Raw genomic sequence first — 133,040 nt, 5'->3', positions numbered from 1 at the left:
TTTCTCGGTAACTCTAATGCACTCGGTAGGTCAGAAAGCCGTGTGTGAGTAGACAATTCTGTCACAAAATGCGGCGAAAATTAAACACGACGGTAGGCAATAGTTTGCTTACAGTGTTCACGTGTTTACACTCGGAGAGCAGCATTTACAGCAGATCTTTCAGTCCATAATATTGTAGTGATGTTAACGTCAACTAAGTAACTTAGAGATCAATTTGACCAAGGTCTGTCTTTAAACACTGAAAGAGTACTGCTAACCATACGAACTAAAACTTTGCCATCTGAATGAACAAAGAAAGGGCGCTGATTGCACACACATACCAAACCTGTAGACAGGACAATCAACACATACTGGAGCCGCGTCTTTTTTTAAAAGAGACGAGCAGCAAATCCGGATTTCTCATAGAGAGAAAATGAAAACAAAACCTTCACTGCAGCACATTGTAAAAGCAACACTGACGACCCATATCGCCAAACATTTCTTATTCTTTTCCCACTCCTCTTGGCAACACAACGTGGCATCTCTCTGCCGCCTGAACACTGTTTCAAGTACAGTCTAAGAAAGCTAGCATACATATTAATGAAGTTGCACCGCATACACAATAGAGCACGCTGATTGGTTTGAACCAAGCCATACTCATGAATCAATGCAACACACTCAGATACGGTACTCCCAGGTACAGACGTCCAGTCTACACGCTGGAATACACGCTAAGATCTCATGGCCATGACGCAGCTTCAAAAATTCTGTTTCAAACCGGAAGTACGAATTTGTTCTAAATAACGCAAAAACAAATTTTTCACTTTTTAGTGAAATATATGTCCTAATAGTGTTTTTAGCAGTGTGGGACACATATACGACTGTCAACAGCTCAAAAAATGTGTTTTGGGGTTTCGTGACTCTTTAACAGGTAACGTTACTTCAAATTAAAATTACAGCGAAACATTAAGTAGACAGCGGGCAATGAGATAAATTTATATATAAATGTCATGCAGCGCATTCTAAATGATAACGTAATGAGTCATTTAATAGTGTTCATACTAACTCCAGTACTCAACCGGGCTGCTAAAGCACCTCACCTATAAATCAATATCTTTTATTCTTTCATGCTAAGTTAGTCCCTTGATGATATACAGGTAAGCGTACTGTTGCCAAAACCCCATGAAGCTCTCGTCCATTTTATGTTCACCTATCATCACAGGCTTCTCTCTTTCGTTTTTGCCATTTTTAAAGGCTGTGTACTGAAGAAATGATGTGCTCCTATTGGTCAACATCACACATGGGACAGAACCACTGATATAAGATGTGTATTCCTTAATTTTTTTTTTGGCTTAGTCTCCGTATTTATCAGGGGTCGCCACAGCGGAATGAACCGCCAACTTATCCAGCATATGTTTTACGTAACAGATGCCCTTCCAGCTGCAACCCAACACCAGGAAACACCCATACACTCCATATGGGAAACCGGAGCACCTGGAGGAAACCCACACGAATATGAGGAGAACATCCAAACTCCACACAGAGATGCCAACTGACCCAGCAGAAGCTCGAACCAGCTACCTTCTTGCTGTAAAGTGATCCTTCTACCCACTGCGCCACTGTGCTGCCCATGACAAATTATAATTTTCTTTATTAAAAAAATATATTTGCATACTGCAAAACTCCCGATCATAGATATATGTATACACCAACACAATCTCACGGCAATTCGTAACTTTTTGATTTAGTGGCTAATTGAATTCGTACAATCTAATTCGTATAATTTAGTATGATTTGCTCATCACCCAGTGACGTTTGAGGTTAGGGGTGAGGTTAGGTGCCACGCCACCTTTTTACAATCGTACATTTTCATACGACTAAACTCGTACGAATTCATACGAATTAGCCACTAAACTGACAAAACGTAAAATACTTACGTTTCCTTGTGAGATCAGGCTGGTTCACACTGTATCTCTGGCTCTAGATGGCAAGTCCTTTGCACCTTGGTCTCACATTCATTTTAAAGGAGCGCTACCCTGTCCAAAAAATGTTGACTCTATTGACGCATTCCTTCCAATAGACAACAACAACATAGGCGACATCTAATGTAAATATCTTTAGATCTTTCCAATGCAGTGAACTGCAAAACTTGTCGCATGAGCTTGCCTTTCCGGTCTGTCGCATACACATGCGTATGAATGGAAGTCTATGGGGAGAAAATTGCAATGTGATTGTAGTTTTACACAAATGAAATATGTAGTGACAGTTGCTTCCGTTACTTTGTCGCAGATCCATCATTTGAATGATGCTAGTAAAAGCATAAAGCTTCTGTAATAATATTACACAGGGAATTAAATCGGGGCCGGTTTTACAAATTTATAGGCCCTGGGCAAAATTTATGCTGGAGGACAAAAATGTTATTTAATTTTGCTTATAATAATTTAAATAAGTCTATTGGTTTACAAAGTTGTCTTACTCTTTACACAGTTTTTTCCCGTTCAAGCACTTATTATTGAAAAGAAAAAAGAATAGAAAGAAAAAAAATAGACATGCTTGCTGTATATTGTTACTAAAGCCCTGTTCACATGGGATTAAGATCACAACCTTCTTTAATTATTAAAAATGACTAAAGGTTAAGTAAAAACATATTAACCCCATGCTAATAGAGCTTAAGGGAACTAATGAAGAGAGCAGCAGAATGAGTAGTTAATTTCTTCATTAAACTGTGAGCTTGATTTTAAAAATAAAAACAGGCCTATTAGTATTCAAGAAAACCACAATGAAGTATTATTTAATTATATGTAAGTTTAGATATAAAGCAGTTTTACTTAGAAACATTAAAAAGGTGCAGTCTGTTTTTTTTATTTTATTTTATTGCAAACCTCTTTTCTCTCATGAGCTCCTGACCAATTTCATTACTTATATGCACAAAAAATCAAGTATTGACATGATAAAAAGGCTTATGCTTATTTAAAAAGATACACAAACAGGTAAATCATCCACTGTGAAATACCGCTGACGGAACACTGGGCAGTTGTTTTTTGTATAGTACAATATAGTCAGTCACAAAAAAAGACAAGACAACTTATAGGCCATCATTTTTTATGTGCCTGTTTAACTTTAACTTTAGCCCAGATGGATGCATTTGCTTCCGCACTATCATAAGTGACAATCTGGAAGCTGCAGAAAAGCATTGGCTTTTGTTTAATGCTCACTTTAATCCTCGTTTCACTTTTAAATTAAAGAAATACTAATACTGTAAGCTGGGTGGTAAATTTATGTCTAATGAATAACAAGCACAGTATTTTTTAATTTATGTCTAATGAATAACAAGCACAGTATATTTGCTGCTTGCTTATTTAATTATATATATTGATTGAATTTACTTGCTCTGTTAATAAACATTTGGGAAATATTTGAAAAAGAAAAAACATATCACAGGAATGCTAATTACTTCAACTGTACATTATGACATGCAATCCTCAATTTTCAGAATTTACAATCCTTTTGGAAGAGCAAACTGAACATAAATAAATTAACTTTCCTTCAGTTTAAGATTGAGGGTATCAATATCAGGCCTTCTTCACCCTGTCTCATCATAATATCTAGATGAGAAATTCTTTAAGAACATGCCAGCAAGCGTCCTGTATCTCTTTTTACCAACAGACTGTATGAGAAAAGTGTTATTCTCTATTCTGTATGAAAACTGAAATATTGAAGTGTGTTGCTCATACCTTTCGGCATACATTCGGCTTCAAATGACAAGATCCTTGGATTTGTGCAGACTGCAGAACTACACCATCCAAGGGCAGCATGTTTCTGCTATTGAAGTCTAGCAGTGCAGTTCTGTAGGATGTTTTATGGAGGTGGATGATGATGGTAATGATGATGGTGATGATGATGATGATGATGATGGCCCCAGGGATAAAGTGAGCAAGGCTGTGGCATCAACACATTGATTGTTAGGGCTTTTACTGAACTCCTCAAGAAATTCAGCTGGCTATTTAACAGTTTTACAACAATGGCAACATCACGTGACCAGAAGCAAGCCCTGCAGTAAATGAGGTCTTGTGCATTTGTTAGAAAGGTTATACAACCATTTATGTATAGGCAGTGTGTGTGAGAGATTTCACAGCTGGGTTTCCATCACTCTGTGGTAATGCACATTTTAATGTATTATATGAGAAATGAGTGATGGAAATACTAAATTAGAATAAAAATTCCTTAATTGCAAAAAAAAAAAAAAAAAAACTTTTTACGTTTATTTGAAGGGGTTTAATGGGAGTAATTGGAGATAAAAACACTTTTGCTAAATAAACTCTAAGGCCGTACTCACACTAGGTACAGTTGCCTCGAACCGGGCCGAAGCACGCTTGTCCCCCCTCCCGTCTCCCCCGACGGCCCGCGCTCACACCATATCGGGCCTCGGTACGCTTACGTCATCGCTGCTACTCTGTTCAGTGAGAAGCGCTCTCTATGGCAAGCCTTTTTAGCATTTAAATCTTTGTTCTGACTCTATAAATATATTTAGAGATATCTCTAATTACATTTTGACTAGTCATAATTATAATTCCACTACTCAGAATGACAATTAGAGATATCTGCAATTACAATTGTACTAGTACGAAATCAGATTGGAGATATCTGCAAATATATTGACTAGTCATATTCCTCCATTGACTTCCATTGAAAAATATTTGCAGATATCTCTAAATGAGTTTTGACTAGTCACAATTGTAATTAGAGATATCTCCAAATGAATTTTGACTAGTAACAATTGTAATTAGAGATATCTCTAACTGAGTTTTTACTAGTCATAATACATTTGGAGATATCTTTAATTCGTCATAGGCTATTTAGAGATATTTACAAATATATTTGAAGATATCTCTAATTAATTTACTACTAGTCGAATTACAGTTGTAGATATCTTGAATTGGATTTTTGACTAGTCAAAATTCATATGGAGATATCTCTAATTACAATTGTAACTAGTCAAAACTCATTTAGAGATATCTGCAAATTTTTTTCAATGGAAGTCAATGGGGGAATATGACTAGTCAGTCATAATATATTTGCAGATATCTCCAATCTGACTAGTCGAACTATAATTATGACTAGTCAAAATATAATTAGAGATATCTCTAAATATATTTATGGATAGTCAGAACAATGTTTAAATGCTAAAACGGCTTGCCATACGCTCTCACCCAGTAGCACAGTGGAGATTTCTCTACTTATATCGTTTCAGTCTTTTGTTATGCAGTGACATGTAGTCAAATATTTCACCAAACAGTCCTTAGGGATGCGGCGACACGCAGTCAGATATTTCACTGGACAGATCCGCCACTTTTGGCGCTCATAAACAATCATAAAGCCCTCGTGCTGCAGGAATGAGGAGGTCTGCTGAAGCCGCGCAGCTGACATGCTGTGAGGAGTTCTTGTCTTTAATAAACTACGGCAGTTTGCGTTCACTGAACAGTAAGAATGATTATTAAATCCATATGAAACAGCCCCTTAAAAGTCACGTATCGCTTTCAGTTTCAAAGCCCAAGTGAACCGTGCTCAGGCACACCTCTTCCAACCGGGCCAGGGCCGGCCAAGTGAACCGTGCTTGAGCCCGATTCAGCGCACTCACACTTCTCAAACGATCCGGGAAACGGGCCTGGGCACGGTACGGATGGCATAGTGTGAGTAGGCCGTAACATAGTGAACATGTAGCTAAACCCATGTGATTAACCATCTGTGTTATGGAGAATTTTCAATAAGTATTATATCGATTATCGATATCTCTGTATAGGGTTATGAGGTGCCCCTTAAACAATATGTAAAAAGTCTCTGATGTGTCTAGAGTGGGTTTGTGAAGTTTCAGTTAAAAAAAAAACTCAAAAATAATGCTTTATAATTGTTTGAAACTGCCCCTTTTAGACTTTTAGATCCAAATTTTACAAATTTGGAGGGTGCCGTTTTAGATTTAAATGAGATTTTCTCTTTTCAAAAGAGGGTGGAGGTATAAAGGCATATGTGTCAGAGTAGCCGCAGATTCAAAACTCTAATGGTGGCTGCCTGCTTCTCACTCAGGACTGTCTATGCTAATATGGGAGAGATCTTTGCTAATGGTTGGGGCTTTCCCCCCTTCGAGGACACGTACAAAGGGAGAATGGCAATCAAAGTGTTTCAGCAGACTGTTTTTATGAAGTGTGATTATAAAAATAGAATTGGAGGCTGGCTATATACACAGACTGGGGAGAACATGCAAACTCCACACTGAAGTACTAACTGGCCCAGCAGGGACTCAAACCAGCGACATTCTTTCTGTGAGGCGACAGTGTTAACCCCTGAGCCACAGTGTCACCTGTTTCTAGTCCAAATATCAATCAGTTCCTAAATTAAGAATATTTTTTAGACAAGCAAACAAAGTATTGCATTGTTTTCAGAAATAATTAGTCAATTAAAGGGACAGTTCACACTAAAACAAAAAATCAGTCATCAGTTACTCACCCTTCACTTCTTTAAAACCTTCACTTTCTTTCTTTCGGTTAAACACAAAATAAAAGATACTGAAGAAGGCTAGAAACTTGTTTACATTGCCTCACAATTGTTTTTCTTAAGATGAACATCAATGGATACAGGTTGCTTTCTTCAAATTATCCTCTTTTGTGTTCAGTAAAAAGAGTAAATGGTAAGTGCATTTTCATTTTTGGGTGAACTAACCCTTTAGGTGAGTTTGTCCTTAAAACAAGCAAAATATTTTTATTTCAAAATCAAAACAAGATCATTTTGACCCCATTATAGCAGATTATTTTGCTTTTTATAAAGAAAAAAATCTCTTAATTTTGCATTATTATTTCTGATAACAAGAAAATAGCTTTTGCCTTTCCAGAAAATGCTTCCTTATTCAAAAATTAGATATTTGGACTATAAATAAGACAAAACATGTAAGAAGTTAACTAAATAAGACTTTTTTTTTTTTTTTGCAGTTTTGATGAAAAAGCACCTGTAATTTCCTTTTGAACACTTTAAAAAGATTTGCTTCACTTTTTACAGAGGAGGAAGTACTTTTGACTCAGTCAAACAATGTCTGATCTGCCTGAAACTTCACATGGTTGATAAAATGTATCTCTTAAAGACATCTACATGCCAATTTTGAGTCACAGTCATAGCGCCACCTGCTGGCAGAGGGAAGTTTGGCTTATAACTCAGCTACACAATGTCAACTCGGCCTGAAAATTCACGTTTGATAAAACTCTTCTCCTGAACACATCTACATGCCAATATTTGAGTCACAGTAATAACGGCACCTGGTTACAGAAGAAAGTTTGGCATACAGCCGTGATGTTCTCAGATTTTTTAAATATATAACGGCTTATTAAACTATTATTGTCCACTGTTCTTTGTCATCCTAAAGCCACCGAGCGGTGGTGAGCCCGAGTGCGAGGTCCCTTTTATCGCTTTTTTATTTTTAGTTAAATTGTCAGATTAAGCATATCTTAGGAAATTGCCATGGCTAACTTTAACCACGATGCTTTAACTCTCAGTTCACATCGATTTGTAAACGTTTATTATTATTATAATTTGTTGAGTCTCCCTATACAGTTTGATATGGCACTTGGATCCGGAATCCGCTTGTTTCATTTATTTGGGTGTGTGTATATATATATATATATATATATATATATATATATATGGAGAATGTATTTTCGTTTGGCTGGTTTAAACAATTTTTACATTACAATTTGCAATTTAATTATAATGTACATGGCAAAGACGAAACAAATTAGATTTTAGAAATTAGTTATTAAATGTATGTTTTAAAGGTGAGAGAGATCTCTCCGTAAAACAGCACTTAGGAAATAGGCTATTTGAAATAGCATTATGAAATTTTACAGGAGGGCTGATAATTTTGCTTTCAACTGTATATGTACGTAGAGATAACGTTATTAGTGAATAATGTATGCAAAATTATTAATGCATATTCAAAAATCTTTGGAAATGGATTTGTCAGTTCACAGTTTTTTTCAAAAGGCAAGCTGCATTCAAAATTCCATATTTTTGAAGTGCTCTTTGAAGGGAGCATGTGATAATCATTTTTATAAAGACCATCAAAACTAAACTTGTTTAAAAAAAATTTAAGTAAAAATAGATTTGCAAAGCTAAATTTTGCTGCATTTGAATATAAAATCATTCTGTATTTCTTCTTGTTTATTTATTTGTTCTTATTTAGTTATACACCACAATTTAATACAACTCCAAGTTGCCCAACATGTTTCACAATTTCACTCTAAAATGAATACAATAAACGTAATAAAAATCACAGAACATCATAAACAGATTTTAAAACAAATAAAATGTCCTTCACAACAGCTTCTTCATTGTCTTCAAAATATGAATGTTTAATGTAGTTTAACTTAGCAGATCTAATAGTGTAAAGGAGGTCATTCTACAATTTAGGATATAAAAAGTCCCTCCCTTAATTTACATTTTGCCCTACACAAACACAAAAGTTTCATTCTCAGACCTAGAAGATATTGTAGACTACCACCACACTTGACAAATACCCAGGGGCTAGATTATGAAAGGCTTGAAAAAAATAAGACTCTTATAAATAATTCTATGTCTTATCGGAAGCCAGTTTAGTGAAGCAAGTAAAGGAGCGGCTGACTTGTGTTTTTTAGCCGATTTAATCATACTCACCACTGAATTCCAGATTTTCTGAAGATGCCCTAAAGCACCAGAATCAACTGCAAAGTAAAGGGGTTACAATAATCCACTTGAGTAAAATCAATAGCTTTCTCCAAGTCAGTGGTGGATAAAAAAGGTTTCATCTCCTCTAGCAGACATAATGTAGATGAAAAAACTTTATTTGTTTGTCTTTCCATCTTTAAATCACTAATAAAAGCTAGAAACAATGAAATTTTAACAATGAACATTTTTTTTTTTTGGGGGGGGGGGGGGGGTTATTTTATTTTTAATCAAGTAATCAAAAAGTCTAAATCCATCCAGGTCCTTTAGATTATGTAAGCATGCTTCTAATATTTTCATAGAATCTGAGATAGAATATGAACTGAGTCTGAGTCGGAGTATAATCAGCACAATGATTTATGTTTACACTAAATATCCCTGAAAGGTAACTTTCAGTATAAAGAGCAAACAACAATAGTGCCAAAATGGACCCTCGTGGAATTCCCCAGGGAAGATGCAATCTTATAGAATCATAATTAAACTCTCACTGAACAAGATCTATCTAAAAGATAAGATTCAGACACTGCCTATAGGCTGCCCCAATGTTCTAGAATGCTCAGTTAAAATCCTGTGGTCCACCATTTTGTAAGCCACACTATAATCAAGTAGAACACTTCAATCATTATCGTTAATCATTGCTGATAAACAAATGATTTTTAACACTTTAACTAACCAACAGAACCAGCTTGAAGAGACTCCCATATTACATTTAAGGAAATACAACATGCATATATAGCTAAATGTCCTGATTGAGGGAGTTGTTAATTAAGATCAGCATAGTCCACCCAAGACTATCTAAAACCTCACTGCAGAGTTCCACACAATACATTCAGGTTGTCCCAACACAAATTTATTCAGTTACCTTAACACTTTTAACAAATGTATGTGGATTGAACATTAAAAAAAAAAAAAAAAGTTGTCCCAATAAAATTTTAAGAATTGTGTTGTTTCAGCTTATTTTAAAGAGTCCCTATTAGTGTGTAATATGAATATTACACATTATATGGAAGGTCATTTTCAAAAACCTATAATATGGGTTCTTTAAATAAGTAGTTTGAACGAGCAAAAAAAAAATATATATTTTTTTTTGAGTGCTGTTTGAAAAAGCGAGGAATAACGTTATCTTTAGATATAAGAAGAATAAAAAAGGTTAAAGATGCATCACAATAACCACCAAAACTGGTGGCATAATAGAACTAAATAAAAAAATTCTATTTAATTAGTATTAAATACTCATACTGTCATCTCATCTTCAGAATATAATAAAAGAATTTGATTTATCCATAGACATCCTCCATAGACAGCAAGGCTTCAGAGACATTCAAAGTCTACAAACATTCTTTGTTAACTCTGTTGGTTCAACTGTAATCATACAAAACTAGAACACACCACTTTCACAAACCTGCTTGACTTTATCACACTTTATTTATTGTGGGGGAAACCAGAGAACCCAGAGGAAACCCACACATACATGGGGAGAACATGCAAACTCCACACAGAAAAGCCAACTGACCCAGCCAAGGCTCAAACCAATGACCTTCTTGTTGTGAGACAAACATGCTACCCACTGCGCCACTGTGCAGCCCTACACAAAATAAGCTACATTGAAAAATGCTGTAACCATTCCATATTTTATTTTCTTATTGAAGTTTACAGGTTTCTAACATTTTTCAAAATAACTTATTTTGTGTTCAACAGAAAAAGGAAACTCAAAAAGGTTCGGTACCACTTGAGGGAGAGCAAATAAACAGTGAATAATCTTCCATTGGCCCCAGTAACATAATTTGGGATGGGAGGTAACTTAATTGTTAACTTAATTGTTGTTTTTGTTGCATTTGCAGTTTGATTGTATTTATTATTTGAATAAAACAATTACAGGGGAACTAAATATTTATATGTGATTTTGATATGAAAATTAGGCTACAAAAATGTTGCAAACACGAGCCTGTGCTTGATTTGGGTGTGGCATTTTACATTATGTTTATGCTGTTTTTGTCATGATTATATTGCAAAGATCATGTAAACTGAGGTAAATGCTGTTTAAATTGCCATATAAAGGGAGACCTCAGAGACCTCTGGTGGCTGTTTAAATCTGTTGGTTTGAACTAAAAAACATTTTTCTTTTCAAACCAACCAGAATTTGTCTCAAAACAGCCACCAGAGGTCTCTGCTACCACAGTAGTGACATTTACCGTACTCACACTAGCATATATAATGCACACTGAATAAACACTCAAATTTCAGTTTTTTTTTTTACTCAGATTGCCAGTAAATTTTAAAAACAGAAATGGCAACCCTTAGAATTAAACATAAAAGTTATAAGGTAGGAAAGAACTTTTTAAATATAGCCTAAATAATCTCTGATCTTGGATATTGACAACAATCCCAAGCACACATTTCCCCCTAAACATTATTTAGATAGATTTTTAATGTATACTTCGAGTTTAATTTTGCGATTTCAATAATATTCAGCTTATTTATTTAATACATGGAAACAAAAAATGCACTTAAATATAGAAAGAGATTTTTACTACAGTAAACAAGTGGGTTGAGCCTATTCAGCCTACTCAGAACTCAACTGGCTATGCCTGTCTCTGTAATACAGTGGAATACAACCCTACCATATTAAACAAACACTCATAAATGTAATATTAGGCTTTATGTGTGTGTGTGTGTGTGTGTGTGTGTGTGTGTGTGTGTGTGTGTGTGTGTGTGTGTGTGTGTGTGTGTGTGTGTGTGTGTTTGTGTTTGTGTGTGTGTGTGTGTGTGTGTATAGATAGATAGATAGATAGATAGATAGATAGATAGATAGATAGATATATAGATAGATAGATAGATAGATAGATAGATAGATAGATAGATAGGCATCCGAAACAGATACCCAAACCACCTCAGCTGACTTCTCTCAATGTGGAGGAGCAGCGATTCTACTCCGAGCTCCTCCCGGGTGTCAGAGCTCCTCACCCTATCCGTAAGAGTGCGCCCTGCCACCCTTCGAAGGAAACTAATTTCAGCCGCTTGTATCCGAGATCTTGTCCTTTCGGTCATGATCCAAAGCTCATGACAATAGGTGAGAGTAGGAACGTAGATTGACCAGTAAATCGAAAGCTTTGCCTTTCGGCTCAGCTCCTTCTTCACCACAACGGACCGGCACATCGACCGCATTACTGCAGCCGCTGCACCGATCGGCCTGCCAATCTCACGTTCCATCCTTCCCTCACTCGTGAACAAAACCCCGAGATACTCAAACTCCTCCACCTGGGGTAAGGACTTTTCTCCAACCTGGAGATGGCAAACAACCTTTTTCCGGTGGAGCACCATGGCCTCGGACTTGGAGGTGCTGATTCTCATCCCAGCCGCGTCACACTCGGCAGCAAACCACCCCAGTGCATGCTGAAGGTCCATGTCTGATGAAGCCAACAGAACAACATCATCTGCGAATAACAGAGTTGAAATCCTGTGTTCCAACAAAATCTACATCAGCTTTGCGTGACTAAAAAAGTTGTAAAACAGAACATTATCTGTCTAATAGAAATACTTCAGCCATGGTGTCATCCTTACTCCAATATTAATTCAGGGTTTTAAAAAGTTTTGATGCAGCATTTGTTTTTAGCGCTGTCTCTCTTTCTCTTGTGTGCAGATGTACACACACATTCAGTGTGAACGGGTGCGCAGATGTTCAAATCTACATTTGTTGACAGACAGTTTGGTCTACTTATCAGAATGATGGGAACTATCGGCCTGTCAATATTTAATTGAATAAACATTTTTTAGTCTTACGCCTTACCCAGAATATAAAAACACATATAAATACATTTAGATCATTAACTTTAATAATTACTAATGCAATGTGAAGAGACTTTCAACAAAGACACAACAAAACATGTTTCTGAAGACAATCACCTACTGCACCTTTAAGTTGTTCATGTCGTCCCAACACAAATTGATTGTGAGGAACCCAGTGTTTTTCTTTTTGTGTATTAAATACACACCTAAAATACTGTAGCACAGATCAGTTAAAGATAAATGTATTAATTTTAGCACAGATAAAGAGCTTAATTTAGCTTTAAATTCCTAAAACAACGAAAGTGGTGCTTTAGAATAAGAGCGAGAGAGAGCAGGAAATGGAATGGCATTACAGAACAACATAACCACCCATTACAACAATAAACAATACAAATTGTATCCTGCTGCAAAGCGCTAATAATAGTCTTTTGTTTACTTACATTAGAATCTCATACGTCTCACATCATAAAATGAAAGGGCTGATTAAAGCAGGAGTTTTTAACTGAAGTTCAGTCTGGTTCATTACAGACAAGTGACACACAAGTACAGTTTTGGGAGTCCTTTGTAAATTATGAATAAATAGAAATATTTTAGCATGTTTTAGATGATAGATTAAGATGATGACACTTTAGAATAAGGCTAATTTAAAATAATATTAAAGAACTAGCAAACAGTCGACAAGTTAGCACAGTGGGTATCTCTGTTGCTGAGAAAGTTGCTGGTCGAGTCCCAGCTGGGTCAGTTGGTATTTCTGTGGCGTTTGCATGTTTGGTGTTGGCGTGGGTTTCCTCTGGGTGCTCAAGTTTACCCCACAGCCCAAAGACATGCGCTATAGGTGAACTGAAGTCAAATTTTATTTACTGTTGAAAAATTTTCTCTCCGGAAAAAATTAAACAGGGGGGTTAATAATTATGACTTCAACTCTCTCTCTCTCTCTCTCTCTCTCTCTCTCTCTCTCTCTCTCTCTCTCTATATATATATATATATATATATATATATATATATATATATATATATATATATATATATATATATAAACTGTAAATATATAAATAATTGTAAATATATATATATATATATATATATATATATATATATATATATATATATATATATATATATATATATATATATATATATATATATATATATATATATTTGTAAACTGATAAGAGAAAGTATGAGAAAGTATGAAAAAGAAAATTGCCCCTTCTTCACAGGTTGCATTTATTGGTTAATATACTGGTTTATTTAATAAAAAAAAAAAACATTTTAATCAATTTAATATAGCTGTGTTTTTATGTCATCAAAAAAGAGTTTGAATTTAATTATTTACTTAATTATTTCTTGATTTTTTATTTATTTTTACTTTTTTAATCTAGAGATTTTCAGGGACCCCTTGAAACTGTTACAATAAATACTGATGTTAACATCTACATAAGTTTTTATTTTAATTTCACATGACCTTTAAACTAATGCTTCATTCATTCATTCATTCATTCATTTTCCTTTGGCTTAGGCCCTTTATTCCTCAGGGGTCGCCGCAGCGGAATAAACCGCAAACTTATCCAGCATATATTTTACACAGCGAATGCTCTTCCAGCTGCAAACCAGTACTGGAAAAACATCCATACACTCTCACATTCACACACATACACTACGGAGAAAATTTTTCAACAGTAAATAAAATTTGACTAGATATTTTTCAAGACACTTCTATACAGCTTAAAGTGACATGTAAAGGCTTAACTATAGGTTAACTAGGGTAATTAGGCAAGTTTTTGTATAATGATGGTTTGTTCTGTTGACTATCTGAAAAATATAGCTTAAAGGGGCTAATAATTTTGACCTTAAAATATTTAAAAACTGCTTTTATTCTAGCCAAAATAAAACAAATAAGACTTTTTCCAGAAGAAAAAATATTATCAGACATACTGTGAAAATTTCCTTGCTCTGGTAAACATCACTTGGGAAATATTTAAAAAAGAATGAAAAATCAAAGGGCAGTTAATAATTCTGCTTATATGTGTATCAATATTGTGTTTATTTTATTTACAGTATTATTTTCTGTCTCACCTAAGATGAACCTAATAAAGCAAAAAAGAATTTCAAAGGGTTTCCATATCATATTTTATTATAATAAAAGTCTTGCTGACTGCATTTTTTAGTTCAGTCAAATACATTTTAAGTCATCGATCAAACTGACTGAAAGTATGGGGTGAAACTTTGTACAACTAAAAAAACTATTTATGAAACCTGATTAACTTATTGCATTTTTTTTCGATGGCTCAGTAGTTAGCACTGCTACCTCACAGCAAGAAGGTTGCTGATTCGATTTGGCATTTCTGTGTGGAGTTTGCATGTTTGGTGTTGGCGTGGGTTTCCTCCAGGTGCTCAGGTTTCCACCACAGTCCAAAGAAATGTGTATGTGAATTGAGGAAATTAATTGACCGTGTAGTGTATGTGTGTGAATGAGTGTGTATAGGTGTTTCCCAATACTGGGTTGCAGCTGGTAGGGTATCTGCTGTGTAAAATATATGCTGGATAAGTTAGCGGTTCATTCTGCTGTGGTGACCCCTGATTAATAAAGGGACTTAACCAAAGGAAAATGAATGAACATTTGTTTTAATGACTTTTTCCTCAAATAATCGTTTACACTGCATATTGTTATCATGCAATATGAGTGTTTTCCTTGCTTCATTTGTACTGATTCTAGATTTAAAGGGTCTCATTCTACTTCATCGTTCATAATTACTGGTGAAGCAATTTGAGGTTTAGCTCCAGCCAGTGTTTTTTGTTGTTGTTGAGTCCATGCGCTATCAAACCGTTGATCTGGACTGTGTCACAGGAAACCAAGGAAGAGGGCAATTGTTCTACAAGATAAAAAGTGATGACATCACACGAGGTGCTTTCTGCACAACATATTCACATGAAGATAATGTAGAACAAATGTCAAAGTGTTGGTTGAGAAACTGTTTTCGTTTTTTTATCTACTGTAGATAAAAAATATATATATATTGAATAAGATCTGTCTCATAATTTTCTCCTGTCTGTCTACAAATAAGAATGCTGCTTTTTCAGCACATTCACATAAGAAAGTAGTTGACACACAGCCAATAAAAAAAATGCTTTTTTTTGTAAAACACCATGTTTTGAAGAACAGGTATATTTATATTGTTTAAAGTTGAGGTTTGAGAAAAAATAAGGAGTCACTAACTTTTCTTTTTAACATTCTTACTGAACTATACCCAGTAGAAAGAGTACTGAAAAATCATACTCAAGTAAAAGTGCCATTACTTACCTGAAAATATAGTGCAAGTAGAAAAGATGTTTCTGTTGTAAATATTACTCAAAGTATGATTAAAAAGTAGACCTTTTAAAAGTACTCAAGAGTAGTGAAGAGTGAGTATTACGCTGTTAAAAGCTGATGTGTTTACATGTAGTTTGTGGATGTGTTTAAACGAAACATTCTGTAGTAAATTTAGTTATTGCCCAGCAGGAATACAACGTCATAAGACGTTAATATTAGGTTAGATTTAGGTTGTGATGTCCAAAGGTGACCAAAATTCAATGTCTAGCCAGCGTCTAAAACAATCTTATTTTGATGTCCAATAATGACGTCAAATGACATAGATATTTGGTTAATTTCAGGTCGTTAGAAAGTGACCAAAATCCAACTTCAAGCCAACATATTAAACCAACATCATATTGACGTCAAATACAGGCATTTATTCATCAGTTATGGCAATTAAAATACAACGTCTGATAGACGTCATAGTGGTTACGTCCACTCAATGTCAAGCTCTAACAGCATTAGACTTTGATATTTGGTTGGTTTTAGGTTTGACATTGGACATTGATTTTGGCCTGGCATTGAGTTCTGACATCAACCTGATTTTCATTTCCAAAAACAATGCAATGTCCATGACGTTAGGGTACAACGTCAATCTGATGTCATGTTAATGTCTTGTGCCTGCTGGGTGTTTAAGGCCATTTTGGTCATCATACAGTAAACATCCGTCATCTTCTCATCGGTGAATCTAAACAGTCTCTTGGTCAATGCATGTAAAGATTTTGGACATCTTCTTAGACACTTTTTAATGCTTCCAAACAGTTTTCTGCAATTATAAAGCGCCCATGTCTTGAGGTAGTTCATTATGATGCAGTTTACCGTCTATGTGAGATTTGATTGGAAAGGAAACACAGGACAGATTTTTATAATCCCCATAGACAAAATAATAATAATAAAATAGTGACTGCAAGTTGAAGGCAAGTAGTGGAGTAAAAGTACCGATACTGCGCTAAAAATGGACTCGAGGAAAATTAAAAGTGCACATTATTAAAACTACTCAGTAAAGTACAATTCCTGAGAAAAACTACTCAATTACAGTCATTTGAGTATTTCAAATTAGTTACTTTACACCACTGATTATACCTTAAAAAATGGTGTGACATGGTATAGCAAATATTAAGAAAACAACTCTTAATAATATACAAATAGCATTGGAGCCATTTATCTTCATTGTTGGACATTTATATTTATATAGCGCAATTTATTTTATATGAAATTATGAATAAAAAGAAATTCTCCATAATCTGTTGGACTTAATGTTTTCTATAAATAGGGGTGTCGGACCAACAAAACTATTCTAAAAAAGTTAAATATGTCAAAAAAATTCAGAGAAAAAATTTAAAAGGTTCACATTATGGGCTTCACAGGGGGCCTCAAGGCAGTTGCACTCTGAATGCGCCGCTCGACGATGTGCCATGTCGTGCCAAGCAGGGAATGCCCACCGGCACATCAAGTGGGCGGCTGTCATTTGCGCCCAGCTACGACTCAGGACACTGTTCATATTTCTGCCGTGCCACAGAGCGCAATCTGTATAGTTTCACATAACATAACATGTGAATGTGCAGGGGTGGCACAGTGAGTAGCGCAGTCCATGTGTGTGGAGTTTGCATGTTCTCCCCGTGTTCGCGTGTTTTGAAGAACAGACATGTAGTATAGGTGAAATAAATAAGCTAAAATGGGCCGTAATATATGTGTGAATGCAAGAGTGTATGGGTGTTTCCCAGTGTTAGGCTGCGGGTGGAAGGGCATCCGCTGCGTAAAACAGTCATTCATTCATTTTCTTGTCGGCTTAGTCCCATTATTAATCCAGGGTCGCCACAGCTGAATGAACTTATCCAGCAAGTTTTTACGCAGTGGATGCCCTTCCAGCCACAACCCATCTCTGGGAAACATCCACACACACACACACACACACATACACTATGGACAATTTAGCCTAACCAATTCACCTGTACCGCATGTCTTTAGACTGTGGGGGAAACCGGAGCACCCAGAGGAAACCCACGCGAACACAGTGAGAACATGCCAACTCCACACAGAAACGCCAACTGAGCCAAGGTTCGAACCGGCGACCTTCTTGCTGTGTGAGGCGAAAGCACTACCTACTGCGCCACTGCGTCACCCTGCATAAAACATATGCTGGATAATTTGGGGGTTCATTCCACAATATACATTGTAAAAAGCTCTATATAAATAAACTTGAATTTAATTTAATTGAATGCTTTATGCAGCCGCAACCCAGTACTGGGAAACACCCATATACACTCATTCACACACTCACTCATACACTATGGCAAATTTAGTTTATTCAATTCACCTATACCTTTGAACTGCGGGGGAAACCGGAGCACCCAGAGGAAACCCACACAAACACGGGAAGAACATGCAAACTCCCCACATAAATGCCAACTGGCCCAGACTCAAACCAGCAACCTTCTTGATGTGAGGCAACAGTGCTAACCACTGAGCCGCCATGCCACCCCCAAACTTTAAGATTTGGCTCAAAAATGTAGCACCACAGCAGTTTTCATAACAAGAGGTCCATGGAAAACAAAGTAGTGCATTTTAATTGATCACTATATTAATTATGTTGGCTTGAGAAACTACTCTGTCCTTGAAAACAAACGTATCTCCTCCTAGGCCGTTCATGCCACAAGGCCCAAATGTGGTCAAAATGTGCCTTCTACATTCAAGATTGTTGCTATATCTCCTCATGCCAGTAAGACTTTTCAATTTTTTAATAAAAAATGTTAAATATAAATTTTTTATAATCCGGGCATATAAAAAAAATTATACAAGCCCCAAATTTGGCCAAAAGATGTATTAAGATGCGGTAGATTTTGTTGCAATATCTTTAAGGTTTATCAGACTTATAGTTTTCCAATAAATAATTTTTAAGCATTATTTTTCTCATAATATGGCAAGCCATTTTTGACTTAAACTCCATATTTTTTACTGATATGGCAAGCCATTTTTGCATGTATCACCTTCACACTTATTAAGCATTGTATTTTTAAAAAAAATACAGCAAGCCATTTTTACATAATGTTCATTCCTTTAGTCCCTTTATTAATCTGGGGTCGCCACAACGGAATGAACCGCCAACTTATCCAGCATTTGTTTTACACTGCGAATGCCCTTACAGCCGCAACCCAACACCAGGAATACATAATGTTCAAGTCCAGTTTTTGACACTCATAAAGACTGTCATAGAAACATCGGGGTCGATTAAGATCACTCATATTGCCAAGAAGCTTTGATGTATCATCACTAACCTGTCAAATGTCCCCATAGCAATAAAACAGTATAACCTAGCAACCATTAAAAAATAGCAATATCTCTACATCAGAACATCGTAGGGACCTGGGCATTGGCTTGTTTGACTCATGTTAGCAAATGAGACTTCCTGTGTAATATGCATGGTAACAATGATAATGGAAGCCAAGTGCTAATAACGATTAGCTACATGTTATGAATGATTATCTAAATGCAATAAAATATGCTAGAAATGCCTACTAAGTATTAGCATTTGATCAAACATGTACACAAGCATTGCCATTTAGCAACTTCTTAGCAACCACCTAACAATGCCATAAACGTTTGACTTTCTCAAGCCAACATCAAAGTTTATCAATGAACTTTAGATTGTAGTTATATTCATCTTTTTTGTCGTGCGACAGTGAAAACGAAACACCACCTCAACAATATAGTCTAGCCTATGGTTCTAAAAGAAAAATAAACAAATAAATGAATAAATAAAGGAGGGTTCACTTATCCAGGATGTGCATTGTGACCGAAATGGATAGCAGGAAAGCAGCCGGCTCTTGCACAGGAAGTGGGCTGAATGCGAATGTTTTATGGCCTTTCATCTCCTTTAAGCAGAAACACTTTTGAAGAAAAGCTGAAAAACCAATGAAAGCCACCAAATGTATGCTTGATATGTATACCGAGTGCATGTTTGGCTGACTGAAATGTCTATTGAGTGGCAGTATCGTGTTGACAAACTGAAGTGAACTGACTCACAAGGGGAAAGAAAGCCCAATTGTCTTTCCCTCACAATGGCGCAGCACAGACAGAAGGGAAAGAGTGTACGGAGCAGATATTTACATGCTGTCAGCCAGGCTTCCTGTCTTTGTCAAGCTTAAAGCATTTTTTCGGTCACTTGTGTAAGATCCACTCTTTCCTGTGTAGAGCAGGAAAATGCCATGTGATTACAGTAGTACCAAAACAGGACAGAAAGGAAGTGTTTAAAATAGGCCCTCAAACTTTGACCCTACGTTTTTGTGCATTGTGTCCATTTACTGTGTAGATTACAACGCTCACCACTGCGCAAACATATTACAGGCTACTTCTGTGGACATGAGTTCACTTTAAAGTTTGTATATTGTTTGGATATTTAAAGAAAAATGACTGAGCCAGCTTAAATATCGTGTCCCATTTGGAGCAGATGCGGTGGAAGAGTGGCAGAAACAACTTGATCATGACTTCAAACTTAATGAGAGGAACTGGGCGTGTGTCTGTGGCGTCTGCTCGGTCTCTGTGGGGCATCAGGCTGAGAAAAACCCTCAACCTTGTCTGAAGAATGCTGTGGATTTACTATCGGCCAAATGATTATGTTGGAAAAGCACTTTTGATGTTAAAGGATTTGCTCGAAATGTTTTCTGCTCTTCTGTGAGATGCTTTGATTGAAACCGACGGGTCTAGTTTGGTAAGTTTTTTTTCCATGAGAACGTTTTCTTATCAAGGAATGAGAGCTTCCTGAGGTGTCGGGTCGTAACATTTGGGCTTGTTTCTTTCTCTTTATTTTTTAAAGTATGTTCAGAATCTTCATAGCATAGAAAACACTCACAGAAGATACTTAATCACACTTGTTCTGTTGGCTTTGATTTAAACTTCAAAAGGATTACTTCTGCTGCTTGTTTAAACTACTTATTTAAAATGAGTTGAGACAACACAATTCTTAATTTTTTGGGACAAATTAATTGTTTTATGTTTAATCCATTTAAATGAGTAAAAATGATTGTTAATTTAATCTATTTGTGTTGGGACAACATGGAGGAATCGTGTGGAATTTTTTTTTACTGTGTGCTACAGTTGAAACCAGAAGTTTACATACACTCGAAAAAAATTTATCTTATTTTTTTTTTAAATGTCTGATGGTAAATCATACTGAACGTTTACTTTTTTAGGTCCGTTAGGATTACCTAAATGATTTACATTTGCTAAAGGCCAGAATAATGAGAGATTTGTTTTAAGACTTTTTTTTAGTAATTTCTAGACAGTCAAAAATTTCCTTGGTATTTTTTAGCTTTGCTTTTAAACTGTATAACTTTGGTCAAATGTTTTGGGTATCCTTCCACAAGCTTCTCACAATAGTTTAAAGGAATTTTGGCCCATTTCTCTTGACAGAATTGGTGGAACTGAGTCAGAGTTGTAGGCTGTCTTGCTCGCACAAGCTTTTGCAACTCTGTCCACAAATTTTCTATAGGATTGAGATCAGGGCTTTGTGATGGCCACAAAACATTCACTCTGCTGTCCTTAAAACACATTTTAACTAATTTAGCAGTATGCTTATTGTCATGGTCTGTTTGGAAGACCCATTTGTGGCCAAGTTTTAATTTCCTGGCTGTCTTGAGATGTTGCTTCAGTATTTCTACATATTGTTCTTTCTTCATGATGCCGTCTATGCTTTGAAGTGGACATGTCCCTCCTGCAGCAAAACAGCCCCACAACAAGATGCTGCCGCCCCCAAACTTCACAGTTGGGATGGTGTTCCTAGGCTTGTAAGATTTCCCCTTTGTCCTCCAAATGTAACACTGGTCATTAAGGCCAAACAGTTCAATTTTAGTTCCATCAGACCACAGGAATGTGTCTCTAGAAATTACTCTTTTTCCCAGTGTAATTAAGCTAATTGTAATCTGGCTTTTTTGTTGATTCTGTCTTTTAGATTTTCCTATTTTGTCATCAAAGGAAGCAGTGTGTTTAAGGTTTTCCTTAAATACTATTCTACATTTGAGCCTCCAATTAACTCAAATGTTGTCAATTAGCCAATCAGACCTTCCAAAACCTTGACACCATCATCTGAGCTTTTTCAGAGGCACAATAATCTTATTGTAACTTGACTTTTAAGAAAAGTTATTACAATGTCTCAAAAAATATTTCTCATTATTCTGCTTTTAAGCGTAACAGAAATAAATTTGATTATCCTAACTTACCAAAAAGATTAAAAAAAAAAAAAAAAAAAAGAGTCTCATTAAAATCTGACTTTTTTAAAAATGGTTATGTGCCTTTTTATACAGTGTATATACACTTCTGGTTTCAACTGTATATGTACTGTATTTTTTTGAGTGTGAGGACATCCTTATATATGTAGTAAATTAAGGAAATATATTTAATTAACAAAATAATTTATTTAGTAAAAGTTTATAAGCAGAACAACCTAAATGGGTTTTGTTGTTTGTTTTGTATGTACAAATGAAGGAAGTGTAATGTTTAGTGAGGGAAGTAAGTGAGATTTGTGACAAACAATCATAAACAAATGATGGGAGGAATTCTACACACTCGGAAAAAAATGTAGAAAATCTGTCACATGGGCGGTACCTTTTCAAAAAGTATATTTTTTGTTCTTAACAGGTTAATAAATATCATGGCTGTCCCGATCAGGTTTTTTTTCCTTTGAGTCTGATTGACTCGAGGACATTTGATTTTAACTATCTACCGATACTAAAACACGATCCGATACTTCTATAATACATAAAAAAAGAATAAAGAGGAGCGAAAAAAGAAATCTAAGATGTTCCTTATTTTAACATTCAACATCTCTGTTAAAAACAGAGCACTTCTGTGAGGTAAAGCTTGAACAATCAAGTAATAAATAACATCAGTTCTTCACTTTGGACTTTAGTGCAACAGTACATATAAAATAAAATCTAATATATAACAAATAGCTCCTAAACTTAAAATATCCAGCAGGCAATCCCAAGTTTACATATCTCACAGTTTGCTATGGCAATGTTGTCGTCATCAACTTTATGATACCTCCAGTGTACAGATACTGTATACTCACTCTTTCCGCTTCAAGCTGCTTCCGTGTTCTACTTTGCTGGCATTTAACCAATAGCGTCTCTGCAACAAAGTGTTGTCATGCCGCACGCATTGCCGTTTCTGTGTGAAGTCAAAATATATATATATATATATATATATATATATATATATATATATATATATTCAAGTTCTGAATGGAAGGTAACGTCCGATTCTGATTAAGTCTAAAATTTCGTTATCAGGTCAGATTTTTGATCACGTAATTGGATCTGGACATCCCTATCATATATTTATTGCCATATACCTAACAGTATATATGTGTATCTCATAGTTCCATAAAGGTATAAAAGCGATACCTTAAACCAAGGGTCACCAATCCTGGTCCTGGAGGGCCGGTGTCCCTGCAGGGTTTAGCTCCATCTTGCCTCAACACACCTGCCTGGATGTTTTAAGCATACCTAGTAAGACCTTGATTAGCTTGTTCAGGTGTGTTTGATTAGGGTTGGAGCTTAAATCTGCAGGACACCGGCCCTCTAGGAACAAGTTTTGTGACCACTGCCTTAAACCTTAAAGCGATAAAAGTGAGCCTTAAAGGTAAAAACTGGGTTTCTGTAGGTTTCATCAAGTCAAATTTAAGACTTTTTAAACCCTTTTAAGACCCTTTTAAGATTTATTTCTAATGGCCTTGTATTATCTTGAAGATAATACAATAATATCCCCCCACCCCCCACCCTCACCACAGAATTTTATTTGGGGAATTTGCTGTAAACAATGTTTAACTGCTGTTGTGAGTTGTACAATATCTCTTTGCAGTTTTATGTTTATGTTTGAGTAGCTTTACTTAGACAAAGCAAAATTAAGACATGTTTAAAATGATTTAAGACCTACAGCACAACATTTTAGTGAATTTAAGACTTTTTAAGGCCTAAAATTTTGTAAGACATTTTAAGACTTTACAAGACCAAGCGGTGATCCTAATAAAAGTGTTCCCTGAAGGTACTAATGTCCACCTGGATAGTCCAAAAGTGTACCTTCTGAAAAGGTACTGCCCAGTGACAAATTTTGCACCTTTATTTCTGAGTGTGTATAAAGAATGTAAAGTATAATATTTAATTTCTTGATTTTAACATTTACAATACTCATACACATACAAAACTTATACACTTTGTATTTAATCTCACATGTTGTCTGATTTAGCTATTTTTGTGTACAGTTTAAGGATGACAAAATGCCTCCAAACTTGGACACCTGACACCTTGTCTTAAAATGCGAGATGATGGACAGCACAACTAGCCCCACCTCAGAGTCTGGCCTCACCAATGGATTTGTCAATAACGTCTTTAACATTTCCATTGACGAAGAGAGCAAAACCGAGATCTCATGGATTCCGGAGTCAAATTCCTCAGACTCCATTCTTCCCTGTCAGACTCTCAGAAGAGAAAAACAGGAACCCAACCGGCGCTCCAGAACGGCGGCTATCTGGAGGATCCTGCAGCGTCGCAAAGCCCCCTCTGACCCGGACAGGAGACCTCACTCGATGATCCTCCCCGGTGAGCCATCCTTCCTTAAACTGTCAATCACAAACAAAGTGAGGAACTTCAAGAAATTAAAATCCCCATCGGTTTTTAAAGGCAAAGCTAGTAGAATCTCAGATTCTAAATACAACATAGACTTGAAAGATGAAGGAGATGATATGTACATGTGCAAGGACTCGCCTTCATCAGAGTTCAAGAACGTTTTTAAAAACAAAGCCAAGAGACATTCGTTTGCTGGACATACAGCAGATTTCTACTGTTCGTTCGAGGATATAGACCCATCTGGAACTCCAGACAACGTCCAAGAGGAAACCAAAAACACTGTTAGCAACCACAATGGCTGCAAGTTGTCAGAAAGGGTCATTTACACAAAGAAATCTCACCCTAACTTCTCTAACTGCAACAATTCCTCTGTGATTGAACCGGAAGACAGCTGTGCCAAGCAGAGCTTCAAGATACCTCAAAGAAGACGGTGGTCGAGGGGAGGCGATGTTTTGAATTACTTGAGAAGAATTTCCCTCAAAGGAAAAGGAAGCCAGACATTGGCGGAGAGTAGTTTCGAGTCTATGAACACCCTTGATAAAACTATTGATTCCGACTACGGCTCTGTCAGCTTTGAGTTAGTCAAAGATTTGAACTCTGCGCCTGAACAATCGGGAGTCGATGGCAAGAGCGGCCACTTCCGAGGCCTTCTCCGTTTTTTCAACACTGTGGCTGAGACTGCAATGAAATGGAGAAACTCTTCTCGCTCGTTCTCTCCCCCTGAAGGACAACAGTCACAGCTAGATTTGAGAAAGACTCAGCAGTCAGGAGAGCTCATACAAAACACACCTTTGCCGGTCAGAAGTGAACACAAAGATGATACCTCAGTGCATGGTAAATCCACGTTACCTCTTGACATGTGCAAGGTGGTCTCGACTGTCAATGACAAGGTGGATTGCTCTCCTCCTGTGGTGCTGAAGGCCTGGAGAACATGTCCGGACTCTCCGAGAGATAGCAATTCTCTGTGTAATAACTCGGATGAATCCCAGTCTCAGATCAGCTCTACTCATATCTCTTTAGCTACGATAGAAAGCCACCCGAGATATGAAGAAGCAGAGCCACCTGCACTCCTGAAACACTTGCCTGGCAAAACCGAGGATGAAAATCAAGATACTTGCATGGATAGGAAAAAATTTATCTGCCCGGAGGACATATTTAAGGTAATGTACGCTGATTTCTTGACTTCTGAATAAGACTTTTTCCAGCCTTTAAAACAGGGGTGACCAAACTCTGGAGGGTTGATGTCCTACAGATTGTAGCTCAGTTTTCCTAAACACAATGACCTGGTAGTTTCTACACCAGGGGTGTCTAAACTTGGTCCTGGAGTGCCGGTGTCTTCCTAAGTTTAGTTCCAACTTGCTTCAACACACCTGCCAGAAGGTTTCTAGTATCTAGTAAGAACTTGATTAGCTGGTTCAGGTGTGTTTGATTAGGGTTGGAGCTAAACTCTCCAGGACACCGACCCTCCAGGACCGAGTTTGGACACCCCTGTTCTACACTGTTAAACTTGACTCAGGTTAAAAATGACAGGACTTACAGGACAACACAAGTGTAATGGACATGGCCTAAGTTCATTCATTCATTCATTCATTCATTTTTTTTAGCTTAGTCCTTTTATTAGTCTGGGATAATTTGGCGGAATGAACCGCCAAATTATCCAGCATATGTTTTACGCAGCAGATGCCCTTCCCTGGGTAACATCCACATACACTCATCCACACTCCTACACTACGGACAATTTCACCTCTACTGCATGTGTTTTGACTGTGGGGGAAACCGAAGCACCCCAAGGAAACCCACACGAACGAGGGGAGAACATGCAAACTCCACACAGAAACACCAACTGACTATGCCGAGGCTCGAACCAGCGAACTTCTTGCTGTGAAGTGACAGCACTACCTACCCTGCTGAAAAATCCGGCTTAAACCAGCCTAGGCTGGTTGGCTGGTTTTAGCTGGTCAACCATGCTGGTTTTAGAGGGGTTTTGGCCACTTCCAGGCTGGTTTCCAGTCATTTCCAGCCTGGTCTTAGCTGGTCAGGCTGGGAGATGACCAGCTAAAACCAGCTTGACCAGCCTTGCAGGCTGGGAGCCCAGCCAAAACCAGCTATGTCCAGCTTAAACCAGGCTGGTCAAGCTGGTTTTAGTTGGATTTAGCTGGTCATTTTCCAGCCTGACCTGCCTAGGCTGGTTTAAGCTGGATTTTTTAGCAGGGATACTGGGCCACTGCATTGTCTGGCCTAAGTTTAGTTAACTTAAATAGATAAGTTGTTGTAATTAAGATTGATGTTGGTAGGACTTTATAAAGCAAGTGTAATGCACATGGTTTAAGTTTAGTGAACTTAAATAAGTTGTCTTAACTCTCATTCATACACACACTACACCAGGGGTGGCCAATCCTGTTCCTGGACATCTACCTTCCTGCAGATTTCAGTTGCTACCCATATCAAACACACCTGAACCAATTAATTAGGACCTGAACACCACGTGATAATTACAGGCAGGTGTGTTTGATATTGGTTGCAACTGAAATCTGCAGGAAGGTAGCTCTCCAGGAACAGGATTGGCCACCCCTGCACTACACTATAGCCAATTTGTTTATTCCATTCACTTATACCACATGCTTTTGGGCTATGGTTAAAACCAGGAGACAGTCCTTGCTGCAGCCCGCAGCTTGATGACGAACTGGACCAGTTCCAATTTGTAGTAGACAATCGTCTACACCTCCCTCAACCCTATACTCAACCATCACAGTAGTATGGGCATTACCTTAGTGGGCGCTACATTGTCCACTACGTATTAGACATGGTCCAATATGTCATCGTGATACAGGCTGCAGCGAGGACATCTTGTAAATTAGAGCACCCGAAGGAAACTTGACTCATGGGTAGTTGAACCAGCGACCTTCTTGTTGTAAGGTGACAGTGCTAACCACTGAGCCACCGTGTCGCCCCTTCATCCATTTGCACATATTTTTACTATTTAGAGCTCTGATTTTTGAAGCAGTTAACTAATATATATAAGTTCAACAGACTCTTTTTTTTAAGTCTAATAAGTTCAGTCAAGTAAAACTTTGATCTTTAAGTTATGTCAACACATTTCAAACCCAGATAAAATAACTTAAAATATTAAGTTGTAATAACTAATTGGCAAGGGCTACACGGTGGCACAGTGGGTAGCACGTTTGCCTCACAGCAAGAAGGTCAACTGAGACTCAGCTGGGTCAGTTGGTGTTTTTGTATGAAGTTTGCATGTTCTCCCCGCTTTCGCGTGGGTTTCCTCCAGGTGCTCCGGTTTCCCCCACAAGTCCAAAGACTTTGGTAAGCTAAATTGTCTGTAGTGTATTGAATGGGTGTGTATGGATGTTTCCCAGTGATGGGTTGCAGCTGGAATGGCATCCGCTGCGTACAACCTATGCTGGATAAGTTGGCGGTTCATTCCGCTGTGGGGAACCCAGATTAATAAAACGACTAAGCCGAAAAGAAAATGAATGAATGAACTAATTAACCAAATTCATTTTTTACAGTGTACTCTTTTACAATGTTCAGTTGTGTCTAATTGGAGTTGGAGCTAAACTATCTCCTCCAGGAACAATTTTGAGCATTCCTGTTTTAAAATCATCACAAAATATTATTCACAACCATCGTTATTTATAAAATGTGGCATATTTCTGGGTAAAAGTAAGGATAATAATGGACAGGATGTTTGTCAATGGATAGATAACTGATTGGATTGTGAAAGACGGCCTCCACACTCTCAGAAATAAAGAGCTGTTACTAGGGTGGTACCTTTTTAAAAAGTAATTTTATTAGTACATATTAGTACCCAAAGAGTAATATACACCTTTGAGGTACCAAAATGGGCCATTAAAGTACAAGTATGTATTAAGTACAAGTATGTAAGAACCATCCCTATCATTGGGCTGGTTACGGGCCTGCATTGTACTGAAGTTACAGTATAAAAACGGTATTTCTTTAGAAAGTACACTACAGCATGCTAAATGACATACTGTAAAATAAAACTAACTAATAATATAACATCACTGTGACAGAACTATCAAGCAAGTGTTTGAACAAGTACTTAATTTGCTGTAGATGAAAATGTGTAACCATGACAACAATCTGGCAATGTTACTTTGTTCTGTTAATTATAAATGTAGAGCAGGAACGGGAAACCCTTCAGGTCCACTTTAGCTCCTTCCCTAATCAAAAAACCTGAGGAATTCATTTAATTTAATCCAAGTCTAAATCTAATAAAAATCACAGGACTACTTGAAAATAACGAACTAGTGTGGACAGTGGACGAGCTTTACTTTACATAAAAAAGGGAAATTAATCAAATAAAAATGCTGTATTATGCATGCCAAGGCCAGGCCAGGCATGTACTCATACAAATCTGAAAATGTAATATTAATGTAATATGATTGGTGTCTTGTTTTACACAATACTGTAATTTATACAATTTATACTTTTTAAAAACATGCACAGTTTTCATTTTTAGGCATTTTTATGCTGCCGCTGTGTAAATTAATAACCAAAATCTCTTAAAAAGTTTCGTCGCCTTACATCAAGAAGGTCAATGGTTCAAGTCCTGGCTGGGCCAGTTGGCATTTCTGTGTGGAGTTTGCATTTTCTCCCTGTGTTGGCATGGGCTTCCTCCGGGTGCTCCGTTTTCCCCCACAGTCCAAAGACATGTGCTATAGGTGAATTGGATGAACTAAACTGGCCGTGGTGTATGTGTGTGTGAATGCGAGAATGTATCTGTTTTTCTCAATGTTGGGATGTGGCTGGGAAGGAATCCGCTGGGTAAAACTTACGTCGCAATAGTTGGCGGTTCATTCCTCTGTGGAGACACCTGATGTAGAACACCAAAACGTGCACTTTAAAACATGTTTTCCAATTTCCATTTTCAGGCCCCTGTTGTTGTGTAATGACCTAAATCTCATTAAAAAAAAAACTATTTTTCAGGTGAAATCTTTCATGTAAAGACAAAGTATAAACCTAATGTGGAATTATCTATGGCACATCTTCCACTTTATAGTCCATTAGTGAAAGCGGGAAAAGAAAATCATAAATATGGATGAATTATTGTAACCTGTGACTTATAATCAATAACTAATTAATTTAAAAGAATTTCCATCAAGCTATACCAACCATAGCATAAAGGAGTCATGATAGACTTCATAATAGATGTTCATAGACTTCAACATCTATATTTGAATTAAAGGTAGATCACCTGAAAAATTGAACAAATTTGTATATATGTCAGAACTATTAGCCCCCTTTGATTTTTTTTTTATTCTTTTTTAAATATTTCCCAAATGATGTTTAACAGAGCAACGAAATTTTCCCAGTATGTCTTATAATATTTTTTTTCTTCTGCAGAAAGTCTTATGTGTTTTATTTCGGCTAGAATAAAAGCCGTTATTAATTTTTATACACCATTTTAAGGTCAATTATTAGCCCCTTTAATCTATATTTTTATAGACTATTTAACAGACTATCGTTATACAATAACTTGCCTAATTATTGTTATTAAAACTATTATGTTCGGAAATGTGTTGAGATCTTCTCTCCGTAAAACAGAAATTGGGGGAAAACATAAACGGGGCTAATAATTCTGACTCCAACTATATATATATATATATATATATATATATATATATATATATATATATATATATATATATATATATTAGTGCTGTCAATTGATTAAAAAAATTTACAAATGAATCGCACCTTTTTAAAAAAAATTAATCATGATTATTCGGGACTAATCGCATTTAAAATACTGAAACTTGTAATTTTGGCTATTCAAATGTAAAATTAATGTAAACGCAAGACAAAAACTATTTAAATTCAAACTAAAATTGTTTATTAGAATTAAAATTCTAAATATAATTGTTTAATAGAATTTTTGTTTAACTTGTAACACAGATTTCTTCACGTAAACAACATACCCACAATAAACCATCAAGATCCTGGCTTGACAGCCATATTTATTAAAGAAATTAAAACACAGGCATGTTAATGACATTTACAGTAAATTTCAAAACAATCAATGCCAATAAAGAAAACATTGATTTCTGTCTGTTTGGTCTGTTTATCAACAGTGTTGGCGAAAGTTACTTTAGAAACTAAAGCATTTCAATATTGAGTTACTCCCTAAATAAGGAACTAGTTGCATTACTTAATTACTTTTTATGGTAAGTAATGCGTTACGTTACTTTTGAGTTACTTTTCCGTTACTTTTTATTACCTGGCTGAGGTTTGATCCCTTTCAAAACAATTTTTTTCTTTCTTTCTTTTTAATACAGGAGTTCTGCAATTAACAACGTATAACACAGCACTGTATAACACCTACATTTACCTTTAAAAACATATAAAAATAATACTTTAATATAATGTTATCTGACCCCAGAGCTATACATGTCGTATATAAGAGATTATTAACATTTTAAAGCAATGTGTTTGCTACTTTTGTACTATCTGTCTAATTGAGACAATTATCTTTTCTATTTCCTCTAAATAATGAACACATTCTCTCATTGATTGCGTGATTCGTTGTGACTACTTAATTTTTAATTCAGCAATTTATTTTTTAAAAGGTAATTAATTCAACTAAAAAGTTACTCGTGTTACATTTTCAGAAACGTAACTCAAACATTATAACTTTTTTTGTTTTACTCATTACTTAGAACATTATTATGTAACTTGCACTACTTGTAATGCATTACCCCCAAACAATGATCATCAACATACATCAAACTTTTGTTTTTAACAGAAGAAGTGGATAGTGAGTAAATTATGGCAGATTTTTTTTTAAGGTAAATTATCTCTGTAATTGTAATCTCTTAAAATGTATCCAGTCTCCAGTCTCTATTTATTAAGTCTTCATAAGTGTTAATGGATCATAAAGACTAGAGCTGCATCCTTCGACATCTGCGTTGCAAGATCAAATGTGTCAGTAGCTGTGTTTGCATTCCATTAGGATTCACATAAACAGCTCAATCGGGCTGAAAAGCACGTAAATACCTTAATCGATTGGAATGAAATTGGAAAGGGAGGTAAAAACCTTTTCTAAATCAATCGAAAAGGCATGTAAACACACGACTACACATATGCAGAGATGTAGAGAACAGCACAATTACATATGACAAGCTGTTGTTTTTAAGGAATAAAGTGTCATGTCATTGTTAAATGTTACTCTGGACCACAAAACCAGATACTGTATATATATTTTGGGAATAACCAACAATAAACTGTACTGTATGAGCACAAATTTATGATTTTTATTTCATGCCTGAAATGACTTGAAACATTAAAATATATTAAATGACTGACTATTAAAGGGGGGCTGCATGGTGGCTCAGTGGTTAGCATTGTCGCCTCACAGCAAGAAGGTTACTTGTTCGAGTCTCAGCAGGGCCAGTTGGCATTTCTGTGTGGAGTTTGTATGTTCTCCCCATTTTGGTGTTGGTTTCTTCCGGGTGTTCCGGTTCCCTCACAGTCTAAAGACATGCGGTATACAGTAGGTGAATTGAATAAACTAAATTGGCCATATAGTTTATGAGTGTGTGTGTGTGTGTGTGTGTGTGTGTGTGTGTGTGTGTGTGTGTGTGTGTGTGTGTGTGTGTGTGTGTGTGTGAATAAGTGTTTTTCCCAGTACTGGGTTGCAGCTGGATAGGCATCTGCTGCGTAAAACATATGGCGGAATAGTTAGCAGTTCATTCCGCTGTGGTGATCTCTGAAATAGAGCCTAAGCCATTTGAAATTAATCAATGAATGAGATTTAAAGGGACAGTTCACCCCAAAAAATTTTAATTCTGTCATCTTTTACTTTGCTTTGACTTGATCCAAACCTGTTTGAGTTTCTTTCTTCTGTTGAACACAATTTCTATACACTGTAAAACCCAACAGGCAACTTTATCAAATGAAATGAGTGTAGTTAACCTAAAATTGACTGAAGGTAATTCTACACATTTAAAAAGAGTTTTGAACTCAATGTTGAAGGTAATGAGTTATTTAACTACATCATTACTTCAACTTAAATGGAGAAAGTTCACAGTACTCTTATAGACTAGTTTTTTTTTAACTTGTATCGGTTTCCTCAAACAGTTTGAGTTGCCTTAACTTGAGTTTTACAGCACTCAGTTGGTTTGTGTTCACTTCATTTATTGGGTTTTACTGTGCTCAAATTGCTTCGTTTACTCAAATGGATTAAGCTCACAGAACTCGTTAGGGTTATTTTTTAACTTTAAATGGTTTGTTGCAATCGGTTTACTCAAACAGTTTGAGTTACCTTAACTTTTTGGGTTTTACAGTGTATTTTTTATGGTATATCTATAGTATGTGATCTTTCTATTATGGAAGTCATTGGTTACAGAGTTTAGCTTTCTTCAGAATACTGTATTTGCTAAGAGTTCAACAGATTAAAGAAACTCATAAAGGTTTGTAACCACATAAGGGTGAGGGAGTACATTTTTTATTTCTCTTTAAGTAAACATCATCTTCAATTGAGACATTTAGTAAGTTTTGTTCTGTAAATATCTCAAAGCCTATTGTTTTTTTAATATCCATTTTAAATAATTAATATGGTAATTTGTTACTTTACTCCACAGATTTTTATTAACTTGCCTTAAAAGAACACTGCAGCATACAGTATGTACTCTCAGTAATGTTAACTTTATAGGTGATTCTTTCAGATTCCACATATTTAAATAGTTGTATCTCGGCCAAATTTTGCTCTACAGACAAAACATACATCAATGGAAATCTAATTTATTCAGCAGCATTCAGTCTATAAATGTGTACAAATCTCAATTTTCAAAAAAAATGTTGTTTTGTGATCCTTTGACAAAAATCTCTGTCCACACACTTTATACTCTCAACTACAGACAGCTTGTTTTGGCCATTGAGGTGGGCAAATTTACTGCTTGATAAATGTAAACTGCAAGGCAAAAAAATCTGCATGTACGTGTCTTATAGATGTAACCTGGAAAAAATGACGATAAACTAATTAAACTTCATTCATTAATTTTCTTTTCGACTTAGTCCCCTTTATTAACCAGGGGTCCACACAGAGGACTTATCCAGCATATGTTTTACGCAGCAAATGCCCTTCCATCAGCAACCCATGACTGGGAAACACCCATACACTCTCGAATTCACACACATAGCCTATAGACAATTTAGCATATTCAATTCACCTACACCACGTCTTTGGACTGTGGGGGAAACTGGAGCATGGTTTTTGAAACATTTCTGTAGTTTTATCATGTATTTGTGGCAAACTGGCGGTCCTCAGCCTATCTTTGCTCCTAAAGCACTAGACCTTTCTTGGATGCTGCTTTTAAACCAAATCATAATTACAATAATAATAATTCCTTATATTTACAGTATATAGTGCTTTTCTGGGCACTCAAAGCGCTTTACACATTGGGGGGATCTCCTTATCCACCACCATTGTGTAGCATCCACCTGGATGATGCAGCGGCAGCCATTTTGCACCAGACTGCACACTAGTGCAGTGATTGGTGGAGAGGAGCCAATTATGATATAAGAAGGGTTAGGAAGCCATAATGGACAGGCCAGTGGGCAAATTTGGCCAGGATGTTGGGGTGAAACCCCTACTCTTTTTCAAAGGACATCTTTAAATATTTTTAACGATCACAGAGAGTCAGGACCTTGGTTTACGTCTCATCCGAAAGATGGCACTCACTGAGCAGTATAGAGTCCCCGTCACTATACTGGGGCATTAGGACCCACAAAGACCGCAGGCTGGGCGCCCCCTGCTGGCCTCACTAACACCACATGAGCCATTAATTGTCACTTTAACCTGAATACTAGTATCTTGAAAAATATCTAGTAAAATAGTATGTACTGTTATCAAAGCAAAGATAAAAGAAATCAGATATTAGAAATGTGTTAAACTAGTTATCTAAAACTATTATTTTTATTATTATGGGTTGAAAAAAAATCTTCTTTGCGTTAAATGGAAAGGGAAAAGAGGGCTAATAATTCAGGAGGGCTAAAAATCTGACTTCAACTGTACATGATTTAACTCTCCAGCTTGCTAGTAGCGACTCCATGACCTGGGCTGCATTCCCTTTGCTTTTGGACATCCATGCACTTACCCTCGGGGGACACCCCACCGCCATTTTGTAGTGTGTTCCACTCCATAAAATGGACAAGAGTATTGACAAACGCTCAATCTTGACAACATTTACATTTTTGATACACTTCAGGCAGCTTCCATGCAATATGACTGTTCCTTTATAGCAGATCCTCCTTATATAGACTTGAATTGGACAAATTCATAAAGAAAATATAATAAATCAGCTCAATAGTGGAATGAATGTGATTAAACTTGTAGTATGTCTAAGTTCAACCCTTCTCACAGGTTCTGCAAGTAAGCACTCGTGAAAAGTAAGCAATGACGTATAGCCAAGTCCATGGCTATAACGGAGGGAAGTTAACAAGGGAAGGGCATAAAAATGTGGAACGCAGCCCAGAAATAACACAGGTTAGATAAGGGAGGCTGGTGTGCCTCAGGGAACAGAGTTGAAGACGTCACTTATGGCGCTTTGTGTTTTACAATTATTAGTAACACTATTAGTTCAAGTTAATGCATTACCTAACATTACTGCTTTATTTTATATTCTACAGTATTCTTTTGAGTTAATAAATATCAGTGTTGTAAAGTAATGATTTACAAATACTTAAATTACTGTAATTGATTAGTGGTGGAGAGTACTGAAAAATCATACTTAAGCAAAAGTACCATTACTTAAAAATGCCTAAAAATGTAGTGCAAGTAGAGTAAAACTATCTGTTGTAAATATTACTCAAAGTATGAGTAAAAAGTAGACCTTTTAAAAGTACTTGTCACCGACTCGGTCCCAGTCATTGCCCTCGCTGGCCAGCAGAGGTCATCATCACCGGACTATTGACATTACGTCATCCACTTACACTGATTGCAGACACACCTGACACGCATCCAGCAATCACCTTCCATACACATATAAGCAGCACACACACGCTGCTTCATTGGGAAGTCTTGTTTTGCCCTGGCTAACACTATTGAGTGGTCTCATCCTTGCATGCCTTCCCGTTGTGATCCTGCTTTGTTTACTGACCCAGTCTTGCCTGCTGCCTGCATTGTACTTCAGCCTGAATCCCGACTTTGATCCTAGCTGCCTGCCTTTGAACTCTAGCCTGCTTACCGACTCTGATACTAGCTGCCTGCCTCTGACCCATGCCTGCTTACTCATCCTGTGTTTACCTGCCGCCAGCCAAACGACTACATACTACTGTGTTTGTGAGTTTGCGCACGCACAACATCTGTGTGCTATTGTTGATTAAACTGTTTAATAAAAACTGCAAATGGATCCCTCAGCCACTTCATTACAGTACTTAAGAGTAGTGAGTATTAGGTTATAAAAAGCTAATCACCAATAACAAATCAAATGACGATGATGTTGGTTTGAGTTTAGGTTGTGTTGGAAAGTGACCGAAAACCTTCGTCATTCCAACGTAAATCCCATAAATTACTAATATTTTTAAAGAAACTTCTCCTGACCTCTTTTATTGAACACGCATGGAATTGATTAGATATTTCAACAGTATTAAAGGGAACCCCTTTTTACAAGATGAAAAATAAGTTTATGATGTTCCTAGAGTGTGTATGTGAAGTTTCAGCTCAAAGCAGCCCACAATTTTTTTTTTTTTTTTGAGCTACAAATGCCTATGTGCTCACCTAGAGGTAGATTCAAAAAGATTATCTCTGTGATAAACTGAAAATGTAAAAGAAGTGGCTCGGAAGCCACATTTATAATGTCTCTTAGTTGCTAACATTATTATTATTTATTTTTTGTTTAAGATGTACTGAAAAAAATGTCAGGTGACATTAGGTGACCAAAATTCAATGTCTAGCCAGTGTCTAAGGACGACATTATTTTTATCACCTATAACAACGTTAAATGACATTGATATTTGGTTGATTTTAGGCTGTGTTGGAAAATTACCAAAATCCAACATCGATCAAATATCTTGAACCAACGTCATTTTGATGTCAGATCCTGACATTTATTTGTCAGGTGTGGCAACCAAAATTCAACGTCTGATAAAGGTCATAGTGGTAACATCCACACAACATGAAGCTGTAACATCATTAGATGTTGATATTTGGTTGATTTTAGGTTGGATATTGACATCTGCCTGATGTTGGGTTATGATGTCAAACCGATTTTCATTTCCAAACAAAACACAATATCCACACAACGTTGAGGTACAACATCGATCTAACGTCATGTTGATGTCTTGAGCCTGTTGGGTGTTTAAGGCCATTTCGTTCACTATACAGTAAACATCCGTCATCTTCTCATCAGTGACATTCATCTAAACAGTCTCTGGGTCAATGCGTGTAAAGATTTTGGACATCTTGGACACTTTTAATGCATCTAAACCGTTTGCTGCAATTATAAAGCATCCATGTCTTGAGGTAGATCATTATTATGTGATTTACCTTTTATGTGAGATTTGATTAGACAGGAATCACATCACTGATTTTTTTCAATTCCCAAAGACATGAAAAAATAAAGTAGTGACTGCAGGTTGAAGGAAAGTAGTGGAGTAAAAGTACAGATACTGCACTAAAAATGTACTCAAGAGAAAGTAAAAGTACACATTTTTAAGACTACTAAGTACATTACAATTACTGAGAAAAACTACCCAATTACAGTAATTTTTTGAGTATTTGTAATTAGTTACTCTACACCACTGTAATTGAGTGATATTTTTTCTCAGGAACAGGGTATACGCACAGAGACTATTAATTGTCAGTGAGCTAGCTTAAGCTCTTTAGTGAACTGAAATGCCATTACAAAATCGACAAATTTAAGATCAGGTTTCTTCAAAAAATCAATAATTATTTCTACCTAATTGATATACAATGATTGATACCTCCCCAGCAGGCACACAACGTCAAAAGACATTAATAGGTTAGATTTAGGTCGTGACATCAGGTGACCAAAACTCATTGTTTATTCAGCATATGAGGACAACGTTATTTTTACGTCCAATAACAATGTCAAATGAGGTTGATATTTGGTTGATCTTAGGTTGTGTTGGAAAGTGATTAAAATCCAACACTGAGCGAACATCTTAAACCAACCTCATATTGAAGCCTAATGTTGATATTTGTTTGTCAGGTTTGGCAACCAAAATCCAACATCTGATAGACGTCATAGTGGTAATGTCAACACAACGTCAAGCTGTAACATCATTAGACTTTGATATTTGGTTGATTTTAGGTTGGACGTTGGACATTGACATTAACGTTGGGTTCTGATGTCAACCTGATTTTCATTCACAAACAAAATGCAACATTCCCATGAAGTTGGGGTACAATGTCAATCTGACGTTATGTTGAACTCCTTGCCTGCTGGGATGTCTTTAAAATATGGAAATACAATTTACTGCAATACTTTCAATTGAGTTTCTGCACTTGCCTGTTGCGCCTGGTGCATACATTTAAACCAGGGGTGTCCAAACTCACTCCTGGAGAGCCGGTATCCCACATTTTGTAGTTCCAAACCCAATTAAACACACCTGAACCAGCTTATCAAGCTCTTTCTAGGTATACTGAAATGTCCAGGCAAGTGTGTGTAAGAAAGTTGGTTAGAAACTATGCAGGACACCGGCCCTCCAGGACAGAGTTAGGACACTGATTTAAATAGTCTTCCATTTTGTTTTACGCTTTAACAACCTAATGAATGCTTAAGTCTATTCAACTGGTTATGTTTGAATAAATTACATTGTTGATGCTGTAAAAGGAACTGAAAATTAAAAATAGTAGTAGGATTTACAACAGATATTGTACATTTACCTTACTTGCACTACATATATGTGTATACTTGTCATTAGTTTAATGTATGCCTTTTTTCCACCACTGATACTGTAGAAATTTCAGGTCAGCTACAGATAGGCGTATAACTTTGATTTTAATATATCAGTTAAGGTTGAAATTGACATAAACTAAGACAAAAAGTATTTAATACTCTTAGTTTGTCAACTAAATTAGTAACAAGTATGACTGTTACATTCAAAACAGTGTGTCTATTTATGTGAACTCCACCCACCATTGTCTGTTTGTTCCTGACACAAATACAAAAGAAACCAAAGCATTAAGAGAGCGCAGCTTTTCTGTTGTTGATGTTGTTGTTGTTTTCACCGAGTTCAAATACTGCTTTCTTTTCAGTCAAATAATTCTTCCATTTTCCTTTTAAAGGTATTTAATGGGATAATATTAATTATTAAATACAGCAAGTGTTGACTTTGTATTGATTTGAAAGAACTGGCACATCAACAATTAGAGAGTGAACATTTTGGGATTATTTTTTGTTTTTCTAACTTATGTTCTGCTAACATATGAACTTGACCATTAAGACATTCATTAATTAAATGTGTTTGTTCTTTTTGTTGCAACATCTGAGGTATAAAGAACTCTGTGTGATTAACAACAAGAAGGAAACCTATCTAAATGTAAGTCTAAGGCAGTAAAAAAACATACTAAAAAAATACCCCAAGAGAGCTTATGCATTGCATATTTTAATTGAACAGTTTATTGAGATTGTTTTGTGACTGTAAGAACATGCTTTCAATTTTCAATGTACAGAAACCACAAATGTCAATAAATTACAGTAATTAAAATGATTATAACTTTCGACAATAATACTATTATATGAGGTTGACACGGTGGCGCAGTGGGTAGTACAATCGCCTCACAGCAAGAAGGTTGCTGGTTCGAGGCTTGGTTGGGTCAGTTGGTATTTCTGTGTAAAGTTTGCATGTTCTCCCCGTGTTCACATGGGTTTGCTCCGGGTGCTCTGGTGTTCCCCACAGTCCATAGATATGTGCTGTAGGTGAATTGGGTAACCTAAATTGGCCATAGTTTATGTGTGTGATTGAGTGTGTGTGTGTGTGTGTGTGTGTGGGGGGGTGTTTCACAATGATGGGTTGCTGCTGGAAGGGCATCCGCTGCATAAAACATATGCTGGATAAGTTGGCAGTTCATTCCGCTGTGGCGACCCCAGATAAATAAAGGGACTAAGCCGAAAATTAATGAATGAATGAATATTAATATATGAGACCCTGTACCACAAAGCTTATAAATTTTTTTGCACAAGTATATGTTTAGCAATAGCTAAAATACATTGTATGAGTAAAAATAATAGATTGTTCGATTTTAATTTCAGTTTTAATTTTAATTTTTTTTTTTTTAATTTTTAGTTTCATTTTTGCATTTTTATAATTAGATTTTACTTTCATATCAAAAATCATTACAATAATAAGCAAAGATCATATTAGAGAGCCCCTCTTATGCAGTGTGCAACACAACTCTAGGTAAATGAAAACATCCAGCTGAGGGTTAAATCTGAAAATGCACCATGTTTAAAAATACTGATATTTTTAATAAAAGATTTGACTCGGAGTCCTTCAAATGATTTGTCATTCATCCGGATCTTTTGTCTGTTCGTATCGACATCAACACGTAACAATACCAAATATAAAGTGCCGGTAAAACATAAACTCGCCTTTCCCTTCAAACACTAGAAGAGTGCGGGTGTGTGTGGGACTGATCCCAACTGAAGATGAGTTAACATCAATGAGTGAACGTTCTGGTGATTAATACAATAATCTACAATGTATTGGGGGATTCGTTGGCTGTTTGTTAAAGGAAGCATCAGAAAAGACTATATAGGACTTGGAGACTATGGATGTCAGAGCTGGACAGGAACTTTATCAGTACGAATGAACCACTTAACAAATCATATGGGAGTCGTTAGGATATTTTGGTAAAAATAAATGCATATTATAAGACAATGAAAGTGTTTTTTGACCTTGCATGCAAATCAGCCTGTTGTTGAAACCAAAATATGACTTTATTGCATATAGGGGCTGTTTCAGTCAAGATATTTTGTATATTTCCTACTGTAAATATATAAAAACAAATTGTTTTATCAGTTATATGCATGTACTTAATTCGGACAACTTTAAAGGCAATTTTCTCAATACTTTGCTTGATTTGAACCCTCAAATTCCAGATTTTCTAAATTTTATCTAAAGTATTCATTTCAAATTTTATCTAAAGTATTCATCTAAATTTTGTACAAACTATACATCGATGGAAAGCTTATCTATTCAGCTTTCATGTGATGTATACATCTCAATAAATAAATACAAATAAAAGAAAGTTATGACTGTTTCAGGGTCACATTTATGATTTGATTGTTAAAATGATTTTATATTCCCGTGCCTAAATTACACTTCTAAAAATACTTCACATATCGAAGGGTAAATGAGAAAAATAAAAAATACAATTTTATATATTGCTGTTATAGCTTATTTTAAATCTTATTAATTAATCTTCAGCGAAGTTTGAAGTATTCTGGGGGACCCTGCTTGAGAACCATTGGAAACACCACTTTGGATTTCTTCAAATGTAATGTGTGTGTGCGCGTGTTTTTTCTGCTATAAGGCTGATCTGACTTTATGCAGTGATTTTCAGACTCTGTCACGTCCCCCTGGTAAATCACCTGCAGATCCTCCACTGAAAGCCCTCCTTCAGAGGTGTTGTTCTCTGCCTCTGCCAAACACACTCTCTGCACTGGAGCCTATCACCCTCACACATGTGCTCACTCCTCCAGGTACAGTCTACATTCAAACTACTGTATACCTCAATGTTGCTTCATGTGCAAACATGAACAGCTGATCAAACTGATTAAACAGTATATTGTGGCATACTATGCCACTTTTTACAAGATGTAAAATCTCTCTCTGATGTGTCTAGAGTGTGTATGTGAAGTTTTAGCTCTAAATACCCCACAAATAATGTTTTATAACTCATTGAAACTGCCCCTTATAGGCTTTGATCCTAAATGTGCTGTTTTGTTGACTGTCGCTTTAAATTCAAATGAGATTGTGCTCCTTTTTAAAAGAGGGCAGAGTTACAGATGCTCATGTGTCAGCATAGCAGCACATTCAAAACCGGACAGTTTTTTTCTCTGTCATTGTATAATGATAATGATCTGTTCTGTTGACAATTGGAAAAAATATAGCTTAAAGGGGCTAATAACATTGACCTTAAAATGGTTTTATAAACATTAAAAACTGTTTTTATTCTTGCTGAAATAAAACAAATAAAACATTCTCCTAAAAAAAAAATTTTATAGGAAATACAAATAAATAAATAAATAGATAAATAAATAAATAAATAAATAAATAAATAAATAAATAAATAAATAAATAAATAAATAAATAAATAAATAAATAAATAGATAAATAAATAAATAAATATTTGAAAAGGAAAAAAAATCACAAGTAGGCTAATCATTTTAGCTTTATATTTATTCAGTTTTTTATATTAATTTCAGTAATATTTTTAAACAACAAGCTAATTTTTACATGATTTATGTGTAATATAGTTTGTAAAGTAATATACTCTGTCTTTTAGAAGATATATTATATGATAGACTTGATGTGTTTACCAAACAAGTGGTTCTAATTGGTGTTCTTTTCAACCTGTTCTGCAGCAAAGTCGATAGCTAAGTCAAGCATTCTCCGTATGAGGAACAGCAGCACAGGATCTAATAGACGGAAGCTGTTTAGACCAGGATCAGGACCTCTGCATGTGAACATGGTGAGTGATTAATCTTCAGTGTCAAAACCGCATACCTGTTTCAGGCTTTTAGGAGTATTAACAGTGACTTCATTTGATGATCAGAGAGTAATGCAGGATGGATGATTGAATGTGCAACACTCATGGTGCTAATAATATTCCCCTGAATTCAATTTTTATTGATTAATTTTACTGTAGTATCATAGGGATACTTCATAATTAAATAAAACTCATAATTTACTCTCCCTCACATGGTTTTATTTTAGAGAATGCTGGTGGCTGGGACCCAGCAACTTCCATAGCCAAAAAAAAACACTTTGGAAGTCAATAGCTGTGTCTCATTTCAGAGGCTGCATCCTCCGAAGGATGCATTCGAAGTGCGCTGTATCATCCCGATGCAACAAATTAAAAAAAAATAAAATTGAAGGCTCCTTCAATCGCAGCCTCAAACTGCATCCTTCGTTTCCCAGATAATGAAGGACACAACCAGTGAATCCTTCGCAGCCTTGAACATCCCAAGATTCATTGCTTACTGATAACGTCAGGATATTTTAAAAGAAAACTCTAAACTAAATTTTAAATGTATGAATTAGGTTTTTTTTTTACTTGGATATTTAAACACATGTTAAAAAAAACAGAGTATGACATGTCTTACTAAAGAGTGATTTTATAGTTTACATTTTTTGTGTACATGTATGGATTAAAGGAAATATTTTTCCAGCTTGTCTAAACCTTGCTTTGCCTTCAGATTTCTTAAAATAAGCTTTAAAATCGCTTTGAAAAAAAAGTAATTACAAACTGTATCAGCGCTTAATAAAGGGCCATGACACACCCCACTTTCAGTTCAAGTCTACCTCAGAATTTTTTCAAAAAATGCATCATAATGGGCGTGGAGCTCCATGATCAGAGGCAGGAGTGGGCGTGGCCAGCAGAGCAGGGGAGAAGGAGGGGAGCGAACAACTGTTGTCAGCACACAAAATAAGACACAAACCGTGAGGACACGCATGATTTTATAGTTTACAAAGTTAAAATGCAAATAAATAAACAGTAATTTAATGCCCTGTTACATTTGTTATTTGTAATTTCATACACACAACTACAATTTATATCATTGTAAAGATAATCGTGTTCATTTAAAACACTATAGATGAGGACTTTTCCCTCAATCCCCGGGGCTGAATGCAGACTCAGTGCAGCAGGTCTCTTGCCCTGCCTATTTCAACCATTAGCCCTGCTGGTAATCTGGAGGATTTAGGCGAACACAGCAGCACGGCGATGTGTCTAAATGTGAACAAACTCCACTGATAACAGACAAAGTCCGCCATACTCTGCTCTCCTAACAAAAATGCTTGCTGCACACAAAAAGCTTTGCTGTATCGGCCCTGACAGGATTGTGGGGAAAAACATGCAACAAACCCCGTGGATCATGGAAACAAACATACGAGCCTTCATGAACGGCTAAATACTGTGTGCCGTGGTTCCGTGGAAAAGTCTCACCCAGTCATCAGCATATATATATATATATATATATATATATATATATATATATATATATATATATATATAAGAAGTTATGTTTTGCAGTGCAGGAAGCGTAAATGAAACAAGAATGGCTATTTTTAAATGTTATTACATCAGCACATTGAATAAAGATGTCCATTAAGATGTCTGTCTTATGTAGGGGTGTCAAAATTAATAGTTTTTTCGGTGCACCGCGATGCAGACGCGGACAATAAGGTATCGGTTAAGTAATAATCATAACCGGTTATTATGTAGTGACGTCATTTATCTCCTGTGCGCTCTGTCGCGAGGGAGGTGAGCGAGTATTTACAATACTCAGCCAACTCAGGGCCGGCCCGAGGCATAGGCACCATAGGCAAATGCTAAGGGAGCTGTATATCCAGGGGGGCGCCAGAAAGGAAGGGGGCACCCATTCAGTTATAGACGGCAATAACTCAAAAACCTCTTACCCTAAAAAGATCTAAAGTGTGTTTCCTACAAAAAGACAAAGCTGGTTATGTTTCACAGCTGTCTTTTTATTTTTTTTCGCTCTATTACGACCACTGCTCCGTTTAAGCCCTCGCAATATTTGTTTAGCCGGGAGAGCTTGCTTCTTTATTTTTCGTTTTTCTGCTCCGCTCAGCGCGAGCTCTCCCTGTTGCGAGGGCTTAAGTGTGTGTGTGCGTGCGTGTGTGTGTGTGTGTGTGTTTGTTTCTTTGGTGTTGTCTATGTTTGTGTATGTGTTTGAATGAGAGATAGTGTGGTACTGTGTGTCTGTGTGTTTATACAGACAGCTTGTCTGGAAAGCATCGTCAATGCACCGAGATATCAAATCGAACTGAATCGAAGGCATGATAATCGTAACCGAACCGTGAGACCAGTATAGGTTCACACCTCTAGTCTTATATGAGATTTTAAGGGTTAATTCACCCTCCTCTGAAAGTCCATGCAACCAAAATTTAAGGTTCATAACATAACTTGAATGTAACCCACATAAATGGATCTATTTAATACACATCTTTTTAAGAGATGTCACTTTATCACTATATGAACAACATCACAGTCTGAAATTCAGTGCTTTTCAGTGTTTAGTTTATGTATCTTGTTTCTATATTTACCTGATGAAGTGTTAATAGGGTAGGATGTGCTGCTGATTTTCTGGTATTGTACTACGTAGTATTACAACATCAATAGAGCACAATATGTAACTAAACAAGACATGCCTTTTCCTCCATTCTGTTCACTCGGTTAAAACATTTAGCATGTACAGTAGTTAAAAATATAGATCATAAAAAAAATTATAAATGAATCAAATTAATTTTAAAGTTTTCCTACTTTTTTTATTTTGACAAGGGCTACAACTCTTTTCCTCTGTGTTCACTCTAGTCAAATATTGCCTTTTTACTCACATCCATTGTTTTAGCAAATGGTGAATCAAACCATTATTCTCATGCTTAACCTTTTTTCAGTGTGAAGTCATGTTGTTTGGTGCCATTTTAGGCCAGGTGACATACTTATGGTGATCACTGTGGAGCTACAAAATGTGTTTAACAGGCAGAAATGTAGGACAAGGAGACTTAAACACTTAAGGAAATTAACCAAGCTTTTCAGAGTTACTTGAAAATTACTGATAAGTTTGATTTGAGTTTGAGCTAAACTCTGCAGCACTGAGAAGATTTATTGGCATATTGTTAAACAATTCATATTGTATATTAACTTTATTCCATAATTCATTGTATAACCTAATGCAGCGGAAAACACTGCTTGTGTTACTGTGATTATTCATTTTAAAATAAAATTCACAAATTACTTTATTCTTTCCATATGTCTCACAAAGACCACTATTTTAAAGCTGTCTTGGAATACACTATGTTGTTTAAATTTGTTCTTTGACATTTAGAATAAACTATGTTTCGTAGGTAAGTGCAAAATACGGTTCAACAAGCCAATTTATATCCCTAGAAATTGGCATTAGAATGAAAGCTCAGTTTTTACCTTATTTGGAAGGATCATGAATATTAATGAGCTCTGCTCTCATGCTGCTCTCAGCTCTCTGATGTTCACACAGCATGATGTACTCGGAAATACACATGTGCAAAATCATCATACATCAGCTGACAAAAAATTCTGAACAAATGACAATCGTTTTAAATGAAGTGGACGGGAGGTTTACGTTAGGGGCGAGCGAGTTCTGTAGGCAACTAAGCCTGCTCCTCCATTACTGCTCCTGAGTTGTGCATTGTGAGTAAAATGCAGGCTAAATAATAATTACAGCTGACAAAAGGGACTGACAGAAATGTGTTTAGAGTTTGTGGGTTTAACATGTATGAAAACACAGACAGGAATTAATACAAACCTCCTCATTAACAGATGATTTTTTTCCAATATAACTGCTGTCCTTTTACTTCAGAAAAATTACAGTAAGTGATTTGACATGATGTACTGTATAAACATGCATTAAACATTTATATTCAGCAGTTTACATGTGTTTGTTGCCTCGTTACAATAATACTTTCACAAAATACCTGTTAAACTAGCAAAATCTACATTTAAACATACCTTTATCTATTTGAGGTGGCATTTAATATATTTATAATCAGAATTTTGCATTCTGATGAGCTGTGAAACAATGAAACAACATTGGCAGCTTCCGGCTGTTCTTTAAAGCCTAGTTTCAAATTAAAAGTCCCACACAAATAGAAAACATTATAAGCTGTTATGCAGTACTTCAAATATAAGAGGAAAAACGTGTAATTGTTGTAATCTCACTAAGAAACATTGTGACCAATCAAACGCTGCCTGGAGCTTGCATATTAATGATCCGATGTTGAACATCAAAGTTGGTGTTTTGTAGCAATTGGCCTGTTTTTCACTAGGATTTTACACTGATATAATTTACATAAGAATGAGGAAACAATGGTGTTGTGTTTGTGGCTTACAATCTGATAGGACCATGTACTGAACTTTCCAGCTATGCCTGGGTATATTCAGATTTTCATTCTGTGGTACTTTTAAATATGCCTTGTTGTTATTAGTAGTTTTGCTGTGGCACAGTTTCCAACATTCTGAAAATATAGCCCCTTTTTAAACTTCTGGGGCCTCATGTACGAAGACTTGCGTGGAAATCTTACTAAAACATTGCGTACGCAAAAAGCTGTAAATGTGCGTACGCATAAAAAAATTCAGATGTTTGAAACACTGCGTACGCCGAATCTCACGCATATTCTTTTGTACATCCGAATGAACGTGAAACTGAGCGCAACATGCACGAGCACAAAACCCCTCCCTGCCTCCTCCCCCGTATGAATATGCAAATGACTATGCTAATGGCAAAACCCAACGAAAAAGCAATGGCAAAAGCAAGCAAAAAGAGAAACTTTGAACAGAATGTGAAATGGAGGTGCTGCTTTCGGAGGTAGACCAGAGAAAAGCGGTGTTAAAACTGTGCGTACGTCAGCCAGAAAGCTGCCGTGAAGCTGCACACATTCCCACGTTCAGTTCCTTGTTAGTAAATCCAAACGTGAGCGATTCTGAGCGTGAAACCTGGCGTACGCAAAGTTTTTGTGCGTACGCAGCGTTGATACATGAGGCCCCTGGAGATCGCATATTATGTAGCCAGAGGTACGTATGGCTGCATTTCATCTTTAAAACGAACGTTATAAGGGGCGGTTTGATGCCGTTTCTTTTCGCGATTACCAGCTGACCGCTTACCTCCGAATGGACAGCTTTTCTGCTGCTTGTCCAGTTAGCTTGCCGCGTAAGTCGACGAACTTGTAACGTGGAGTGGAGTTGACCGCGACAACGAGGTTCGAGTCTGGCAAAGAACGGTTCCAGAAAGCAGGTAAGAAAAAAACAAAAGCCAAAAGATAAAATAAACAAGTGAAGAACAGGGTGAGAATGTGGTAAAATTCAGGCCATATTGCTTCTGAAAACACTGTTGGTTGGGTTTAGGGAAGGAGAAGGGTGGGTCAGTCAATCTGTCAGTCAGTCAGTCGACAGCAGCCTCTGGTGGATTTACGAGAGAACAGTAGGTGTGAATGGTACTCGTAAAAGAAATTTGAAATCTCAAAAAGCATACACAGCACAAAAACTGCAAAAAATGTACCTCTTGGGACGTTCTTCACACTCTCCAGAAATGTATAAGGGGGTATGTTTTCAGAATGAGCCTGGGTTGAAATGTTCTCATGTCTGCAACCATTTAGGCTTAGTTTGGTTAAATGATCATGCCTGCCTTTCTGCATTGTATGTTTAAGTCTATAAGCAGTACAACAGGATTAAGCAGGAAATATGTTCTCTACCTGCAAACTGTATAAAGAATTTCAGATGGAAGTTAGTCTTTTTCCAGATTGATAAGAACAGAGACACACTAGATTAGTGTCTGACACTCTTCTCTTTTTTCAGTGGAGGATGTGTAAATGAGTTAAACTTGGAAATATACTGCCGATGAAGCTGCTCTGAGTCTTAGTTTAGATGAACTCAGTCTGCAGCTCTCGTGTCAGCTTAAGCTCACGTTAACAAAGGGCTGCAGCAAACTGGGGAGAGAAATCTCACCCTCAAAGTTAATTTGGGTTCAGTATTAAAATCCTTCCCTCCTTTGCATTATGTAATAGGTTTATTTGAAGAAATGAGTCATCAAGTCAAGCAAAGCATGCTGGGAATCAAAGATTAACTGTGGTGTCGTCGAGTCTCTTTCCTCATCAATCTCGTAAAATCCCAGTTTCCATTTCCATATTCTATCCTTTGCACTTCTCAAAATACTCTGCTTCAATGGCAGTCTGGAAAATTTCAGATTTCCACATCAAGTCTGCTTTTATCTGTAAAAATATACTGTAAAAACTCATATTACTGATCTAGTACTAATCTACTAAACTAATATTATTTTTCTAATAAAAAAAACTACTATTAGAAAATTTTAATTTTAATTTTAATTAAATTTCCTAATTAAAAAACTTTTTATATGAACATTTTGTTAATATTCCTATTCCAATCCTCCATTCATCAGTGTCTGATCCCTCTGTAATCATTGTATGCTGATTTGCTGCTCAAGAAACAAATCATGGCCTATACAGATTTATTGTTCAACAAATGTTTGCTGCTTGTTCAAGCTACTTTCAGTTGAGCTGAAACAACACAATTCTTAGTTTTTTTTTAAATATTAATTGTTTTATGTTAAATCCACTTACATTTTTAAAATCAAATAATTTAACTTAGAGATGCAGTATGTAAGTTTGACACCCAGTGGTTGAACTAGGTATTGCATTGCTGGATCAAAACAAACGCAAGTGCAGGTTGCCAGAGTGAGGACCAACAGGAGCGATCAAGACTAAAGGCTGATTTAATTTGTGTTGGACTAACCAACACATCGAATTGATATATTAGAAACAGCTTCTATGAACAACAAAAAACTGACAATGATCACCTCAGGTACACCTCATTTGCTTTATTCAGTGTTAAATGCTAATAATGTGAGTTTGAATGCCATTTCACATTACATTTATTGCTGTTCTACAGAAACCAGCAGCAGATAGTTTACTTCAGATCTTGAAAATAAAATAAACGATTTGAAATTTAACCTTAGAACTGTGACTCAGCATCTATATTTAATAACGTTTAAGAGGTTTATTGTGTATTAATTAGATTAGAAACCTTACTATTCATGAGTGAGTGCACATTCTGTGCTTCTGAATGGCTGTATTAAATTTGTGTCGTTTTTTATCTGGTGCAAACACCCAAATTGCTTATCAATGCAAACCTCATCACGTAGTGTGTTGTTGGGACACAGGGTTACAATGTAACCTGCTCACCTAATGTTTACGTTTCTAATATTTATATTATTTGCTAATTAATAAACTTATCTGGAACTCTAAATCTGTGTCTCATTTCGGAGTCTGCTACTGTCCAAGGAAGGTCGCAATTCGATCACGGGCGCATGCTTTAAGAACCTTCCTGACTGAATGAGTGAAATATGTGGTTTTCCACCAAAGCAACCTGGGGGGCTGAAATATAACTGGCTAAAGCCTGGTTTATACTTCTGCGTCAAGTGATTGGTATAACCCACATTGCAGGCAACGCGCGTAGCTGTGCATTTATACTTCTGCGCGCTGTCTCTGTGGATCTGCATTAACACTTGCGAAAAACTAGTTGGCAGTGAGGTGTTAATGTTCCTCTGTGTCGAGTTTCTTCGCTGCTGTTTTGTTTTTCCTGAACACTTCCGGCATGTACAAGTGACTCAAACTCGCTCATTTTGAGGCAGGAACCGGCGGATGTGCAACAACTTTAACTATGAGGTAAACACAAAACAAAACTTTCCATCCGGAACTCCTTCACGGGACTCCACACTTGTAAACAATCGCTCCATCAGGCTCACACCATTCACGCGGCTCTCTGTCTCGAACAGACTCGTCAGCGCTACCAAGCTGACCCATCACAGAGCTTGCGCTACGCATCGTTGCGACGTGTAGATAGGTGAACGTCAGCAACGGCGACGGCTACGGCGAAGGGCTATGCGTCAGCGCTGTAGCATACGTCAGCGTTTGACGCAGAAGTATAAATCAGCCTTAAACTGGCAGTGGGTGGGTTAAATTACCAAAACAAGCATGTTCACTTGACAAGTTTCTTACTGTAAATATCTGCAAAATTATTATGGTATTTTTATGTTTAGAAGAGTAAAAAGCTCACATACAGCACCTTTAATTCCTTCATGTTGTCCCAACATAAATCAGCTGTGTGGAAGCCAGCATTTTTTACAGTGTGTGCATGCATTTATACATTTTTTTTTTTTAATTGCTTCTCCTAATTTTGTTATATCTTACCTCAGAAACTCACAGACTCAGTAGTGCCAGTTTTATAATTAAGAAGCCAAGGCAATGATGTGATTAAAATTATGACACACACAAACAGTTAATGGTGATTTTAATTGCTATGGCAGGTGCATAATATATCTACATAGCTTTCAAAAGGACTAAAATGTGCATAATTGCAGTTCAATTAGCACATATTATGTTTACAAGGCTGTATATGCTGGCGGATCTTGTAGCAAAGGGTGTGAAGGGTTTTCTCCATATATAACAGTTTCCTATAGAAACAGAAAAATATTTACACTCACCGGTCACTTTATTAGGTACATCTTACTAGTAAAAGGTTGGACCCCATTTCGGCTTTAGAACTGCCTTAATCCTTCATGGCATAGATTCAACAAGGTACTGGAAATATTCCTCAGAGAATTTGATCCATATTGACGTGATAGCATCACGCAGCTGCTGCAGATTTGTTGGCTGCACATCCATGATGCGAATCTCCCATTCCACCACATCCCAAAGATGCTCTGTTAGATTGAGATCGGGTGACTGTGGTGGCCATTTTAGTACAGTGAACCCACTGTCATCTTCATGAATTCAGTCTGAGATGATTCATGCTTTATGACATGGCTAGTTATCCTGCTGGAAGTAGCCATCAGAAGATGGGTACACTGTGGTCATAAAGGGATGGACATGGTCAGCAACAATACTCAGGTAGGCTGTGGTATTGACACGATGCTCAGTTGGTACTAATGGGCCCAAAATGTGCCAAGAAAATATCCTCCACACCATTACACCACCACCACCAGCCTGAACTGTTGATATAAGACAGGATGGATCCATGTTTTCATGTACTGTATGTAATGCCAAATTCTGACCCTGCCATCTGAATGTCGCAGCAGAAATCGAGCCTCATCAGACCAGGCAACGTTTTTCTAATATTTTGTTGTCCAATTTAGATGAGCCTGTGCGAATTGTAGCCTCATTTTCCAGTTCTTAGCTAAATGGTGTGGCAACCGGTGTGGTCTTCTGCTGCTGTAGCCCATCTGCCTCAAGGTTTAATGTGTTGTGTGTTCAGAGATGCTCTTCTGCATACCTCGGTTGTAGCAAGTGGTTATTTGAGTTACTGTTACCTTTCTATCAGCTGGAACTAATCTGACCATTCTCCTCTGACCTCTGGCATTAACAAGGTTTATGCATCCACAGAACTTTCACTCACTGGATATTTTCTCTTTTTGGACCATTCTCTGTAAATCCTAGAGATGGTTATACGTGAAAATCCCTGTAGATCAGCAGTTTCTGAAATACTCAGACCAGCCTGTCTGGCACCAAGATTACTATTTAAGGAAAGAATTGTGACTGTCATATTATTTTTAGTTAGTTTTTTGTTGTTATTTTTTTTTTAAGAGTAATATAGGCATAAAGAAACACTATGCTTTTCTGGAGGCTCATTTTACAACTCCCCTAGTTTTAAACAATTGAGTTTTACCATTTTTGAATCCATTCAGTCGTTCTCCAGGCCTGACATGAGCACTTTTAAACTTGGCTTATTATGAAGCATTGAATAGGATTAGACCGGTTGCATCTTTGAAAAAAAATTGTGAGATGCTATTGATCCAACCCAGGCTCATTGTGGAAACGTAGCCCAGAGGACGTTTTCCAGAGGGCGCGAAATACATCCCGGGAGGTACGTATTTGTGCAGTTTTTGTTTTCCCGAATCCGCGAGAGGCCGCTATGCGCACTTTTTCGAGACTCGAACGCCTCTCGTGAGCACGCGCCGTTCGCGCCTGCACTGTTCTCGCGCAAAAAGCCGCCGGAGGCTGCTGTCGAGCGACCGTCTGTCCCAAGCCACGATTTACAAAAGCCGTCCAGAAATAAAAAAAAAAAAGCAAAGGCTCTCGTCCGTTTTTGACCTCGTTTTCGGGTTTCGCCACATTCTCGCCCTGTCACGAACTCGTTCGCTTTTATTTTTTGGATTCTGTTTTCCATCTTACCTGATTTCTGGAACCGCTCTTCCCCGGACTCGAACCCGGTTGTCAATACCGCAGCCGGCTGCTCCTCCTCCTCCGGGCTTCTGCTCCGCCGATGTAACACCGCGAGCTAAGCGGACAAACTGGTTGCGGCGGAAAAGCCCTTGACACGGAGGTGAGCCGTCACAGCCGGCGAGCAAGAAGAGGATCAGCGTCACACCGCCCTCCAGCGTTCACTCGAAAAAAACAAAATGTGGCCATAAGTACCTCCGGCAACGTAAATATCGGTCTCCAGAAACGTCCGCGGGGCTACGTTTTCGGAATGAGCCTGGGTTGTATTGATCTAATGGAATTTAATGATTTATGCTACGCTAAGCTAAATTGCTCCCCTCAGACCTGGAGGTCGACTCAATAGATTTTAAAAAATGTTAAAACTCCACCAAGAGAGTTGTAAAATGAGCAACATAGGCTCATTCTGAAAACGTAGTTGTACACAGTACATTTCTGGAGATTGCAAATTATGTAGCCAGAAGCAACCAAAATGGCTGCATTTTGTCTTTAAAATGAACGTTACGGGGTATGACAGCATCGATTTTCGCTCTTGTTGACCACCAGCTGACCACTAACCTCAGTATGGACGGCTTTCCCACTGTTACCAGTTTGTCCAGTTAGCTTGCCATGTACGTTGTCCGACTTGAGACGTAGAGAGGAGTTAACCACGATAACAGGGTTCGAGGCGAAGAACAGTTCCAACAGGCAAGCAAGACAAAAACAGAAGCCAAAAAATAACAGGGTGAGAATCTGGTAAAATCTGAAAACATGGTAAAAAGCAGACAAAGGCTTTTTCTTTTTTCTGGATTGCTTTTTAAAACAGTCGGTTTGCTTTAGAAAAGTGGGTGGGTGCTAGTCAATCTGTGCTTTTGAAAACACAATTGGTTGGGTTTAGGGAAGGAGGAGGGTGGGTCAGTCGATCGGTCAGTCAGTCAATCAACATCGACCTCTAGTGAATTTACAAATGGCACTTGTGAGAGAAATTTGAGATCTCAAAAAGCATACACATCGGCGTCTGCGTGGATTTGTGAATACATAAACTGCGAAAAAATTACCTTCTGGGACAAATCTCCAGAAATGAATATAGCAATATGTTTTCAGAATTATCCTATTTTCAAAAAAAGTGGAGTGTTCCTTTAAGATTGTTATATATTTCTTTGTTGTCCAAAAAGACTAAATGGTCTGAGATGTTATTCACATTCCTTTTATAGCTCCATTCTCTCTACCCGTGTCAACAGTTCACGAATTGTTTCTATTTTTATCTCTCCTAACGGAATTTTTGACAATTTTGACTTAATTTAGATATCCTTTTCTCCAAGATATATTCAGAAGATACATCGTTTGTCTTGTCATGACCTATAATGCTTTATTAGTATATTTTTACATCAAAGCAGTAGACTTGTCATGTGTTTCTCAGTGAGGTCAGTCTCCGTGTGGATTTGAGCAGAATTGAAAAGCTGTGTGCTGTTACGCACGAGCTCTCAGACAGGAAGTATCATTGTTTTCCTATGTTCGTCAACACATTTTGTCCGGTCTATTGTTGTTTTCCTCAGCTGGACTGCTCCAAATATATGCCTACATGACCTAAGGCTCGTTCACGCCAGGGAATTTAGAGATATCATCATCATACTTTATTTTAATGTACAACTCACGCTATTAACAAACCATTGACTACGAATTTTAGCTCAATAAACTACTAATTAGCCGCTTATAAATAGTTAGTAGTAATTTTAGATATTGGGTAGGATTAGAGCTGCAAAGCCATACTTTATAAGTGCTAATAAACAGTTAATATCTTAATAATAGGTAGGTAATAAGCCAGTAGTAATTTTTTACTCATACTAAAATGTTACCAATACCATTACTACCCATGCCCATACTGTTAGTTAATGAACAAAAGTGTTTAATAATTAAAGTTAATGTTAATTGCAGCATTTACTAATACATTATTGAAATCCAAAGCTATGATTGTTAACATACATGACTGTATTTTTCAATACAGAACATAAACAAAGATAATTAAATACTGTAATGATTGTTCATTGATTGTTAATGTTGGTAAACACGTAACATTAACTAATGGAGCATTACTGTACGTCATGAATGATATTGTTCAATATTTTGGTTACACTTGTCAACTAAACTCTTGGTAAAATATTAACAGGCTGCTACAGTAGCTTATGGTTACTTTCCTTGCTTAAGGTATAGTCAGTAAAATGTAAGAAAGGGGGACTATCGAAATGTAGTGTTACTCGAGTTGTGTAAACAATACTAAAATTAGGCTTATGCCATTATCGCATTTTCTTGTTGCGATTAATTGCTGAAGCTTTTATCATGATAAATTGTAGTATCACGATATTGATCTAAGCTGCAAAAAAAGGTTACTTTAACAAAAATATACTCAGTCTTCTGCTTTTACATACATGTTTCAGACTAAATAATGTTTTGGTAACACTTTAGTTTAGATCACAATTCACTCTATTAACAAATCATTAACTAACACTATTAGCCTGATAAACTACTAGTTAGCTGTTTATTAATAGTTAGCTAGAAGTTGGCTTTAAGCTTTGGGATTAGGGATGCAAGATCTATCTTTATAACTATTAATGAACAGTTATTGTCTTAATAATAGGCAGCTGTATACTTTCAGAAATAAAGATACTGAAGCTGTCTCTGGGGTAGTACCTTTTCAAAAGGTAAATATTTGTACCTGAAGGGTCCATAAAGGTACCTCAAAGGTACTTTTTAGGTATATTTGGGCACTAATATGCACTTTTGAGGTACCACTGTAGACTCTTTAGGTACAAATATGTATGAAAAATATGTTTTGAAAAGGTACTGCCCCAGATACAGCTCCTGTACCTTTATTTCGAGAGTATAGTAAACAGCATGAATTGCGACCTAAACTAAAGTGTTACCAATGTTTCAATCAAATTAAATTGCAAAAAGATTATATAATAGGTAACACTTCACGATAGTCTCATTAGTAAATGCAATAAAATCAACAGTTTTTAACTCTTTTTACACAAATTTAATATGTTATCATGGGCATTAACTAAGGATTACTCTTGTATATTACTCTTTATTTTAGGCCAGCAGCTAGCTCTCTGCAACTCTCACATGGTCCTCTACTGAAGCTAAGCAGGGTTGCACCCGATCAGTACCTGGATGGCAGACCACATGGGAAAGCTAAGTTACTGTCGGAAGTGGTGTTAGTAAGACCAGCAGGGGGCGCTTAACGCCCCAGTATAGTGAAGGGGACTCTATACTGCTCAGTGAGTGCCATCTTTCGAATGAGACATTAAACCGAGGACTTTCTGTGGTCATAGTAGTTATAGTGTTGTTGTATTCAATTATGTTAACAAATGGAGCCTTAGAATACAGTGTTAAGCAACAATATGCCTATAAACAGTCACAGAATTTTTAATAAATATTTAATCAATTTAATATTCCATAGTAACATGCATAAAACTCATGTTTGAAAATTAAATACTTATAAGTTTTCAAGCAGGCGAGGCAGTGGCGCAGTAGGTAGTGCTGTCGCCTCACAGCAAGAAGGTCGCTGGTTCGAACCTCGGCTCAGCGTTTCTGTGTGGAGTTTGCATGTTCTCCCTGCCTTAACGTGGGTTTCCTCCGGGTGCTCCGGTTTCCCCCACAGTCCAAGGACATGTGGTACAGGTGAATTGGGTAGACTAAATTGTCTGTAGTGTATGAGTGTGTGTGTGAATCAATGACTGTAAAAAATATGGACGACGCGACAGCCCTTTTTCCCATTGAACGCCTTGAGGGCAAAACGCCTGCTTGACGGGCACAAACTGTCGCAAAAGACTGCTGAAATTGGAGCCAGACATGCGCAGAAGGATTGTCTGATGGAGCCAGAGGAGGAGCCGCGAAAATGAGCAGAGTCGAGCTTCCAATCAAACGCTTTATGTAAAATCAACTACGCCCCCCGAACTTCTCAGCATGCGTTTGCTGTCATATCAACACAAATGGATGTAATAACGTTAACAAATATGAGGGTTTTATATATTTAATCGCGCCAGCTCCGGGCTGCAGTGCATAACTTACTCGCGGCGTCGCGGGCTGATTCCGGCTCGCATGCGGCAGCGCCGGCTCGCTCGGCCGCCGCATCTGGCTCGATTGACTCGGACTGGAATCGGGCAGTGAGTCCAGGCATCCGGAGTAGGTCCAGCAGAGGTAACATTAGTCAGTCTGAGCTCTAAGAGATAAGTCTCCGGCAGGCGAGAATCTAGCCGGAACTGTGTTTTGCTATTTGGGTGGCTAGGCGTGTATCAGCAAACTAATAAAGCCCGAAAAAAGCCCTGAACTTAGCGAATAAACAGTGTTCCACCAGGATCATGTATGTCAGAAACTATAGTTTACTGCTGAACTCATTTTGTCATGGTAAAATAACACAGAAATCGAATAATAACATTTCAGTCTACTTCAGTCTCCTGCCGAAGCTCAGACGCCGCGCTTTGAGAAACTGTCAATCACAGCTAACAATCACGATGACACGCCCAGCATTAAATTACTGCTAAAAACAAACTGTTTACTAAAATGAAGATCTGCACCTATTTCAGCACAATAACCAGTGCCTTAATCGACCACGACTATCTTTCGGGACATTTTATTGCAAGTGTAATATTTTTTTTTATTTGGGCTCAAGTCTCCTTCATTAACACGGAGGAGGCGGGCTTTATGACTTGTACTGCAGCCAGCCCCCAGGGGGCGATCTAACGGCCGAAACCTTCACTCGAACGTAGGCTTGCGGCACACTTGGTGTGAATGTGTGTGTGGATGTTTCCCAGAGATGGGTTGCGGCTGGAAGGGCATCCGCTGCGTAAAAACTTGCTGGATAAGTTGGCGGTTCATTCCACTGTGGCGACCCCGGATTAATAAAGGGACTAAGCTGACAAGAAAATGAATGAAGTTTTCAAGCATTTGATGTTGTGATGGACATCTATCAACACAACAATCTGAGTATTCTTAAAATACGCTCTGAAAGTTTAAATAATACATTATTATTCACTGTAGGTGTGTGGCAAATTGCATACTTATGCACTATTCTACGCCATTTTGTAGTATAAATAGTGTAAGTAGTACATTCACACTGAAAATCTAAAAATAATAGGTGAACTTTAATTACCTGGAGGTTGCACTTATTTAAGTTGTGGGTTGTTGTACACTTCACGCACTTAATAACCGCAGCTTTGCTCACGTAGCAGAAGGAGCGGAGCTTTCGGGCACTGATGTTGGATTATTTTATTTATTATTTTACTGTGTAAGCAAAATTCTCCATCGAGAGTGATTATAGCGCCTCCCGGTGGTGAATGTGGTTTTACTCCTGGCAGGTATTATTTGGTAGTTTGGTCATTTATTTAGCTAATTTGGCAACCGTCAATAGTCATCTGGGAAACAATTTGAACATCTGCTTGGTACAAAATATGTTAAGCTGCGTCCGGAACTGCATACTTTCATACTATATAGTATATGCTAAACATTTTATACGAGTCGAGTAGCATGTCCGAATTCATAAGGTGCATCTCAAATTGCACACTTATGCACTACTCTTTACCCAGTGTTGGGTAGTAGCATCGCTACAAGTAGTGACGCTACTAGCTTAAATACATTTCTCAGTAGCGTGGCGGTAGAGTCACTACTTTCTAAATCAAAAAGCTTTTCATTAGCGAAGCTGTTTCTTTAGTCAAGTAGCGCAGTAGCGTCCACACAAGCTACATTTACCGATTGCGGATCAATAAGTGACGGCAGTGACATTCAGTGAGCTGTGAGGCCAGTGTCTAGCCGATAAAAGTAAATCCATATGATGGCGAGAATGATGATTTCATCTTCTTCCTGTTTTACGACAAAGTTTTTGGTGCGTTACTGCCACCTCTGGTTGGCAATGTCATGGCAGGTATTATTTGGTTGTTTAGTCATTTATTTCGCTAATTTGGCAATCGTGGTCAGGGAAACGGTTTGAACTTCCGCTTAGTAAAAAACATTAAGTTGCATCCAAAAATCGCAAACTTCCATAATATATATTACAGTAAAATCAGTATGCGAGCCAAGTAGTATATGTCTGAATTCATAGAATTCAAAAAACAGTATATGAGAAGTAACTGGATAACCCACTACTTCAGTTGAGATTCTAAAGTATGCATCTGATGCACGCTACGCAATCCCATGATGCTCCGCGAGAGTATTTATTAATGGGAGTGAAGCAACACAACTGATGGGGGTAGGTCATGTGATTATGACAAAATGGTGGATGCAGTACATCCGGGTTCCATTCCTACCGCAGCTTTAGAGTTCCATTTGGGATGACACTACATTCGTATACTTTGCTGTTGAGTGTGTAAGTGCATAAGTACATTTTGAAAGCAGCTTGTATTTTTAAGTGCCCATGATATCAATGTTAAGAATGTTTATTATTATCATGATATATTGAATCACTGATTATCAGCACATTTCTAGTAGCCTACTAATGTTCATAAAATAGGAAGAGTTTCATATGAAGCAGGAAGTAGTTTGTTTCTTCTGGAAAACAGTGTTCATGAAAGAGTGAGATGTCACTATGTAATAATAAAATAATGTTAGCAATATCAATGGGAGAAACTGTGCCTTCATTGTGACTGTGACACAGCATGTGAATTTTTCTCCCCACCACATCAATGACTCATCAGGTGTCTAATTATTTATGAGACGGTCTGTCCTTATCTTGTGAGAAGACACTTATTTAGAATTAAATATTCATGATAGCAAGTGTTGCTTTTCTATGACAGATGCTGCATACTGTGAGGCGGTTTTTCAGGGTTATTTCTGGTTTGTGGTGTCCTGTCTTGGAGTAGAAATGTCCTCATGTAGTATTACAGCATATTCCATAAAATAAATGGTCACACTTTATTTTGATGGTTGTTTTGTTGAGTTTAAGTTACATTGCATTGACATGCCAACTAATTCTCAATAGATTAAAAGTAGACTGTTAGGTTTGGGGTTGGGGTTAGTGTTATAGTGTAAGTTGACATGTACTTGCAAAGTTTCTTATAGTGAGTTAAATGTCTGTTGAAGCAGTGGTTCTCAAAGTGGGGGTCTGGACCCCCCTGGGGGGTCGCGGCACAATGAGAGAGGGTCACTTGGTGATTAAAAAAAATCTAATAAATTTTAATAAATTTGTAAAATTACCATTGTTAATCCTAACCTAGAGAAGATTACAATAGTTACATTAAAAAATACCACATCCAAACAAAAAGCCATCAGCCTTTCGATTTTTATTTTCTCCATTGGATTGCAACCCCTGGGGTTTTTACATTAGATTAACAACAATAGATGCAACCGCATTGATGCACTAGATCAGTGATCACCAAACTTGTTCCTGGAGGTCCGGTTTCCTGCAGATTTTAGCTCCAACCCTAATCCAACACACCTGAACAAGCTAATCAAGGTCTTACTAGGTATACTTGAAACATCCAGGCAGGTGTGTTGAAGCAAGTTGGAGCTAAACCCTGCAGGGACACCGGCCCTCCAGGACCGAGATTGGTGACCCCTGCACTAGATTGATTTTACGTCACTAGCCAAACTTTTTGACACCTTTACGGCACTCACAAACATTTAAAATAAATACAGGCCACAATCTTTAAGTGGTAGTCTCCAAAATTAAACCAAGAAAAGACTTTAAATGTAACTTAAATATTTTGCACACCAATCTCATTAGGTGAGGTTAATATTAATAAATAAGACTGTTGCACTTTTTGTGTTGTCAATGTGCTTGTAGACCTGTTGGTTTGTGTGAGCCATTGTGCACAACGTTTGTATGATTATAGCCACTTCCGAAAAGAGTGGGGGTCGCGAGTCATTGGTATTGTTATTTTCGGGGTCACTGTCTAAAGTTTGAGAGCCCCTGAGCTAAAGAAGCAGTATCAACAGATATTACGTAGACAGTCTACTAATACTCAAATGGACAGTCAAAATAAATTGTTACCAACTAAATAAATAAAAAGAGAAAGAAAATACACACATTGCACAGTATGTTTGACATTCGTTGGTAATAAACATTGTTGAGTTTGATGTATAAGTCTCTGCTATCTCTAGAGTGTTTTTAAAGTTTTACTTTAAAATGTCTCACAATAATGTTTTATACCTTTTTAAAACTGCCCCTTTTAGAGTTTATCGAAATTTTATTTTGGTGAGAGTCGCTTTAAATTCAAATGAGATTGTGCTTCCAGCTCTCTTTGTTAATTTGTGCATCTTAAAATTGGACATTCGTAATGACTCTAAGTTGCTGACATTATCATTGGCAGGTACGGTGGGAGAACTTTCATAGCGGACAGCAGCTTGTCATTCAGGGCTGTTTATGCTAATGAGGGAGAGATCATCACTAATATGCGGGACTTCCCTACTCTGATGACATTTACAAAGGGAGAATGTCAATTAAAGTGTATCTCTGTGTGATTATAAAAAAATATAATTAAAACACGGCTGGCTACATTCACACACCTTTAAATACAGTCAAAATAAACAAACAAACCGATGATGTGTGTAAATGATGACAAATTGTGACTGCCTGGTTTCACTGTACAGAATACACGTTCATTTCAATGGTATCAACAAACCGTGACTGCTCATTGATTTGAAGTTAAATGTATTTCTCTGAACTGCCAGTCTCGTTAATGAGCTGTTTTAATGTGTGAGCACATAGTAATGTGTGTAACTGCTAACATGAATGCATGATCTCCATAAATCACACACGATTGCCCAAAAACTTCAGCTTTGTATTCATGAAAGAGTTTGTATCTGTTTGAATTTCAGATGTGACCTTTGTTGTGTAAATGTCAGGATGGGTAGAATGAAGCCGCGTGGGAATCCCAGTCAGCGTTACGTAACCATCTGCTCTGCATCACAAGAGAAAATCTGTTTTAATACATTATACTTCAGATATTTCATTAGAATAATCTGAATACTGTGTGATGATAATGCATATACAAGTGATATATTTGGACTACTATTATTCCTTATCTCTAATCATCACTTTAGTATGAAACCTTCAATATTTAGAGAGAAAAGTAAAAGAAATAACAATTATGACACTTTTTAATGGATATAAACTTAAAGTTGATCCATTTCAAGTTGTGAGGCGTAGAAATTATTTTTTAGCATTTCATTTATTAGCATGATGTCAAAACAGGTTGTTTGTCCTTATTCTTGTTGTAATATTAATTTACGTTTTGGATATTATTTGCATGACAAAGTTAGCAATTACTGTAGCATTTCCAATGTTGTTATTAGATGAGATGTCAGAACATCAAGTACCTGATTTAATACAGCAAATAGGCACAAATTAGCACAAATCCGGTAAATTGGTGCAAATCACCAGTAAATTGATCAATGAAGGCCTTAGATAATCACAGTATGCGATTCATTTAAACACAGTACTATCCTCCAACACATTTTGCATCTAAAAAGAACACTTGCATTGCTGTCAGTCACAAAAATAATTGTAATCATTAATTTCTCGCTGTCAGTAGTTTTCTTTTTAACTAAAAGAGCTTTTGCACTAGCTCAAGCTGTTAGTAAATGGGTCCCTAAACATCATCATGCAAGAATGTTACAATTCCTGTAAACAGTTTTAACATAAAATACATAAAACATTTTTAAATATTCAAATAAAGACTGTGTTGTCAGAATTTTAGTGTTGGTGAAATTCGGGATGCAAATTAATTGATGCTTGACCCTTTATTTCTTATAAACTAGATGTTTGCATCATATAGCCTAAAAGTGATGTCAAATGAAACAATGTGTATTTTAATAGACCTCTATGTCTCGAATGCAGGGAAGTTATAAAGTAAACAGTAGGTGTGATATTTTATGATTATCTATTTATTGGTCGAGGGATGCAAACAGCTCATCACAGGTTACTGTATGACTGATCCACACTACCTGACAAAAGTCATGTCGCCTATTCAAATTTTAGGAACAACAAAAAATAACTTGACTTCTAGTTGATCATTTGGTATCAGAAGTGGCTTATATGAAAGGCAAATGCCTCTAGATTACACTCATTTTACCAAAATAAAATATGATCATTCCTTGGTTATTAATTATTTAATTAGGACAGTAAGGTCTGGCTTTGCTTAGACAAAAGTCTTGTCACTTAACAGAAATAATGCACAGTATAGAATATAAAGTCATGGTGCTTGAAGGACTCTGCATCCTTACATCTCTGCAATGACCCAGATAACTTGAGTCTAACTAATAAATTAACTAATAAATAAAGTCATCTGAAATGACAAAGAGAGCGTTCTTGCAGGACTCCCAGAGTTCATCAACATTATTTAGATTAATCTCTAAATAACCTCCTTCTTCATCTTACCCCAGACATGCTCAATGTTCATGCCTGGTCACTGGGCTGGCCAATCCTGGAGCACCTTGACCTTCTTTGCATTCAGGAACTTTGATGTGGAGGCTGAGGTATGAGAAGGAGCGCTATCCTGCTAAACAATTTGTCCTCTCCTGTGGTTTGTAATGTAATGGGCAGCACAAATGTCTTGATACCTCAGGCTGTTGATGGTGCCATGCACTCTGCAGATCTCTTGCATGCCCCCATACTGAATGTAACCCTAAACCATGATTTTTCCTTCACCAAACTTGACTGATTTCTATGAGAATCTTGGGTCCATGCAGGTTCCAATGGATCTTCTGCAGTATTTGTGATGATTGGGATGCAGTTCAACAGATGATTCATGGAAAACATCTAGCTTCTGCCACTTTTTCAAATGATCAACTAGAAGTCAAGTTACTATTTCCCAGATAGCAGGTAGTAATCGGCCCGAGCTCGGCTCTGGCTCGGCGGCTCCGACTCGGCATCGGCGAGTATTATCCGGGCCGAGTCTGGCACATGCGTTTGCGATGCGGCTGTTAAGCGCTGGCCCGATTCTGGCAAGGACTCGGCAAGTACTCGGCTTCTTTAACTCATGACTACCATAAAAACTCCTGATCCAAACTCCAATCCAGGTGGTGGCGGTAATGCTCTTACAACTGGGATCAACAACAAGACTTTTATATTTATAATATTTTACAAGATATTTTTCATGATACTAGTGTTCAGCTTAAAGTGCAATTTAAAGGCTTAACTAGGTTCATTAGGCAGGTTAGGGTAATTAGGCAAGTCATTGTCAAGATATTGACATTAAAATGGTTGCAAAACAAATTTGAACTGCTTTTTTTTTCCCAATCACAAATACTCAAATTACTGTAATTGAGTAGTTTTTCTCAGGAATTGTAATTCACTAAGTAGTTTTAAAAATGTGTACTTTTACTTTCCCTTGAGTACATTTTTAGTGCTGTATCGGTACTTTTACTCCACTATTTTCCTTCAACCTGTAGTCACTACTTTTTTTTATTGTCTATGGGGATTAGAAAAATAAGTCCTGTGATTCCTATATAATTAAATCGCACATAAAAAGTAAATCTCATCTTAATAAATTACTTCAAGACATGGGCGCCTTAACATTGCAGCAAACTGTATAAAAACATTAAAAGTGTCCAAGATGTACAAAATCTTTACACGCATTGACCCAGAGACTTTAGATTCATGTTACTGATGTGGAGATGACGGATGTTTACTGTATGATAACTGAAATGACCATAAACACCCAGCAGCAGGCACCAGACGTCAACATGAAGTAAATGGAAGTTGTACCTTAACGTTGTGGGGATGTGTTTTGCAAATGAAAATTGGTTTGACATCAGATTGACATCAATGTCCCACCTAAAATCAACCAAATATCAATGTCTAATGATGTTACAGCTTGACGTTGTGTGGACATTACCAATATGACATCTATCAAACATTGGATTTTGGTTGTCATACCTGACGAATAAATGTCAGTATTTGACGTCAATATGAGTTAAGATGTTAGCTTGACGTTGTATTTTGATCACTTTCCAACACAACGTAAAATCAACCAAATATCAACATTATTTGACGTTGTTATTGGTGATCAAAATAACGTTGTCCTTAGACGCTGACTAGACATTAAATTTTGGTCACCTAATGTCACGACCTAAATCTAAACTAATATTAACATCTTATGACATTGTGTGCCTGCTGGGCAATAACTAAATGCACTACAAAGTGTTACAATTACACACACCATAAATTGCTTTACTTTAAATACTTTTTAAAGGTCTTTTTTTTCTTTTACAACAGATACTTTTTTTACTCTTACTTGCTCTACAATTTTAAGTAGGTAAGTTAATGGTACTTTAACTGATTTTTCAGTACTCTTTCCACCACTGATCAATTTAAATCTAGCTTCAGCTAAACAGCTCATTAGCTACATCTGAAAATTGTGTGGTTAGCTACACTTTATTCTATGGTATCATTGTGTTAGTGTAAATATTCATCTTTACTGAGTAATATTAAATAATTGCATATATTAACTACATGATACATGTTATATAACAGTTCGAATACTTGCTAATGTTAATGAAGACAGCGTTTCCACGGTGAGGGTTTATTACCATACAGCTCCGTTGTGGTTGGTTGGCCGCAGTTGCGCGTCATCTGTGCTGTGAGTGGCGATGCTCCTCGCGCTGCTGTTTTTTTGGCGAGAAGAGATGCCGATAAAGATGATGGTGAGGATGAGGAGTATTTATCCATGTCTTGTCACATATAAGACACAGAGACAAAACGTAACGAGCTGCCTAGCAACACAGCCTCGCCGGGCATCACGGGCGCGCGCAGCAGCTCCAGCCCCATATGTGCTGTCTAGTTAGGCAGCTCACTAGGTTTTGAGACGTAGCCGGAGTGTTGTGGTATTTTTCTTATCCTCTTGCAGATATATCTGTGCAGCTGGAAGCATTGATGATTGTACTGATCGCAGGTTTGACATCAGCACCGCGAATCTCGCAGCACTGCAGCATGACCTTGGACGTGCAAACGGTGGCGGTGTTCACTGTTATCGCCATTCTGCTGCTGGTCAACGTGATTCTCATATTCTTCATGGGCTCCAGCTAAAGGGTCTTCAGCATGACTGACACACAGATCTGTGATCTGTGATCGTTTCTTGTCTTGGAAACACCTGGGGCTGTTTCACGGCTGCTCATATCTGCATTCTTCTCTATACAGCAGTGGACATGGTAAAATATTAGTTTTACAGTTACAATTTGAAGTGTGTGTGTGTGTGTTCACAGATATTTTTAATCAGCACATTGTATAAACTGAATTATTCTACAGCATCTTTGTGTTAAAGTAGTGTATAGTGTGCATGAATTATGAATATAAGCCATAGAGATGCTCCAGTGGGTCTGTTAGCGTTCATTTAATTAATATTCATGGCAAATGTTCTGAAACCATAACATATCAAATGCCATTTAACAGGACCATAAAGCATGTGTGATGTAATCCAATATTTATGAATAATTTATGTAAGATGCTGTACAGTCTTGCATTAGGGGAGTCAGCACAACATGCTAAGATTATTTCCAAAACACAACGAGCCAAAGAAATATAAATGTTTTCTATGGTCAGATATGATTCTGTGTATGGAGAAAGGTGCATTCACTATCTGTTAATTCATCATGTGTTTGATCAGGGCTCTGATCACATGCCAGCACACGTGGTGGCACATTCTGGCAAGTTATGAATTGTCAATTTGCCTGCCAGGAGCTGGCTTTATTTAACATCTAGATGGATTATTATAGCTTAGATGGTCTTGTGCTTCAAAAGGCACATCATATGCTTCAGATGTTAAGGAGGGCTGCTTGATGACAATGTGTTTGTGTGGGTAAACCTGTCTTTGGCAAGCTTGCGCGTCTTTCAGGGTTCCTCAATCAGGACGCAAGTCTGTTACATAATATTTTTTGCCATATCGAAGCTGAGTTTTCACTGAGGATGATTGTAGTTGGTTAGGACAGTTTTTTAGCCATTAAAACAATCACAAATGTGCATGTTGCTCCTACAGACATGTACCTTGTTTTGATTCTAATATGATGTGAACATTTGTACGTTTTCATTTCAGACGTTATTAGTTTTTTTGGCAATGTCTTACTAAAATAAAGTTAAGCTCATGTACCTCACAGCAAATATAAAACTGTCATGAAATGACAGATGAACATTAATATATTTATAATATATAATATATATATATATTTATTTTTGACATTGCGTTGTTGTTGTTTTTTTGGCTTGGTGCCGAATCTAATAGCATTTATCGGTGGACAATAATGAATGCACAAACATGAGAGGAACTGAGGGCGGTTATGTAACAATAATTTTCTGGGGCTCTGTAATGAGAGACGACTTCAAAGGTGTCTTAATATTATGATCTTTTTTTAATATTATGATCTATTTTTTTAGTGATTCACAGAGCAGCATAACATTTCTTTTCATATGTATTGGCACTAATCATTCATCTTTTTCAAAATATGATGCAAATGGATTGTGCAAATTGCTGATCTTCCTGTTGTTAGGTATTTATGGTGCTATGTACATCAGGTCTTCAGCATTTTATAAGTTTATTTATTATATTTGTACTAGTTTAAGACCAGAGAATGCTTCACACATTTGAGGCTGGTGTCAGAGCGAACCTGTGGCTGTTGTACGCTGCAGGGGAGTTCAGAGAAAGCCGTAGCCAAACGCTTTGACAGCATGCATGCATAAGCTGACACTGAGAGGAGCCATGTACTGAACAAGCGGCCTATCAAGAGCCACTACTCCTTATTGTTTTACTATTTGTAGCTCATGGGTGCCTCCAAAAAAAATGTTGAGACATCTCTGGTAAAGAGATCTATATAGAGTTTATAATAGTCAATAACAGTACATGAATGATGTGTTAATAAGTACAGTTGTACAGTGCTGTGAAAAGAAGCAGGATTAAGCTAGATAATTTAAAGCGATTGCTCCATATTTTAAATTTCTGTTCAGAGAGGTCATATTTTGATCCTTAATTAGTCTCACGCTGTCAAGTGATGCGATTTCGCTGGTAGAGTTCACCAAGCTTGAATTTTGCAATGCAGTGAACTGCATTACTTGACGCACGAACTTGCGTTGCCGGTCTTTCGCATTCGCGTGCGTGTGAATGGAAGTCTATGGGGAGAAAAGTCTAGTGTGACCGCAGCTTAACGGCTACTTTAATTACTTGTTAGTTTATGCTTGTTTGTTAATTAATGTATTATTTACCACATTGGTTTGCGATTGATTAAACCATCATGAACTCATGAGCTGTTAATGTATAATAATGTTTTGAGTTTACTTGGAGGGGCACATCATAGAGCTGCACAATTAATCGAAAAAAGATCGCAATCTCGATTCGACCCCCTAGAAGATCTTAATTTAGCATTTCTACGATTCTGCCAATCATATTTTTAATGTCAGGAGAGAAGCACAGGCAATGTATGTACATTGTTTTACATTCATTGTTCAGCAACATGGACAGTTGAAAGAGTCACATACTGTATTTATAAGGTATAATTCACCCAAAAATGCCATTTCTGTCTTCATGTAATGATGTATTTGTGGCCGCGAAACCACACGTGACGTGAGCTGCTGAAACAGACCGCAGTGACCACAGAGAGGGCGAGCGGGTAGGCACCTGTGTATGAAGTCTACTTTATGCCGAGTTCAGACTGCATGATTTTCAAAGTAGTCGTGTCACAGATGTTTTCACACTGCATGACTATCTGGGCTTGCGTTTTGTCGCTGCTTGTTTGCACTGCAAGATGGATCGGCGACAGGGGCTTTCAGATTGCATGACTTTACTATAGGAAGAATCGCCGACAACTTCGTCCAAACTACGTCTCACAGCCAAAAACACGTCGTATATCTTTTGTTATTAACATAATGAGAAAGAAGCCTTTAATGGGGTAGAACATGTACATGTTTGCTTACCTGGGTTTAAAGGGAATTAGCCATTTCTCCTCAACATTGATAATAAACTAATTTCTTTCTGTATGAAACGTCAAACAGACACGGTTGCTCTAGAGTCCTGTTAAACCTCCACTAGTTTTCCTCCATTTCGTGGGTCCAAATAAACCGAAAAAGAGCGCTTTTACCTTCTCCCCCAGCCTCCCACTGGCCTGCAGCAGGTATACACACACGCACACACAAGTGAAAGCTGCTCTCTCATTGGCTGTAGGCGATGGCTGATGTTATTTTCAGTCAAAACTCAATTCACACGGCATGATTTGAATCGCCGACAGCTCCAGATATTTAGCACGCCAAATATCTCACAGGCATCGGCAACTCATCGGCGATTCTTTCAGATCGCGTCTTTGAAAGTTCATACTGTGTGATTGTCACTCACGTGCACGAGCAGCGATTTGCCTGTGATTTCAGGCATTTGTCGGCGATTTCTTAAAACCTGTCGGCGAGCCAAAATCGGGGCTAAAATCACGCAGTCTGAACTAGGCATTAGTGAACAGAACCGCCATAGGCTGTGAATAACAGGTAATAGAGTTGTAAATGATATTCAATTTGTTGCACCTAGTGATCATTTGGGAGCCGCGCGGGAAGTATGAAGTGCACTTAGTGAAAATAAAACCGAAAGCGAGCACATCATTTAAATAATCATATCGCATTATAGAGTAATGATTGCGACAAGCGTTTGATTTGTTTTTTTTTCTTTCTTACCGAACACAAAGTGTTCTGCATGAGAATAAATGTTTAACAGTGTCAGTATAACTACTCTATGTTGTCAATGACAGATTGCAGGCATATGTCTCAAACATAATAATTCAACATCAGAACTATGAGGGTGATGCTCACGAAAACATAGTTTAAAAATTTTCAAACATGAATTTTTAAAAAATGTTTAAATTAAATTTTGAAAATTTTGATAATTGAAAAAGTCTGGAGCATTTGTCAACATTAATTTAAAAATATATACACATTATTTAGTACCTTTTTGAGCATAATTTCCAAAACAATTAATAAAAAAATCTCATTACCGCAACAGTCTGCTAAATTGATTATTACAAAAAAGCAAATTCATTGTGACATTTTTTTAAAAAGAGATTATTAACAGTGATGTGAAATTATTTTAGATTCTAAAATAACATTTATTTTTAAATTAACAGGGTTTTTTATTTTTATTGTTTTTTCTCATTACCGAAACACTGTACACAACTGACAACACTTTTTTTTATGTATTTTGATAAAACCTGATGTGTTTTCAAAATAATGTGGCTAACCTGAAAGGACATAATTTGCAGATTATGCACATGCATTGAAAAGCAAATGATTAAAACATATTAATAAAATATCACTTAAGGAACATTGGTTGCGGTAATGATAAATAGGTTGCAGAATTTAGGTTAATTATTTCAACATTGATTTTAAGTATATTATTAGATTTTGTTAAACATTTAATGTAGAAAAAACAACACTGCATTACAAATTTGCTTTATTATTAGTGCTTTAAAACATAACTTTAATTTCAAAGAAAAATGTCCATTTGCTTGGATAAGCTGAAATAAATCATCATCCTCACTAGATAGTGTGGTCTCTAGTACAGCTTTAACCCTCCCTTCCCTTATTCCCTTGGAAATCAACTTTGTGGGCTTAGCCAGTCAAAAAGGGATGAACAACTAAAGTACCCACAGTTTTTTGCTTCTTATTTTTAGCTAAAATGATTTAGCAATCATATTTATATAATACATTGTTTTTGCTACATTCATTCTTCCATGGCGGGACGCCACGCCAAAATTCATCCCACCACGACTACATTACAGCTGAATAGTTTTATATTATGTTATATATTATATATATTAGTTATATATTCATGAATAGTTGTATTCTGATGTCATCACTGTACTGTGCATTAAGGACCAGAACAAATTTAATGTCTGTTCAAATCCACCATTTCAAGTCTATACAAAATTTTGTATTGTAAGAAACAGTAGACATTCACATAATATTATTATAGATTTTTTACCGTATCTTTGAAAAATACCAATAATAATAGCTGACTCATATTAACCTTTATTTAACATCTACAGAATCATGAGAAAATTGTGATCTTTATTTTATGCAAAAAATCATGATTCTCATTTTAGCCAGGGTCGTGCAGCTCTAGCACATCATCATTAATTCATTCTTAACAACTAATGAACTTATGCACGTCCATCTAGTGCAATTACACTGAATAACACCAGAAAAGTGTTCTGTCGACATCAGTTTAAACACAAGAGTTCATAAGTAGGTAAGGATGAGTTAATGATAATGTTCCCCTCCAAGTAAAGTCATGACATAATTATACATTAACAGCTCATGAGTTCATGTTAATCGCATTTACTTTAAACCTAAATGTTAATTAATACATTATTAACAACATATTACTAACAAGTATTTAATGGAACCGTTATTAGCATATGAACTCATGTGACTCATGCCGTAGTTAAAGTTGGTTCATGATTAGCTCATACCTTAACTCATCATCAATTCATAATAAAGGAATGTTAAGTTTACATAGTAACACATCATTATTCATGCACTGTTATTGTAAAGTGTTACCGAGTTTTTAATAGATTCAAAGTGCAAGCTAATGTGCTAGTTTTAGAGCTACAGGATATATGCTGTCCTCCTCCACTTTTTTATTTTAAAAAAATAAACATTCTGTCAGTCTAAGTACACAATGTAACTACAGAAGAGTCGAGCTTTAAATAGGAAAATTACACTTTTTTGAATTTTTATGAGCAAGATACTAATGGTCTCTTCCAATTCAATGATTTAAGCTAAGCTAAGCTAAAAGTACTCTTGCCAGACCTGGAGGTCGGCTTAATGGATTCAAATATGGGCTCAAAAATTGGTAAATTGGACTAAAAATTTTATATAGTTCGATAAATGATATTTGTAATGTGACCATTATTGGTTTGATAACAAGTTTATCTTTGAGCCAAAAAAGTACTATTTTCACTGGTTGAACCGCTTTATTTTTGTTATTATGATGTTACTGGTATAGTGTATTTGTTAATGTTCAGTGATATGGTTGTTTTATTTATGCTTTTTTTCGTCAGGCGGTATATTATATTTATATAACAGAAAGTTGGCCATAGAAAAGAATAACTGATTAATAAAGTCCAGAGATCAGTTAAAGCATTTCTGAAGGCAAGGCTCTAAAATAAAATCATGAATATTTACATTTATCGGCTAAAATATCAGCTATTGCCCTACAAATATGAAAAAAACACCCTATAATGTGTCTTCATGCTTAAAAATTCAAAGAGTAATAGGAGTTGTTCAAATATTGGTGTTTGAGACGTTGTGTGCAGTCAGTGTGAGACTGAGGTTAAAAGCTTAGCTTAAAGGTGTGCTGTGAATAAATCCAGCTTATAAACAGCTGCTGAGATATTCTGAGCTGCTGAACACGGTAGACCCTGATGAAAATGAAGCAATGCGGTTCACCAGCAATACATATGTTTTGCAAGCTGGTTGCTGCTTTGGAGGTCCCCTTATGGAAAGTGCTAGTACACTAGCTCAGTTTTGGTACAGAAAAGCATGATTATGCTGGTTCACTCTCTAGATTGGTATTATATCAGCTTTAACCAGCATAAATCATCCTGGAACATCTTGTAATTGTGGTTGATGCTTAAAGTTTTTATCAGGGAACTGTCACGATGGGCTTACAAAATACAAGAGATATCCAAGTGCAGCAATAGAAGTTTTAATAATAAATAAGGGGACAGGCCAGGTTCAAAAATCGAACAGAGACAAAAGTACAACCCAATAAACAAAAGTGTATCAAACAAACTTAGAACAGAAATTCAAAAGTATGATCATAACATGAAACAAAGTGAACAAACAAACGAACCAAAACGATGAGTCAGTGAGCAGACTAGGTACAGATAAGAGCCGGACAAAACAAATTAGAATCAGGTGAACAGGGTGCACGAGAAAACAGCAAAAATCCAAAGGCAAACTAAACACATCATAACAAGGCTTATAAAGACAACAATAATTAGACAATGACAGACAGCTGGAAACAATTAGTGATCACGTGAACTACAAAACAGGAACAAACCAAAACATAACTAGTGTCCAGAAATCCACAAGATGGCACTACAGCAGACATGACAGGAACAGCCCACCCAGAAAGCTTTTTTGTTTTTAAAAGATGTCTAATAGACGTCTAATTAACATCTAATTATAGTAGGCATGGGATGATAACCATGTTTAAGGTATACCATGGTTTGGAAAAGTCAAGGTTTAAAAACCGTCAATATTCTGCCATATCGTTCCTAAGGTATGAGTAAGATTTTTTATTTATTTAGTTTTTTTTTTGTTGTTGTTTTTTAGGACACCAGTATCTCCAGCAGAAAAGATCTCCAAAGATGCCATTTTCAATTGTAAAAAAAAAAATCTGCTTACTAAACAAATGCAGACAGCAGAAGTTCATAATTCATTTGAATTATTTAGCCTGACATGTTTACTGCTTCAAAATATTTTAAATGTTTCCCAAATTAAAATATATTGTGCACAAAGGGGGGAAAGTTTGTTTTTTTACTCAGACATTTAAAAAAAGAATATATTTTAGAGCAATAAATACAATACAGTGAAACCGTGATATTTATATCCAAGGTTATCATACTGTCAGAATCTTATACCGGCCCATGCCTAAAACATAGTTGACTTATCTAAAACAAGGCCAAATTTGGGCTGTCAGTGATAAATAGAGGTCTAAGAATAGGCCAAAACTAGACTAGTCATCAAAAAAATAGAAATAAATGACAACACATATAAAGTCTGTCTAATCTGTCTATTTGATGACTAGTCTTGTGTTGAACTGTTCTTAGATATCTGGTAGATTTTCACTGACAGCTCAAGTTTAGCCTTGTTTTAAATTAGCTCTCTACGTTTAGATGTGTTTTAGACGTCTATTAAACACAAAATTATTTGCTGGGCAGTAACAGCATTTAATAACGTATGATGAGAAATGGTTTTATTGCTTCTCCTGATTGTAAATACGTCTGTTTGTCACTGAATCATTTCCTTTTTCTCTGATTCATTAGTGTACAGCATATATACAACATTAATAACATAAAAGTGAAATATTTAGAAATAAATCTAATTCTTTCCTGTCATTTAATCGACCTAAACCTCTATTCCATGGCAAACTCTTCTGGGATCCCTCCTCTTCTTGCCGTATTACAGTTTAAGCATATATATTCCCAGCAAAAATGATCACAGGCAGCAGTTCTTGAGTCCTGTTGTCTTTAAGCAGAATAAATTATCCTTTTTGGTCACCTAGTGTAGTGTATTGAAACTCCTGTTGCATTGCCACAATCTCTTTATCAGACATCATTTTAACATTCAACCGGCATCCACCACTACAATGTATGGTAAATAGAAACCTTTGTCGCTTTTTGGAGTGAATGGAAATAAGACTGCAGAATAGTTATTTGATTTATGACATTTGATTTGAATGAGTTGTTTGAAATAATGCCACTGGGAGCAGTCCTAGTCTGTAGTTGGAATGAACTCAGGGTTGTAGTTAGGTTTGAGTGTGTCTTTCATCTATTGAACAAATCCAAAATGGCCACAAACATCAAGACAAACCGTAAACCCAGTATCTAGACCAGCACAACAGTACTCATCAACATTTGAAGTAGATCAAACATTTTCAAAATCGACAAGAATGGGTGTTGTTCGATAGTTTTAGGACAACTTTGATGAAAGGTATTGATCCACTTAAAATGTTGACTACTCTATACCAGCTCTTATCAGCCTGAACCAACTTTGAATTGTGGTTAACGTTAAGTTTCTAGTAGAGGAGCCTTAAATCCATGAACAACATTTGTTACGTCATGACTTAAATTTCTGAATTTGTTCATGTATTTTGGTCTATTGAAACTAGCAGCAGTTAGGTTTGAATCAATCTTGAAGAGGAATATTATACAAATCCAAAGCTATGGGAACCAACATTGTCAGCAATCAAGACAGAAATGATTGTCCTAAACCGTAAACTCTTCATGAAAAAAAATCATAGCACTACGCAAGAAAATGGCAGAATGAAGAAACACTTTTTAAGCAATATAGGCAAGGCAAGTTTATTTATATAGCACATTTCAGTGGCAAAACATGAATAAAAGTGACAAGTATGAATAAAACCTAAACAAATAATATAAAAACAGATTAAATCAGTCTAAAGACTAAAGTTTTTCCATATTCCAAAACACCGGTGTATCATATTTTCTCACTTTACTCTAGGACTTCCCCATTCTGGTGATCAACCCCCTCTGTGGACTTTTTCGGTACCTATTGGACGTACCCAACAGATTTGATTTTTCACCTAAAGTTGAAAAGTTAAGCTTTACAGCTCTAATTACGTGCTGTGAATGAAAGTGAGAAGTTGCTGTTTTTTAGGCTAATATGGGTAGGAATTATACTCTCATTCCAGCGTAATAATCAAGTAACGTTGCACCCAGAAATTCAGCAGCCTTGCTTATATTGCTTAATAAGTGTTTCTTCATTCCGCCATTTTCTTGCCTAGTGCTATGATTTTTTTTCATTAAGAGTTTACGATTTAGGGCACTTATTTCTGTCTTGATTGCTGACCATGTTGGTTCCCATAGCTTTGGATTTGTTCAATATTCCTCTTCAAGATTGATTCAAACCTAACTGCTGATAGTTTCTATAAACCAAAATACATGAACAAATTCAGAAATTCAAGTCATGTCGTAACAAATGTTGTTTATGGGTTTAAGGCTCCTCTGCTAGAAACTTAACATTAACCACAATTTAAAGTAGCACTGTTACCTAGTAACACAATTTACATAGCACTGCTACCTTGTTGCCTAGCTGGGCACTATTTTTAACTGCTGCATAATATCATGGCAGATTTTTTGAGAGTGATACTAACAGTCTAATCCAATGGTCACCAAACTTGTTCCTGGAGGGCCGGTGTTTTGCAGATTTTAGCTCCAACCCTAATCAAACACACCTGAACAAGCTAATCAAGGTCTTGCTAGGTATACGTGAAACATCCAGGCAGGTGTGTTGAGGCAAGTTAGAGCTAAACCCTGAAGGGACACCAGCCCTCCGGGACCGAGATTGGTGACCCCTGGTCTAATCCAATTCAATGATTTATGCAAAGCTTTTTGCATGTTCTCCCTGTGTTGTGGTGGGTTTCCTCCGGTGCTCTGGTTTTCCCCACAGTCCAAACACATGTGCTGTAGGTGAATTGGGTAAGCTAAATGTAGTTAAGTTCTGTAGTGTATATAAAGTACAGTATGTATGTCCTGGTTCCCAGATTGGGGGTTGAGCGTTGGGCTAGCAACTAACCTCAAAAAAACTAGATGTTCCGAAACACCAATATGGTGCGGCTAAATATCAACTTCGATATAAACGGCCCTGGGAGTAAGTCAGTAAGTTAAAAGTGATTCCGCCAGACCCAGAAGTTGGCTGAATGGATTTAAAAAAGGTCAACTTAACTTAAGGTGACTTTATGACTCTTCAAAATTCTTAAAAACATTGGGTTACTGTGTTTGAACAACCATAAAGCCTTACATCGCATAATTTTTTAAGATTGGACTGCTGGTTTTCTGACCAACTACACAAACAGGAATGTGTGTTTAAAAACAAAAGGAGCTTTTCTCCATCAAGGTCATTTTATTTCTCTGCAGTTGATCAGCGGAGGCTCAGTGGTCAGTGCGGAAGCAGTATGGGATCACGTGACGATGGCCGAGAGGGAGTTGGCGTTCAAGGCGGGAGATGTCATCAAAGTCCTAGACGCCTCCAATAAGGACTGGTGGTGGGGGCAAATCGATGACGAGGAGGGCTGGTTCCCTGCCAGCTTCGTGAGGGTAAGTCACAGCAACATCTCTAATTATCTTTCTCATCTCATCTTACAAGGTCCTAGATTTTACGATTTAATTGTGATGCAGCTGGAGGTCTGAAGTGAAGAAATGAAGTCACGGATACTGATTGTGATTAGATGCGTCTATTTGGACTTGGGAAAGAATGCAGTCAGTGTTGAATCAGTGTTGCCAAGCCACTTCCATCTCACTGTTCCATTTCTATTCTTCCACTGCAAGAGCAAATTCAAACAAAGTGTATTTTTGTTATTCTTTTCAAAGGTTGATCCCCACCCTCCTCAACCTTACACAAAACCAGTTTTCTATATCAACCCTATAGCAACTCCAAGGTTCCATAACACAACAGCAAAGGTGCGTTCCCAGCTCAAATCTCATCAAGTGCTGCTGATTTTGTCCACAAAGCATCCAACTCAATTCACGCTCCTAGTGTGCTTCATAGCTTTCAAATAGACTTAGAACATAAGCATCCAGTATGTTTTTTGGTTTTCTTTGTCATTACATGTGCTGCTTCGGATGCATTTTGTAAAATCCTACAAATCACAGGCCTCATTTTGAAGTAAATGTTAGTTGTAGAAAGCTGCTTTGCATTCAGAACCATCTTCTCTTTTTCGTCCACTGCAGGCAGCCTTCCATTTTATGTTTGTAGATGCCAAGATTTATAAGTCAATGAATCTGATTCTAAATAAAGTTTCGATTTTTTTTTTCAACTTAAATTTGGGTCAGATATAAAATATCATTTTAAGTCGTCATGAAAACAAAATGTACTCTTTTTATTTGTGTATGTGTATAGCAGTGCTTGTTATAAACAATGTATCTGTGCAGTTCATAATTTTGCAAAAAGAATGAAAATGTTCTGTTCTGAGGGTGCCGATGGTGATTCCTCCAGAACTGAGTGCAAACTGACATTCAAATCTTCCACCAGATTGCTAAACACACCAAGCTGGGATCCGTTCTTTGTACCTCGCTTAAATGATCTAAGATGATTTGGCAGATTCTGGATCTTTTAATCTTGATAACTGATCTCTGGCTAATGTGGTTCTTCAAACAAGTTCGCTAATCAGATTAAAATGTCTGGATGAGGCAATCTAAGATTGCTGCATGTGTTGTGAAGGACTGATCTATTAATCCTCGAAATCATGATCAGCAGTGCAACAATTGACTAATGGCATAACAGCGTAATGACATCATCTGATTAATATTCAATTATCCATGTAAGCAAAAATTACATCAAATTCTTACTAAACGTAAATGTTAATTTGTTTAATATGATAGACCATAACTTTCCACATTTGTTGTGGGCTACATGCTTTACATTTTCCTGTGTCAATAGTATTTAGCGATTTAGTTTTACATTTAAAACGGATCAATTGGTGTAATAACTGGCTGTTTAAAGAGCCCCTATTATACATTAAAAAGGGTCATATTTTTTGTTTTAAGGGTCTCCAACAACAGGCTGATATGCATGCAAGGTCAAAAGACACTTTCATGGTCTTGAAAGTGTCCCAAACCCCTCCTTAGCTCGAAGCTAATCTAGGGCTTAAGTTTCGTAACCAATTCACGTCGAAACGGCTAAAGACTTATCAAGACGATTCATTTGAAGCACTTTGAGTCGACTCTTTCATAGATGAATCAATAGTTTTAAACACTGTGTACTTTTAGATTTAAGCCTCAGCTGGATATTTCACTTCACTTAGAGCTGTGTTACACACTACATGTGTATATATATATTTAACTATATATATGTATTCATATATATAACATTTTTTAAACCATTTTACTATTTTCCCCAGTGTATATAACTACTACAGTAATAAAATATCAGCATTCAGTACATACTAGTAATACCTTTGCGTGAAATGATCTGATCTAGTCCTGTTTACATGAAATGAGCCTGCTCCAGAGCAGGTTTGAGCTACAAGACCTGTTGCTATATGAAATCAATAACCAAATTCAGCTAATTGAGTAATCCACGTACAAAGAACGGACCCCTTATTTCACCAAGTAGGACATGTTCCTGGATTATCATCTATGTTGTTCCTGGAACCACATTTCCAATCAGGCAATCACAATTAAGACATACGTTTACAGTTTATGTTAAGTTTAGGCTTACGGTTAGGTTTATGCACTTCTTCATGAGTGTTATGCAACTATTTTTCCCTTCTGATTTTGTAAATAATTCACATTTACAGTTGGGTTTAGGGTAGGAATTTTTGTTATCTATCTATCATATCTATTATGGATTACATTTTCAAACAAAAATTATGTTTAAGGATCAACATAGATGTCAATCCTGGATCGCATCGTTCTTGGCCAAATCATGACGTGCATCTTCCAATGATCCAATTGGTTCCAAAATCAAACACCGCCCTACATTTTTTTTTCTCATTTCAGAAACCATTTCAATTGGATGTACGTCACCATAGGGGACAAAAGTACAATCTTAACTTCCGTATGTCTATGCTTGACCCAAGTTTGGTTTGAAAAAAACTCCCATCATTTTTAGAGTGTTGCATTCAGGTAAATGGTTTCTTTCACCGTGTCCTAATTACACGCAACGCTTCGTTGCAACATGTGATAAGGTATATTTTCCATGTTAAAATTAGTTTTTGTCCTAACAATTCACCAACATCGGCTCATTCTGAAAACGTAGCCCTATATACATTTCTGGAGATCACAAATTATGTAGCCAGAGCTATATATGGCTGCATTTAGTCTTTATGACGAAGGACAGGGGGTGGTACAATGCCGTTCTTTTTCTCGCCTAGTAGCTGACCGCTTACTTCTATATGGACGGCTTTTTCGCTGTTACTAGTTTGTCCGGTACCTCTAAATTTACGTTGGAGAAATTTGCGAAGAAACAATGTTTGTTTTTCTTTGTACTTTTGTAATTTAAATAAAAGTTCAACAGAATCTGCAAATCACAATTTTACTTCATTTTACAAAACATATCAACATACTAAAATTTGTGTCGTCTAGATATAATAATAAATAAATATAATTCAAAATATATAAAATTACTGCTAATATACTTTAATATATATGTACATATTTACAAATCCAATGGTTTAAAAACAATATATAAAAGCAGCTATTCTTATTTTGAAAATATATGTTGCATATATATGTCATATATTTTATAAATGTGAATCTCAAACATGAATTTGTATGTCATATTTGTAATTTGCATATATTGGCATATATCAGATAACTATGTGGCCCCTGTTGAAACAGTGTGTAATATGCATTAAGCACTTCAGTAATATACATTAAGCACTTCATTTATAGAAATGCTTAGGCTATTTTCAAAGTATTTCAATTATTTTTTCAAACAGCTGTATCTCAACCAAGCATCCGCCACATAAAACATATGCCAGGGTAATTGGTGGTTCATTCTGCTGTGGCGACCCCTGATATATCAATGACTAAGCCTTAATTCAGATGTGCACCCAGCTCTGTGAGTTCATAAACTCCTGAAACTATACCTGGATGATGGAAGCTTTCAGCAGTGCTTCCGACTGAGCCGAGCCCAGTTTGATCCACTATTGTCGGTGTCAGCAGAAAGATTTTCCCCCCGGGACACCAACAACAGGTGCTATGTCATAATTACACCCATATAAGAGCAAGCTCCTGGTTGGTTAACGCGGCGCACAAAACACGGGATGCATGTGTTAACCTCTAAGGCCCAAGGTGCTTTTTTTAAATGCATTTTTTTTATTTCTCTTTAATATTTGGCCTTATTGGAACCTAATTAGAATAAAAACCTAAGCATCATCTCTTGATGTAATGTACATTTAAAAAATAAATTATGTTTATATATGTGAACTCGTGGTCCGAATTAACATAAAACACTTTTTCCTGACTTTTTTGTAATGCATATTTAACATAGAACATTTTTTGAACATGTTTTGACTATCAGAGAGTTACAACTATTTTTTTTTCTCCCATTTTGGACAGCTAAAAATCGTGTTTGGGAAATTTCATTTGCTGAAAAACCTATAAAACATTAAAAACTTATAAAAAATATAAAACATTAAATGTATTTTATATAGCCAAAATTTTATATAGCTAAAATGTGCTGTCCAAGTATTTGGACACTCAAGCCCTCAGAGGTTAATATTGATGCCTCTACCGCGTCTGGTGTGAACGCAGCCTAAGGATAGTGAGTGAGTGAGTGAATGTATCACAGGCAAATATTGTCCTCTCCTTTCATATTATACATCATTTATCAAGCTTAATAATAATAATTTCTTAAATTTATATAACGCCATTCTGGACACTCAAAGCACTTCTCACATTTTTGGGAGGAATCTCCTCATCCACCTTCAGTGTGTAGCATCCACCAGGAAGACGCGATGGCAGCCATTTTGCATCAGACTGCTCTCCACATGCCAGCTGATTAATGGAAAGGAGGCAGAGTGATTAAGCCAATTATGATATGGGGATGGTTAGGTAGCCATGATAGACAGGCCCGTGGGCAAAAATGGCCAGAATGGCAGAGTTAATTCCCTACTCTTTTTCGAAGGTCATCCTGGGATTTTTAACAACCACAGAGAGTCAGGATCTCGGTTTAACATCTCATCCGAAAGACAGTGCTCACTGAGCAGTATAGGAGTCCCTTTCACTATAGGACCCACACAGACCACATATCGAGCTCCCCCTGCTGGTCTCACTAACACCACTTCTGGCAGCAACCTAGCTTTCCCATGTGGTCTCCCATCCAGGTACTGACCAGGCTTAGCTTTAGTGGGCAACCGAAGCTTAGTTATATTATTATATATTTATTTGATTTCAAATATCAAACATCTACATTTCCAAAAATGTACATTTAGAACTGGTTTCGTATACATTTGTGGTTTTGGTCAGATTTATTTTGAGTAATACTAAAAAAAAGTCAACTTCACTCTTAACCATTATGCCTACTCAGTATTGGCTTCGTGTTGCACAAATTCACAAATTATTCTGGCACAGACAATAGAGAGAATCCAAAAAAAAACATATGGCCATATTAACTAAACAGGGCTAATTAAAACCCAGATGGAATTGGAAAGTTCTGCCAGTGATTTACGGACAATGTGTGAATTAAATAACACAGTCGCTTCAAAGCAGTGCAAATTAGGTCACAAACAAGCAGAGCTGATGATAATAAGATGCCTGAAATCTGTGAACAACGTGGGTGCAAAATTGGTTAGATGTTCTTTTTGGGGAAATTAAATAAAGGCACAAACACCAGAAAACTAGATGGTAATTGGGGTGCAATTTAGGCAAAATAATGCCTCACTCGTGTACATTCCAGTATATCATTACAAGGTCAAGAAAAAAATTAATCGTTTCCCGTAGGAGAAATTTGTTTTAGAAAAAAAGCTTCTGCTGTACATAGACACCAACAAGACAGCATGCAACTTACTACACATTAAAAACTAATCCTAAAATACCTCCTAATATAAACACGATTCTATAAAATCAGTAATTTAAAAACAAATTATAAAAATAAAATACAATGTGCCCCCACTGCCCTCTGTTGTGCCAACCAATCCCGTTATCTTAATCTTTGACCTTCCTTCTGTATTACTCATTGATCAATTTAATTGAAAAAGGAACAAAAGAATGTTTATATCTATTGTACTTACATAACGGTGCCCTGTATCTTCTGCCAGAATTCGTCAGCTCATACTCCAGCACATGTAAAGAGTCTTTAAGCGAACCAAGTGTCTTAATTCCTATGATTTTTTTCTGCCACTCTCATCAGATTATTTACTTGGGTTTTCATTTTTACTGTCAGATTCCCAAACCAAACAATAATCCTTTATCTTAATATAGACTCTATTGTTGCTTTATAAAAAGTCAGCATTATGCTAGTACTCCCTCCGAATAACTTTAGTCTAATTAATTTTATAAAGTGTAATTGCTGATGAATTCTTGCACAAAGACTTGACACCTGAGAGTGCCAATTAAGTTCACAATCAGTATTCACCCCTAAATATTTGTATGAATCAACCTACTTAATGTCTTTATCATAAACCACAACAGAGCTCCTATCGCTCACTGACCTGGGGCAAAAAGCATAGAATCACCAACAGGCGACACTCTAGTGCGATTTGGGGAACAACCACTAGATGGCGCGGCGGCCATTTTGGAATGAAAATTCCGAAAGAACCACAGAATATTATAAGTCTGTAAAATAAACTATTAAAAATGCTGATGATTTTGATAGTAAGTGTTGTTTTGCTGTCTTTCAGGTTGTATCTCAGCTTTAATGCGCATTTTAAATAAATAAATAAAAAACAAAGCAACTGCTTGCCATCACAACAACAGTAATAAGATCCAATGGATGGCCGATAGCTTTCTCTCCAAAATGGCAGAATCCGGGGCTGTTGGTGGGCGCTGCTGTAGCAATGGAATGTTCTATTGATAGTCGCCTCTTGTTCATTCTAAGCTCTTTGCCTGAGGTCTATGATGACCTCCTCCGTTTTCTTTACATTATTTCAAAATTGTGGTCATCACACCAGCTGACAAACCATTCTACAGCCACTCTATATTCCATGATACTGGCATCTTTTGTGAAAAGGTGCAAAAGTACAGCGTCATTGGAAAATTTCAGAATATATTGTTTTGTCTGCTGCCTAACGCAGTTGTTTGTATAAAGGGTGAAGAAAAATGGTGAATTTACACACCCTTTTGGCGCCCCTGTACTGCTTGTTGCTACGATATTTTGATATCCTTCATAAACAAACATGAGATTAGATGTTGGCATTCCTGTATATCAATGCACCACCAAATTACATATGCAAATGTTGTGTCAAATAAAACCGTTTTTTTGGTGGTTGTGCTTGTTTTATGTCAAATTGTGGATGTTTACACAATGATATTTAATGTAAAGACCTAGAGCTCTTTTTTAACAGTGTAGACACATGGTCTAAATGGCATGGTGCAGTTTTTATTAGGGCATGTCTGTTCACTTTTGCTAATTTAAGAATGGGGTAAACAGTCTGTGTGCCAGGCTCATGGCCTAAAAGTTCTGCCCTTATTCTTTTAATGCGTTAAGGGTGTGTTTTTGGACATAATTGGCATTGGTCACACTTTACAATAAGGTTCATTAGTTAATGTTAATTAATGCATTACTAACATGAACAAACAATGAACAATACATTTACTACTGTATTTTTTCATGCTAGTCAACGTTAGTTAATGAAAATACAGTAGTTCATTGTTAGTTCATGTTAACTCATGGTGCATTAACTAATGTTAACAAGCATGGACTTGGATGTTAATGATGCATTAGTAAATGTTCAGTTATGATTAATAAATGCTGTACATGTGATGTTCATGATTAGTTCATGTTAGTAAATGCATTAACTAATGAACCTTATTGTAAAGTGTTACCCTTGCATTAAACCAATCAGCATCTCATCTCCCATTCCCTTTAAGTGTTAGATGTGTCGCACCATGGCACATCTGCTAATTATTTGGTGGATTTTGTAAGTGGAAAAACTTAATGGGAGAAAATGGTAAAAGACCATCTAGAGAATGAGCCGTCTCCATTCGGCCTCTTCCTTTCGATCATTGATTCAGAAAACTGTTGTGGATGCACCTTAGTGAAGACATCCATTACATTTTTAATTTTGTAATTTTGTTTTTTAGACTCAAATTTAATTAAAACTATTTGTAAATTCAGTTCTTATTTCCAGCAAACTAATAAATGAACAATGACAATGAAAGGTTATATCCAAACATGCGTCCTATTCTCATGCCACATATGGTGATGCAAAACTCAACATATGGACAAATCTAAACAAAAAAATATGCATATAATAAATACTAATAATAATAATAACACTAAACAAATGTAAATTGTCATGAATTAAATGGCTACAACACCCCTTTTAAGCCTTTAATTTTTCATATTTAAAGATATTTGTGTACACTGTAAAAAATAAATCCTTAAAATTTACGGTAAAAAAATGGCAGCTGTGGTTGCCAGTACTTTACCGTTAAAAACACGGTACAAAACGTAAAAGTAATTTTTCATTTTTACTGTAAATTACCGTATTTTAGTAATTTATAGAGGTAAAATGTCTGTATTTTGAATGATCAACATCTACACATCTTTTGTCACACAGTTAGACACGTTAGCACATCCACATTCAGGTGGTGATGAGAAAGTTACATAATGAGCCAATGCTCATCACAATCAACTCTTCTCACAAGCAGAAAAGAGTATCAGCATATACAAGGTGCTCAGTGTCATTCACACAGCTACTAAACACCAGTATGGTAACACGCATAAAATTAAAGTCATGAAATAAACATTGTTTATCAACATTAGATGTAACATAAATCTCTAATGTACATAACTGATGGGGAAACAACTAAAAAGATCCATATTAATGTCAACCAAATGCATTCTGGGAAAGTCAATTTACGGTTATTCGCCGTATATATTAAGGTAACATACCGTTAACCAAGTTATGGATTTGTACTATAGCATTTTTACAGTTTTTTACCGTTGAAATCACGACATCCCTGTGTGTGTAATATTCAAAGTTTATGCATATTTTGGACCCCCATAGATGTATAACTAATGTGCTCTTTATATAACATATACATACTGTGCGTACTAAGCTTTGCACACACGTTTTGGATTTGCATAGGTACATAACACTAACGGTCTCTTTAAATAACAAATATCTGCACCACTGACTTCAGACCAGCTTTTAGTTGGTTAATGGCATGGTCAGTTTCACTTGCTTTAAATTAGCAACATGCCAACAATACGCTTAACACACCTCAGACCAGACCAGTTCACCCATGAGCACACAAATAGTCGCAAATACATTTGCTATTATAATAACATGGTGTAAAATTTTAAAAATGACATCAGCGGCAGTCTGAAGCTAGCAAGAAACACATGGTGTCGCTTTTTACCATGTGCATGATAGGACCCTTTGGTAAAAAGACTATCACAAACTTTAGTAAATCACCTTGCATAATAAATTTGAGTACTCTTCTCCTATAAATTTTGTGTCTGAATGGGAAAAGGCACTAAGGTCAGTCTATAAAATAACTGTGACCTTGCCTTTTTATTACTAAAATAAATCCTGACGATCGTTATTAAAGCCAAAGAGGGACTGGCATAAGTATTTAGTCAGCCTTGCCAAAAATGTCATAATGTAACTTTTTTAAAAATATGATCCTGTTTTGAGCCAAATATGCAATTTATTACAATTCCTGGTTTGAGTTCCCCTTCTACAAACTGAATCTGTTTTGTAAACTGTCCAATAAAGACATCAAAAGGACAAAAATGTATATATAATCCCTATAGTCCAAAAACATGCAGTGGAGGTGAATTGAATAAGCTAAATTGGCCGAAGTGTATGCGTGTGAATGCAAGAGTGTTTCCCAGTGTTAGGTTGCGGCTGGAAGGGCATCCGCTGCGTAAAACATATGCTGGATAAGTTGGTGGTTCATGCCGCTGTTAATTTAATTCCCTGATTAATAAAAGAACTAAGCCGAAAAGAAAATGAATGAATGAATTACTATTAACTGTAAAAACTATTTAAAGGAGACTGTTATTTTTATTGTATGATAATTACTGTCAGGGCCGGTGTGGGACTCCTTTTCAGCCCTGAAGTTTCAAGCCCTAGACCGGCCCACCTCAGTTCATGACTGACTATATTAAAATAAGGTCATTTTTAGTTCAGTTTCTAATGACACTATCACGTCCTTTTCAAGGACACTGCTTTAGAACTTCAAATGTTTTTCATAAATATGAGAACATTAATTCTTTATAGATATCCAGTCCTTTTGTCACACAAAAAATAAAAATAAAATATGTACCCCAACATAAGTAACCAAAACAGTATTATATAATGTGTATATATATATATATATATAATGTGCTAACCACTAGACCACTATGGCGCTGTTATCTGCTGCTATTGATGGCTTAATCTTTTTCTCCCTTTTTTAAATTTCTGATCAAGTTATGTCAGATTTATTAATGTAGTGAATCATCTGATTTTCATTGAGCAGGTGTTAAATTAATTAAAATTAATTATTTGGATTCTTATTTTCACTCATAGATATATATGTATAAATCTATAATGTTGTCGAAGCAGTGGCGCAGAAGGTAGTATTGTTGCCTCACAGCAAGAAGGTCGCTATTTCGAGCCTCGGCTGGGTCAGTTGGCGTTTCTGTGTGGAGTTTCCATGTTCTCCCTGCGTTTGCGTGGGTTTCCTCCAGGTGCTCCGGTTTCTCCCACAGTCCAATAACTTGTGGTACAGGTGAATTGGGTAGGCTAAATTGTCGGTAGTGTATGAGTGTGAATAAGTGTGTGTGGATGTTTTAGGTTGCGGCTGGAAGGGCATCCGCTGTGTAAAAACGTGCTGTATAAGTTGGTGGTTCATAGATTAATAAAGGGACTAAGCCGAAAAGAAAATGAATGAATCAATCTATAATAATCACTAAGGTGCTGCTGTTTGGGGTCGAATGATAGTTTCGTCATCATTAACCTGCAGGCTGCATTTTGCTCAAGGGGCTGCGAGAAAATCAATAAAAAGAGTGGAGCTACGGCAAAATAATGAACAAAAAGAGCGAGGCTATGGTCAAATAAGCAAATAAATGAAAAAATTGCGACTGCTGAGAGTGCAAGCAGCTAGGGACACCAGCCCTCACGGCCAAAATACGGACCGGCTCACTGGGAATTCTCCCAGTCCTCCTGATTAGCCAATCCGGGCCTGATTACTGTAAATGTATCCCACTATTAGTTTGCAGTACCCCATTAAAGCATATTTTATGTGAACTGTACTACTTTGTTTCATATGCCGTCTCTTGAGACACCTTGCCATGTGAGCCCCAGCCCCCCTTTTTACGTTATATGGCCAACTGTCTTTAAGAACTCAATGAAAAAATTAATTTGTATTTGTTTATACAATATAGAATCCTTCATAGTTTAAACTTCCTGCATCTTTATGCCAGTCAGAATTAGGGATCTCGTTTAAAAAATGCATAACTTGAAGACATAACAAGGTTTTTTATCTTTGTTTCTTTTCCTGCCAGCTATGGGTTAACCAGGAAAACATCGCTACCGAATCCGCTGAGGGTGCCAGCGAGGTGCAGAACGGACACACTGACCCTAGCAACGGCTGCCTGTGCATTGGCCAACCGCTGCAGAATCGAGATCAGATGAGGGCTAATGTTATCAATGAGATCATGAGTACTGAGCGTCACTACATCAAACACCTGAAGGACATATGTGAGGTACAGCTGCATTCAACAGATTACATTTGTGCCACGCAATCAAGTTAATGTGGAAATTGAAAAAAAGAACAATTTTAATAATTTGACAACTTATTTAAACTGATGTGATTTAACTCATGGTAATCTTGCACTTTTTTAGATCAGAAATGAATGTAGATATTTTTAATGAGTCTTAAGTTTAAAACTTTAGTTTGAGTGTTTTGTGTTTTTGTTTGAAATGTGTGTTTTTATGATGATATGAGTTTGTTGTTGTTGTTTTTTACTGCTGCAATGCTTATTTTTCACTACATGTATCTTATAACATGATAATGATTTGTTTAAATCAATCGATCCTACCATGAAAATGGTTACAGATTATTGTAAGGTAATAAAACCAAATATATAGTTGAAGACAAAATTAATAGTTGTCCTCTGAAATTTTACATATTTTTCAAATATTTCCCATGTGATGTTTAATAGAGCAATGTCGTTGCTTATAGTATTTTTTATATTTAATATTTATTTTAAAAACTCCTCAGTTCAATATTATAAGCCTCCTTAGTTGCCATGAAAGCTAAATGTACTCATTTTTGATTGATTATTGTGACAATATTCAGCCATATCGCACTACTCGCTACTCATGTGATATTGCATTTACACAACAGTTTGAGGGCATAACCCTGTAAATAAAAAAGACAATCAATCAAAAAGAGTTTAAAAATCCTTTGGTATGAGGAACTACTTTCTTACGCTATTCATTCACATCTGCAGCTAATGGTCAGAACAGCAGAAACTGTTGCTACTTCACCAAAATCACGTTAGAGCTAGTATTTGAATGATTTTGCAGCGCAATGTCTAAAATTGACAAAAGGTGATTTTGCTCACGTTTTAAGATTATGGGCTCTATTTTGACGGTTCATGCGCAGAGCGCAAAACGCAGGGTGCAAACGCTTTCAGGGTGTGTCAGGACACGTTTGTGCTAATTTAAGGACGGGAAATCTGCCTTGCGCCACGGCGCATGTTCTAAAAGGGTTGAGTTTATTTTCTTAATGAGTTATAGGTGTGTTTTGAGAATAAACCAATTAGAATCTCATCTCCCATTCCCTTTAAGAGTCAGCTGCGTCGCGCCAAGAGCGCATTCGCTATTTACAGGACGCAAAGTAAGTCTAAGTGGAAAAAAATGAGCATTTCACAAGCAATCAGTTAACAGTTTTTTTAACAGAAAACTGTTAAACAGAGCATCTACTGCGTGAAAATGAGAGATAATGGATCACTTTCACTTTCGCTCTTGGATAGGGAAACCTTTACGATTCAAAACTATTTCTAAATTCAGTTCTAATTTCCAGCAAACGAATAAATGAATAATAATAGCAAAATGTGCTCAAAAACCTGAGTTATATCCTAAAACACATGCTGTGCCCCATATGGTCTAAAACCTGACAGGTGGGCAAATCTAAGCTTGTTTTTAATAAAACTAATATAAATATGGATATAATGAATAATACTGCTAATAATAATAACATTATACAAAAGCAAATTGTTATGAATGAACTGAAAAAGCCTCCCGAGATGAAGAAGACATAAAAGCAGTGATTTTTCATATTTATGTAGGCTAGAAAATAATATGTTTTGTAATATTTTAATCCTTTATATTTATATCCTATATCTATTCTTATTATATCCTATTTATATCCTTAATATTTAAATTTTTTCATATGTAAAGATATTTGCCTATTGCTCTCTTGTGCGTATTAAGCAGTGTGTAAGCGAGACGCAACTCTGCGCCGGAGTTTAGACCGGGTTTGTTTTGGTCTAATGAAAAATCTATTATAGTTTCTCAAAATAGCAACACGCCAGCAGTGCGCCTCAGAACGCCTTCCTTTTTAGACCAGAACACCTATGGGCGCACAAATGAGCGCTAATGCATTTGCTATTTAAACAGCGTAGCGCAACGCCTCAAAACGACTCTTGCGCCAAGCTGAAACTACCAAAAGACTACTGCGCCACGCCTTGCGCCACACTGCGCCGGGTGTATGATAGGGCCCTATAAGTCTGAACAGCATGAAATTCCATCAGTCTTCAAAGATTTCCCAGTATTTTTTGGTGCAAAGCAAACACTACCAGATTACTATGGTATAAATACAGCACTACAACATACAAAAGAGAGATTAATAAAGAATGTCACTTACTTGGTCTGTAATGATTTCTTCAGCTGTAGTTTGAAACTATACTGAAAAATGCTGCCTTTCTCCCCAAATGACTAATCGTGCGGTCTCTGTCCCCATCTTGTGAAGGAACATCAATCGTCTTTGCTCTGCTCTGTATGACAGGCTGATGGCCGCCAAGGCTCTGAATCTCAGAAATTGATATAAATAATTTTAAAAATAGGCACTATCCTCATAAATAAACAGCATAGTTGCAATCTAAACAACTACATTTTTGCCTAAAAAGCCTCAAAAGTACATTATGTTGTCCAACAGCTGCAATATTTGTCAAACCATAGTCCTCTGCTTGCCACTCGTGTGGGCAGAGTAATACACAAGGATGAAGAGGCTGTACAAGTGCTGATATTACTTTAAAAACTCACGGCTATCAGCCAATCAGATTCGAGAACCAGACAGAACTGTTGCATGTAGGCCTTGTTCTTTATTTTATTATTTTGTAAAAATTCATTTGCTCTCATAAACTTTAATCAAATACAATAACCTTCCCTCCCCCTCAAAACGCCTCTCTCAGGTGAGTAGGCTTGACAAACCACCTGTAGAAACACTCTTCTTTCTATATTCACCAAACACTTTACTTGAAGTCCATCTTACAAGGAAACAAGGAAAATAAAGTTTACTTGTGAATGTACCACAACCTCAAACCTCTTCAACCTTAAATACCTATTTTGAACAATATTATGAGCAATATTGGTTTATCTTATGTAAAAAAGTACTAGTGTAGTCTGAATTAGGTTATGTGTATATTTAAGTATATGTATAGTTTGTAGTTAGTATTTTAGTTATGTGTAGGCCTAAAATTGCCCAAAAATAAATTAGTTACTAGAAATGAGTTGTTAAAAATGGTATGTTGAGTTTCAAAATATGTTATAAAATCTCTCTGTTATACAGCACTTTTGAAATTATTGAAAAATAATTTAAGTTTCACTTAAGAGGACTAATCATTTTGTCTTCAACTGTACAAGTAAACAAACTGTTCTAGTTTGACACACAAGAACAAGCCTCATTGGCTCTCTTGAGTTAAACAATCATGGTCTTCTATTTTTCTGGATTTAATGAGCTCTGTGTTTTATCACAAAAATGAAATCAGTCCATCATATAAAGGGATCATGTGTCTTTTAGAAGACTCTGGTTAAACCCCTCCATTAATAGAGATTTATTTGACGTGAAGTTTGCAGAGAGCTAGACTGAAAGTGTTTCTCTCTGTAGGGCTATTTGAGGCAGTGCCGAAAGAGGATCGACATGTTCAATGATGACCAGCTGAAAGTGATTTTTGGAAACATTGAGGATATCTACAGGTTTCAAATGGGATTCGTGCGGGACTTGGAGAAACAGTACAATATTGAGGAACCCCATCTCAGTGAAATTGGGCCATGTTTTTTGGAACATGTAAGTACATTGCCTTATGATTGGTGACCCGGGACCAAAAAATCTGTACATTTATGTAAATTGAAACATCTGAAAGTTGAATAAATATGCTTTCCACTAGAGCTGTGAACCTACACTGGTCTCACGGTTCAGTTTGGTTAGGATTATCATGCCATCGATTCGGTTAAATTTTATATCTCGTTGCATCACGGTGTATTGTCAATGCTTTCCATACACCGTTTTCTTCACATCAATTCTTGTGTTAAAATGTATTAATATATTTATTTTTATATACTATTTGTAATACAATTTTGTCCTTTAATAAAAGCAGTCAGATATATAAACTGTACCTTTTAACAACACGAGCATTTATAGGAATTAATATAAACAAATATAAATATCCCGCTCACTTTCTGATCCTTGTCTACCAAGTCCCCTTTGATTGATCACACCCTCAACAGAAAGGGCTGCGATTGGCTCTTACTGGCGCTCTTCGATAAGTGACACTGATAAACGGCAGCGGCGAGCACAGCTGATCCATGATAGACACGGTGGAGAAAATTCTGCAGACACACGCTCGTGTCTGTATCCAGAAGTATCAACAAAGAGCTTAGAGGCGACACTCAATAGAACGTTCCATTGCAACAGCAGAGCCCAGCAAAAGCCCTGGATTCTGCCATTTTGTAGTGAAAGCGGTCACTGTCCATTGGATCTTCTTGCTGTCGCGATGGCAAGCAGCTGCTTTATTTTTTTTTTTTTATTAAAAAAGCGCATTAAAGCTGAGATACAACCTGAAAGACGACAATACAACACTTACTATGACAATTATAAGCATTTTTAATAGTTTATTTTACAGACTCATAATATGCTGTTGTTCTATTGGAATTTTCATTCCAAAATGGCCGCCCGCCATCTAGTGGCTGCTTCCCAATTTGCACTAGTGTCGCCTCTTGGTGATTCTATGCTCTTTGGTATCACTGTAACGGCTGAGAGGTGAGGAAAAGTCACGCCAGCAGCAGGTCAAATGGGCCACATTGAGAAAGAGAGAGAGAGAGAGATGGAGTTTACTTTCATTCTCTCAATCGTAGTGAAATATCGGCTTCTGCTGTAAGTGTCAGTGAAAGACTGTCCAGCAAACACACACGCAGTGAAATTGTTCACAGTTTCTGCGTTTTTAAATAGTTGGAGTGTTGTAAATACTTACGCTTGCCTCCCTCGCCATAGTAAGCTACGGAGACATAGCGCATATGAGATAAATGACGTCAGTGCGTAATAAACGGTTGTGATTATTACTGAACCGATACCAAATTGTCTGCGTCTGCATCACATTTTTTCATGCAAATTCTATTGTTTTACACACACACACACACACAACAAAAAAAATGTCCAATATTAGTTTTGGTAAAAAACATGCAGTTGTTTTCCATATTAATTGAATTATATGTAAACTGTACATATAGGGCCAATGTTTCCTTTACAAATATTATTGAGAAAATGCAATATTCTATTCTCAAACATAAAACCACTTAGCTAACATGAACTCTAATCTCTTAGGCTATTTATTAAGAAATAAAAAAAAATCCTACTTATTATTATTATTAAGTGGGATATATATATATATATATGTCATCATATACAGTACAGATACACTTTTTAATAAACAACCCACTATATTAACGTATGCTATGTATTTTTGTTTTTACAAGCTTTAGAGGCATAATGTAAATTCCGCTTATATAATAAGTCACAGTTAGCTTTCATCATAAGCCATGGCTGTGTTAAAAAATCCCATTAATGTTTTCAAAGTGCACTGTGAATGGAACTCAACTGTTAGTATGAAGATTGCTAAAACTGAACTGTAAAAATACTTTAAAAGCAAATTACACGTAAGAGAGATGATTTTTTTCTTTTTTAATCATTCTAAGTTTAAATGTTGGAACATTCAAAAGGAATCCGCTTGTTAGGTGTGACATCACTCGAAGCGGCTTCCAATTGCTCTATCAAACTGTATAGGAAGACTCAACAAATGGAAATAATAAACATTTACTAAGTGTTGTAACACTTTCGAAAATCGCGATCGCTATACATATCCATGTATCTGATGACCAGAAAGTGATTATTTTTTATTTATTATTTGCTAAAACTTTGGTATTTGTGAAACAACAATCCCAAAGACTGATTTTGTATAAAATACACTTTAATGTGTGATAGCACCAAAAAGTGGCCATAAACGAATATTTTCTCAATTTAAATGAGTAGCGGCTTGGACCAGGAAACAGTATTCCACACGTCACCGATACGTCATGACTTAACAAGTGGATAGGGCATAGAAGGGATAACGGGGAACACAACCAGGAACTATGCTTCTAACTACAGCTCTAGAGGTGTAGTTGCAAGCGCACAAGATTGCGATGCAGTCTGCGAACTATTTTGTTAACGTACTATGGTTTTTGGAAACGCACCCCTGATCGATAATAGTTGTGTATGTATATCCATGTATTAGCTATTCAGACCTTTGAACTGACTCCTGTTAAAGCTATTTTTATTTTATCTCTTTTCAATACAGCAAGATGGTTTCTGGATCTATTCCGAGTATTGCAACAACCATCTAGATGCCTGCATGGAGCTCTCCAAGCTAATGAAGGATGGACGCTATCAGCACTTTTTTGAAGCCTGTCGTCTCCTCCAGCAGATGATTGACATTGCCATTGATGGCTTCCTCCTCACGCCTGTGCAGAAGATATGCAAATATCCTCTACAGCTTGCGGAGTTACTCAAGTACACGGCACAGGAGCATAGGTAACACGCACACACATATATATAAACACAGTGCCTAGTGACCTGAGGCTAATGTTCAGGCTAAAGCAGAATGTTACAAGTGCTTTCAATCAAACAGACATATAACCTTCTGGCAATATGATTTTGTGAATATCTGGAAATATCAGGATTTTGAATGTGTACTGCTGTAAATTTAATTCACAGTTACAGACAAAACACAATCTGACTAAACTAATAGCATTAATATAAGAGTTTTCCCCATTTTTATGATATACCTTAAATACAAAATAGTGTAACCCCTTATAGAAATAGTCACCCAAAAATGAAAATTACCCATATAATTTATTTACCCTCAAGCCATCTTTGGTGTATGTGACTTTTTTCCTTCATACGAACAAAGTCATCCTCACTCTAGAGAATGATGTTGGTTAGTGGCTTTTATTTTGAAGCTACTTAAAAGCACATACAGTTGAAGTCAGAATTATTAGCCTGTTTATTTTTTGTCCCCTAATTTCTGTTTAAAGGATAGAAGATTTTTTCAACACATTTCTAATCATAGTAGTTTTAATAACTCATTTCTAATAACAGATTTATTTTATCTTTGCCATGATGACAGTAAATAATATTTGACTAGATATTTTTAAGACACTTCTATACAGCTTAAAGTGACATTTAAAGGCTTAACTAGGTTAATTAGGTTAACTAGGCAGGTTAGGGTAATTAGGCAAGGTATTGTATAATGATGGTTTGTTCTGTAGACTATCGAAAAAAAAATTTGCTTAAAGGGGCCAATAATTTTGACCTTAATGGCGTTTAACAAATTAATAACTGATAAATAAAAAATAAAAAAATTCAAAGGGAGACAAATAATTCTGACTTACACTGTAAATCTGTTGTAAAACTAACCCATGTGCCGTCAGTGGGTTAGCACATGTCTTTATGAAGTGAATTGATGTTTTCACAGAAACATTGAAAAAAATATATATTATAAACTAGAGCTAAAGATCTTTGCCAGGACCGGACGGGTTCGGGTGGGTTCAGGCTTAATGTCTGTCATTTTAGGGTGCTTTCACACCTGTTAATCGATTCAGTTGTTCCGAAACAGAGATTACAATTGTTACATTGTTGCTCTTTGCTCTTGGAGCGGTTCGCTTTCACACTTCAAAGTTTCTAATCGGACCAAAAGAGCTAAAACAAGTCACGTGCGAGTAAACTCTCCTCACATTGGTCAGAGTGTCAGGGTTTATTTTGCAGCGTCCCGCTAAGCTGTTAGGAGAGGTGGTGGTTTGGTGGTGATTGACAGGGTGCGCGCGTGTGACGTGTCTGAGGCGCGGTGGGGAGGGGTTTGGGTGCGCGACGTAGCCTATTTAAGGACCGGGAGGGAGACGCAAGATTACCGGGAGATCATCACTCATTTGCGGGCATCCGGAGACTCGCGAAACTTCCCGCCCTAATCATAATTCTCTCATCATATAGCCGTAAGCCTTATACATATCCATAAAACACTGTGATATAACCGCGCTCGGATCGGATCGCTTTCTTTGCAATCGATCCGCTCCAGGGTCAGTTTCAATCGAGCCGAGACCACCTCATTCAAGCGATCTCGGAGCGATTACTTTGGCGCGGAACAGAGCGCGATTGCCCTGTTAACATATGCCAATCGAACCGCGCTAACTGGGCAAATGAGATACGTTCCGAAACAAAAGTGTAGGTGTGAAAGCACCCTTAGACAGGGTCGGGCCGGGCTTGGCTTGTGTGGTAAATGAACAGTCATGTGATGCATTTTGATTAGCGTGAGAAAGTAATCAAATCATTTGTTACAACATTAAATCCCATCACTGCAAAGGTGAAACAAAAGATGACGGAGAAGTCAAAAAGAGCGAATTTTGACTGGTCAGGCCAACCGCCAGTTAAAAAAGAATAGTCATTCTATATATAAGTGGATATATCATCTATAATTTGCAACTCAAAAAGTGGAGTGATTGTTTAGGAGTTAAACTTTCCATTTAAGAACAATTTATGGGAATTATAGAAATTGATATATGAAAAAGGAACCTAATGCTGCATTTTCTTTAGCGGTGCAACCTACACTCTGGGAAATAAAGGGACAGGAACTGTCACTGGGGCAGTACCTTTTCAAAAGATACATGTTTGTACCCTAAGAGTCCACAATGGTACCTCAAAGGTGGTACATATTAGTACCCAACTGTACCTAAAAAGTACCTTTGAGGTACCATTGTTACAAATTGGTACCTTTTGAAAAGGTGCTGCCCCAGTGACAGTTTACGTAACTTTATTTCTGAGGGTGTAGATTTAACGTTTCTTTTACCGAGTATTACATTTTTGACCAGGTTTGGTAGATTTTTTTTTCCTACATATCATATTTTTTGTCCATTAATTAATTTACTAATCTGGTTTTGTTCACTGCCTCAACCTCTTTTTAGCTTGAAGTTATGAATTGCAGTTTCTCTGTATAATGTCTTTTGAATTTATTGTTACTCGACCCACTTAAGTGCCAAATATAAATATATATATATATATATATATATATATATATATATATATATATATATATATATATATATATATATATATATATATATATATATATATATAATTTTTTTTTTTTTTTTTTGCTAGGAGGAATTTGAAATGGAGAAATGATTCATGGTAGCCTGTGCTTTTGTATGATATTATCTTTGTAAGTTAGTCAGTAGTTCTGCCTTCCTAATGTACTTTGACACATTTCTTGTTGGTGACAAGATGTAACAGACAAAAAAAAACTGTGTAGCCTATGCCTGGCATTTATCACACAGAAAAATGCTTAAGCAAAGACTTTCATGAAAATGTCTTGGTTAAATGATCTGCTAGAACTTTCTAGAACTTCTGAACACCACCATCTGAACCCAAGATAACATGACAGGGGTTGTTATTGAGTTTCTTCAGCACACTCCAAGGCACAACTCATTCATAATGTAGGAAAGAAAGAGCCACAAGCTTCCCCGTTTGCAGAAAAGCTCACTTTTATTATTAATTCTTTGTTCTAGTTTCTCAGGAAGAGACTTTTCTGTTCTGTTAACCACATGGTGCTGAAACAATGCTTAATTCACAAACAATTTATGCAATATTCTAGTTTTCTGAATAAATTAAATTTGCAGCTTTCAGTGGAATCATGGTTAGATTGTGTTATGAACTCTGTGGTGTGTTGGGATAATTTGTGTTTGTAATGATCAGGGTGTTGGTCTGGCAATTTCATTGGTTCTTGACAACTATTTAAGCCATGGGTTGTGTTGTTGTGATGACTTTGCTGATATACTTAGTAAGTAAAGCACGCTTAATGGCATTTCTTGGTGTTTGCCTCGAAAATATATAACAAACTGGCGACGAGGAAAATTGTATCGATATGGCCCAAATCGGTAGATTAGATGTGTATAAACCAGAAAATTAGTCCTGGTCAGCATATATTGAGCAAGTGGAATTATTCACGATTGCTAAGTACTCTTTTTGATTCCCCATATGGGCTATTGCGGTATTTGGTTCAACCTTTATAGTCGAAGGATAAGACATTTAGAGAAATTGTCGAGATTCTGCAAGCACACTTTGGACCCAAACCGCTAATAATAGCTAAACGCTTCTGATTTCAGCACTGTATACTGAACTCAAACAATGTGCTTCAAAATGTGATTATGGTGCAAGTTTGGATGAAGAGTTGTGTGATCGTTTTGTTAGCAGAATATAGAGTGAAGCATGCCAACGAAGATTGCTTTGAGAGGATGCGCTTACGTTTTGAAATAATCATTTGAAATAATCACTGTGTTTGGAATAATCACACAGCACGGCAGAATTAAATTAAAACACTTAAATATTTTCACAAACAACATCTCAGGAGATCACAGGAGAGGTAGACATTAAATGGTTAGTTCACTCAAAAATTAAAATTAGGTTATTATTTACTTACCCTCATATGGACTCTTTACAAGATTACAAAAAACATGAACATTTATTTATATGTATTCACCATAGACTGTAAAAGATATGGACATTAAATCCATGACGTCACTCATCGGTTTCTGAAGAGCACAAATGAAGCTACAAGTGGGCGTGGCCATTTTGTTTGTGCTTCATCGAGCCGACCCCGCGTAACCAAAATGGGCAAAGAGGTAGAGTGTGGGCGGAGCTACAGATACCTGCAAGCATTTTGCTTATAAGTTTTTCTTTGTCAGAAACGCTTAATACTTCATTACCTGCGACTTGTTTGTGTTCTAACCGCATGTGCTTGGTTGTATACTAAATCAATATAGAATTTAGTCTTTTAAAACGCTGTTGAAATACATTAAGCCACTAAGCAATGATCTAATGACATTTTTTATAGGAGGAAAACACGAATTACTTTCAAATACTTTAAGGGTTGGTCCATTACGATATCGTATTTGAAACTTTAGTTGATGTGTAATGTAGCTGTGTGAAAATAAACAACATCTCTGAATGTAAGACGCTCAAAGTCTAATACAAAGGGAGACATTGGCTTTTACAGAGTTAGCTTAGCGAAGCCTACGGCGAATCAAGTTTGGGGACTACAAAAAAATACATCCGGGTTAATGATGTCATAAACTTTTAAATTTAAACTTTTTAAAAACTTTTTATTTACACGCACACATCCTGTGCAGTGAAGGGGTGTGGCCATAGGAGCTATATTGTTATGGGATGCTTCCTGGTGATGCGGAGCTGATCTGTGAATTACAGCACATTAGGTTAGCTGACTTGAGGGCGGACCTTTCAGAGGAACTATGAAATATAACAGTCATTTTACATGTTAGCTAAGTAGCTGTATATAATCAAAGGAGGATATATGAAAAAATAACGTGATTTTCTACAAACGAAGCATGAGCACACATGCACCCCATAAACACTACCAAGCCTTAAAAATACACTATGGAACACCCCTTTTAAATATAGTCTGTGTTAGTAAATGCAAGGCTATTATGAAATCCATGTATATCACTGTACGACAATATTTCAGATGACTGTTCAGAATTTTCAAGAATAAAAAATTCACTCACTTGGGGAATGGAGGCCACTTGAATGGTTTGTGAGCATAATTAAGTACACACAGCATGCCATATTATCTGGTAATTGTAAGAAATAATTCCAAAAGGCAGCTGACTATATAAAGCCACTTAAAACAAAACAAAAGTTCAATGTATATGCAGAGTTCAGCAGCTAATCAGCCGGAATCAGTTGAGGTGACGTGAGGGCAACCAAGTGTGCACACCTCAAGTGGCCACGCCTTTAATTATGCAGTCTTAATATAAATAAAACGAATGGGCTATAAAAAAATTCACCCCCTCAAGGGTAATATTAGCTATATGCACCAAAACCATCTTTTGTACCAGGCTGTAAACGCGTTTATATCAGCTGTAAAAATGGCCAATTTAGCATGTCAGTGAACATCTGGAGTTTCTGGAACCAGCCCCCAAAGGCCAGTCAATGAATTGCAGTTTTGTTACTTTCCTATTAGCTTCGCAGGGGAGAGTTGCTGCTTGGTGTTTATGTATGCATCATATCATCTTTGCATCAAATTACAAAAATGAATATATATAAAATGGTGTGAGGCTTTTGTAATGCAGAGTGTATGGGGCAGGATATTTGCTTTCTTCTCACTTCTGGCTGTCGTTATCAGTCACACTTTTTTTTTTCTTTTTCTGAAAGTCTTGATAACACCATCGTGGAAGTTTTCTTTTATTGTTTCAGTAAATAGGATTGTAAAAATAATTAATCTCTGATTCACTGCACCGTAAGTTTACCCAACTCTATGCTGCTGAGAAACCTGGAAATGTGGAAAGCGTCCATTGTTCCAAACCCAAACATTCCAAAAAAAAGCCATGTGCAGTAGTTTTTGTGAATGCGCACTCTATACTGACACTGAGGAAAATAAACTGTCATTATTTTTGTTTAATGTGCACACAAAGATATTTTCATAGTAGATTAATAATATTTCCATTGAACTGCTAAAGGCATATATTTTGTTTTAATTATGTTTTTGGTGCCTTTCTGGACTTTAAATGACTGTTGCTATCTATTGAAAATGAGAGAGCTTTCAGATTTTGTCTAAAATGTCTTAATTTGTGTTCCGAAAAAGATCTCAGGGGTTTGGAGCCACATAATGCTGATTAACTGTTGACAGAATGTTCATTTTTGGGTGAACTATCCTTTTAACCACTTATATAAATGCTGGGTTCCATTTGGAAGGGCTCATCTCTATGCACTAATCTCTTCGGAGGGTCCATCTGAAAGCATTAGACCATAGGGACGATTCCTTCCAAACCGAATGCATTGTGTGACACCAAACAGCTTCCTTTCTCAAAGGATCATGGCAGAAGTGTCCATCAGATATATCCTTTAAAAGCCAGTTTTGAGCACTTCAGTTTGAAGCAACACTTTAATATGGTGGCCATGATGTTTTCAATTCAAAGTGCCCTTCAGAAGGCATATTTGCTAGCATATATACCCCCATTTATTTCCCATTTGGAACTAACAAATAGACATCAAACTGACCAAAAAAAAAAAAACAGATAATAACAGGAGCTATGCTGTATATTATTAATAAACACAACTAGAAAGGGAGCTCCTCATGTAACCATGGAAACCAACTAACATCTGAATACCACCGATTAGTAATACTATCTTGCTTTGTGCATGTCTGTAATGCGTTTTTACGGATCAACTGTTAGTGTAATGATGCCAATGAAGCCAAATGCAGCTTTTATTAGAATAGAAAAACAGGCAAGGTTTAAACAGGAACAGGCGATAGCATGTAGATAATCCAAAGAGTAATTGGTGTAAAAGGCAGGTGGTTGAGGCAGGCAGCAAAACAAAAACAAACATAAAACAAACAATGGTTAAAACATGGTTAGACCAAACAAGGAAACACTTGGTAATGCTCACTGCAGGGAAACAAAACTCAGCCAGGATGTGTGTGTGGAGTCTTTATAGTGCATGTGAGTCCTGATCAGCTTTAGCTGTGTGTATGTAATCAAGGCGTGACCTGAAACTGGTGTGGTGCTGCGAGGTATGATGGGATATGTAGTTTGGGTAAATGACAGGGACTGTTGTCCAGTGATCTGCAAGGGCTAAGTGCTGATTTATACTTCTGTGTCAAGCGCACACGTATGCTACGGCACAGCCTACGCGTGGACGCATAGCCCTTGCCGTGGCCGTTCGGCGTCTCTGATGTGCACCTCTCAAAAAATGTAACTACTCGTCGCAACAACGCATAGCGCAAGCTCTGTGATTGGCCGGCTTGGTAGCACTGACAAGTGTGGGCAGGACCGAGAGCTGAAGGAGCTCCAGATGAAAAGTTTTGTTTTGTTTTTACCTTATGATTAAAGTTGTTACTCGTCTGCCGGTTCCTGCCTTAAAATGAGCGAGTTTAAACCACTTGTACATTAAGGAAGCGTTCCGAAAAAATCAAAACACCAGCGAAGAAACTCTACACAGACGAACATAAACACCTCACTGCCAACAAGCGTTTCAGAAGTGTTATTGCAAAGCAACAGAAACAGCGCACAGAAGTATGAATGCACAGCTACGTGCGTTGCATGCGTCGTGGGTCACGCCGGTCACTTGACGCAGAAGTATAAACCAGGATAATACTGATGCTGTAAAACAGTGGTTCATCTTTTAATTCTTTCCAGTTAAAGAACACTCCATATTTTCAAATAAAATGTTTGGTCTTATTTTTATCTAGTTGTGTTTGTAGATTGCAGCACATGACCAATCCCATTTTGTGAGTTTTTTATGTATATTTACTGTCTGTGGGTGTCGTGTTTTTGTCCACTGCAGTGATTACCGCTATGTGGCCGCAGCTCTTGCTGTCATGAGGAACGTCACCCAACAAATCAATGAGCGCAAAAGAAGACTGGAGAACATCGACAAGATTGCACAATGGCAAGCTTCGGTGCTGGACTGGGAGGTGTGTTTAATTAAGTTAATTATGATTTAATTAACTCATTGGGTCACATTTGTTCAAATTTAATTAGACTGAACTTTTTTACATCATACAGATACATCTCAAAGTTCTTTTTTAAATGAAAAAAGAAACTTTCTCATATTCTAGATTCATTGGACACACGAAGTGAAACATTTTAATGATTACAACTTAATGTAAAATGATCCGTAGCAGTTTTGTGGTTTGAGATTCACGTTTTTTGTTATGAGACCTTGGACTTTTGATTTTATTGACATTATTAGTTTGAAGCAATGTATTGTCTGAGCTGGTGGTGTAAATTATGGTAAAAAAAAACTGGTAATCAACTTGCAATGGCAGCACGATGGTGCAGTGGGTAGCACTGTCGCCTTATAGCAAGAAGGTCGCTGGTTTGAGCCCTGGCTTGGCCAGTTGGCGTTTCTGTGTGGAGTTTGCATGTTCTCCTCATGATCATGTGGGTTTCCTACAGGTGCTCCAGTTTCCCCCACACTCCAAAGAAATGCGGTACAGGTGCATTGAATAAGCTAAATTGGTAGTAGTGTATGTATGTGGGTGTTTCCTAGTGTTGGGTTGCAGCTGGAAGAGCATCCGCTGCTTAAAACATGTGCTGGATAAGTTGGCAGTTCATTCCACTGTGGTGACCCCTGATTAATAAAGGGACTACGCTGAAAAGAAAATAAATGAATGAATGAACTGCCAGTACTTTTTCTTTTATTTTATGGACTTAATTCCCTCTATAGTATTTCTTATAAAATATGATGTAAAATAAAAACTACTAAAATGTCAAAAATGTAAAGAAAAGAGTACAAATTTAAACATCATAAGTTGATAGGGCAGAGTTCAAGGTCCCATAATGCAATTCATAACAGATTAAAAAAAACAGAAAACTACATAAATAAACTCTTAATGGATAATTATGGAGAAAACTTAAGAATGAGTTTCTAAAAAATAATATTTTCTCTAAGATTAATCAAAATCAGATTTCCAAAAATGTTCAAGATTCCCAAATTATGCGCTAAATAATTGGTTGGTGTCCCTTTTTTGTCCATGATTTACTGCTTCAGTGCAGTGTGGCAGTATCCACCTTGTGGCTCGTTTCCACTGACTGGTACAGTATGGTTTGGTTCGGGTCAATATGGGTCACCTTTATCAGGCTTGCGTTTCCATTACCAAGGGTACCCTTTTGGTGGGCATCGTGTATGACAAAAAGTTTCAGTCATCGTCATTTTCGCTCAAGAAATTGTCTACAGTAAAGCTGTACGGGTCGCAATTCACTCTTGCATTTGTCAGTTTCTGACAGGATCAGGTTTCAAAAGCACGTCAATAATTCAAGTGCACATTATTATCATCAGCTCAAGAAGTCAGATATAGACGCGCAACAAGAGCAAGCAAGAAAGCGAAACTACTCGCGCTTCAGTCTGGCTCGTAAAAAAGTAAGGGGCACAGGGTAAATCTGCTCTTCTTTGTGGCTGTTCATCAACACGCCGACTAGAAGGTTTGTTTAAGCCTGGGTCGACCTTGGCTCATTATGATATGTTTATATATTTACGCTGTAAAAGATCTCTCAGCTGTGTATTTTAAACATGGCGGCTCTTTTGTTTTTCATTCTTGTTCCGTAAACGAATGATGTATTTCTGTAAACCAATAGCGTTCAGCTGTCTTCTAGCACCGCCATTATGGTACTATACAATGAGCATGCGGACATCTCAGGGCTGACAAAAAGAACTAAACCGACAAAGAAGGCTAAAACAAGAGGGCTTATGTACACTGAATATGTGGCTTTTGCTGCTTGTTCAAACTACTTATTTAAAATTAGTCAAAACAATACAATTTTATATTTTTTAGAGGGGGACAACTGTTATGTTCAATCCACTTAAACTTAGACTTAAAACTTAAAGTTAGCTTTATCGATTTTTGTTGACACAACATGAAGAAATTGACAAAGGGATAATAAGTTAATAGATAACAAGGGAGTGGAGACAATAAACAACCAAGGCAACTAACGAGGGTAACTACAGAAACATAAGAAAGCTAACATGACAGGGAATGACATGAATAAACTCAAGTGCAGGACAGAACTAAATACTAAGGCCGTTCTCACATTAAGCTATCTGAACCACACCCATGCCTGTTTCCCGGGTCGTTTGAGAAGTGTGAGGGCTCTGAATCGGATTCAGGCGTGGAAGAGGTGTGCCAGAGCGCGGTTCACTTGGGCTTTGGTGCGGTACGATTGTAGTGTGAGTGCAAAGCACTCCTGAGGCTAAAACTCAAGACGAGACATGACTTTTAAAGGACTGCTTCATTTGGATTTATTAATCATTCTTGCTCTTCAATGAACACCAACTGTCGTAGATTATTTAAGACACAAACCCCTCACTGCACAACAGCGGCACCTTCAGCAGACCTCCTAATTCCTGCAGCACCAAGGACTAAATATTTTACTGCGTGCCACCTCATATCGATTTAGCTAAAGCAAGTGTGCTTCGGCATGGTTCAAGGCAACTGTACATATTGTGAGTACGCCTTAAGACAAGACAGGGACTGTAAAAGGCTGGAGGTGATCAGCCTGTGGCAATGCTGAGGCATTATTGAAGTCCAGCCAGCTTGGATAGCGGCCTTCAGATCATCTGTATTGTTGGTCAGATGTTTCTCATTTTCATCTTGACAATCCACTACAAATTCTTTATAGGGTTCAGGTCAGGACAGTTGGCTGGCCACTCAAACACAATATTATTATGGGAATTATACACAAAATCAATCAAAGCTTTTGAAGGTTACCAAAAAATTTGGAATTTTTGATTAGTTTGTACATCAGTAACTTTTAATGCAGTGAATATGGAATATAAAAAGTTTGCTTTTTGTAAACTTTTTAAAGGAGATGATAAATATAAATCACAAATATATACAACATCCTCTTAGTTTTCAGATTTCACGCCAAAAGACTTTTTTGTAGGCATTGATATGTATGTTTGTGCCATTTTTTGTATGTGTGCGTGAAGCGTAGAACAAAGCATAGGCGCACTTTATCAAATTTGTATGGGTGGCGCTGTTGAACCTTTTAGCCACACCAAGTTCTGAAACCATATCAAACATCCATTTCTGCTACTTCTAGTGTGTATGCACCAGAGAAATTCTGAAAAAGAAGAGGAAAAAAAACAAGCAATTTCAATAAGGCCCATGCACAAAGTTCAACTGTCCAGAACAAAAACTAATTCTGATGACTACATTTTGTTTGTTTAATAATTCAGCTTAACCTTTTGCCTTGATTGCTGATGTTTTTTTTAGGGTGATGACATTCTGGACAGAAGTTCAGAGCTGATCTACACGGGTGAGATGTCCTGGATCTATCAGCCTTATGGCAGAAGTCAGCAGCGGGTCTTCTTCCTTTTTGATCATCAGCTGGTCTTGTGCAAAAAGGTACATGACATTGCTAAATACTGTATATAGTGAGGAATTAGTGTAAAATGTTTTATTTATGCTTATATCTTAATTTAATTTTATTAGATTTTCTTTTTTGTAGGTACAGTTGAAGACAAAATTATTAGCCCTCCTGTGATAGTTAAATTATTTTTCCAATATTTCCCATGTGCTGTTTAACAGAGATTTTTTCAACACATCTTCTTTTTAAATAATAGTTTTTGTCTTTGCCATCATAACAGTAAATAATAGTTTACTAGTTATTTTGCAACATGCTAGTAATGCGTTTAAGTGTAATTTAATGGCTTAAATTGGTTAATTACGTTAACAAGACAAGTTTGGTTAATTAGGCAAGTCACTGGACAACAGTGGTTTGTTCTGTAGCCAATCTAAACAACACTAATAATTTCTTAAGGCGACTAATTCTACTGACCTTGAACAATTTAAAATGTTTTATTTTTAAAATTCCACAAAAAAAAAACTAATGGAAATGGGACTTTCTCCAGAAGAAAAATACAAAAGAAAAATTATTTTAGTCTGTTATTCATCGCTTGGAAAATGGAATAAAACATAATTAAAAATCACACAGGAGGCCCAATAGTTTTGTCTTTAACTTTATTATTGTAACATACTAGTCGTGGATTAACGGAGGTGAGAATCCATGTGCAGTTTTTATTTAGCAGTTTATTTATAGCGCTGTTATTTCCGTCACTGGTTTATATTAATGTTCACTCTTTTGGACATTGTACATCACATTGGCCAAATGTGGAAGTTTTTAATTATAATCTATATATGAACTGTGACTGACACTGTATATCATCATATATCCACACTATAACAGTTTGAAAGATTCTCAGAATTCCCAACCATTCTTTCCAAATACCTACATTAAAGATGTTTTACTAATGACAATAAAATGACCAAAATTCCAACACAATCAGTTTTTTTTTTTTTAAATGTCCTCAGTTTTTGTACTCTTCTTAACAGATCACATTGCTTTATCAGATCTATATCAAGTAAATATTATAGCACTTTAGTAATCCAGCAAAAGGTGTACAAGTAATCATGCTAGCTATGAATACATTTTATGCCATATTTATTCCATTGAAAAAGTGAAATCCACAAGCAAAATAAAAAAAAACCTTCAATAATCACTTGTTTTCTCTTCCCAGGACCTGATACGACGGGATATACTTTACTACAAAGGACGCATTGACATGGATAGATACGCAGTGCGAGATGCTATTGATGGACGGGATGACGACTTTAACGTCAGCGTTAAAAATGCTTTCAAGCTGCACAACAGAGACAGCGACGAGATTCACATCTTTTTGGCCAAGAAGCCAGAAGAGAAGATCCGCTGGCTGAGGGCTTTTCATGAGGAGCGCAAGATGGTTCAAGAGGATGAAAAAATTGGTCAGTTATCTTGCGTTTATTAGTTTATCAGTAGCTATGTTTCCATCCAAATATAATAATAATAATAAGGTTGCACAATATTTCATTTCAGCATCGATTCACGATATTGATAATCTGCAATAGTCACATTGTAGGATTTAAAGCAATATCAGCCCTGTATAACTCTGAAATTGAATTCATAATAGTCCTAAAAATGTCTTTAAATGTATTAAATTTGACTTGATAAAACCTGCAGAAATAGTGCTTTATTTCTAAATGTTTTACCCTAGTTTTAGGCTTGTGCATAAGTCTATTTAGCATCTTTGGATGAAAACTTAGCTTCTGTGCTTGTAAAGTATTAATATTAAATATTAATATTAAAATACCATTATTTGCTATAAAATACTGTTGCTTTTTATGACTTCACCTCAACTCCTCTCCTTCTGGTGTTGTTTTTGTGCAGGTTTTGAAATTTCTGAATATCAAAAAAAACAAGCTGCCATGACAGTGCGTAAAGTTACCAAACAGAAAGGTGAGGCAACAAAGCGATACCAGGTGAATTCAACATTCTTCTATTTTTACTATCTGTCTTCTCATTGTTGCTTTACTCTAGTGAGCTGGTGTACAGGAACATATTCATAGATTCATGTTTTTAGACTGGACACATTGTGAGTTTTTGGGCAGTGACTAATAAAAAATAGTCAAACTATAATTTTCAGCAGAAGCTCTGTTCAACACCTGTAGATGTTGATCATATGACTGCATACATCTTTTCAAATTCAATAAACTCTTGATAGTTATAGATAACAAACGGTGGAAGACATCTACAGTTGAAATCAGAATTATTAGCTCCCCTTTGAATTTTTTTCTTTTTTAAAATATTGCCCCAAATGATGTTTCAAAGAGTAAAGAAATTTTCACAGTATGTCTGATTATATTTTTTCTTCTGGAGAAAGTCTTATTTGTTTTATTTCGGCTCGAATAAAAGCAGCTTTTAATATTTAAAAAAAAAAACATTTTAAGGTCAAAATTATTAGCCCCTTTAAAGGGCCATGAAACCCCCTTGTTTCAGCAGAGTGTTTTCACACCTCTACTTTGGAAAAAGTCAGAAAAGTGGGCGTGTCCAGCTCTGTTTAGGGGGGAGTGTCGGAGAAAGAAAAGAGGCTTGGTGTGGGAGTGTCTATTTGGGCGCGCTGAATTTCAGAGTCAAAACACACAACCACAGCGGACAATGTGACTGTGTTTACATGGACATCTGTAGTCGAATTATTTGCCAAATTATTAAATGGTGGACTTTAACTGCAGTTTGGCTCTTTCATTCAGGGAATTCATTCATGTCCCTCCCGACAAAGGAGATATTTGATTCGAGGAACTGCTCTAAGCGTGTATTTTTCATGCCATGTTTGATACCGCACGGCGAATGAGAGAAAAAAAAACTCAGCATTTCCTGGAAACTTAGATGCACATGGCAGGTAGCGTCAGAAAGCCGCGTGTGTTATTCCGGTCACAAAATCCAACACGAGGTTATAGTTTGGTTGTAACTGTTAGTGCTAACTTGTTTACACTGGTGCAATAGTTTGTTTGATACGAATAAAATATGAACTGAATAAACAAAGAGCACTGGTCGCTCACTTACCAAATCTGTAGAGACAGGACAATCACCAGCAACTAGAGCCGCATCTTTATTTAGAGGAGACTACAAGCGAATCCGGATCTCAGCGTTTGCAGATGAGAACAGCTCTCAGGTAAACAATGTTCCTCCTTAGAAACGTAAGTTATTGTTGTTGCGCGTCGCGTACACTGTTATATAGGTGTCCTAATAGTGTTTTTAGCAGTGTGGGACACATATACGACTGTCAACAGCTCAAAAAATGTGTTTTGGTGTTTCGTGACGCTTTAAGCTTTTTTTTTTTTCGATAGTCTACAGAACAAACCATCGTTATACATTAACTTGCCTAATTACTCTAACCTGCCTAGTTAACCTAATTAACCCAGTTAAGCCTTTAAATGTCACTTTAAGCCAGGGGTGTCCACACTCGGCCCTGGAAGGCCGGTGTCCTGCAAAGTTTAGTTCCAACCACAATTAGACACACCTGAGCTAGCTAATCAAGCTCATACTAGGTTTTCTAGAAACATCCTTGAGGGTGTGTTTAAGAAAGTTGGAGCTAAAATCTTCAGGACACCGGCCCTCCAGAACCGAGTTTGGACACCCCTGCTTCAAACTGTATAGAAGTGTCTTGAAAAATATCTAGTAAAATATTATTTACTGTCATCATGGCAAAGATAAAATAAATCAGTTATTAGAAATGAGTTATTAAAACTATTATGTTTAGAAATGTGTTGAAAAAAATCTGCTCTCCATTAAACAGAAATTGGGAGGGGGAATTTAAATAGCCCAATAATACTGACTTCAACTGTATAAATGAACCTGAACCAAATTTGAAATCACCTCTTTCTGTCTAGCCTCAGAGGTCTTGCAGTTGCAGTGCTGTTAATGACAGCTTCATTGAGTTGCGTAGACAGAGCCATTGATTGTCTTCAGAGTTTTGGCGGAAGTGCAGAACTGTTAAACTTGTGCTGGATTGAATTGATCGACAGCTCTGCCAATAATAATGCAGTGCCCTTCGTTTTATTTACATTTTGATTGAATATTCTTTGCCTTAATAACATCAAATAAATATTTCTTGAACTGAACTGCTCAGTTTAATTTAATCATAACTTAGAGCCAATGAAAGGAGAATTTAAATAGTGGGATTAAATTACTACAACTAAAATAAAAAACTGAAAAAAACTATGTCATTTAAAAGGGTGGTCCACAGTGTAATTTTAAGGCTTGGTTGTGTTTATAATTGTGCTCATGCTTCACTTGTAGAAAATCGTGTTATTTTTACATATATCTTTGATTATATACATGAAAATGACATACATGTCATATTTCCTAGTCCCTATGAAAGACCCGCCCTCATGAGGCTCTGATTGGTCCGCTAACATAATGTGCTATGATTCATAGATTGGCGCCCCTACTATCGCGCGCTTTTGTGATGTGTAAAAAGTCCAGTCAGAGCAGCTGTTAGCAGTGTTAGCTGTCTGAATCAGACAGAAATGAAGAGCACACAGCTGAAACTCACGCCTGCTCTCCAAAATAACATCTGACAAGTGTCTTTTACATATATTCGGAATAAACATGTGTAAGTAAACACATTCTCATATCTTTAACGAGTTTATTATTTGAGACGTAGAACGCATAAAAAGCAGCCGCATAGAGAGAGAGACAGGCATAAAAATACATGCATTTCCTGTTGTTTACATCCTTGTTTACTTCCTCGCTACAACATACCGGTAACGCTAGAAACTATTCATGTAGTTGATCAATTTTAACAAATAAAAACACTTACAGGTTGTGGCTCACAATTCCCAGCTTTGCTGTTAGAGCTGTTGGAGCAGTTTTAGCCGAATCCAGCACTGAACTGGGAGAGATTCTGAAAGCTGTGTTTTGTCAAATGTTAGCGCTATATTACGGCGGATCTGGCCACGCCCCCTCGCTGCGAGGGATGTGTGCTTGTGGTGAATGCACGTAAATTTTGTTCGCTGTAGGCTTTGCTAAGCTAACTCTGTAAAAGCCAATGTCTCCCCTTGCATTGAACTTTGAGCGCATTACATTCAGAGATGTTGTTTATATTCACACAGCAGCATTACGCATCAACTTAAGTTTAAAATATGATATCATAGTGGACCACCCCTATGGGCAAAGATTTCACAGTATTTCCTATATTTTTTTCTTCTGGAGAAAGTCTTTTTTGTTTTATTTCGGCTAGAATAAAAGTAGTTTTTAATTTTTTTAACTATTCTAAGGTCAATATTCTTAGCTCCCTTAAAAAAATGTACTTTTTTAGATTGTCTACAGAACAAAAACATCGTTAGACACTGGTTTGCCTAATTACTCTAATTTGGCTAGTTAAACTAATTAACCTAGTTAAGCCTTTAAATTGCATTTACAATTGCTAATTTTTTTGCAAAATAACTAGGTAAATATTTTGTCATATTACCATGGCAAAGACTAAATAAATTAATTAATAGAAGTTAGTTATGAAAACTTTTGTTTAAAAATGTGTTGGAAAATATCTCCTCTTAGTTATACAGCATTTGGGAAACATCTGAAAAAGACATAACATTTCACAGGAGGGCTAATATATACAGTATAGCTCTATATGTATACAAACATGTATTCAAGCAACAATGAAAAGACAGAAAACTAAGGGTGCTTTCACACCTAGACATTTGTTTTGGAACCTTGAGCATTTCCCTCCTTAGCTCAGTTCATTCGTGTATACAGTATGTGAACAAGGTAAAACAATTGATCTGTGATAGTCTGAACAAGGTGTCCTTGGCATGGTTGAAAACTTTGTTGCAGAGGAAATGGAATCCAATCCAACTAACACAAAATATCTGAAGGTTATATACAGTACAGTACTGTGCAAAAGTCTTTTATGCAGGCTTTTTGAAGCATTATGTTGTCAAAGTTCTTCTGGATTCAGTTTGTCTCAGTTTCTTCATGTCATCCATGTCAAACAGACTGGATGATGATCAGATTAGATCTCTCTGTGTGGAGCACTGGGAGTTGTCAGACTCCTTGTGCAGACAATAATCTCAATGTTGAATTACAGTCAACTATAAAAATAATGCTTGGAAATGTAAATTAGTATTTTTAAAAAATATCCAACTTTAAATAAATTTTTTGGGTGAAATTTCTCGTGGCCTAAGACTTTTACACAATACTGTGAAGAGACTTTGCGACTGATTCACTTACACATTACTTTTTTGGTCCGTTTAGAAACTTTGCCATGTGAAAGTGAACTCACCAAAAATAAAAAGCAACATTTAACCATTTTAAACCCTGCTTTCAAACAAAGCAATTGATCTACATGTGTGAAAGCACACTTACATGCTGATTGACATTGGTTTCTAATCTCTATTCTGCAAAACAACATGTTAGCATTGTTGTATAGTTCCTGGGGCCAAGCACTGAAGGTTTATCACTCTGTTTGTCCTACTGTATTTTTTACAGGTATAGTGAATATATAGGGCAGCTAGTATAAATAGGATAAAATCTAATGAAAATTGGCACACTCGAATGTCTTATGTCTCTTTATATCTACAGTCTTAAAGTTAATTTGCTCATAATTTAAACCAAATGGACTGGAGACATTGGTGGTGCAGATGCCTTACACAGAGTTGTCTTCCTGTAGTAGTAGTTGACATGTTGGCAAAAGGGCCCATGGAGTATAGAGCAGGCAGCTGGGTCAGAAGAGCCTTCACAGACTCCATGCCAGGCTGTCTGCGTCACTCAGGAGCCGAGTGGGTTTGACAGCGTGTGCCACTCTAGAGGTCCTTTGTGGACCGGGCTGTGCAGCTAAAAGAACTGGAAGGATTAGATTAGGTCTGTCGATCCTGGGTTCTTTGCAACAGAAATACAGCTTATGACTATATAAAAGGTTTTGCTCACAAGAATTTGAACAGTAAACACATAGTTCACCAAAAAATGACAATTTATTCACCCTTAAGTGGTTATAGACCTTTATGATTTTTTTATTCTGTTTAACACAAAAGAAATGTTTAACACAAAAAAAAAATATTTTGGTGAAAGCTGAAAACCTGTAACTATTGACATCCATAGTAGGATAAAGAAGTACTATGAAAGTCATTGGTTGTCCAATGGAAGTCAGTTTTCTTTAAAATATCTACCTTGGTGTTCTAAAGAAGAAAGAATCTCATACATTTTTGTGACAAAGATGCATTCTTTAAAAAATAAAAAGTTGTCTCTTTAACTGTCTTATAGCATCTTTCCTTGTTAGGCTGAAAATGCATTTTAGTACTGCTACTGGAAATGCAGTACATTGTGTGTCAACGCATCCCTTTCTGATGGGAAAGGAATTGGAATATAATGCATCTCCTTTTCTGAATTGTGATTGGCCACTGCTGTCAGAAGTAGCCATAGTATTGCTGCAGCGGCAAAACCATAAAGGTGCCATAGTGTGGGTTGATTAAATATGTTAATAAAATATGTTAATAAATACTAACGTTAGTAAAATATGTTAATATGTAGATATTAAATATGTTAATATCTACATAGTAGATATGTTGCTTAGGTAAGTTAAAAAAAATTAAATATGCTCATTTATAACCACAGAAATTACCCCCTGAATGAAATGCTGAGTTTTTATCATATTTGGAGCAGTCATGAATATTGATGAGCTCTGTTAATGAGTGCCTAACACACACACACACACACACAAAGTGTGATGTAGTCTGACATACACACATCCAAAATAATCATAATTATCAAACGTAGAGAGGTTTATTTTAGTGAGTCACCAGAGTAGCCTAGTTTGCTACTCAGTTGTGTTTTGTATAAAGTATGTGGGCAAAATTATAATAATTAGACAAACAGGTTGTATTTAGGATTTTTTTATGAAGCTTTGATGTGTACGAACTCACAGGCATGATTTCATATCAAACAAAGGAGTCTTATGAAGTTTATTGGCAACATTTCACTCTAGAAAAATCACAGTAAGAGCTAAGCGATATGACACGGTGCATAAACATGCATTACACTGCAAAAAAATGCTTTTCTTACTTAGATTTTTTGTCTTGTTTCTAGTCCAAACATCTAAACATTCTTAAATCAAGATGTATTTTCAGGACAAGCAAAACATATTGTATTGTTTAAGAAATAATATGTGAAATTGAAATGGGTTTTTCTTTAAAACAAGCAAAATAATCTTTCATTGTATGTCAAGTAAAAACAATATTATTTTTGTTTACCCCATTTGCAGATTATTTTGTTTGTTTTAAGTTTTAAATTTGACATTATTTCTGAAAAGACATCTGAAGACATTGTTTTGCTTGCCTAGAAAAAGCTTCTTGATATAAGACTTTTAATATATTTGGACTAGAAAAAATACAAAAAAATCTAAGTAAGAAAAGCTGTTTTTGCATTGTAAACACTTATATTCCTCAATTTACATGTGTTTATTGCCTCATTATAAACTTACTCTCCAATATACATATCAAACTAACAAAATACACATTTAAACAAACCTTTTGCCTCTTCAGGGCAATGCTGAATGAATGCATAATCTTTATATCCTGCATTTTGCATTCTGACAAGCTGTGAACACTGTAGTTGCTGCTGCTTCAAAAACTGCTACTTTTTAGTGTCCTATTTTCAAAATAAGAGTCCCACATACATAATACGTTAAATACAAACTTGGATAAACGTAAAAATAATGGGAAGAAATGATCATTGTTGTAATCTCACTAGGAAATGTTGTGGCTAATCAAACGCAGCCTGGCGTGTGCATATCAGTGATCCAAATTTCCATTATATGGCACTTTTAGTAATGAATTTGTTTGTTTAGGGTCACTCTGTTGTACAATGAGTCCTCTTTTATGCTGGTTGTATCTCTTCTGTTCTGTAAAAATACTGACAACTTTAAGTGCAACTGTCAAATGTTGCCCATATATAAGGCTGACTGCTATAGTAACACTATGCTTTATTATAACTGGGCTATATACAGTAGTCAAAGCACCACTTAGGTAAAAGCAGCAAATGGATGCTGCAGCAAGAAGCACTCTGCCTCTATTTATAGTCCATAATGGACTGAATGTTTTATGTGCATTGACATTTAGTAAAAGCACCACCAGCTGGTTAGAAGTTATGAGCAGTTTTAGAACGCTTCACAATCTTATTCTTGGAGACACACCAACACATTTTCATCATTTTCTTAATCAAACACACAGTAAATGAATCACCAGCAAAACAATAGACACTGCAAGATCTGAAATGGAAAGGTCGGACATAGAAGACATCCAAAGCTCCATGAACTGAACTCTCTGGTGCACCAATTATTTTCTTTAAATTATTGCAGAAAAAGCTACAGCTGAAATCAGAATTATTAAACACCCTGATTTATTAGCCCCCCTGTTTATTTTTCCCCAATTTTTGTTCTAAACATAATAGTTTTAATAACTCATTTCTAGGGCCAGATGCAATCTGCGCATGTTTTTTGCTATTTTTGCGGAGGGTTTTGGTAAAAATCTGCAGATTTCTGTGGAATTATTTTGAGAGTATCATAACTAAAACCTTATTATGTGAAATAAAATATAATACATTTCACCTTTTATTTAATGCTTAAAATGCAAATCCAATTAGATTCACTTTATTTGGTGAACAAAGCAAACTACATTGTACATAAATCAAATGAACATTTTCATATTAGTCAATACTATTACTGAAATTAATTTAAAAACTGAATAAATATAGATTTACACACATTTACTGAATTAAATGAACAGAAATAATGATTATGCTATATTACAAGCTAAAAGAATGATAGCTCTTAGCTGGAAAAGACCTGATCCACCATCTATTGAAACTTGGATTAATGCCATGGCACAGTGTATGGCTATGGAAAAAGTAACATATTTTATTAAAAACAAAATGGATAAATATGAAGAAATATGGAAGCCGTATAATTACTACATTAACAACAATAATATTGGTCATTTATTACAAGAGGTGTAACTAAGTATAGTGTTTTTATTTTTTTGTTTGTGTGTTTCCTTATGTTTTGTTAGATATTGTAAATTTTATGTGTACAGTACAGTAATGTATATTTGGTTTTTGGGTACCTAACAATATTTGTTTTGCATTTAAATTATCTCTTGTAAGAGAATTCTGTGTATTTATATAGGGGAGAAGAGAGTGATGTTCTTTTGTTGGGGTGGGAAATAATTGCGACGAAATGGAATTGTGTTTTTCTGTTACCTGTCTTGCATTATCAAAAACAATAAACACATTGTTAAAAAAAAAAAAACAGAAATAATGTTAGGCTAAAAATCTGCAGAAACCTGTGGAATATCTGCAGAATTCTGCGTGCGCAGATTCCATGTGGGCCTTTCTAATAACTGATTTTATCTTTGCCATGATAACAGTACATAATATTTTACTAGATATTTTTCAAGACACTTCTATACAGCCTATGACCTTAAAATGTTTTTTTTATTATTAAAAACTGCTTTTATTCTAGCCAAAATAAAACAAAAGAGTTTCTCCAGAAGAAAAAATATTATCAGATATACTGTGAAAATTTCCTTGCTCTGTTAAACATTTAGGAAATATTTTAAAAAAAGATTAACACAATTCTAAGGGGGTTTTAAAAATTCTTATTTCAACTGTACATCCTATTTCATTTTCTTGTAATGGATGTTTTGTGTTTGTGCTTGGCCCTTCGATATCTGTTTTAAGCTATTTGTTTTATTATTGAGAGAAAGTTGGTTTAGAGTCATTTTAAATATAGAAAAAGTACATCTGCTTTTTAGTGAAATTCCTATATATTAAATTAGTAGGTCATTATTTTTTGTCATATTTACTCTCTGTTATGAATCCTCAATGCTTCACTGACAAACGGTGAAGTATGTTCTTGAATTTGCAGATTCTTTGATAGATATCATCTTGAGAAAGAGGGACATTTTATATGGACATGGTATGAAAATGATAAAGGTATTTTGTATTAGCATTTAATGTAGAATTAGTTATTTCCACAAAGCAGCATGGCAACGACTTTGAAATACAACTAGAAAAAGCAATTATGCTAGTGTACTATCTAAGAATCTTGGGATTTTTTTTATAACAAGTAAAATGACATTAAAGTTAAAAGGGATAATTCACCTAAAAACTATCATTCCTTATTTACTAACCCTGGTATAGCCGTAACAATTTCTATTGTTTTATCTAAAATCATTAAATCATGACAAGCACTGCTAAGAAAGATCAACTTGATAACAACTGAACAGGTTTTAGAACAGGGAAAGTAAATAATGATATATTTTTTTAGTTTCGGTTGAACTATCTCTAACTATTATCAACTCAAAAAGATTGTGTTTCAAAATGCCATGGGACCTTTTTTTCTTTCTTTTTTGCTAGAAAAACAGCTGCCTATTTATTGGTTATGTTTATATCATGTTGTTAGAAATATATATTTCAATTGCTAAAAATCATGTATGACTGTAGTTCATACTTCTTAATTTTGTCATGACTGTGGTAAATTCTGCCAAAATACCATAGTTACTGGAGTTATGTACAGTTAAATGTTGCATACAGTTGTTCTAAGAAGGGTTTGGATACTATAGGAGAGAGCGGGGTCCAAAGTACCATTTTCATAAAATCCTCATTTCTAAAGATAACAGTTTTAGCAGAAATATATACTCACTGGCTAATTTATTAGGTACCTCTGTTTAACTGCTCGTTAACGCAAATTTCTAATCAGCCAATCACATGGCAGCAACTCAATGCATTTAGGCATGCAGACATGGTCAAGACGACCTGCTGCAGTTCAAATCGAGCATCAGAATGAAGAAGAAATGTGATTTAAGTGACTCTAACTTGGCATGGTTGTTGGTGCCAGACGGGCTGGTCTGAGTAATTTCAAAAACTGCTGATCTACTGGGATTCTCATGCACAATCATCTCTAGGGTTTACAGAGAATGGTCAGAAAAAGAGAAAATATCCAGTGAGCGGCAGTTGTGTGGGCACAAATGACTTGTTTAGGTGAAAAGTCAGAGGAGAATGGCCAGACTGGTTTCAGCTGATAGACATTAACTCAAATAACCACTCATGGAAATGGAATGACAAACGGAACGACCGAACGAAGGAAGGACTAAACTTATGAAGGAAGGACTAAATGAATAAAGTTGGGATTCAAGGAAGGACTGAACAAACTAAAAAAAAAAGGAACGAATGAATGATTAAAGGATCTAATGAAGGAACAAAAATTATGAACGAAAGAACGAATGAAGGAGCGAACAAATGAAGGGAGGCACGAAGGAAGGACCAAATGAAGAAAGGAAAAAAATATAAACGAACGAACAAAGGACCAAATGAATGAAATAAGAATTTAAGGAAGAGCTGAACAAACTAAGAAAAGAAGGAACGACTGAACAAATGACCTTATGAAGAAAGGAACAAAAATATGAACTAGCGATCAAATGAAGGGAAGAACGAAGGAAGGACCGAATGAAGGAACGAATGAATGAATAACTGAACAAAAACAAAACAAAACAACAATGAACAAAAAAACAATGAAAGAAATGTTGGAAGGAACAAACTAATATACGAAGATCACTAATTGCACTACGGAATGTTACATTTACACATCCCTGCACAAACTGCATGTAAATGCAAAAATACTTTTTTACAGTTTAATACTCACTACTCTTGAGTACTTTTAAAAAGGCTACTTTTTACTCATACTTTGAGTAATATTTGCAACAGATACTTTTACTCTACTTGCACTACATGTTAGGCAAGTAATGGTACTTTTACTTGTATGATTTTTCAGTACTTTTTCCACCACCGCAAACGATGTATGCAGAAGAGCATCTCTGAACACACAACACGCCCAACCTTGAGGCGGATGGGCTACAGCAGCAGAAGACCACACCAGGTGCCACTCCTGTCAGCTAAGAACAGGAAAATGAGGCTACAATCTGCACAGGCTCACCAAAATTGGACAATAGAAGATTGGAAAAACATTGCCTGGTCTGATGAGTCTTGATTTCTGCTGCGACATTCAGATGGTAGGGTCAGAATTTGCCGTCAACAACATGAAAGCATGAATCTATCCTGCCTTGTATCAACGGTTCTGGCTGGTGGTGGTGGTATAATGGTGTGGGGATATTTTCTTGGCACACTTTGGGCCCATTTGTATCCATTGAGAATCTTTTCAATGTCACAGCCTACCTGAGTATTGTTGCTGACCATGTCCATCCATTTATGACCACAGTTTACCCATCTTCTGATGCCTACTTCCAGCAGGATAAAGCACCATGTCATAAAGTGCCAATGATCTGGTTTTTTTAACATAACAATGAGTTGTACTGTACACTGTACTCAAATGGCCTCCACAGTCACAAGAGCTTAATCCAATAGATTAGATTCACATCATGGATGTGCAGGCAACAAATCTGTAGCAACTGCGTGATTCTATCATGTCAATATGGACCAAAATCTCTGAGGAATATTTCCAGAACCTTGTTGAATCTATGCCACAAAGGATTAAGGCAGTTCTGAAGGCAAACGGGGGTCCAACCCAGTACTAGTAAGGTGTACCTAATAAAGTGGCCAGTGAGAGTATTATTGCTGAGGTAAATAACTCACAAGAGTGGTCTTTGAAAATCAGGTGTTATTTTGTATCAGTGTAGAACAACTCCAATATAACTTCCCTTTAAACAAAAGTAACTTTTGACTGTCGGCAGGATTGAAAGTAACAACAATATTTGCTAGATTTACTGGCTTAATCTTGTTTATTTGAAATACATCTGATTTTGACCTCGTTAATGTTAACTGCAAACATATTTTGTCCCGCCAAAATATTACGGCATTTTTATTTTAAATTTAAAAATGCAAAATGTTAATTTTCTTCAATTTTTGATTTTTTTTTTTTATTATTATTATTGGAATTTTATAAAGCATCTGAATCCAAACACTGCAAGCTCTAATGTGGAAGTGAAAAATAAGGTATCAATATTAGCAATGGGACATAAATATGTTCTTCCTCACAGGAACTCTTGCCATTTAAACCTGATCTACTATTAAACTAAAAAAGCTCAAACATGCAATCTTAAGGATGTCTTATTGCACTAAATAACCTGTAGATTGATCATTAGTCTGACACATGAGAAGAGAAACACAACTTGTAAAAAAGGAACAAAAAGAACCACTACAATCATTTACTTGCTGCACTTGAAACTGAAATTTGGAGCTAACAGCGGGATATTTGGCAGCTCCATCAAGGGTTGCATGCAGAATGTGCTGTTACAGGCTGGAAAGCGAATGTTGTCAGGGCTTTGAGAAAATCAATTTGCTACTTTCGTCCCCGCTCTCCCCTAGACACTAGCGGATTGCAAAAAATCGGCTCAGAAAAAAAGTGAAGGTAATTTTAAGATGTACCTCACCATCGTTTATTTGCTGAGAAATTTAAATGTGACTGCAAGTCATCAAAGCAGAAGTGGCTATTTTTTATTAACTATGGTATTTAGGTGGAAAATGTGGCTATTTACCATGGTGCATTGATTAAGGGATGTTCTGTATGCTTTGAAGCATGATTCATCACAGCTGCGCACTGATTATTTTGCTTTCAGCATTGGCTCGCTTCTTCCAGATGGCTACGTTTTCATCAATTCTCAAACATCTCTTCTTTTTTTTCCTGTCTTTTGAATTCTCCCGAGCAGGTGTGAGCCAGAGCAGGTGCGTGTCTCCCTCGGACCCCTCGTCTCACGGACCCTTCGTGCTCTCGGATGACATGCAGCAATCAGATCTAGTCGAATTCCACGTTTCCAAATCAGGACAATCTCCATTCTGGCAAAACTTTAATAAGTTCACATCAAAAAATGGGAAGAAATAGTTCCAGCAGAGAAGTTCTTGTATTTATTGACTACTGTATGAACACACCACAAACCTCTATCCGGAGAAAACTGACTGACAATCATAACCCTGATGTGCTCATTCACCACTATTATATTGGCCTTGTGCTATTTTGAAGGCGAACTTCAGTTGACCAGCATACAGTGCTCATTTGTCAACAGCTGATCAAAGACATTTGTTCCACAGCCAAATAGTCTAAACAGGGTATTCCTTTCACTTACCGAGCTGATTTTAAATTTAATTCTTAGTATGAGATTATTCCAGATTTGTGAAAGTGTCACAATCTTGTATCTTGCGCTCTCCTCAATGAATCACTCACAATGTATGATACTGACTGAACTCATTTCATATAAATATTGATGTTTTTGTATGTCTAAAAGAGAAAAAAGGTCAAGTAGATTTTTGAATTTGCCTCCCAATGGAGTTATTTTTGATTGTATAATATACTTACTCTGCAGTAAGCACACTGAAACCATCCATACACATTGTATTCTTTTTCTGATCATATTTTTGTTTGTTTATCTGCTGTTGTTGATTTGTAATAGCTACTCTGATACTATTTATTATTGTAGTTCATGGCAAATATTGAGCAAGTGCTTTGTTATTTTACATTCAGTAATGTGCAGGAGTCTTAGGCCAAGAAAATTCACCTTTTTGTTTTTTTGACAGTCACATATGTATATTTTTTATTTTAGGTAATTTATTATCTGTGTTATTTTCCTTTTGTGTAACGCCAGATGTCATAACCATAGACGTATGGCCCAAGACTTCATAGTGTGCTCATGAGAAGAAGCTCTAAATGAAATCTTCAGCCCGTTTGCTATATTTTCAGTAAATGAATGTAAATTATAGAACAGCACATTTATAACATCTGAGCAGTAGGACAGACCCCATAGCTGTCATTTGAAAAGTCTAACCCCCAATACTGGTGGACTTGCTCACTCAAAAAGACTCTGAATATAGGTAAATACAACCCAGATACATTCTGAAAACGTACCCGTATGTACATTTCTGGAGAACGCCGAATACGATCCAGGAGGTACATTTTTTGCAATTTTTTGTTTTCGCAAATCCACCAGAGGTCGCTGTGTGCACTTTTTAAGATTTCAAATTTCTCTTCGAGTGCCGTTCACCCATGCTCTTCTCATGTAAATCCACCAGAGACCGGTGTGTACGATTTTTAAGATCTCAAATTTCTCTCGCAAGTGCCGTTCGCACATGCTCTTCTCACATAAATCCTCTAGAGGTCTCTGTGTACACTTTTTGAGATCTCAAATTTCTCTTGAAAGTGCCAATTGTGCCTGCTCTTCTTGCGACTGACTCATTAACCAACCAACCGACTGATCATGCCACCCACGCCTTTCCCTAAACCCAAACGACACTGTTTTAAAAAGCACCGATTGACCAACACCCACCCACTTACCTAAATTTTTGATTTTGGATTTTGTTTTTGGGGCAAAGCAGTGGCGCAGTAGCTAGTGCTGTTGCCTCACAGCAAAAAGGTCGCTGGTTCGATCCTCGGCTCAGTTGGCATTTCTGTGTGGAGTTTGTATGTTCTCCCTGCGTTCACGTGGGTTTCCTCTGGGTGCTCCGGTTTCCCCCACAGTCCAAAGACATGTGGTACATGTGAATTGGTCCGTTGTGTATGAGTGTGTGTGAATGAGTGTTTGTGGATGTTTCCCAGAGATGGGTTGCGGCTGGAAGGGCATCCACTGCTTAAAAACGTGCTGGATAAGTTGGCGGTTCATTCCACTGTGGCGACCCCAGATTAATAAAGGGACTAAGCCGACAAGAAAATAAATGATTTTGTTTTTGTCCTACCCACTTTCTGGAACTGTTCTTAATCGGACTTTAACACCGTCATCGATGTCAGTTACTCTCGTTATCTCTAGTCCACCAACATACCCGGTGAGCCACTGGACAAATTGATAAGAGCGGGAAAGCCGTCCACGTGGAGGTCAACGGGCAGCTGCTTGCGTGGAAAGGAATGCCATCATACCACCTTGTATCATTTGTTATAAAGACAAAATGCAGCCATACGTTCTTCTGGCTACATAATTCAAGATCTCCAGAAATGTATATAGGGTACATTTTCAGAGTGAGCCTATATTGGGTAAATAAGTTGCGGTTGAGGAAGTAGTGATGGCCATTCCAAGTAATAGAACATCTGTGACATTTACTTCTGAAATAAATGTTTTGAAAGTGATCTGGTCAGGCAATGACCCAAAAAATGTTTATTAATAATGTCTTAACAATCGTTTGTGTGACTGAATTCAATGACTTAACCCTTGTGTTTACTGTTAAGGACAACTGACATCATGAAAGGAAATAGTTGTTCAGCAGGGTCAAACATTATAAAAGAAACCCTTTTTTAAATAGGCTACATACATATACATTCATTTATTGTTAATCGGTAAATTAGAAGGCTACGTTTGGCACAAAGTAGACAATGTAAGAAACCATGGGATGTGAAAACTGGGTTTGTATGACATATGCTCATATCTATAGATACACCTAAGCAGTTATGTGATTTATTCATAACTATATAATCTGTTGGTGTTCAGTAATAATGCACTTCCTTATTTACTTTCTTATGAATGTTTAGTATGAATTTACATATTGTTAGCTGTAATGATGTGCTATGTTTTAAAGTAAAGAGTGAAAATCAAGTGCTTTCTGTTCTTTTTCTTTTCATTTCTTGTAATACTCTCCATTCTGCATAAAACCTTCAAATTAATCGAAGCCAAAGTCATGATGTTTTCTTTAAGTACAGTTATTTAGCTATTTGAATATTTGTATTGCTTAATGTATTGTTTACTTTGCATGTTTGTTTTTTCTTTTGATGAACATTTATTGTGTGCAAGTGAGACCAGTAAAGAGCATCTGATGCACAAGATCCTTCAGGTGTGGAGAAATCCCAACAGGCACACAACATCAAGATGATAACATGAGGTTAGATGTAGGTCACCAGCTTCAAGGACAATGTTATTTTGACGTCCAATAATGATGTGAAATGACGTTGATATTTGGTTGATTTTAGGTTGTGTTGAAAAGTGACCAAAATCCAGCATCTAGCCAACATCTTAAACCAAAGTCATATTGATGTCAAAAACTGACATTTATTAATCAGTTATGGCAACCAAAATCCAACATCTCATAGACGTCATAGAGGTAACGTCCACACAACATCAAGCTGTAACATCAATAGACGTTGATATTTGCTGGATTTTGGGTTGCGTTGGAAAGTAACCAAAATGCAAAATCTGTCCGGCATTGGAAATTGACATCGGCCTGATGTTGGGTTCTGTCGTCGACCCGAATTTTAATTTCCAAACAATATGCAACATCCCATGACATTGAGGTACAACATCGATCTGACGCCATATTGATATCCTGTGCCTGCTGGGATGGCTTCGTTACTCAAGAAAACCTGTGAGGAAAACTAATTTCAGGAACTTTGATCTATGACTGGTCAAATCTCATGATTAAAGTTAAAGACAATATACCTGGTAAAGTCAAGCTCTACCTGAAAAAGAGCAAGAGATATTATTTACCCCTTCTTAAAAGTAGGCAATCCTCCTCAAGGGCCTCAGATTTTGGGCTGTTGTAGTAACCTCTGAAGATGGTATCTGAAGAACAAGGAACTCAGGAGAGGCTATGAAGAAGGAGAGAAGGGCGGGCTCAGTGGCCAAGATTAAGGAGAGTCCATTAAAAGAGTTGTTTCTCTTATGTGAAGTTCTGTCATCATTTACTGACCTGTTTTAAACCTGAGACCTGTTGCACAAAGTCCAAGAAGGTGGGTTGGTTTTATATCAACTGTGGGTTGGTATATATATCAACTGTTAATACGGTTGAAATCAAAAGTTTACATATACTCTAAAAAAGGAACATTTATATAACCATTTTTTTATGTCTAATGGTAAATCATACTAAACATTTACTATTTTAAGTCTGTTAGGATTACCTAAATGATTTACATTTGCTAAATGCCAGATTAATGAGAAAATTTCTTTTTGAGAATTTTTTATTAATTTCTAGACAGTCAAAAGTTTTCATACATTTACTTGGTATTTTTTTAGCTTTGCTTTTAAACCATATAGCTTTGGTCAAATGTTTTGGGTATCCTTCCACAAGCTTCTCACAATAGTTTGAAGGAATTTTGGCCCATTCCTCCTGACAGAACTGGTGTAACTGAGTCAGATTTGTTGGCTGTCTTGCTCGCACAAGCACTTTCGACTGTGCCCACAAATGTTCTATAGGGTTGAGATCAGGGCTTTGTGAAGGCCACTCCAAAACATTATCCTTAAAACACATTTTAACTAATTTAGCAGCATGCTTAGGGTCATGTTCTGTTTGGAAGACGCATTTGTGGTCAAGTTTTAATTTCCTGGCTGATGTCTTGAGATGTTACTTAGGGATTTCTACATATTGTTCTTTCTTCATGATGCCATCTATGCTGTGAAGTGGACCAGCCCCTCCTGCAGCAAAACAGCCCCACAACATGATGCTGCTGCCCCCATGCCTCACAGATGGTGTTCCTAGGCTTGTAAGCTTTCCCCTTTGTCCTCCAAATGTAACACTGGTCATTATGGCCAAACAATTTAATCTTAGTTCCATCAGACCACAGCACATGTCTCCAAAAATTAGTCTTTTTCCCAGTGTGATTTAGCTAATTGTAATCTGCCATTGTTGTTGATTCTGGCTTGTTGATTTTCCTATGTTGTCACACAAGGAAGCAGTGCGTTTGAGGTTTTGCTTAAATACTGTTCTACAGTTGTGCCTCCAATTAACTCAAATGTTGTCAATTAGCCAATCAGAAACTTCCAAAACCTCAACACCATCATCTTTTTCAGAGGCATAATAATCTTATTGTATTCAAACTTGACTTTAAGAAAAGTTATAGCAATTTCTCAAAAAAAAATATCTCTCATTATTCTACTATTGAGCATAACAGAAACACATTTGATAATCCTAACTTACCTAAAAGAGAAAAAGTTTAGCCACATCAACACCTTTTTTTTTTTTTTTTTTTTTAATGGTTATTTGCCTTTTTATACAGTTTATGTAAACTTCTGGTTTCAACTGTATATGCATGTTTTTTTTCATATAGTGACCATTAGAGCCAAGCCTACAGTTTAATTACAAGTGTTCTATATAGTGTATGGTGTGTTAATGAGTGTTATGACATAACAAAAGGTTACACTATAAAATCTAGATTCATTTCATTGCATGTTTATCAAATGATTCATTAGCTGTTTATCTGTGTATCTACAATCTGTGCTTAATGAATAAATGCTGTCCTTACATTCCTGCCCTGGGTCGGACAGTCAGCCACTGTCACATCAAATGCTAAACACTATAAATCGTTAGCACAGGCCATACCCTATACATAAATAATAATTATTTCTTCAATGCAGTCAGGTAACAGCTCAAATGGTCACACATCACACTCCAAACCTCATTGGTTTTTGTGGGATGTCATGATGTTAAGTGACACACAAGTTAAGTGTTGAAAGTCATAGGAGGTTAAAATCACATGGAGGTGACAATGACATCACAATTATTACCAACTATTCTTTAAATGTCTATAATAATGTAGTCCACAAGAGGGCAATAACGATTTGTTGCTGACATTTGAAACTGACTGCCCAAATGTACTCATACTAGATAAAATCACATGTTCTTAATGTGCCTACAAAGCTACCGTTGAACTTAACATCCTAGATGCCTCGATGCTTTTATTGTGTGACATTAAAAGATCAGAAAATGATCCAAAGACATTGACAAAACATCCCATCTAACTTCAGTGGTTCAACTGTAATTAAAAAAAGCTCCAAGAACACTTTTGTGTGCCAAAAAACCTATAAATTTAGTTTGCCTGTTTCTTCCACATCAGATCAGGGTGCGTATTTTCTACAGATTTTACTTTTTACTACTTTTTACTTACATTTACTATTGATTTAACTTAATCAAAGAATATAACTAGCTAACTTCCTTTAAGCAATAATAGGCCACCCCATGCTTTCACATACTTAAAGAAAGTTTGATTTAGCCCCTAGATTATATCATACTAAGTCAGTGATTGTCAGGAATCATCTGGTCTCTAATGCTGTGCCCATGCTTCATCCATTGAGCCTGAATGTATGACTAATCCTGGACGTAGGCTGCGGAAACATCAGCCTAAACAATCTACTAGATTTAAATGATTTCGGGAGATATTAGAGTTAAACAATAATCTTGCATTTATTTGTCAGGCAAAGATTTTCCATTCCAATTTACATGATTAAACAAAATAATCCAATCAAGATTGTACAACATCAGTTACTCAAAGATGCATTTAAGAATTAGAGATGAATACCTGACCATGTAGAAATACATTGCAGCATATAAGTATTATAGTCTTATACAGGATCCCCCAGACACTTCTGCACCCTTTGCCTAAATACTCAAATCATCATAAATTCAAGACAATAAAAGCTTCACCAAGACTCTTGCCTGGTCATGAGTTGATGCGAAGACCCTTTTCCCTGGAGTGGAGCATCTGGCAAAGATCTTATCAAAGTCAAAACCCAAATTAACTGATATAAGAGAGATTGTAAAATATTACATTGAAATTAAGACCACTTTACCAATCACACAGAGACATTCAAAATTAAACCAAACATGAATATAAAGCCACAAGATACACCATATTACAAACTTAGACATTCTGTGAGTTATCTGCTCTGATGGGGAAGGTAAAGTCCAGGGCAAAGAGGGGGGCTCAGGATGCATGATTGAGATAACCTGAACAGCTGGTTTCCTAGCTGATCTTCTTCTTAGATTAGAAAGTTTATTGCTTTAGTGCCTGACCATTCTCGTGGTCTTGTCTCGTGTGGAGTTCCATAACAGTTTTCAGGGTTTAATATTATGGAGAGATATAGCCATCCTCACTGGTCCAGCTGGGACTTGAACCAGTGACCTTCTTGCTGTAAGACAATCATGTTAACTACTAAGCCACTGTGATGCCCTCATACTCTAACAGCCTTCTTAAATTTACAGACCAGCCACAAACATTTAGGCAAATAATAAAGCTAGTGTTGCTAGCCTGCAAAAAAGCCTGCACTGGTCCTTTATGGGCCCACTTAGGGCTAGCCTAAGCGACCTTAGCAGACTGTGTGCACAGGGCTCCTGAGAGTTTAGCATGTGGATGGAATCAGGTTCTCGTCACTAGATAGTTTTGACCTCTGTCAATTTGAGTGGAACTGAATGCTGTTTGGGCTCTGCAATACCCCAGGCACGTTTCAGTGTTTAATGGAATAAATGTTTGGGGATTAACAGGGTAGGTCTCTTCTTCTCGATTTGGATGCCATTGTGGTGTTCTCCTCTTCTGACCCAACATACGGAGCATCTAGAAATAGTCTTAAGTCGATGGGAATGAGAGGGCTTAAAAGCTGCATCAAGTGAGTTAATGGGGCCATGTAATTTCTGCCCAGGTAAGCACCCTATATCCCTGGAGCATAGGCAGTTGACTTGTATCATCAGACTTTTCAGTCACCGGAATGTGAGGTAAATTTACACCTAATTTTACCTTCTGTTTTGCGTAGCGAGGTCCTCAAACAAGTGCCCCAAGGACATGGGCACCAAAGTGTCCATCATACCACCAAAGCGATGCAGCAGCAATGTTATTGGCCAGGTTTGAAGTAGTGCAGTGGTGTAGGGCTTGTAAAAGGTGTCAGACTACCAAGGACACACAGCCTGTTGCCCAGAGTTTCATGGGTCACTTGTTGTCATCTAGGACTTGTGAAATCTATTGACTGCTTGGACCTTCTCTCTCTGCCTTGGTGATGACTGATGTTTTCACCAAGTATATGTTGGCAGTTCCTACTTGGGACCAGCCAGCAGAGACAGTGGCTCAAGTGGTTAAACACATTTGGTATCTCCACACATATCCATACAGATCAGGGCCACATTTCTGGGTCCTTCTTAATCCAGCAAATGTGTGGTCTTAACCATATTAAAAAAATCTTATACAACACCCAATATTATCTTGCTGGTAAAAGACAGTGCGAGTGCTTCAACAGGACCCTAAATAACCTTCTGCACTCTTTACCAAATTCGGGAAAGGTTGATTGGCCTTCAGCTCTACTTCATGTGCTCTTTTGCTGTAATACTACCCTGCAACAAACAACAGGTAAGTCTCCTTGTTTTTTTAATGTACGGTCAGGAGCCAAGGCTCCCAGTTGACTTTTTGCTGGGTAGGGGTCAAGCAGTGGAGCACTGTACTGTTTCATCTTTCATCTGAGAAATACCATTAAGCTAGGAAGCATGCTAGTTATCTCAGATGCAGAAATGCTAGTTCATGTTTTTATGACTTTTAGGCTGGGTTACTGTAATGCTCTGTTCACTGTTTGCCCAGCATCCTCTATTAAAAAACTTCGGTTAGTGCAGAATGCAGAGTTCTTACCAGGGCAAGAAAACATGACCATATCATACCAATTGGTTCTTCATGCCTGTTAAGTTTCCCCCACAAGTCCAAAGACATGTGGTATAGATAAATTAGATAAGCTAAATTGTCCGCAGTGTATGTGTGAATGAGTGTGTATGGATGCTTCCCAGAGATGGATTGCAACTGGAAGGACATCCGCTGTGTAAAACAGATGCTGGATAAGTTAGCGGTTCATTCCGCTTTTGCGACCTCAGATTAATAAAATGACTAAGCCGAAAAGAACATGAATGAATATTGTGCTATTGCTGGCTTTGGTTTATCTTCTTTCTACACAGTTTCATCTCAATGATTTGCATTACTTGTTTTGTTCATTGATATATTGCTTCATTTCAAGCGTGTGTGTCTTTGTGTGATAATTTGGGTCACACTTTATTTTGATGGTCCGTTTGTTGAATTTAAGTGACATTGCAACTACATTGCTGCTAATTCTCATTAGACTATTAGTAAACTGTTAGGTTGGGGTTAGGGTTAGTGTAAGTTGACATGTTCTTGCAAAGTTTCTTATAGTCAGTTACATGTCAGCAGATATTAAACAGACAGTCTACTAATACTCAAATGGACCATCAAAATAAAGTGTTACCAACATTTGTTTGATATTATTTGTAAGTCTGTAAGCCTGCTTTTGTGGTGGGAGGCTGTCTGTCCTTGTCTTGGTGGTGTATCAAGCATGTGTGGTTTGGTCTTTGTGATTACTTAGTACACTGTGTGTGTGCGTGTGCATGTGTATGTGTGAGCACCCATGTGGTTTATAGATGACCACTTTGCAGCTAGCCTACCGTGCTATGGTTAAGCCTTTGTCCAGTTTCATTTATATTGTCATTTTTCTTGAATTTCTTCTATTTTTTTTATTTTTGTGCATGTTTTTGAATTTTTACCATTTTTAATCACATTTTTTTAAGAATTAGCTTATTAAATTAATTGTATTTGTGTTTTTTTATTGCAAAATGTGTTTCATTTTGTGTGTTTTTTAGCCATACCTTTCTTCAAGTTATATTTTAAAGTATTTCTATTTCTATTCACTTTCATAAATATTTTCTATAGCCACATCTCTCTGACTTTATGCTAATAAACCTGTTTGTTAAATTCATTGGGGATTATTTGAACTTTATAAACAAGGGGTTGGCCTGTTCGTTTCTATTTTTGTGAATTAAGTTACTATATTTATTTTATAGTTACAATATTTAAGTTACAGGTAACACTTTACAATAAGATCATACTAGTTAATGAATTTACTAACATAAACAAACAGTGAACAATAGATTTACTACAGTATCTGTTCATGCTAGTTGATGAATAAATGTTAATACTATTGTTTTAAATATTAAATATATACGTTATAGTAATGTTAACAAGCATGCATGTATATTCATGTTAATAATGAATTCAAGAGTTCACACATAGATATTGCTTGACAGCTGTAAGCAGGTTTGGCATGCTGTCCCGGGAGACAACCCTGAGCTCGGAGATAGTTGAGCCCAGGGCTCCCGCCAGGTCCATAGAGCATGTGAGGGGAGTACGAGATCAGGTGGTTCTCGAGAGCTCCCCTTTTTGTTAAGGAGAAAAGGAGGAGAAAGGGGTGGATGGGGGGTTTCTTCGGAAAACGAAGATAAGGGAGTAATGTCTAGCTAGGCTACTTATAGTGGGTTAGGATAGATCTGATTGGCTAACTAATGAGTGTAGATAGGTGGCCAGCTGCTGTCAATTATATCACGTGCTCCTCTCGAAATTAGTTTAAAAACTTCACTTAGTAAATGTTGAACCCTGATTTATAAATGCTGTACAAGTACTGTTCATAATTAGATCAGGTTAGTAAATACATTACTTAATGAAACCTTGTTGTAACGCAAAAATCATTATTGCCACATTACATGGGCAATCCATTATTGTGGCCAACCCAGGCAAGCCAACACTGGGTATGTTTATATTTGGCATGGGCTACCAAAACCCACTGTGCTCACAAAAGACAACAATGGGCCTGACAGATGCATGTTTGCAGGGTGCACATCAAAACTGGAGAAAACAGCAACCCCTTAATATCAATAAAATCACTGAAGGATTCGGATTTCTGCTTTCCAATCCGTCTCATCATGGACCAACGTTTATCCTTTTTATCATCCTGTTTCTCAGTATTTAACTGTGAATTGATTTTAACTAACGAATAAGTTAAAACTGCTTACTGCAAGAATGTTCTGTGTCCTTGTTTCTCTTTTTGCCTGTCTATTTTAACTTGGTTTTCAGGAGACACACAAACCAGGTCATAGGTCATGGAGACCTCTCTCTCTCCATCTGGTCTTATGATTAGAGGTCCAATACAGAGGAGAAGAAGACACCTGTTTTATTGTCCTGATATATTGCCTATAATTTTATAGCTGTTTGATCGATCTGTTTTTGAGTATAATTAATAGTAATGTAATTCCTTTTTGTGTGGAGACAGACTGTGTGTAGCCAAGATATTGCAGCAGACTGTTGATGGAAACAGTCTTGAACCAGCCTGATAACACAGCTGAACGTACAAGAAACATCCTTGAGTCTTTAACACAGATGGTCTTTTGTGTCTATTGTTTTCCTGGTTTAGCTTTTTACAGGTTGGAGATCAGCTCCTAATAACTTAGGGCGACCTCACCTCTAGGCATCAGGTCGCCATCCATATCTGGATACAAATACAAGGCTTTCTTGACGCACACACTAAGGCCATCCATATCTGGAAGTAGATACTATGTTTCTTTGACGCATGTATTTAGAATTGTCTATTTCTGTTGTAACCAATGAGAACTGTTTACCTGGATCCCACCCTTTCTGGACTTGTGTAAAGAGTATAATTGTTCGATTGTTGAAACTGTAAGCAGAGCGGCCTAGGAACTCATTGCGAGTGTTGAAGCTGGCTTCTGCGAATGAAACTGCAAACTATCTTCAGTAAACTTAATTTATTTTTTTTAAATCTCTGACTCCGGCTCTTCTTCATCTACCAGACTGGTCATTCTTTGGGTTAAACTGTAAATTATCCCTACATCACATTACATTCTAAGGTAGGCAGTAAATAGTGTAGTGTCATCTACAGTATAATACACAAACTGACTACCAGTAGACTGAGTATACAACTACTTCAGTATACACTACCTGACAAAAGTCTTGTTGTCGATTACAGTTGTGAGAGCAAAAAATCATAACTTGACTTCTAGTTGATCATTTGGAATAGTGTCAGAAGGTAGATTTTTCAGAAGAATTGTCTGTTGAACTGCATCCTAATCATCAAAAATACTGCTGAAGACCTACTGGAACTAGCATGAACTGAAGATTCACACAGATATCTGTCAAGTTTGGTGAAGGAAATATCATGGTTTGGGGTTACATTCAGTGTAGGGGTATGCGAGAGATCTGCAGAGTGGACGGCAACATCAACAGCCTGAGGTATCAAGACATTTGTGCTGCCCATTACATTACAAACCAATTACAAGGACAAATTGTTCAGCAGGATAGCGCTCCTTCTCATACCTCAGCCTCCACATCAAAGTTCCTGAAAGCAAAGAAGGTCAAGATGCTTTAGGATTTCCCAGCCCATTCACCAGACATGAACATTATTGAGCATGTCTGGGGTAAGATGGAGGAGGAGGCATTGAAGATGAATCCAAAGAATCTTGATGAACTCTAAAAGTCCAGCAACGTTTTCTTTGCCATTCCAGATGGCTTTATTAATAAGTGATTTGAGTAATTGCAGAGATGTATGGATGCAGTCCTCCACGCTCATGGGAGTCATACACAAAATTAGTTATGTATCCACTGCAGCATTACTTTATATTTTATTTTGTACATTATTTCTGTTAAGTGACAAGACTTTGTTTAATCAAATTCAGAACTTACTGTCCTAATTAAATACTTAAAAAAATCAAGGCATGATCATATTTTATTTTGGTTAAATAAGTGTATTCTAGAGGCCTTTGCCTTTTATATAAGCCACTTCTGATACCAGATGATCAACTAGGAGTCAAATTATTATTTGTTGTTCCTAAAACTTGGAAAGGCGACAAGACTTTTGTCAAGTATAGAGTAAAATTAGAGAACAAATAAAGCTAAACTTGAACACTCCATATCTTTTTTTTTTTGGACATGTCCATCTGTAGAAAGTTGCATGATAAACCTATTAGATATCATAAAATCTCTGCCATAATTATGTTTTAGAGGGTATATTTTTTCAAAAAATATCAATCATGAACACGATTCAGTTCTATAAAACTTGAAAGGGGAAAATAAACCTTGAAATAAAAAAAACCCTGAATAAAAGATATTGTTTCAGTGTCACGGTGTGCAAAACTTCTCTGATTGCTCTCAGGCAATGAGGATTTACACATATCAGAAGGTGAGACTAAGGGGGGAGGTTATAG

General features: G+C 36.6%; 1 protein-coding gene across 16 annotated transcripts; it reads left to right on the top strand.

Moving 5' to 3' along the window:
- The first annotated feature begins 20,413 nt into the window (after nt 1-20,413).
- Nucleotides 20,414-122,915, top strand: arhgef9b (Cdc42 guanine nucleotide exchange factor (GEF) 9b). 16 transcript variants are annotated; one of them, XR_012389531.1, is made up of 14 exons: nt 20,414-20,567; nt 24,117-25,640; nt 41,048-41,186; nt 42,072-42,178; nt 76,096-76,275; nt 76,549-76,638; nt 87,344-87,544; nt 90,955-91,134; nt 93,680-93,912; nt 101,734-101,863; nt 105,164-105,295; nt 106,468-106,711; nt 107,154-107,739; nt 108,592-109,460. XR_012389531.1 is itself a non-coding variant. In XM_021481028.3 (14 exons), the coding sequence occupies exons 2-14, from the start codon at nt 24,177-24,179 to the stop codon at nt 120,151-120,153; spliced, it is 3,342 nt and encodes a 1,113-aa protein (XP_021336703.2). In that variant the 5' UTR covers nt 20,414-20,567; nt 24,117-24,176; the 3' UTR covers nt 120,154-122,915. The 16 variants fall into 16 exon arrangements, 11 of the variants coding, with proteins under 11 accessions (XP_021336703.2, XP_021336707.2, XP_073777568.1 ...); XM_021481028.3 differs by lacking the exon at nt 108,592-109,460 and adding an exon at nt 119,981-122,915 and having other exon boundaries at nt 107,154-107,222; XM_021481032.3 differs by lacking the exon at nt 108,592-109,460 and adding an exon at nt 119,981-122,915 and having other exon boundaries at nt 107,154-107,245.
- The last annotated feature ends 10,125 nt before the right edge of the window (nt 122,916-133,040 follow it).

Source organism: Danio rerio, chromosome 14 (genome assembly GCF_049306965.1).
Source record: "Danio rerio strain Tuebingen ecotype United States chromosome 14, GRCz12tu, whole genome shotgun sequence".
In the NCBI taxonomy this organism is placed as follows: Eukaryota; Metazoa; Chordata; class Actinopteri; order Cypriniformes; family Danionidae; genus Danio; species Danio rerio.
The sequence above is the reverse complement of the archived record's forward strand: the minus strand, read 5'-3'. Positions and strand labels throughout refer to the sequence as shown.

What these genes read in the sequence shown, in the direction of transcription:
- arhgef9b (XM_021481028.3), top strand. Translation starts at nt 24,177, where the DNA reads ATGATGGACAGCACAACTAGCCCCACCTCAGAGTCTGGCCTCACCAAT. An exon ending in ACCTGAAGGACATATGTGAG is followed by an intron (nt 87,545 to 90,954) that starts GTACAGCTGCAT and finishes TTCTCTCTGTAG; the next exon opens with GGCTATTTGAGGCAGTGCCG. An exon ending in AGCTGGTCTTGTGCAAAAAG is followed by an intron (nt 105,296 to 106,467) that starts GTACATGACATT and finishes TTCTCTTCCCAG; the next exon opens with GACCTGATACGACGGGATAT.